Below are 121,896 nucleotides of genomic sequence, written 5' to 3' on the forward strand. Positions count from 1 at the left end.
AATGAGAGGATTTGGTGCTGTGAGGGAAGGGGCGCTGTTCACATAAGTAGCTACATTATAAAGAGACTTCAGAAAAGAGTGCAAGATTGGCGAGCGAGGAGATTTCATAAAGAGCTAGCTCAGTCTGTGACTCCAGAGAAGATGGGCGAGTTCTGAGAAAATCAAGTGCAACGTCATAGGAAAGCAGGTTGGTGAATATCTTTCTCATTTACCTTTCAAAACTCAGGTAATTTTAGTAATTTCAGGTTTTATTAGGAATAGCGGGTTACTAATGGTAGTGAAGCTTATTAGATTGGCTGATGTGTATTTCTAAATTACCTTAACTAGGGAATTTCAATTGCGGTAAATAGAACATTTGTTGAAATAATGGGCCGTAACTTCCATGAAATGGCCAGCGGAGTCGGATTGTCACCCCGCTCCTAGGGCTGGATTTTACCGTCAGCGAGCAGGGGGCGGGGCCCGCTCGCCGACGCATAAAATGCCGCGGGATGCTGTCGGGCAGAACTCCCGACATCACCGCACCCCAGTTGAGGCTATTGATAGAGCAATTAAAGTAATTAGTGGACCTGCCCGTCCAACCTTAAGGTTGGTGGGCAGGCCAGGAGTCCCGGCGGGAAGTAGAAAAAATATTAAACCTCATGCGGGATGAGGTTTCATGTAGGGTTTTAAAAATTTTAATAAAGTTTTTTTGGAAATTATGAACATGTCCCAACTCATGTGACATTGTCACATGAGGGGACATGTAAGGGAATTTTTTTTTCTATTTTTAATATTTTTGAAAGTAGAGGCGATCTCCCCGAGGGCAGCACTTAGCCTCAGGGAGATGAATGCGCTCTTTCCTGTGCATGAGTGAAAGAGCGCACTCTCGATTTTAGGCATCCCCCCCCCCCCCCCCCGCCCGCACAGGGAGTGCATAGCGCTTCCCTGCGGACATCACGCTGGGTCGGCCTTAATTGGCCTGCCCACGTAAAATGGCGCCTCACCTCCGATCGGGGGCGCTGATCGGAAATGCACCCATACGCGCCTGCCCATCAGCTTCCCCCCCAATAGGGGGGAAAATTCAGCCCCTAGTTTTTTACCTTGAAACCCAGCTGTCCCTTTCTCACCTGACCTTCCGACTCAGGCCAGGCAGAACAGTGCGGTGCAACAGGTCCCCGAAGCCTTCTGTTGAGTGCAGCTGAGTCGGAGATGAGGAAGACATGACCCCTTTTAATGGCACTAGCTGCTGTAAAGCAGGTAAGTTTAAAGGCCCAGCCACGTTGATAATCCAGGGAGAAGGCAAACTTGTAAGGTAAATGGGTAGGATGGGGTCGGGGGGTAGGGTGGGTGTGGTCTGGTGGTCAGTGGGGAGGAGTTGGGTAGTCAATGAGGGGGTGAGGTGATCAGTGGGAGTGGTCAGTGGGGGGGGGCCTCTCGGTAGTTGAGGGCGGGAAAAGAAGTTGGAGGGCCCCATGGGAGGTTGGTGGGGTTCAGAGGGCAGTTCTTATGGGGGTCGGTGGTCCTGAGGGGGGTTAGTTGTTGAGTAGGGAGGGCAGTCAGGGAGACCCATGGGGGTTAGGAAGTGGGTGTTATTAGGGAATAGTCAGGAGTTTGGGGGACGTAAAGGGAGTTCCGTGGGGGATCGGGGTCAGTCAGTACTATAGTTGCTCAATAGTTAGAAGTGGTTTTAATTCTTCTAACTTTTTCTGGGTAACTATTACTGTAATACAGTCAGAACCATCTGAAGTCTGTGATTTATATTATACTTTCGGATGGTCCCCATTGCAGGGACAATTGCCCAATGGAAGTTTGAACTTCCTGGGCCATTTCCATGCAATCCTTACGTGGAGACTTTCAGTGGACGGGGAGGGGAACCCCAGCACATCTTTGGGGTACCCCTCCCAGTTACGACACCCTGGAGCTCAGAAATTATGAGTCATTAAGAATATAAGCATAGACAGGACTAGAATGATTAATTAAAATTTAATCAGTAAAAATAATTAATTATTTAAACACCATGATCATGGCAGGGCAGGTGATGTGTGGTGGCTGCAGAATGTGGAAGCTTGTGGACAGCTGTGTGGACAAGGCAAACATGTCTGCAGTAAATGCCTGCAGCTGGAGGAGCTTCAGCTGGAGGCTGAGCTGCAGACACTGCTATGTATAAGGGAGCAGGAAAGTTACATGGACACTTTTTTGCAGCAGGTGGTCACACCGTTAAGGATAGGGTCAGCTGTTTTTGTCCATGTTCAGGGATAAGACAGCATGACTGTGAGTGAGGCAGGTAGGAGATTGAGAAGGTAGAAGAGAAGGAGTCTCAGCCTTTGCAATTCTCCAACAGGTTTGAGGTTCTTGCAGATTGTACGGATGAAAGCAGGAGCTGCAGAATGGATGAGCGACCTGGCTATGCACCTTGGTGCAGAAAGCTATTCAAGCAGGGGCAGTTAATAGAATTGTAGTTGTGGCAGGGGACAGTATGGTCAGGGTGTAGACACAGTCCTCTGCAGCCGAGAACAAGACACCAGAAGGCTGTGTTGCCTGCCTGGTGCCAGGGTTTGGGCCAGATGCTCTGGAATGGTGAAGAACTTAGAGTGGGATGGGGAGGATCCAGTTGTTGTGGTCCACATAGGCACCAATAACGTAAGTAGGAATAAAACAGAGATTCTGCTTAAAGAATGTGAACAGCCAGGGACTAAAGTAAAAGACTGAACATTAAAGGTAATAATGTCTTGGTCCCCCTGCAGCCACACCTCTGTATTGGCAATTAGGTCATATCTGTCTGCTTCTATTTGTGCAGTCAATTCACCTGGCTTGTTGCGAATGCTGTGTGCATTCAGATAGAGTGCCTTTAATTCTGTGTTTTTATTATTTTTCCAACCTCTAGCCTTATCTGCTATTGCACTCTTAAGTTTGTATGCTCTGTCTCTTCCTGCCACACTTTGATTACCATTTCCCCTTTTGCTACCTTGCTCCCTTGCCTTTCCCTTTCTCTTTAATTTATCATACCTTCCCTCACATGATCCGTCACCCCCACTATTTAGTTTAAAGCCCTCTCTACTGCCCTAGTTATATGACTCACCAGAACATTGGTCCCAGCACGATTCAGGTAAGGACTGTCCCAACAGTACAGCTGCCAATTTCCCTAGTGCTGCAGCTAGTGCCTCAGGAATCAAAACCCATTACTCCCACAGTGGTCTTTTAGCCATGCATTCAAATAATTTTAAGAGTTAATTTTAAGGGTTAATCTCTTTCTAACATCTAGCCTAGTTTGCATTTAGCATTTAACTACAATTTACTGTTAAAGTTAAGTTTCTCTCAGCCTTGGTCAGGGAGAAACAAGCTCCCTAAAGGAGAGGCAGCTGCAGTTAGTTAATTAGGTAGCTAGCTTGAACTGGTTTCTCTAGTCAGCAATGCTGACTCATCTCTGTAGAATTTCAGCTATACAAATGCAGGTGGCCTTGCTAAGCACACAAAGTAAGCAAGCACAAAGAGAGATGGGAACTAAATGTTTAAGGGTATTTGACATTTAGGAAGGATAGGCAAGAAGAAAAAGAAGGTGGGGTAGTACTGCTAATAAAGGACGATATCAGTACATTGGTGAGAGAGGATCTTAGATCAGAAGATCAAGATGTAGAATCAGTTTGGTTAGAGATAAGAAAGAGCAAGAGGTAGCAAACATTACTACAGTTTGCTTACAGGCCACCATTTAGGAGTGGTAACGTAGGGCACAGTATAAATCATGAAATTAGAGGTGCATATAACAAGGGTAATATCGTAATCATGGGGGACCTCAATCTACATATAGACTGGGGAAACCTAATTAGCATTAATGCTGTGGAGGACGAGCTCTTGGTATGAATATGAGATAGTTTTCTCCAATAGGATGTTGAGGAACCAACTAGAGAATGGGCTATATTAGATCTGGTATTGTGCAATGATAAAGGACTAATTAATAATTTCATTGTAAAGGATCTTTTAGGGAAGAGTGACCATAATATGATGGAATTTTACATAAACTTTGAAAGCGGTGTAGTTAAATATGAAACTAGGTTCTTAAATCTAAACAAAGGAAACTACAATGGTCTGAGGGGCAAGTTGGCTGTGTTGGATTGGGAAACTACATGAAAAGGTCTGACAGTAGATAGGCAATGGCTATACAACAGCTATACATTCCTTTGAGGCACAAAACTCCAGCAGGAAAAGTGACCCAACCATGGCTAACAAGATCAAAGAAAGAGGCATATAAAGTTGCTCAAAAAAAAGAAGTAAGCTTGAGGATTGGATGCATTCTAAAATTCCTCAAAGAAGAACCAAGAAATGGATCAAGAAAGAGAAAATAGGATATGAATGTAGACCAGTGAGAAAATATAAAAACAGATTGTAATAGTTTCTATAGTTATGTAAAAAGGATAAGATTAGCAAAGACAAAATGTGAGTCTACTATAGGCAGAGACTGGAGAATTTATAATGGGGAATAAAGAGATGACAGAGAAACCAAACAAATACTTTGTGTCTTCACTAGAGAACCAAAATGGAGGAAGAAATTAATGTTAGTAAAAAGTTAGTACTGGAGAAATTAATGAGACTGAAACTTGATAAATCCCCTGGACCTGATGACCTACATCCCAGAGTGTTGAAAGAGGTGGCTACAGTGATAGTGGATGTTTTGGTGATCATCTTCGAAAATTCTATAAATTCTGGAACAGTTCCTGGATATTGAAAGGTAGCAGAAACTCTACTATTTAAGAAAGGAGGGGGAGAGAAAATGGAGAACTAAAGACCTGTTAGCCTGACATCAGTGGTAGGGAAAGTTCTAAAATCTGTTATAAAGTATGTGATAACTGGACATTTAGGAAATAATGGTAGGATTGGGCAGATTCAACATGGATTTATGAGAGATAAATCACATTTTACAAACCTTTTAGAGTTTTTTGAGGACAAAACTAGCAGAATAGATAAGGAGGAACCAGTGGGTGTAGTGTATTTGGATTTTCAGAAGGCTTCCGTTAAGGTCCCACACAAGAGGTTAGTAAGCAAAATTAGAGCGCATGGGATTTGGGATTAAATAGTGGTGTAGATTGAGGGATGGTTAATAGACAGAAAAGAGAGACAGGAATAAATGAGTCATTCTCAGGTTGGCAGGCTGTGACCAGCTGGGTAGCACAGGGATCAGTGCTAGGGGCCCCAGCTATCACAACCTATATAAATGATTTGGATGAACACCAAATGTGGTATTTCCATGTTTGTGATGACACAAAACTTGGTGGGAATGTAAATTGTGAAGAGGATATAAAGAGGCTACAGGAGGATTTAGACAGGCTAAGTGAGTGGAAAAGAACATGGCCAATATAATACAATGTGGAAAAATGTGAAGCTACCCACTTTGATGGATAACCAAATGGTGAGTGATTGGAAAGTGTTGATGTCCAAAGGGATCTGGGTATCCTTGTTCGTAACTAAAAGCTAACATGCAGGTGCAACAAGCAATTAAAAAAGTAGCAACATCCTGGGGGTTACCATTGACCAGAAACTGAACTGGACGAGCCATATAAATACTGTAACTATAAGGACAGGTCAGAGGCTAGGAATCCTGCAGCAAGTAACTCACCTCCTGACTCCCCAAAGCCTGTCCACAATCTACAAAGCCCAAGTCAGGAGTGTGATGGAATACTCTCCCTTTGCCTGGACGAGTGCAGCTCCAACAACACCCGGGAAGATTGACACCAACCAGGACAAAGCAACCCGCTTGATTGGCACCCCATCCACAAACATTCACTCCCTCCGCCACCAACGCACAATGGCAGCAGTGTGTACCATCTACAAGATGCACTGTAGAAACTCACCAAGGCTCCATAAACTGCATCTTCCAAACCCATGACCACTACCAGCTGGAAGAACAAGGGCAGCAGACACATGGGAATACCACCACCTGGAGGTTCCCTCCAAACCACTCACCATCCTGACTTCGAAATGTAACAGCACTGTGGATGTACCTACACCACATTGACTGCAGCATTTCAAGAAGGCAGCTCGCCACCACCTTTTCAAGGGCAATTAGGAGATGGGCAATAAATGCTGGCCCAGCCACATCCCTTGAATAAATTTTTAAAAATGGTATGCTGGCTTTTATTGCAAGGGGACAGGAGTATACAACAGTTGTATGGAGCCTTGGTGAGAACACTGGAGTATCGTGTGCAGTTTTGGTCTCCTTACACTTACCATAGAGGGAGCGCAACAGAGGTTCACCAGGCTGATTCCAGAGATGGCGGGGTTGTCCTATGAGGAGAGATGAAGGAGAGTGGGCCTGTATTATTTAGAGTTTAGAAGAATTGGAGGTGATCTCATTGAAGCATACAGAACTCTTACAAGGCTCAACAGGGGTAGATGAAGGAAGGATGTTTCTCCTGGTTGGGGGAGGGGTGGGGTCTAGAACCAGAGGACACAGTCGCAGAATAAGGAATAGGCCATTTAAGACTGAGATGAGGAGGATTTTTTCACTCAGGCGGTGGTGAATCTTTGGAATTCTCTATTCCAGAGGATTATGGAGGCTGTCATTCAGAATGTCCAAGGTAGAGATCGTTAGATTTCTCAATATTAAAGGTATCAAGGGATATGGGATGGTGCGGGAAAATGACACTGAGGCAGATCAGCCATGGTCTAGTTGAATGGCGAAGCAGGCTCGAGGTGCCAAATGGCCTACTCCTGCTCCTATTTCCTTTTTTTTATCCTTTGATGTTGCTGCTGTGATTGCTGTCTTAATATTTGAGTATTGTTCTTTCACATTCATGGCTACAATGTTCAAGTATTGAGATTCACAATGGAAGTTACAAAAGAATTTAACCTCCAGTTTCTGTCAGAAACTATTGACATTTCTGGAAAGTGAATTTTGCCTATTTTGGGATGTCTACTTCAGTTGTGCCTCGAACAGATCTTTCTCATCTATAATATGATTTTCAAAGTAATATTCTCTGCAGGATGTTACTTTTCAATGTATTTAGTTTCATTCAAATAAATAACTGAAATTAATTAGTGGGGACTTGAAAGACTGAATTAGTGCAGAGCTCATAATATACCAATCCTAACCTTATTTTCAAATCCCTCCATGGCCACACTCCTCTCCATCTCTGTAATCTGCTCCAGCCCCACAACTGTCTGAGATATCTGCACTTTTCTAATTTTGGTCTCTTCAGCATCCCTAATTTTAACCGTTCTGCCATTTGTGCTATTTGTCCCACTTGTCTTCAGTTGCCTAGACCTTAAGCCCTGAATTTTCTTCTCTACATATTTCCGCCTCTCTACGTTGCTTTTCTCCTTTAAGACACTCCTTAATACCTCCCTCTTTGACCAAGTTTTTGATCATCTGACCTTATATGGCTTGGTGTGATTTTTTGTTTTCTAATGCCCCTATCAAGAGTTTTGGGGTGTTTTATTACATTAGCCACACTATGTAAATATAAGTTATTGTTGTTAGCGTTATAGAGTTAAAACATGTTCAATAGTATGTCAATATACAAAGTGAGCAGTTGCAGAAATACTGGATGCTGCTCTGAGTTTGTGTGCCACCTCTGGCACCTGGCTTTAATTCATCCAATGTTAATGGGGTGACAGTCTTCTTTTTCTCTGACAGCTGTAGGAACCAAATGAGCTTTGACGTTCCCAAGCCAGCTCCTAACCAATGTATGAATCAATAACTATTATCAAACTGGCGCTAAATGGGGATCGCCATGATCAATCTTTCTTGGTAGAGTTGTTGACCCGGTCTTTTCAGTAAGAAGGACTTGCAATTGTACAATACGGTCCTTAGCTATCTGCAGTGGCTCAGTCATTGTTTGTCTTTCCAAGGAGGAGTTAATTACATTTATCTGCATCAAGTAGATCCGTCATGATGACTCGCAGCAGATCATTCATGAAGATGGATAAGAAGAGACTCACAGATATAATCAGCACCTTCTCATATCTCTCTTAAAAGCATCAAGGTACCTGACTGAATTACTTTGATGTGCAATGACTGCTGTTATGTTGACGAAAGTGACAGCCATTTTGTACACAGCATCGCAACAGCAGTGAGGTCAAATGAAAAGAAGAAATGATGTATATGCACAACAAATTCATCGGAGTCTGAAGCAAGAAAAGATTGGCTAATGTTTCAGGGACATTACGTCGGGACTGGATTCGAATCCTGATAAAGGGATTCAGAGAGGTCAGGTGACGTCAAAGGAAGTAGAGAGATTTACGCCTTCAAAAATCTATTTTGCTCTCTGCGCTGATTTTTGATTACATCAATTGAAGATTGATTATTGATGACTTAATTGGAGAACTGGTTTTGTGAAACTAGCCACTGCTGATATAAATAAACTGTATTCATTTGTATACAACATAAAACAAGGGGCAGAACCATTCCAGATTTGCACCAAGTGAGGGAGCGAGCAGATAAAACGACATTTTACCCGCTGGCTGTGATGATGGGGTTTTCACGCTGTATCTTCCCAACCCACCATATTATTTATGCACTCTCATTTGCCCGCCCACCATCTCCTCACCAATTCATCATGCCAGGCACCGTATTTAAAGTCCAGTCGCATGTGCATATCTCAGTGCTTCCAGCCCACGACTGCTGCAGGGAAGATGTTCACAAAGGCAAAAAGACTGCAGCCCCCAGGTTTAGTCCTCCAGGATATCCTCTACCCCCGCTCTGGCCATAGGATGGAAAGTGGCTTGACCAACCAGGCTTGGGAAGCGTTGGCACCCATGGTCAGTACCAACGCCATTCAGAAGAGGACAGCCACCCAGTGCCTCAAGAGGATGAATCTCCTCTGTTCCACCAGGGTAAGTCACGCTTCTCATCGCTCTCAACTCACACACTCACAAACCCATCACATCCACGGGGATCTCATTCACTGTCAGTTCAAGCGACATCACCATTCACTCTCACACACTCACCGTCATTGTCCTTATCCCGACCATGGGACCATTCGCCACCCATACATGCCAGGCATACTTATCACCTGGCCTGGCAGGCATCCTGCTTACTGTTTCTCCATCTCTATTCATGCAGAACAAGCTGGCACACAACAACTGGGAGAGGTCGCAGAACAGTAGAGGAATGCCTGAGATCAAGGCCCTCAATGACTTTGAAAACAGAACCATCCAGCTGGCCGGCAACAATCTGTACCAGTCCTGTGCTGATGGTGAGGTTGGCACTGCTCTACCAAGTGAGGGTCCAGCAATGCAACATCCATCAGATAACCATGCCATGAGTGATGTGTCCTGTTTCACAGGCCACTGCCATGCACTAATTATCTCCCCTTGCTTCTGCAGGCACATCTGGGAAACAGCCAACAGAGTCCATGACCCAGGGCCTCCAATCAAACGCCGAAGAAACCTCTGAAGAGGAATCTGAAGGCACCCTCCATAAAGTCCCATCACAGCGCGCACCCACACCCTCCACCAATGCAGAGGCACATACCTCACTAGGGCCTAGGTTTAGAATAATCTTGGAATCACAATCTGGAGAGTACTTCACATTGCCTGATCTACAACAGGCGGTGGCGGGGACTTCTCTGGTATCCAGCACTGGGAGGACTGCTGGAGGCCAGAAATTTGCTGAGTCCGAGTCAGATGTTGAGCCTCTGGACTCGGTCATGTCACAGTTGCTGGAGCTGCAAAGACAAGCTCAGGAACACTAGACCACACTCCTCACATTGCAAGGCATGATGGAGGAGTCAATCTGCCTTCAGGCTGAGGTCATAGCGCCGGCATGCCAACACACCGAGGTCAACTCTGGTAGGATGGCGGCCGGCATGGAGACCTTGTCCAGGATGTCGCTCCTGCACTGCTGTGTGGGCTCAACTCCATTGCTGATGCCATAGTTGGTCTCCAACAGCGTGTGCATGAGAGGGGTGCCGGGCAGCTCGATCTCACTCCAGTTACCCCTTCTTCTCAAGGAGTCAGCCTGGGGCCCTCGGACACCCATGGGGAGGAGGATCAGCAGGTGCATGACCTGGGGTCATCCACCCAGGTGACTCCGGAAGTGTCCGCCCCAACCAAATCCCCTCTTCCTGTGACCTCAGCAGCTCCAGCTCCACAGGCCGAGGAGGGTGCCACTGCCACAGTGGGGCCCCGGAAGCAGGCCAGGGCCCTCCAGGCCTCAGCCCTCCAGAGGACATCCACCAAGGTCATCATAGACAGGGCGCCGCAGTCAGCTCCACTGTGGATGTCCGAGGAGCACCAATATGTAGCGACAGGGTTAGGAAAGTTAAGGAGAATTAGTTGCACAGCCTGGGCACTTTTACATACTGTTCACTATTGTCAATAAACTCCCAAGAATGTCTCCCTGCCTATGGCTCCTTGTTCTGATGAGCACTCAAATGTGAAACTTTCCTGTACAACCTAAAGGTAGGTGTATCAGCCCAGGGCCTCTCCCCTGTGCTTTGTGCAGTCTTCAGACCAAATTGTTGATCCGGCTTCACACTCCTTGAAAACATTACTGATGTCTGCACCTCGACAGTGCTGGTCATTGCTGCCAGAATGCATTGGGCAGGTGCCACAGAGTTCCGTCATTCTCTCTGTGTGCTCTCAGCACCTTTAAGGTGGGGCTAACCCCCATCTCTTCAGCATTTGTGACCAGTGACCCTGTGCTCCTGAAGGGCTCAGGTGCTGAAGGCGGAGAAAGGATCAGGTGCTTCTAAAGTTTCATGGCTGCGTCCCTATGTTATGACTCTGATCATGGAGCGCAAGCAAGCTGCCCTCAGCCAGACAGGAGCTAGACATTATCAGAGGCTATGTGAAGATCGATGGAGTGTCCACGCTGTATGTTATCATCATCCCCCTGCAAACGAGCTACTATTAGGGCCTACACTGGGTCTCCATGATAGGAGCATTCTCACAGAGGGTATTGGTGCTGCCATAAGCCAGACTGGAGTCAAACATTCACAGATGCAATGTGAGGATCTATGGGATCAGCTCACTGCATGTTGTCATCATCCTCCATAAATCTAGAAGCTATGAGGGCCTACCGAGCACGCCTGCCTTGTCTGGCCAGTGTGAGGGCCTCATCCCCGTCATCATCACTTTTAAGGGCTTCCTCACCCTCACCGGCGTCCGCCTCTTTGGAAGAGACCTCCTGCTCCTCCATTTCAATCTCAGCCAGCTCATCTCCCCGTTGCAGCGCCAGGTTGTAAAGGGTGCAGCAGACGATGACAATGTGTGACACCCTCCACCAGCTCCATTAGACCAGCCCAGGCACTGGAACCTCATCTTCCTCATCCCGATGGTCTGCTCCGCCAAGTTGCAGGTTGCAGCATGAGCCTCATTATACTGTCGCTCTGCTGCAGTCTGAGGCCGCCGCATGGGTGATGTCCTCTGCAGGTAGCCCTTGTCCCCAAGCAGCCATCCCTGCAGCTTTTGTGGGCCCTGGAAGATGTCAGGGACCTGTGACTGACTGAGAGTGTCATGCACACTCCCTGGAAACCGTGCACACGCCTGCAGGCTGCGCTTCTGGTGGTCGCACACAAGCTGCACATTCAGTGAGTTTATGTAGATCACTGTGTTATAAGACAACCTTTCGATAAAGATGAGTTATTTAAAAATCCCAGGGGGAAACTTTAAACAACTGTCATAACCTATATTTTTAAGTGGTATGTTTGAGGTGCAACTTTAAACTCGGGAATCAGACCACCAGTTCTCCATCTTTCACCTGTATATAAACCATTGGTTTCTCCTGTGCCTGAACCCACAGTACTTTTACTTCCAGAGCTTTTCTGCACCCCAACAATTCCAACAGATTTTTTCTGCAATCTCCAAAACACTGACTTTGTGTGCCCCACTTTATCACAATGAAAACACCTCAATTTTTGAATGGCACATCTACCTTCAGCACCTTCCTTTTTATTCCAAGAAAAAACTTCCTGGGAACTTCCAGCTACTCATTCTCTTCCATGACTACCTGCCTTCCTCTCACCTTCCCACTTTTTATCCTTTTCCAATTTGAGAGAGTGACAAAAAAAAGGGTTAACTCACAATCGTCAGCTATCCCTGCTGCTTATCTTACAGAATCAACCCTCTGTTCCTCCACATGAATTGTCACTACTGAAGGGGTTGAATCTTTAAATTCTTCCAAAAGAATTACTTCCTTAAGAAAGGAACTAATTGTTGTTTCTATTTTTAATGCCCATATCCACTGGTCAAAATTACTTTGTTTTACTCTTTCAAACTCAATATAAGTTTGCTCAGGCTGTTTTCTCATATTCCTAAATTTCTGCCTGTATGCTTCAGGAACCAACTCATATGCACTCAAAATAGCTTTTTTCACCACATCATAATTCACTGATGTTTCTTCTGATAGCGAAGCATATACCTCAAGTGCCCTACCTAACAACTTAGACTGTAATAATAACGGCCAGTTTTCCTGTGTCCATTTCATCTGCTTAGCTAGCTTCTCAAATGAAATAAAGAATGCTTCAATGTATTTTCCCCCAAACTTTGGGACAGCTTGTACAAATTTAAACATATCTCCACTGGGTTCTACTCTAGAGATAAATCCTTCCTCACCTACTGGATCTCTTTTTTAACTGCCAACATTTTCAGTTGGAATTCTCTCTCTCTCTTTTTGTCTCTTTCCTCCTTCTCTATCTCCACAATTTCTAATTCACTTTTAAATGCCAATTCTCTGTTCTTTGCTTCAAATTCAAGCTTTTTCAGTTCCTTTGCTTGTTCAAATTCAAACGTCTTCATTTGTAACTTATGTCTCACAACCTCCAGCCATGACTCACTAGTATCAGGTTTCACTTCCAACTGTAGATGCTATGCTTTTAATTATATCTGATTTCCTAGCCCCCTCAGGTAACCCCAATTTTAACTTACCTGCCAAAGCTGTTAACTTACTTTTGGTTATTTTTTTCCAACCCAATCGGAGTTATCTCTTCTTCTCCCAGACAAGTCTTAGTATTTGCCAAAGCCATCTTGCAGTCTCACCACTTGTAAAATACCTCACCAACTCTGCAATTCAAAGTGCTTCTCGCACTCATAACCTTAAGATTCAGCAATTCCAAACCAATCAAGGAATTAGAAATACTTTTATCCCAGCAAGATCCCCCCCAATTGTTATGAGACAGCCTTTCAGTAAAGTGGAGTTATTTAAAAATCCCAGAGGGAAATTTTAAACAACTGTCACAACCTATATTTTTAAGTGATATGTTTGTGATGCAACTCTAAATTTAGGAACCAGGCACCAGTTCTTGAGAGGTTTATATCAAAATAAATGAGACACTTATTAATTTACACAAGTTAAATATATACAAATGGCTACAAAATTACTCCTATCATAACATTTAATAAATTCCCAAACTAATCTCCATTAAGGCAACAGCAACCCATAGACTTAACCAGGCACCAGGCAAAGCATTTTCACCTTATGAATTCAAAATAAGGTTCCTTTCACTTTGGTTCCTGTGGAGTCAGTTGGAGGCTTACAGCTGTTTTGATCTTACATTGCCTCTACCCTGCACACACAAAACTGCTGAAGTTATACCTAGCACAGATCATTGAATGTGAACTCTCATTGTATCTCTTCTAACAATAAAACCCCTTTCATGGCATCAATTTTATTAGTAATATAAACATATTGCTCAGTCTCTGCTAGCTAGGTGCCAGATTGCACTCACCTTCTTGAATGCTCTATTCAAAAAATGCAAATGCACCCTGCCTCTCTTACATCTCAAAATTAGTACACATTAAAGTACCCAGACTAGCTGGCTTTAATCCAATTAAGACACACCTACAGATTAACCCTATATTCTTAAGAGAAAAATATTTTCCAATAATATTATATACATTAATACTTTAATGACAACTGCATGTTGCAACAGGGATCTGAGTGCCACATGACTGCAATCGACTGCACCCTGCACATGTGGGAAACTCAAGATCTGGGCGAATCCAATCCCTCTTGCATCCTGGCTGTCCTGGTCCCGGGTAAAATGCACAAAGTTGTCTGCCCTCGCAAAGATGGCATCCATGACCTCATGGATGCATTTGTGGGTGGAGGCTTGAGAGGCCCCACAGAGGTCACCTGTGAAGCCCTGAAAGGGGCCACTGGCATTGAAAATGAGCTCCGTGGTCATTTTCACAGCCACTGGCAGTGGATGCCCTCTATGTCCCTGTGGTGCTAAATCCTGCAGTTGCTGGCAGATGTGACTGACCAGTTCCCTAGACATGCACAGTCTTCAGCAACTCTGGTTCTCGGTCATCTGCAGGAATGAAAGGGTGTCACTAGGTGCTGACCAGTTGTGGCTCACTGTGGCTCTTTGGTAGCATGTGCAGGAGCCCCAGCTGCCCCTTCTTCCTGAGGTTGCTGACCCTGCTTCTGCGCAGCCAGGAACATCAGTCGCTCTCACCTCCGTTGCCTTCACTCACTGTGGGCCATCAGGCATACAGCTAGTACACCAGGCTCCATGATCCTGATGTACTCCTCCTGCAGGATGAAAGAGAGAGAGAGACATATGGTTAGCATGGGTGTACTAAGAACCTGGTTTGGCTAAGTGTGGAGGCCCTTTAATGCTTCCCGGAGAGTGCTGGGCACCACTTGGATGGCCAAAGATTAGTGAGCTGCATGGCTGCCCGAAACCCAACCACCTCCGCCCCACTCCACCCGACCGATTGGTGACAGTTTTGCCCATTGGTCTGCATGCTGTGCTCTCAGCTGAGGCACAGGCATTCTCCTAACCTGCACTGCAAGGCTGCACTGTTAGCTTGAACCATGAGGGAGACTGATCCAAACCGGGATGCTGACATTGTAAGGGGCTATGAGCGCCTCAAGCAGTGACTGCTCCATGGCCAGCTTTAGCAAGGAGATTGTACAACTTGTGCAGTCGTCCAACTGTTCTGCAGTCTGCAGGTAGGGGGAGTGCGAAAAGCTTTGGAGCGCTTGGTGGCACTTTGATTCTTCTGCTTTGCTTGAGTGGGCAGATAAACTAGAGGCCTGACTCCAATCATAACAATGTGACGACGCTTGAACTATCTCAGCTGCAGAGGAATTGTCACTTTATATAGGGTTCCCTAGTACGTGGCTACTTCCCTCGCCCACCCTACCCCCCACCCGAATGCCTGTGCGCTTTATTCAATGGCAGGGCAGTCCTTACCCTCCCTCCCCAAGTCGCCTCAATGGTAGGGCTGCCCTTGACCCACCCCCCACAACACTCCTCAAACTTGAATTCCAACAGGCAACCCTGGTGAAAGCTATACATTGTTGCTGTATACTCACCTCTGATTTCCCCTCAAGTGCCAAGTGCAAGTGCACATCTTTTATATGCTACTGTGTAACACGTCGACGTGCTTTCCCGCTGACATGGACGGACAATCTAGTGGGGTGGACACGATTCCGGCGGGCTGGCCTGATAATGATATGCAGATGTATTATAATGAGGTTCCCGACGTCCGATGGCGGGAAATGCAGCCCGCCATCAGTGGCCTGAACGGTGAACTGGTTTCACAACACCATGAAACCGAGTGCGCCATATTGTCTGCTCGTGCTACCGAACACGCCCGATGCCGGTGGGCACGGAAAATCCCGGCCAAGATTGTAAAGTAGTTATTTTTAAAGATGCTGTTATTTTACAGACATATTGTTGAGAGCAGAAACACCTTCAGCTGTTTTCCTCACTAATATTGATGCCCCTCATATTTAAAGTTTTCAAAAGACTAAGCAGAAATAGCAAAATCAAATTAAAGTTGATTTTTGAAAAAATAAGGTACTGATATTGAGACATCCTCATGAAACAAAATGGCGGTGTGCTGTGGTGCAATGAGCTCAATGATGTCTTTTCACTTTGGAGGGCTGGGTATGAATATGAATGCTGGATCAGCAGCCAGTATTGGCCAGTGAACATAGGTTGATGGGTGAACGGGGCTTGGTGCAAGTTAGTGGAAGATGAGAAGCCAGTCAGTAAAGTATCGCAATAGTCAAGTCTAGAGGTAACAAAAGCATGGATAAGGGTTCCAGAAGTAGATGAACTGAGGCAGGGCGGAGTTGGACAGAAGTGGAAGTACATGCTTGTGGTGACAGCAAAGACAGATGGTCGGAAGCTGATCTCAGAAACAGATGTGACCCCAAGGTTGCAAAAAGTCTATTGCAGCCTCAGATAGTTGCTGGGGAGAGGATGGAGTTGGTGTCTAGGGAATGCAGCTTCTGGTGGGAACCAAAGAGAATGGATTACATGCAGCACAGAAATAGGCCATTGAGCCCGACAAGTCCATGCTGGCCTTTCTGGTGGACTCAAGTGCCCTCCCACCTTTCCTCAGCTAAATCTTTCTATACAACCCTCTGTTCCATTCTCCCTCATAAACTTATCTAACCTCCCCTTAAATGCATTAATACTATTTGCTTCAACCACTCCTTGTGGTCGTGAGTTCCACATTCTCGTCACTCTCTGTGTAAAGAAGTTTCTTCTGAATTCCCAATTTGATTTCTTGGCAACCATTTTTTTTTTCACGGACCCTAGCTTTGCTCTTCCCCACAAGTGGAAACACTCTCTGCGCATCCACTCTATCAAAATCCATCATAATTTTAAAGACCTCTATTAGGTAGCCCCTCTTTTCACGAATGTCAGTCTTTCTAATGTTTAGTCATGATAAGGTTCTACTCATCTGGTACTGATTTTGGAAAAGCAGTTTGACAAACTGGAGACATTAAAGTGATCGAGAGAAATTGTGGTCAGGTAGAGATGGGTGTCATCAGCGTACATGTGGAACCTGACGTGCTTTCGGATGGTATCGCCGAGGGGTAGCATGTAAGACAAGAAATAGGAGGGAGCCAAGGATACATGCATAGGGTCTCTAGAAGTAACGGTGTGGGAGTCGGAGGAGAAGCCACTGCAGTTGATTTTCTGGCTATGAATAGATAGATAAGAATGGAACCGGGTGAGTGCAGTCCCACCCAGCTGGACAAGGGAGGACAGGCATTGAAGGAGAATGGTGTGGTCAACCGAATGAAAGGCTGCAGACAGGTTGAGAGGGTGAAGAAGGATAGATTACTATGGTCACAGATACATAGGACTTAATAAATGTGATAAGGGCAGTTTCAGTAATGAGACAGGAGCAGAAACCTGACTGGAGGGATTCAAATGTGGAATTCCTGGAATGATAGATTTGGGGAACCAAAAAGTTTCATGTCATTTGCAGGATAATCTTTGAAGTAATTTTGTTCTCAGAAATCTACAAAAGCCGGCTCAGAGCTTGGAAATGGAAGTGATACATTTAACAAACCTGTTAGAACCTCATGAAAATATTGGTGACATGGGGCAAAATTTTACACGCGGGCAGATGCCTGACACATTCAAGCGTAAAATAGCGCGCGATGACGTGGGTAAGCATCCCGACATCATCACGCACTCGTGCAATATTTCGGTCAGTGGGCACGTGCAGGTGCCGGAGCTGCACCCATCGTTAATTAAGAGGTCAGTTAAGGCCATTAAAAAGCCATCAACGCCAATTTTTCATTGCCCGTGTGATCTTGCGCTCGTCGCACAGGCAAAACGGGTAGGCGGCCAGCCGACAATTTCAAAAACCATACCCATGGGCGAGATAAAAGGGGTCAGCAGCATTGCCAGTGTCAGTCGTGGTACATAGTTTGCTGCTGGTGACTTACTGGTACTTGGCAAGTTCAACTCTGTTTGGGACTTCATTGTTACAATTTCCAGACTTCATTTCAGGACTCCTTTGTGATCCAAGGCCCCCGGAGGTTTCAGACCATGTGGACCCTTCCAGGTATCAGACAGCCTTCTGTTACCCTGGTAATGAGGATTGTGGTCTCCACTGGTGGCACCTTCTCTGAGGGGGAAGAGAGGGGCAGAAGGGAGAGGAGGCCAGATGTCCCAATGCCGCTTCCAGGGGAGGGGCCTGTGGGAGGACAGGCACAGGCTCAAGCAGCGCAGGGCCAGCAGAAAGTACAAGGTGGAAGGGACTGCAGAAGACGCCACTATCCTGCTGCCACGGTTTACTGTTGGCAACGCAGCTACCTCAATATGTCCGATGTGCACCTCTCAAGGGAGACCGTAACCTCCATTTGTCAGATGATTGGGCCTGAGATCAGCTCTGACTGTGTGGGCAGACACGCCATGCCAATGGCACTGAAGGTCACAGCGTCCTCAGCTTCTATGCCTCTGGCTCTTTCTAGGGCTCAGTGAGGGATCTTTGTGGAGTGTCCCAATCAGCTGTCCACAGTTGTGCCAAGCTGGTGATAGAAACTCTGTTCAGGCGGGCATTGACTTTCATTCATTTCCATACAGACGAGGCCAGCCAGGTAGAGTGAGCCCGAGGGTGCATTTGACTGCACGCGTGTGGCCATCAAGGTGCCAGTGGGTCAGCTGGGTGCCTTCATCAACAGGTAGGGCTTCCACTCCATGAATGTGGGGGAGGCAATGGCATAGGGGACTAGAAATCCAGAGACGCAAGATCTGGGGACCCGGGTTCAAATCACAGCAGAATTTGAATTCAATAAAAATCTGGAATGAAAGTCTAATGATGAAACTATTTTCGATTGTTATAAAAACCCATCTGGCTAATTAATGTCCTTAACTGCTCTGGCCTGGCCTACATGTGACTCCAGAACCATAACAATGTGGTTGACTCTTAAATGCCCTGTGAGCAAGGGCAATGAAGGATGGGCAATAAATGCTGACCATGAACGAATAAAAAAAAAGGTAACGTGTGACCACGGGAAGCTAATTCTGCAAGTCTTTGCAAGGTACCCGAGTAGCTCCAGCTCCCATGATGCTTATATTCTGAGATACTCGCAGATGCCGGGGCTCTTCAGTGCTCCAGCCCGACTGGATTGATGGCTGCTGGGTGACACTGAAAAGGTGGCTCGTAATGCCTCTCCGCCACCCAAGAACAAAGGCAGAGCAGCGTTACAATACGAGTCATGCCTCCACAAAGCTGGTGATAGGGAAGACCATAGGCCTTCTCAAGATAGGCTTCCGATGCCTGGACCGTTCAGGGGGTGCACTACAATAAGCATACTCAGGCCATCAGAACCAAAGCAAATGTTATTAATGTTATCGTCACATTGAAATCATTGTGACATTACCATTACTGATGGTGTTGTCCACACTAGCAGACATATAAACCAAATATAAATGAACAGAAAATCACTCGTAAACTGCCCCTCTTGTGCCCATGGTGCCTTAAACTTACGTTTGTGAGTGCTACGCCTTGGTGCCACCGCATACCCTCATGGATCTCCGCCAGATCCTCCTGCACATCCCGCTGGACACATCCAGCATCTGCCGCCTAATGGACGACTCCAGAGGCTCATCATCTGCCTTCGACTCAGCATCGCTCTGGTGTCCTGCTGTCCTCTGACTGCCGGCGCCCTGGACACTCTCTGCCTCCACCTGCTCCTCAAGCAAGTGTGAAGTTCCCTCACCAATGTGCACCGACAATGTAGCCACCGATCTAATGCTCACCGAGGTGCTGGTATCTGCGCTGGTGCCTGCTTCAGAGAGCAGGTGTGACGCAGGTGCACGTGAAGCCCAGTGGTCCTCCGACATCAGGGGTGGCCCTTTGGCGTCCAGAGACCGAGTGCGTGCTGGCGAACCTGAAAGGAAGAACAAGGACATGTCATTAGTTTAAGTCATCACACTGTTGCTGCGCATGCCAGGCACCTGGTGAGACAATGGAGATCTGCATCACGATGCCATCGTCTTTCAATCATCAATGGGATCTTCAGATTTGAGGCTCCCATCAATGAAGAGACTACACAAGAATAGTTGCACAATCTGAACATCTGACCTCTGTGCCCTGCGCTCTTACCATCGTCTGGCACCCCCACCTCTCCACGCCCAGTTGCACGTGAAGCTGCTTTGCCAGCTCCAGGGCGTCCTGCTCATTCCTGCTGAGCAGCAGAGGGTTGGGCGGGCCTCCGCCTGTACGTGCATCTCTGCTTGGTTATGGCTTGTCTTCTCCTGAAAGGACAGAGGAGCATCAATTAGTCCACTGTCTACCTGCACCGCCATTGCAGCCTGGCCAACCCCAGCTGAGGAGCACCTGGCAGGGCACATCCGAGTCGTGGCTCTCGAGCTGCAAGGAGTCCAAGCAGCCAGGACTCCCCCCCGGCCTTGGCCAGCTCTGGTGCCATTGACACTTGGCACTCAGACTCTAGCACCCCTGAGGTCCAAAGGGAATGGCCACGCCTTAACACTTCTGCACACTGACCCATGCCAACATGGTACTCATCCTTCCTGAGTGCAGCAGGTCATTGAGCCACTCCTGGCACTGCACCCATGTGCGCCGCACCACGTCATGGCTGTTCACCAATGTTGTAACATCCTCCCATGCCCTTTTTGTGAGATGCGGTGGCCTCTTCCTCCCATCTCTGGGGACAACAGTGTCCCTTCTGGCAGCCACCTCCTCCAGCTGGACTGCGGGGCACTCATCCAAAAAGCAGAGGGCCAAGTGCTCACCCAACCTGCCCTCCCGCCTGGCGTCTCCAGCCGTACCCGACTCTATCAAGACAACGCAGAACTGATGTCCTTCCATGGCAGCCTTTCTGGGGCTGCCTGGGCCATTTTTAAACCAGCCGCCAGGTTGCCATTGGACCTGACGGCCAACAGGCCCCCATTCCCGCTCGGCCCTTCCCAACCAGTGAAGAGCTGCGTTTCACATTGGGCGGGCCTTAAGTGGCCCGCCAGCATGAAATTGCAGTCGGGGGCCAATCGCGGGTGGCAGGCAATTTCCTGGCCATTCCTGGTCCCGCCAACTGCGCTTGCCCGCCGACCTCAAAATGCTGTCCATGGTAAACTGAGTGAAGCACTTAAACGGGGACATTTCAATCAGGAAAGAATTTACGAATGAGATACTCAAAGAATCAGTCTTGGGGCACTTTATTTCATTTACATTAATGATTTGGACGAGGCTCCTAAAGTGTATTTACAAATTAGAAGATGATGCCAAATTATGAACATTAAGGGGTAATTTCCTGGCTTTTGTGATACCAGCAAGGAATCAGTTCACATAAAGTCCATCTTGAAGATTCAGTACTGCTCTGCAAAAAAAGGTTGGAAAATCTTGCCCGGCACATTTCCCAATTGCCGAAGTGCTTAACCATTAATCACTGTCCTGATAGTATGAAGTCAAAGAATTACCTCTCGTCAATAATGAGGAAAAAGACAACTGGGAAAAAAAGGATTTAGATATTTTAGACATAGTGCACCACTTGGCAGATGCAGTTCAATGTGGATAAGTATGTAAGATTCGACAAGTAATCGACAGAGCTGCTCCAGGTCAATTTTGGTGAAGGAATCAAATATTAGGAGACACGATAAATGCAGTCAACAAGATTATCATTCTACAAAGAGCAATAGTTTTATGAAATAAAGTACGGGGTAAAACCATCAAAGTAAACAGCATATAGAATTTCTAGAGACAATATTAGATAATGCCCTGAGAAGGCAGGTTAAGTGTGGTTAAGACCTATCTTAAAGTCTTTGAAGCGTTTGAACCAAATTACTTATTGCTGTTTTTAAATTTTTATATTTTCATATTATAAAATTGTTTTTATATTAATTTAGCTGTTTCATTGCAAAAAAAATTATCCCCGATTTTGCAGTGGGAAGGGTGGTGAAATTGTCAGTGTTCACCCTCATTACTTGACTGAAATTAAGGGCAGCTTTGGAAGTCTGAAGAAATCCAGATGTTTCTTTCGGTGATTCTACTCTCCTCCAGCTGGTGCGCAGTTGAGGTCTCCCAAGAAGTCTCATGGCATCAAGTCAAACATGGGCAAGAAAACCTCCTGCTCTTTACTACCTAATCTGCCACTATGCCCTGTGCACCACACCACCCCGACCTCAGCTGATGAATCAGCGCTCCTCCATGTTGAACACTAGTTGGAGGAAGCACTGAAGGTGGCAAGGGGGAAGAATGTATTCTGGCTGGGGGAGTAACAATGTCGGTAGCCCCATCACAGACTGAGCTGGCTGAGTCCAAAAGGATATAGCTGCTAGACTGGGTCTGTGGCAGGTGGTGAGGGAACCAACAAGAGGGAAAATATACTGGACCTCATCCTGACCAGCCTGCTTGCCACAGATGTACCTGTCCATGACAGTATCGGTAGGAATGACCACGACACAGTTTCTGTGGAGGAAAGGTCCAGTCTTCATTTTGAGGATACCCTCCACCATGTTGTGTGGCACAGCCATTGTGCTAGACGGGATAGATTTTGAACAGATCTAGCAACTCAAAACTGAGCATCTACTTTTTTATGATTCATTCATGGGATGTGGGCGTCGCTGGCCAGGCCAGCATTTATTGCCCATCCCCTATTGCCCTTGAGAAGGAGGTAGTGAGCTGCCTTCTTGAACTGCTGCTGTTCATGTGGTAGGTATGAGGTGCTGTGGGCCATGAGCAGCAACAGAATCGTATTCAGCCACAATATGTAACCTCATGGCCCAGCATTCCCCACTCTATCATTACAATCAAGCCAGGGTATCAACCTTGGTTCAATGAAGGGTGCATGAGGATATGCCAGAAGCAGCACAATGCACACCTAAAAATGAGGTGTCCACCTCATGAAGCTACATCACAGGACTATTTGCATGCCAAACAGCTGAAGCAGCATGCGATAGACAGAGCTAAGTGACCATGCAACTAATGGGTCAGATCTAAGCTCTGTAGTCCTGCCACATCTAGTAATGAATGGTGGTGGACAGTTAAACAACAACAGGAGGACAAGACTTCACAAATATCTCCATCCTCAATGGCAGGGGAGCCCGACACATCAGTGCAAAAGACAAGGCTGAAGCATTTGCAAGTCTTCAGCCAGAACTGATGGGTGGATGATCTATCTTGGCCTCCTCCGGAGGTCCCCAGCACCACAGCTGCCAGTCTTCAGCAAATTTGATTCACTCCACGTGATATCAAGAAATGGCTGAAGGCACTGGATACTGAAAAGGGTATGGGCCCTGACAACAGTCTGGCAAATAGTAGACTTAATTATGCCCCAGAACTAGCCACAATGCTAGGCAAGCTGTTCCAGTACAGCCCCAACACTGGCAACTACCCAGCAATGTGGAAAATTGGCCAGATATGTCCTGTCCTAAAAAAGCAGAATCTAACCTGACTAATTACTGCCCTGTCAGTCTACTCTCGATCTTCAGCAAAGTGATAGGAGGTGTCATCAACAGTGCTATCAAGCAGCACATACTCAGCAATAATTGCTCATTTACACTCAGCTTGGGTTCTGCCAGGGCCACTCAGCTCCTGATCTCATTACAGCTTTGATCCACATATGGACAAAAGAGCTGAGATCAAGAGGTGAGGTGCGAGTGACTGTCCTTGACATCACAGAGCCCTAGTCAATGAGAATCAGGGGGAAAATTCTTCACTAGTTGGAGTCATACCTAGCACAAAGGAAGATGATTAAGGCTGTTGGAGGCCAATCATCTCAGCCCTGGTACATTGCTGCAAGAGTTCCTCAGGATGGTGACCTCGGCCCAAACACATTCAGCTGCTTCATCAATGACCTTCCCTCCATCATAAAGTCAGAAGTGGGCTGTTCGCTGATAATGGCACTGTCATTTGCAAATCCACAGATACTGAAGCAGTCTGTATCTATATGCAAGTCATGGACAACATTCAGGCTTGGGCTGAAAAGTGGCAAGTAACATTCTCATCACACAAGTGCTAGGCAATGACCATCTCCAACAATCGAGAATCTAACCATCTCCCCTTGACATTCAGTGGCATTGCCATCACTGAATCCCCCACTGTCAACATCCTGGGGTTACCATTGGCCAGAAACTGAACTGGACCAGCCATAAAAATACTGTGACTACAAGAGCAGGTCAGAGGCTGGGAATTCTGTGGCGAATAGCTCACCTCCTGACTCCCCAAAGCCTGTCCACCATCTACAAGGCACAAGTCAGGAATGAAATATTCTCCACTTGCCTGGATGAGTGCAGCTGCAACAACTCTCTAGAAGCTCAACACCATCCAGGACAAAGCAACCCGCTTGATTGGCATCCCATCCACCACCAGAAATATTCACTTCCTCAAACAGTGGCAGCAGTGTATACCATCTACAAGATGCACTGCAGCAACTCACCAAGGCTCCTTCAATAGCACCTTCCAAACCCGCGACCATTACCGCCTAGTAGAACTAGGGTAGCAGATACATGGAAACACCATCAGCTGAAAGTTCCCCTCCAAGTCACTCACTATCCTGAATTGGAAATATATCGCCGTTCCTTCACTGTCACTGGGTCAGAATCCTGGAACTCCCTTCCTAACAACACTGTGGGTGTACCTACACCACATGGACTGCAGCGGTTCAAGAAGGCAGCTCACCACCACCTTCTCAAGGGCAATTAGGGAATAAATGCTGGCTTAGTCAACAACGCCCACACCCCGTGAATGAATGAATGAAAAAAAACACCCTCTCCTGGACAACAATTCCTAAACCATTCAGCAATTTGACAAAATCTTATACTTTTACACTTTTAGTCTCATTGTCATATCTCTTGAAAAGGCATACTTTGAGGTGTAACTGGTTTTTTAACAGTGTATTAAGTTCATGATTACAATTTAAATACCCTCAGTGGCTCAAAAACCTAATTTTATATTTGCGAAATGTCAAATTTCTCCATTATGATAAAAAAATTCATTTATTATTAAAACAATATTTTTTCTTAAGTTTGTTTATATCATTATTTTAGTTTTAATCTTAATGCAATCACAATCCTTTATTTCACTATCTGAACATTTAAATTAAAAGCGAAGAATAAAAGGGCTTTTAATGACCTGGTTTGTGTCTATGAGAAAACTTCAATGTGACTAGTCGCTTATCCTGCTTGCTGACATCACTGCTTCTGCATCCCTGCAGTTTCCCTTGACATGGTGCAATATTTAAAAGTGCCATTGGGAAAGGGGAAGTATGTTCTAAAGAGATTGCTAGATCTTATTGGGCAGCTTTTTTCAAGGTCAGTGGCAAGTGCCATTGCTTCACTAGTGACTTCAAAATTCAGACCATTACATTTTTTTTTATTATTCATTCATGGGGTGTGGGCTTCATTGGCTGGGCCAGCATTTATTCCCTAGTTGCCCTTGAGAAAGTAATGGTGAGCTGCCTTATTGAACCGCTGTAGTCCATGTGGTGTAGGTACACCCACAGTGTGCTGTTCGAAAGGGAGTTCCAGGATTTTGACCCAGCAACAGTGAAAGAATGACAAAATATTTCCAAGTCAGGATGTGAGTGACTTGGAGGGGAACTTCTAGGTGGCGGTGTTCCCATCTATCTGCTGCCCTTGTCCTTCTAGATGGTAGTGGTCTTGGGTTTGTAAGGTGCTGTCTAAGGAGCCTTGGTGAATTCTGGCAGTGCATCTTGTAGGTACACATTGCTGCTACTGTGCATTGGTGGTGGAGGGAGTGAATGTTTGTGGATGTGATGCCAATCAAGTGGGCTGCTTTGTCCTGGATGGTGTCAAGCTACTTGAGTGTTGTGGGAGCTGCACTCATCCAGGCAAGTGTGGAGTATTCCATCACGCTCCTGACTTGCACCTTGTAGAGGGTGGAGAGGTTTTGGGGAGTCAGGAGGTGGGTTACTCGTCGCACTATTCCTAGTCTCTGACCTGCTCTTGTAGCCACAGTATTCATATGTCCAGTCCAGTTCAGTTCCTGGTCAATGGTAACTCCCAGGTTGTTGATAGTGGGGGATTCAGTGATGGTAATGCCATTGAACATCAAGGGTCAATGGTTGGATTCTCTCTTGTTGAAGATGGTCATTGCCTGACACTTGATACTTGTGTGGTGCATATGTTACTTGCCACTTGTCAGCCCAAACCTGGATATTGCCCAGGTCTTGCTGCATTTGGACATGGGTTGCTTCAGTATCTGAGGAGCCGTGAAAGGTGCTGAACATTGTGCAATCATCAGTGAACATCCCCACTTCTGACCTTATGATGGAAGGAAGGTCATTGATGAAGCAGCTGTAGATGGTTGGGCCAAGGACGCTACTCTGAGCAAGTCCTGCAGTGATGTCCTGGAGCTGAGATGACTGACAGCCAATAACCACAGCCATCTTCCTTTGTGCTAGGTAGGACTCCAACCAGCAGGGAGTTTTCCCCTGATTCCCATTGGCTCCAGTTTTTCTAGGACTTCTTGATGCCACACTCTGTCAAATGCAACCTTAATTTCAAGGGCAGTCACTCTCACCTCACCTCGGGAGTTCAACGCTTTTGTCCTTGTTTGAACCTAGGCTGTAATGAGGTCAGGAACTGAGTGTCCCTGGCGGAACCCAAACTGGGCATCAGTGAGCAGGTTATTGCTAAGCAAGTGCCACTTGATAGCACTGTTGATGACCCCTTCCATTACTTTACTGATGATGGAGGGTAAACTGATGGGGCGGTAATTGGCCGGGTTGGATTTGTACCGTTTTTTGTGTACAGGGAATACCTGGGCAATTTTCCACATAGCCGGTTAGATGCCAGTGTTTTAGCTGTACGGGAACAGCTTGGCTAGGGGCGTGGCATGTTCTGGAGCACAAGTCTTCAGTACTATTACCGGAATGTTGTCAGGGCCCATAGCCTTTGCAGTATCAGTGCCTTCAGCTGTTTCTTGATATCACATGGTGTAAATCGAATTGGCTGAAGACTGGCATCTGTGATGCTGGGAACCTCCGGACGAGGCCGAGATGGATCATCCACTCGGCACTTCTGACTGAAGATTGTGTCAATGCTTCAGCGTTACCTTTTGCACTGATGTGCTGGGTTCCTCCATCAATGAGGATGGGGATATTTGTGGTGCCTCCTCCTCCAGTGAGTTGTTTAATTTCCCACTGCCATTCACAACTGAATGTGGTAGGATTGCAGAGCTTAAATCTGATTCATTGGTTGTGGGATCGCTTAGCCCTGTCTATCACTTGCTGCTTATGCTGTTTTGCATGCAAGTAATCCTGTGTTATTGCTTCACCAGGTTGACACCTCATTTTTAGGTATGCCCTCCTGCACTCTTCATTGAACCAGGGTTGATCCTCTGGATTGATGGTAATGGTAGATTGGGGGATAAACCAGGTTATGAGGTTACAGATTGTGTTCAAGTACAATTTTGCTGCTGCTGATGGCCCACAGCGCCTCATGGATGCCGAGGCTTGAGTTGCTAGATCTGTTCAAAATCTATCCCATTTAGCATGATGGTAGTGCCACACAACACGCTGGAGGATACCTTCAAAGTGAAGCCGGGAGTTCGTCTCCACAACGACTGTGTGGTGGTCACTCCTAAAGACACTATCATGGATAAATGCATCTGTGGCTGGTAGGTTGGTGAGGATGAGGCCAGGTATGTTTTTCCCTCTTGTTGGTTCCCTCACCACCTGCTGCAGACCCAGATTAGCAGCTATGTTATTTAGGACTCGGCCAGCTCGGTCAGTAGTGGTGCTACCAAGCAACTCTTGGTGATGGACATTAAAGTCTCCCACCCAGAGTGTACTCTGCACCCTCTCCAAGTTGTGTCCAACATGGAGGAGTACTAATTCATCAGTAAGGGGGCGGGTGAAGGGGTGGGACGGTGCAGGGTAATTAGCAGGAGGTTTCCTTGTCCATGTTTGACCTGATGCAACGAGACATCAAGGGGCCCGGGATTGATGTTGAGGACTCCCAGGATGTTATGACCGATGCAGTTGGTAAAGCGAAGTTATTTAAAAATCCCAGAGGGAAACTTTAAACAACTGCCATAACCTATAATTTTAAGTGTCATTTTTGAGACGCGACTCTAAATTCAGGAATCAGACCACCAGTTTCCAAGGTTTTACATTAAACTAAATGAAACATTTTATTAAGTTACACAGGTTAAAATATATGTACACATGGTTACAAATTACTACTATCTTAACTTTTACTAAATTCCCAAACTAACCTCCGTTAAGGCAACAGCAACCCATAGACTTAACCAGACACCAGGTAAAGCATTTTCACCTTACAAATTCAAAATGATGTTCCTTTCACTGTGGAGCTAGTTGGAGGCTTACAGCTGCCTTTTGATCTTACATTGCCTCTGTTTGTACACCCAAAAACTACTGAGGTTATACCTACCACCACTGATTGAATTCAAATTCTCATTGTCTCACCAGCCTCTTTGAGCTTTATCTTTTAACAATGAAACCCCTTTCATAGTACCAATTTTATTAGTAATATAAACATATTGCTTGGTAGCTGCTAGAAAGGTGTCAAGTTTTCACCCCACTCTCTGAATGCTCTATTTAAAAAATGTATATGCACACTATCTGTCTTACATATCAAAACTAGTACATATCAAAGCACCCAGACTAGCTGGCTTTAATCCAATCAAGACATACCCGCAGACTAAACCTCTATTTTAAAAGAAAAATATTTTCCAAAATATTATATACATTAATAGCTTCATAACATAGGGCAGCTCCCTCCCAGCTGTATACCACTGTGCCGCCACCTCTGCTGGGCCTGTCCTGCCAGTTGAACAGGATATACCTAGGGTTGGTGATGGTGGAGTCTTGGACCTTGTCTGTAAGATATGATTCCATGAGCATGACTATGTTAGACTGTTGCTTGACTAGCCTGTGAGGTAGCTCTCCCAATTTGGGGGATTATTGGGACTATTTGGCACAATTTTGACACTCTTTGTGCCATATGTTAGTAAGGAGGACTTTGCAGGTTTGACAGGGCAGTCATTTGTCATTGTTGGTGCCTCGATCGGTGCCAGGTGGTTTGTCCATTTCCATTCCTTTTAGACTTTCTAGTGGTTTGACACAACTGAGTGGCTTGCTAGGCCATTGCAGGGGGCAGTTAAGAGTCAACCATGTTGCTGTGGGTCTGAAGTCACATGTAGCCCAGATCAGGTAGGGATGGCAGATTTCCTTCCCTAAAGGGCATTAGTGAACCAAATGGGCTTTTACAACAGTCAACAATCAACAATGGTTTCATGGTCATCATTAGACTTTTGATTCCAGAATTTCATTGAATTCAAATTTCACTATCTGCTATGGTGGGATTCAAACCCAGGTCCTCAGAGCATTACCCTGGGTCTCCGGATTACTAGTCCAGTGACAATACCACTACTCCACTGCCTCTCTGAAATTGGTATCAAAAAAATTGAAAGGTTCATGTGACAAGGAGTATTAGTACCTGCTTTTATCTAGATTTACACACCAGAATTCCAACTATGACCCATAACAAGCAAAATAGAATATGACAAATAGCAAGCCTATAATCAATGAATCATGATGTACAGACACATGAAATTATCAATGCATGTAAATTTTTATATAGCTCAATTAATATTTTTGGATTAAGTCTTTGGATGAGAAACAAAATAATGGATATGAAACTTGGAAGCACCAGAGATTTCTTCCTAGGCATTGTAGAAAAGATTTAGTAATCCCAGGAATGTAGACCTACTCTGATGACTGCTAAATTGGATTACACTGTTCATGTTTTCCAATGCTTCATTATTGCTAGACAGTATGGAAACCTATATCCCATGGAGAATATCACTGGATGCTGTGAAGTCTCACAACAAAATGTTTTCATTTTATCCTTTTTATCCTTGTGCACTGACACACTTTGGCCTATGTGAGGTCAAGCAGTCACCATCATCACTGTAGCTGCAGCCAGAAGGAAATGCTCTAATTGGAACTATAAGGGGTGGGGCTATTTTAAGAATTGCTTCAGATTTTTGAAATGTGCTGATGTTAACTGATAGGCAGTTAAAAATACTTGGATGCAATTTGTGCTTTCCTCTCCACATACTAGGCAGGATTTATATTTGGCATTGCACATGTCTGACATCAGATGTCATTTGGCCTTTCACAAGGACTAAACCTAATCAGATTCACGAAGGTTTTCAATGCAATTATTTGAACGTTCATGAGGAATACCTTCTTTTAAATCAAGTTTATTTTTCAAAAGCATCAGTTATAAAAATTGTTTTTTTATAAAATATGATTCCTATTGTAAAAATACATTTCCAATATATAGCCTAGTGAAACCACCAGATTGTCAGCTGCTGGTTTCACTCACATACTATAAACATCATTGCAAAATATTGGACTGTGTTCATGCAGGAGGGGAAGCTTGGTTTGACAGGCAAAACAAGGAATCAGTTAAACATTTGCAATAAAGGACATCTGAGGGTCGTGCACGGCTCCTGATGCATTTCCAAGATTTTTCTCAGATACGGTATGGTTTTGGAGTCATCTAGACGGAGTATTAATTTGTATAGTTAATATGAAATATTAAATTAGGTTAACAATAAAATGTGAAGACTAGTTTTCAAATTGAGCTTGAGTTAGCTTTACGACAGTATAAACGAAAAGTGGTTTCTCGGTGTGCCACCAGCTTACAAGATCTGATGCACATTCTTATTGGAAGAAATGGCGGTAACTTTCTGGCAGGAACTGAATTAATCCGTCAGTTTTACTGTTTTAACAGGAAGCACATTTAAACCTAAGGCACCAACTGCACAGAAAAAAGAAAATGCAAAGTTATGAAGAAGCAACTGCTTTCCTGGGAGAATGGGGACCCTACCAGAGGACAATTTTCTTTTGCTTAAGTATCATCATTATTCCAAATGGCTATACGATTATGGCTATGGTGTTTCTGGCAGCTATTCCTGAGCACCATTGCCGTCTGCCTAACTCTTCAAACGTGACTACTGGAGAAATTTCCTTTGCTAATCAGAGTTTACTGCTGCCCCTGGAGCAAGTGAATGGTGAACAAGTGCCCAGTAAATGCACCAGGTACAGAATTCAAATGGAAGATGGTTTAAATGACACAACGCGTGGATTAGAGCCCTGCGTGGATGGCTGGGTGTACAGCCCAGACATACACATCTCTACTATTGCTACTGAGGTAAGAAGCTTTTATTTTATGCATCAATACTGCACGCTTTTGTACTTATGTATTTTTGTGGGTTGACTTCCACAATGGGTTAACAAAGTCATAGATGTTTACAAATATTCTCATAATCTTCCAAATTGTGTTTCTATACATATTTTGAACTTCTTTATTTAAAAAAAGATATGAAAGGTGCTGCTTGGCTTTAATTTTTTCAGTGCTTGTTATCTCTTTGCCAATAGCTATGTTAATAAGGCAAGATGCCTTGCTGCCCAGGGACTTAAAAATGTGGAAGTTGTAAGAATTGATTGCAATGCACACTATATGGTCCTGTACTTGGGTTGCCAACTCTGGCTGGTCATATTCCTGGAACTTGTGTCAGATGACCTCCTGTCATCACCCTAAAATGCTGCCCATTGGCCAGCTCTAATCTACATCTAATGTTGGACACTATGGCCGGGATTTTCCTGCCGCATCGTGGTGGATGCAGTGAGCCATTCAAATCTCCATTGACTTTGGGACTGGGAGATCCCGCTGGCGGGAGGGGCCAGAAAACCCCATCCCATGTTTTGAGTTTTGCAAGGACAGGTGGGTTGGGGTGCGGTCAGTACTTTGGCTGTTGCCTGGTGTTCTTCACTAATAGAATGCTGCTGTGAAACCAGAAAGAAGTTCTGCCTATCACACAAATGAGTAAAGTGCTTTATGAGTTTCAGTGCCTCTGTGATGCCAGGTATATAGGCTGTACGTCTCAACGACTGGCGGATCCTATCAAACAGCCCATCCCTTGGCTGTTTGCAACATTAGATGTGATTTTGTTACTGGGCAGCAGTGCTAAGAATCACACTGACAACCAATTTAAGATTATCAGTCGGGCTTGCAGTGTGGCTCGCTTACACGTGTTAGAAGCTACATATGTTCACACACAGGGCATTGTCCTTTGCAGACAGAAGGAGCATGTCCACACATTTTTAACAAAACAAAAGCTTGAAGGACAGCCATTCCTAGGTTCATTCCCCATAGCAATGCCTTGACCAATCAAAGTCGACCTGCCTGGTTTGAATTTAAACAAAAGCTTGTCTGTTAGCTGTTCCCTGGTGTAGTCTCCATGGCAATTCCTCTACCAATCAGAATCCACTTGCCAACCAGTCAGCACTCTCTTTCTCGTGCAGTATGAATTGTTGTTCCCTTTGCAATTAGTATTCTTGTGTATCTATCCTGATGAGTGCAAGATGAAAATCTTCAATAGCATGTCTCTTTTTTCAGCAATACTTAAGTTCTGTCCTACCAAATGACTACTTCCTACCTACCTTTGTGTCATCAGCAAATTTAGCAACCAAACATTTGGTCCCTTCATCCAAGTCATTGCTATAAATTGTAAATAGTTGAAACCCCAGCACTGATCCCTTTGGCACTCCACTTATCACATCTTGCTAACCCAAAAATGACTCATTTATCCCTACCCTCTGCTTCCTGTTAGCTAACCAATTTCCTAATCGTCCTGATATGTTGGCCCCTACACCATGAGCTCTGATTTTGTGTCGTAACCTTTGATGTGGCACATTGTCAAATGCCTTCTAGAAATCTAACTACAGCACATCCATGGGCTCATGTTGTCACGTTAATCCATGTTGCTCATTTCAAAGAGCGCCAATAAATTAGTCAAAAATGATTTTCCTTCACAAAACCATGTTGACTGTGCCTGATTGCACTGAGATTTTCTTAGTGCCCCACTATAACCCTCTTAATAATAGATTCCAGCATTTTCCCTTTGACAGATGTTAATCTAACTGGTCTGTAGTCTCCAGCTTTCTGTCTCTTTCATTCCTTGAATAGAGGAGTCCCATTTGCTATTTTCCAAAGGCTATTAGGGCCTTTCCTGAATCTAGGGAATTTTTCAAAAGTAAAACCAATGCATCTACGATCTCAGCAGCCACTTCTTTTAAGGCTCTAGGATGAATTCCATCAGGACCTGGGGAGTTGTCAGCTTTTTGTTCTAATAATTTTCTCAGTACCCTTTCCCTGGTGATTGTAATTGTTTTAAGTTCCTTCCTCCCTTTCATCTCCCTATTCAAAATTACTTCTGGGATGTTATTTGTATTCTCTCCAGTGAAGGCAGGCACAAAATATCTATTCAATTCATCCGCCATTTCCTTATTTTCCATTATCTATTCCCCATTCTTGCAATCTAGAGGATTGATGCTCACTTTACTTACTCTTTTCCTTTTTAAATACTTGCAGAAACTTTTACTATCTGTTTTTATATTTCTAGTTAGCTTTCTCTCGTACTCTAATTTCTCCCTCAATGTTAATCTTTTAGTCACTCTTTGCCATTCTTTGTATTCTGTCCAATCTTCTGACCTGCTACTCATCGTTATGGAATTATACACTTTTTCTTTTAATTTAATACTATCTTTAACTTTAGTTAACCAGGGATGCTGTGTCCTTGCCTTAGAGTCTTTCTTTTTCATCGGATTATATATTTTCTGAGTATTCTCAAATACCGCCTTAAATGCCTGCCACTGCATCTCTACTGACTCGTCCTTTAATCTAATTTCCTAGTCCACTTTAGCCAGTTCTGTCTTCATGCCCTCATAATTGCCCTTATTTAAATTTAAAACAATAGTCTTAGATTCAGTCCTCTCTCCCTCAAACTGAATATGGAATTCAATCATATTATGATCACTGCTAATGAGGGGTGCTTTCACTATGAGATCATTAATTAACCCTGTCTCATTGCACATTACCAGATCTAGTATATCCTGATCTCTGGTTGGTGTTAAAACTTGCTGCTGTAAAAAACTGTCCCAAAAACAATCTGTGAACTCATCATCCAGGCTACTTTTGGTAATCTGATTTGTCCAATCTATAAGTAGATTAAAATCACCAATGATAATTGTTGTACCTTTCTCACAAGCCCCCTGTATACCCTGCCTTACATTATGACTATTGTTAGAGGACCTATAAACCACTCCCACAAGTGACTTCTTGCCTTTACTATTTCTCATCTCTACCCAAACTGATTCCACACCTTGAACTTCAGAACTAAGGTCATCTATCCCTATTGTACCAATGTCATCCTTAATTAATAGAGCTACCTTTCCACAGTTTCCTAGTTTGCTGTCCTTCTTAAATGTCATTTACCCTTGAACATTCAGGTCCCAGTCTGTGTCATCCTGCAGCCATGTCTCTGTAATGGCTATCAGGTCGTACTTATTTATTTTTATTTATGCTGTCAGTTCATCTCTTTTATTATGAATGCTACATGTTTTCAGATACAGAGCCTTTAGTTCTGTCTTTTTACTCTTTTTGTAACTTCCAGCCTTATTTGCTGGTGCATTCTTAGGTTTGTACACTCTGTTCCCTCCTGCCATGCTCTGATCATTGCCCTTATTGCTACCTTGCTCTTTTGGTTTGTGTTTTCTATTTAATCTACCACATCTCCCCAAACTTGATCTCCTGCCCCCACTATTTAGTTTAAAGCCCTCTCTACTGCCCTAGTTATATGAATCGCAAGAACACTCATCCCAGCACAGTTCAGGTGAAGGCCACCCCAACAGTACAGCTCCTATTTTCCCCAGTACTGGTGCCAGTGCCCCATGAATCAAAACCCATTTCTCCCACACCAATTGTTAAGCCATGCATTTAACTCTCTAATCTGATTTACCTACCCCAATTTGCTCGTTGCTCAGGTAGGCATCCAGAGATTATTACCTTTGAAGTTATGCTTTTTAATTTAGCCCCTAGCTCCTCATATTCCCTCAGCAGAACCTCTTTCCTAGTTTAACCTATGTTGTTGGCATGTTGTTGAGAGGGAGAGAGTCGGAGGGAGAGAAAGAGTAGGCGAGTGGGAGAGAGTTGGAGCGAGACAGTCGGAGAGAGAGCCAGAAAGAGTTGGAGAGAGAGTGAGAGTCAGAGAGAGAAAGAGGCAGTCAGACAGAGGGAGAGAGTCATGAAAGAAGTGGCTAGTGAAATAGTTGATGCATTGCTATTAATTTGTCAAAATTCCCTAGATTCGGGGAAAGTTCCATTGGATTGGAAAATAGCAAATGTAACTCCTTTATTTAAAAAAGGAGGGAGACAGAAAGCAAGAAACTACAGGCCAGTTAGCTTAACATCAGTCATAGGGAAAATGTTAAAAACAATTATGAAAGTTTTTAGAGCAGAGAACTTAGAAAAGTTTAAGGCAATCAGGCAGAGTCCATATGGTTTTGTAAAAGGGAAATCAAGTTTAACCAATTTATTGGAGTTCTTTGAAGAAGTCTCATGTGCTGTGGATAAAGGGGAACCCAGGTCCCCAGAGCATTACCCTGGAGTCTCTGGTAAATGAGTCCAGTGACAATACCACTATGCCACCACCTCCAATGGATGCACTGTACTTAGATTTCCAGAAGGCATTTGATAAGGTGCCACATCAAAGGCTATTGCAGAAAGTAAAAGCTCATGTGTAGAGGGTAATATATTGGTATAGATGGAAGATTGGCTAGCTAACAGGAAGCAGAGAGTAGCCACAAATTGATATTTTTCTGGTTGACAGGATGTGACAACTGGTGTGCCACATGGATCAGTGCTGGGGCCTCAACTTTTTACAATTTATATAAATGACTTGGATGAAGGGACAAATGGTATGGTTGCTAAATTTGATGATGACACAAAGATCGGTAGGAAAGTAAGTTGTGAAGAGGACATAAGGGGAATTGAATACAAAAGTAGGGAGGTTATGCTCCCTGGTTTTGACCCCTCTACGAGTGCCTTCCTATTCTACCCTATCTATGCCCCTCATAACCTTATACACCTCTATCAGGTCCCCTCTGCTCCAAGGAAAACAACCCCAGCCTATCCAATCTTTCATCATAGCTTAGACCCTCCAGCCCAGACAGCATCCTGGTAAATCTCCTCTACATCCTCTCCAGTGCAATCACATCCTTCCTATAATGTGGTGACCAGAAATGCAAGCAGTACTCCAGTTGTGGCCTAACCAGCGTTTTATACAGATCCAGCACAACCTGCCAGCTCTTGTATTTTACGCCTCGGCCAATAAAGGCAAGTATCCCGTATGCCTTCTTAACCACCTTATCTACCTGCCCTGCTACCTTCAGGGATCTGTGTATATGCACACCAAGGTCCCTCTGATCTTCAGTACTTTCCAGAGTCCTACCATTTATAGTGTAATCCCTTGCCTTGTTAGCCCTCCCCAAGTGCATTACCTCACACTTTTCCAGGCTGAATTCTATTTGCCACTGCTCTGCCCACCTGACCAGTCCATTGATATCCTCCTGCAGTTTACGGCTATCCCCCTCACTAGTTAACAATTTTCGTGGCACCCGTGAACTTCTTGATCATATCCCCTACATTTAAGTCCAAATCATTTATGTACAAAGAGCAAGGGCCCCAGAGCTGAGCCCTGCGGAACCCCACTAGAAGCTGACTTCCAGTCACAGGAAAATCCCTCTACTATCACCCCTTGCTTCTTGCCTCTCAGCCAATTTTGGATCCAACGTGCCACTTTGCCTTGGATCCCATGGGCTCTTACTTTCTTGACCAGTCTGCCATGAGGGAACTTACCAAAAGCCTTGCTAATGTCCATGTAGACCACATCAAATACATTACCCTCATCAACACTCCTGGTTACCTCCTCAAAAAATTCAATCAAATTTGTCAAACACAACCTTCCCTTAACAAATCCATGCTAACTATCCCTGATTAATCCATGTCGCTCCAGGTGCAGATATATTCTGTCCCTCAGAATTCTTTCTAGTAACTTCCGCACCACCGAGGTTAGACTGGCCTGTAATTTCCTGCTTTATCCCTTCCTCCCTTTTTTAATAATGGAACAATGTTAGCAGTCCTCCAGTCCTCTGGCACCTCACCTGTGGCCAGAGAGGATTTGAAATTTCCTGCCAGGGCCCCTGATATCTCTTCCCTTGTCTCACTCAACAGCCTGGGATACATCTCACCCTGACCTGTGGATTTATTCACTCTTAAGGCTGCTAAACCCACTAGTGCCTCCTCTCTCTCTATGTTAATTTCCTCTAATATTTCACAGTCCTCCACCCTGATGTCTATGGCTGCATCGTCCTTTTCCATTGTGAAGACCCATGTCTTCTGGGTCCACACACAGATTATCTCTATGGTCCCTAATTGGCCTTACTCTTTCCCTAGTTATTCCCTTGCCCTTTATATATTTAAAAAAACCCTTTGGGTTTTCCTTTATTCTACCCACCAATGCTTTCTCATGTACTCTTAGCTTTCCTAATTTTCTTTCAAAGCTCCCCCCTATGGGCTCTAGGGACTTTGCCGTATTGAGCCCTTGGTATCTGCCATAAACTTAATTTTTTTCTTAATCCTAACCTCTATGTCCCTTGACATCCAGGGTTCTCTGGACTTGGTCCCCCCTTTGTCTTTACAGAATATATTTGCCCTGTACTCTCGCTATTTCCTCCTTGAATGCCTCCCACTGCTCTGACACTGTTCTACCTGCAAGTAGCTGCTCCCAATCCACTTGGGCCAAATCGTATCTCATCTTAGTAAAATTAGCCTTTCTCCAGTTTAGAACTTTTATTCCCAGCCCAACCTTATCCTTTTCCATAACTATCCTAAATCTAACTGAGTTATGGTCACTATCTCCAAAATGCTCCCCTGCTGATACGCCTTCCACGTGCCCAGGCTCATTTCTGAATATTAGGTCCAGAACTGCCTTCTTCTTTGTTGGGCTTTCTAGTACTGGCTAAAAAAGTTCTCCTGGATGCAACTTAGGAATTTTGCTCCCTCCCTGCCTTGCACACTAAAGCTAACCCAGTTAATATTTAGGTAGTTAAAATCCTCTACTATTATTAACTAGATTGATTCCAGAGATGTGGGGCTTGTCTTATGAGGAGAGATTGAGCAGTTTAGGCCTATACTCGCTAGAGTTTAGAAGGATGAGAGGAGGTCTAATTGAGGTATATAAGATACTAAAGGGGTTAGACAAAGTAGATGTGGAGCTGAGGTTTCCCCTTCTGGGGCATTCTAGAACAAGAGGCCATAGTTTTAGGCTAAGGGGTGGTAGATTTAAATCAGAGATGAGGAGGAATTACTGTTCTCAAACGGTTGTGAATCTGTGGAATTCATTACCTCAGAGTGCAATGGATGCCGGGACACTGAATAAATTTAAGGAGGAGATAGACAGGTTTTTAGTTGGTAATGGGTTGAAAGGTTATGGGGAGAGGGCAGGAAATTGGAGTTGAGGCTGAAATGAGAGCAGCCATGATCGTAATGAATGGCAGGGCAGGCTCGAGGGGCTGAATTACCCACTCCTGCTCCTAGTTCTTACGTTCTTATATTCTTATGCACTGCCTTATTATTCTTACACTTCTCTGAAATTTGATTACATATTTGATCCTCTATCTCTCCCTGACTGTTTGTTTGGGGGCCTATAGTACACATCCCAACAGTGCATTTGCCCCTTTTGTGTTTTTTACTTCTACCCACATGGCCTTATTTGTTGATCCTTCCAGGATATCATTCCTCCTCAATGCTATAATCGATTCCTTGATCAATATTGTGACCCCTCTCTATGCCCCTCTCTATCTCGCCTGAATACCCTATAACCAGGAATGCCAATCCTGCCCTTTTAACCAAGTCTTGGTCATAGCTATGATATCATACTCCCACCTGCCTATCTGTGCCTTCAACTCATCTGTCTCATTCCTCAAGCTCCTTACATTAAAATATATTCTATTTAGCCTTGCTAAGCTCACTTTTTTCTTATCAAGCCTATGTTTCCTCTGCCTTCCAGTCTCACTTTCTAGGGTTTTAACTTCTAATTCCATCTCAGTTTCTCTCCCCTGTGAACTTCTTTTCAGAATCCCATCCCTCCTGCCAATTTAATTTAAATCCTCCCCAACAGCATTAGCAAACCTCCCCGCGAGGATGTTGGTCCCATTCCTGTTCAGCTGTAACCCATCCAACTTGTGCAGGTCCAACCTTCCCCAGAAACAGTTCTAATGCTCCAAGAATCTAAAGCCCTCTCTCCTGCACCATCTCTCCAGCCATGCATTCATTTGCTCTATCCTTCTGTTCGCATACTCACTGCTGTGTGGCACCGGGAGTAATCCAGAGATTACTACCTTTGAAGTCCTGCTTTTCAACTTCCTATCTAACTCCCTAAAGTCTGCTTGCAGGACCTCATTTCTCTTTCTTCCTATGCCATTGGTCCCAACATGGACCACGACTTCTAGCTATTCAACCTCCCCCTTAAGAATCTCCTGCAGCCGTTCTATGACATCCTTGACCCTGGCACCCGAGAGACAACATACCATCCTGGAGTCACATCTACAGCCGCAGAAGCGCCTGTCTACTCCCCTCTCTAATGAGTCCCCTACCACTATTGCCCTTCCACATTTCTTTCTTCCCCACCCAACCACCCACAGTGCCATGGCCTTGGCTCTGGTTGGCCTCCACAGAGGAACTGTCGCTCTCACCATTTTCCAAGGCCGATAAATGGTTTGTGAGCGAAATGCACTCAGGGGATTCCCTCACTACCTGCCTGGCCCGCTTCTTCTCTCTGGTGGTCACCCATTCCCTCCCTGGCTGCACTTCCTTAAGCTGCAGGGTGACCACATCCTGAAACATGCTGTCCACGAACCTCTCAGCTTTGTGAATGCACCATAGTGCCCCCAGCTGCCGCTCAAGCTCCAAACCCCGGAGCTCGAGTTGCTCCAGTCAGAGGCACCTCCTGCACACATGGTCATCCAGACCACCAGGAGCATCTAGGATTTCTCACATAGCGCAGGATGTGCAAATCATGGGACTGAGCTCCCCAGACATATTTTAATTAAATGGAATATGGACCCTTGCTTTTAATTTACCCTTACTCTACTTGAGTGTAGACTAGATGCTAGATCCTCTAGATAGACTACATCGTCTAGATGCTGCTGACTGCCTGTCCCAGGGTCCTCCTCTCGCATTCTCCTCTAGGTGCTGCCTACTGCTTGTCCCAATGTCGGAGAGAGAGAGAGCATCGGAGAGAGGAAAAGAGGCGGAGAGAGAGAGGGAGCATCGGAGAGAGGGAGAAAATCGGTAGGAGACAGAGTCAGAGAGAGAGAGAGAGACAATGACTGCGAGAGAGTCAGAGTGAGAGTCGGTGACAGAGATAGAGTTGGAGAGAGAGAGTTGGAGAAAGAGAGAGCCGGCGAGAGAGAGAGAGTCAGAGCGAGTTAGAGTCGTCGAGAGGGAGAGAGAGAGTTGGAGAGAAAAGAGAGTCGGAGAGAGAGAATTGGCGGGAGAGAGAGCTGGTGAGAGAGAGAGTCGGAGAGAGAGGATCGGCAAGAGAGAATGGGAGAGAGTCAGAGAGAGAGAGAGAAGAGAGAGAGTGAGTCGGTGAGTGGGAGTCAGAGAGAGAGGGAAAGTTGGTGAGTGGGAGGTAGTCAGCAAGAGAGAGAGAGTGAGTTGGAGAGAGGGAGAGAGAGGGAGAGAGTCGGAGAGAGGGAGAGAGTCGGAGAGTGAGGGAAAGTTGGTGAGTGGGACTGAGTCAGCGAGAGAGAGAGAGCTGGAGAGAGGAAGAAAGTCACCGAGTGGGAGAGAGTCTGCCTCAGGGAGAGATGTTGTCTGGGAGGTAAGTAAAAAGAGTTAGCTTATTTCTTGTATATTTTTAAATTTAATATATTTTAGAAATGATTTCATTTATGAATATGGGAATTTTATGCTCTAGTTAAGCTACAACTAGAGTATTGCACTCAGTGCTGGTCAACAAATTTTGGGAAGGATGTGATGGTTCTTGAGAGAGTCCAGAGGAGATTTACTGGAATGGTTCCAGGGATGGGGTATTTTAGCTACAAGATTAGTTTGAGAAACACTAAGGGGCAAAAAATCTTAGTGGGTGTTGTATATAGACCCCCAAACTGTAGTGGTGATGTTGGGAATGGCATTAACAGGAAATTAGAGATGCATGTAATAAAGGAACATCTGTCATTATGGGTGACTTTAATATGCATATAGATTGGGCAAATCAAATTAGTAACAATACCGTAGAGGAGGAATTCCTGGAGTGTATACAGGATGTTTTTCTGGATCAGTACATTGACGAACCATCCTCGACTGGGTATTGTGTAATGAGAAAGGAATAATTGGCAATCTAGTTGTGCGAGGCCCCTTGGGGATGAGCGACCATAATATGATAGAATTCTTCATCAAGATGGAAAGTGACGTAGCTGATTCTGATACTTGGGTCCTGAATCTTAATGAAGGAAACTACAATGGTATGAGGCGCGAATTGGCTATGATGGATTGGGAAACGTTACTTAAAGGGATGATGGTGGATAGTAAATGGCAAACATTCACAGAGTGCATGGGTGAACTGCAACAATTGTTTATTCCTGTCTGGAGCAAAAGTAAAACAGGAAAGGTGGCCAAACCATGGCTTACAAGAGAAATTAGAGATAGTATTAGATGCAAGGAAGAGGCATACAAATTGGCCAGAAAAAACAACAGCCCTGAAGATTGGGAGCATTTTAGAAGTCAGCAAATGAGGATCAAGGGATTGATTTAGAAGGGGAAAATAGAGTACGAGAGTAAGCTTGCAGGGAACATAAAAACTGACTGTAAAAGTTTCTATAGGTATGTGAAGAGAAAAAGATTGGTGAAGACAAATGTAGGCCCCTTACAGTCAGAAACAGGGGAATTTATAATGGGGAACAAAAAAATGGCTGACCCACTAAATACATACTTTGGTTCTGTCTTCACAAAGGAGGACACTAATAACATACCAGAAATATTGGGGAACACAGGATTTAGAGAGAGGGAGGAACTGAAAGAAATCAGTATTAGTAGGGAAATGGTGTTGGAGAAATTGATGGGATTGAAGGCCAATAAATCCCCGGGGCCTGATAATCTACATCCCAGAGTACTTAAGAAAGCAGCCCTAGAAATAGTGGGTGCATTGGTGGTCATCTTCCGAGATTCTATAGACTCTGGAACAGTTCCTACAGATTGGAGGGTAGCTAATGTAACCCCACTATTTAAAAAGGGAGGCAGAGAGAAAACAGGGAATTATAGACCAGTCAGCCTGATGTCAGTAGTGAGGAAAATTCTCGAGTCCATTATAAAAGATTTAATAGCTGAGCATGTGGAAAACAGTGGCAGAATCGGTCAGAGTCAGCATGGATTTACGAAAGGGAAATCATGCTTGACAAATCTACTGGAATTTTTCGAGAATATAACTGGTAGAGTTGATGAGGGGGAGCCAGTGAATGTGGTTTATTTGGACTTTCAGAAGGCTTTCGTCAAAGTCCCACATAAGAGATTGGCGTGTAAAATTAAAGCTCATGGGATTGGGGGTAGTGTATTGAGATGGATAGAAAACTGGTTGGCAGACAGGAAACCAAGAGTAGGAATAAACGAGTCTTTTTCCGAATGGCAGGCAGTGACTAGTGGGGTACCGCAGGGATCGGTGCTGGGACCCCAGTTATTCACAATATATATTAATGATTTAGATGAGGGAATTAAATGTAATATCTCCAAATTTGCAGATGACACAAAGCTGGGTGGGAGGGTGAGCTGTGAGGAGGATGCAGAGATGCTTCAGTGTAATTTGGACAAGCTGAGTGAGTGGGCAAATGCATGGCAGATGCAGTATAATGTGCATAAATGTGAAGTTATCCATTTTGGTGGCAAAAACAGGAAGACAGATTATTATCTGAATGGCTATAAATTGAGAGAGGGGAATGTGCAACGAGACCTGGGTGTCCTTGTACACCAGTCGCTGAAGATAAGCATGCAGGTGCAGCAGGCGGTAAAGAAGGCAAATGGTATGTTGGCCTTCATAGCCAGAGGATTCCCGTACAGGAACAGGGATGTCTTGCTGCGATTATACAGAGCCTTGGTGAGACCACACCTGGAATATTGTGTGCAGTTTTGGTCTCCTTATCTGAGGAAGGATGTATTTGCGATACAGGGAGTGCAGCGAAGGTTTACCCGACTGATTCCTGGGATGGCGGGATTGACATATGAGGAGAGATTGAGTTGATTAGGATTATATTCACTGGAGTTCAGAAGAATGAGGGGGGATCTCATAGAAACCTATAAAATTCTAACAGGACTAGACAGGGTAGATGCAGGAAGGATGTTCCCGATGATGGGGGAGTCCAGAACCAGGGGTCACAGTCTGAGGATACGGGGTAGACCATCTCGGGCTGAGATGAGGAGAAATTTCTTCACCCAGAGAGTGGTGAGCCTGTGGAATTCGCTACCACAGAAAGTAGTTGAGACCAAAATATTGTATGTTTTCAAGAAGGATTTGGATATAGCCCTTGGGGCGAAAGGGATCAAAGGATATGGGGAGAAAGCGGGAGCAGGCTATTGATTTGGATGATCAACCATGATCATAATGAATGGCGGAGCAGGCTCAAAGGGCCGAATGGCCTACTCCTGCTCCTAGTTTCTATGTTTCTATGTTTGGAGACACTGGAGTTCTCTTTGGAGTGAAGGAGATTGAAGGGTGTTTTGTTAGAAGTGTACAAGATTATGGCAGGTTTGGATACGGTAGAGAAAGAAAAGCTGCTCCCATTAGCTGATGTCACAAAGGCGTGGGGACACAGATTTAAGATTTTGAGCAAGAAATGTGGGGGATGTGAAGAAGAACTTCTTAATGCAGCAATTGGCATTGACCTGGAGCTCTACCCCCACAAGCAGGGCAGCCAATTGCGCACATTAAGAGTCTTGTTAAGGGCAGTTCAACCCTGTAATTCTATGACTCTTTAACTCTATGATCTCATGTTAACACATGGGTTGATTGGTCTTATAGTTGTTTTTAAAGTACTTTCTCTGTCAACCTTTATTTTTAGAACGTGTTCCTGGAATGAAAGTGGTTACTTTGCAATGTCAGCTACTTGTACTGCGGGTTCATTGAGAAATAGGTCACAATTGATTGCCATGTTTAGACTGAATGGAGTGGGGGCATGGGTTCCAATGTGTGTTACCTTCCCTTGTATGTACCTCGTGTTATAATACTGAAAACAACATATAGCAATACCCATGTCTTAAATGGTAATGAGACTGCAGAGAAAGGTATCACCTTGTTACTAGTCCACCACTAACAGCAGCTGCAATCTTTCTGGTTACAGAACAATTTGTTCCTTCAAAAGGCAACCTGATCTACATCTACATCGATGTAAACAAACAGCAAAGAGAACTGGAAAGCCTAGGAGAAAGCTCAGCCTACTTATCATTATGGGCGGTTTCATTACTCCAAGGAGCTCAACTCTGAGATTGCCATTTTCTAGATGAGGCGCAGTGGCAGAATTTGGATCAGATCCCTGGCCCTAGATCTACCTGTGAAGAATACCAGTGGAAGTGCAGTTGATCATATTACTTAGGCAACCATCATTTCGAAATAAGGGATCTTATAAAAATAAAGGGTTTAAGTCGAAGATGGGGGAAATTTCTTCTCTCAGAGGGTCAATTTTTTTAACATTCTTTCAGAGGATGTGGTCGTTGCTGGCTCGGTTACCTTTTGTTGCCCAGCCCTAATTGACCTTGAGAAGGTGGTGATGAGTTGCCTACTTGAAGCGCTGCAGTCCATGTGGTGTAGGTGCTGTTAGGGAGGGAGTTCCAGGATTTTGACTCAATGACACTGAAGAAATAGCAATATAGTTCCAAGTCAGAATGGTGTATAGCTTGGAGGGGAACGTGTAGTTGGTGGTGTACCAATCCATCTGCTGTGCTTGTTCTTCTGAGTTGAAAAGACCGCAGGGTTTGGAAGGAGCTGTCGAAGGAGCTTTAGTGAGTTGCGGCAGTGCATCTCCGTCAGTGCTGGAGAGAGTGAATGTTGCAGCTGGTGGATGGGGTGCCAACCAAGTGGGCTGCTTTGTCCTGGATGGTATCGAGCTTCTTGAGTGTTGTTGGAGCTGCACTCATTCAGGCAAGTGGGGCGTATTCCATCACACTCCTGACTTGTGCCTTGCAGATGGTAGACAGGCTTTGGGGAATCAGGAGTTGAGTTACTCTGCACAGAATTCCCAGCCTCTGATCTCTTGTAGCCACAATATTTATAAGTGTTATGGTCAGGTGAGAAGTGGGAGAATGGCTCCCCTCTCTGTCCACCCGTTGGTTAACCACAACAGGTGTATTTTAAAGGATTTGCTTGCCAATCCAGTGAGTGTTAAACTGTTTAAGATCTGTGTCTGTAAAAGACAAGCACAGGCAGGTTTTCTTGCATGCTTTAAAAGAGAATAGTATTTATTTTACTCAACATCTGATCTAATAACTGTAATAAAACACCCCAACTCTCACACACACAGGTGCATTTTGGAAGAATGTACATACACACACACACACACACAAACACGGAGGTGGTGCAAAGGGCCGATGGCAAAATTTGAATTCAATACATGTCTGGACTCAAAAGTCTGATGATGACCGTGAAACCATTGTCAATTGTTGTAAAAACCCATCTGATCTGTGAGTGTGCACATCCTGTGAATGAATTTCTTAAAAATGCTCTGTAGGGAAGGAAATCTGCCATCCTTACCTGGACTGGCCTACATGTGACTCCAGACCTACAGTAATGTGGTTGGCTCTTAACTGCTCTCTGAAATGGCCTAGCAAGCCACTCAGTTGTATAAACTGCTATGAAGTTGATAAGGAATGAAACCAGACATACCACCCAGCATTGACCTAGGCACCAGGAGCAGCAACAGCAAACTCAGCCCTATCAACCCTGCAAAGTCCTCCTTACTAACATCTGGCACGTGTGCCAAAATTGGAGAACTGTCTCACAGACTAGCCAAGCAACAGCATGACATAGTCCTGCCCACATAATCATACCTTACAGACAATGTCCCAGACTCCACCATCACCATCCCTGGGTATGTCCTGTTCCACCAGCAGGACAGACCCGTGGACAGGACAGACCAGGACAGAGGTGGCGGCACAGTGGTATACAGTCAGGAGGGAATTGCTTTGGGAGTCCTCAACATCGACTCCGGACCCCATGACATTTCATGGTATCAGGTCAAACATGGGCAAGGAAACCTCTTACTGATTACCACATACTGCAGCCCCCCCATCCTGCCCCCTCAGCTGATGAGCCAGTACTTCTCCATGTTCAACATCACTTGGAGGAAGCACTGATGGTGGCAAGGGCACAGAGTGTACTTTGGGTGGGGGACTTCAATGTCCACCACCAAGAGTGGCTTGGTAGGATCACTACAGATTGAGCTGGCCAAGTCCTGAAGGACATAGAGTCATAGAGGTCTACAACACTAAAAAAAGGCCCTTTGGCCCATCGAGTCTGCGCCAGTCAAACAAGTACCTAACTATTCTTATCCCATTTTCCAGCACTAGGCCCATAGCCTTGTATGCCATGGCATCGCAAGTGCACATCCAAATACTTCTTAAATGTTATGAGGGTTTGTGTCTCTACCATCCTTTCAAACAATGAGTTCCAGATTCCCACCACCCTCTGGGTGAAAAAATTCTTCCTCACATCCCCTCTAAACCTCCCGCCCCTTACCTTAAATCTATGCCCCCTGGTTATTGATGCCTCCACCAAGGGGAAAAGTTCCTTCCTGTCTACCCTATCTATGCCCCTCATAATTTTATACACCTCAATCATGTCCCCCCTCAATCTCCTCTGCTCCAGGGAAAATAACCCCAGTCTATCCAATCCCTCCCCATAACTAAAACTCTCCAGCCCAGGCAACATCCTGGTAAATCTCCTCTGCACTCTCTCTAGTGCAATCACATCCTTCCTATAATGCGGATTCTAGAACTACACGCAATACCCTAGCTGTGGCCTAACCAGCGTTTTATACAGTTCCAGCATAACCTCCCTGCTCTTGTATTCTATGCCTCGGCTAATAGAGGCAAGTACCCCATATGCCTTCTTAACCACCTTATCTACCTGTCCTGCTACATTAAGGGACTGGTGGACATGCACACCAATGTCCCTCTGATCCTCGGTACTTCCCAGGGTCTTACCATTCATCATGAATTCCTGTGCCTTGTTTGTTCTGCCCCAGTGCATCACCTCACACTTATCTGGATTAAATTCCATTTGCCACTAATCAGCCCATCTGACCAGCCTGTCTATATCCTCCTGCAATCTAAGGCTATCCTCCTCACTATTTACCACCCCACCATATTTCGTCTCATCGGCGAACTTACTGATCAACCCTCCTACATTCAAGTCTAAATCATTTATATATACCACAAACAGAAAGAGACCCAACACCACTCCCTGTGGAACCCCACTGAACACAGGCATCTGGTCACAAAAACACCCCTCGACCATCATCCTCTGCTTCCTGCTACTCAACCAATTCTGGATCCAATTTGTCAAATTGCCTTGGATCCCATGGGTTCCTACCTTCATTATCAGTCTCCCATGTGGGACCTTATCAAAAGCCTTGCTGAAGTCCAAGTAGAATACATCAAATGCATTGCCCTCATCTACATACCTAGTCACCTCTTCGAAAAATTCAGTCAAATTGGTCAGACATGACCTCCCCTTAACAAAACCATGCTGATTGTCCCTGATTAATCCCTGCCTCTCCAACTGTAGATTAATTCTGTCCCTCAGAATTACTTCCAATAGTTTCCCCACCACTGAGGTTGGACTGACTGGCCTGGTTCCTTGGTTTATCCCTTCCTCCCTTCTTGAATAACGGTACCACATTGGCTGTCTTCCAATCTTCTGGCACCTCTCCTGTGGCCAGAGAGGTATTGAAAATTATTGCCAGCACCCCTGCTATCTCCTCCCTTGCCTCACTCAACAGCCTGGGATACATTTCATCCAGGCCTGGAGATGTATCTACTTTTAAGCCTGCCAGACCACTTAGAACCTCCTCCCTTTCTATGCTAATTTCTTGAATTATAATCACAGTTTTTCTGCCTGATTTCCATACCCACATTGTCCCTCTCACTTGTGAACACCGACACAAAGTTTTCATTTAGAACCCTACCTACGTCTTACGGCTCCACACACAAATTACCACTATGGTCCTTAATGGGCCCTACTCTTTCCCCAGTTATCCTCTTACCCTTAATGTACTTGCAAAATAACTTTGGATTTTCCTTTACATAGCTGCTAGAGTGGGATGCATTGAGGGAACCAACAAGAGGGAAAAACATACTCACCAATCTCCCTGCCGCAGATGCATCTGTTCATGACAGTATCAGTAGGAGTGACCACCACACAGTCCTTGTGAAGACAAAGACCTGTCATCATGTTGAGGATACCCTCTGCCATGTTGTGTGGCACTACCACCGTGCTAAATGGGATAGATTTTGAACAGATCTAGCAACTCAAGACTGGGCATCCATGAGGTGCTGTGGGTCATCAGCAGCAGCAGAATTGTACTCAAACCACAATCTGTAACCCAGTATATCCTTCACTCTACCATTGCCACCAAACCAGGGGATCAACCCCGTGCAATTAAGAGTGCAGGAGGGCATGCCAGGCATACCTAAAAATGAGGTGTCAACCAGGTTAAGCTACAACACAGGACTACTTGTGTGCCAAACAGCATAGAAGCAAGTGATAGAAAGAGCTAAGCGATTCCACAACCAATGGACCAGATCTAAGCTCTGCAGTCCTGCGACATCCAGTTATGAATGGCGATGGACAATTAAACAACTCAATGGAGGAGGAGAATCCATAAATATCCCCATCCTCAATGATGGAGGAGCCCACCCACATCAGTGCAAAAGATAAGGCTGAAGCATTCGCAACAATCTTCAGCCAGAAGTGCCGAGTGGATGATCCTCCGGAGGTCCTCATCATCACAGCCAATTTGATTCACTCCATATGATATCAAGAAATGGCTAAAGGCACTGGATACTACAAAGGCAATGGGCCCTGACAATATTCTGGCAATAGTGCTGAAAACTTGCATTCCAGAACTTGCCACACTCCTAACCAAGCTTTTCCAGTACAGCTACAACACTGGCATCTACCCGTCAGTGAGGAAAATTGCTCAGGTATATCCTGTACACAAAAGTCAGGACAAATCCAACCCGGCCACCTACTGCCCCATCACTCTGCTCTCGATCATCAGTAAACTGATGGAAGAAGTAATCAACAGTGCCATCAAATGGCACTTGCTTAGCAATAACCTGCTCACTTATGCTCAATTTGCCAATTAGCACCTGACCCTCATTACAGCCTTGGCTCAGACATGGACAAAAGAGCTGAACTCCAGAGGTGAGGTGAGAGTGACTGCCCTTGATATCAAGGCAGCATTTGACCGAATGTGGCATCAAGGAGCCCTAGCAAAACTGGAGTCAAAGGGAACGAGAGGTAAACTCTCCATTGGTTGGAGTCATACCTAGCACAAAGGAAGATGGTTGTGGTTGTTGGAGGTCAGTCATCTCAGTTCCAGGACATCACTGCAGTAATTCCTCAGGGTAGTGTCCTAGGCCCAACCTTCTTCAGCTGCTTCAGCATAATTTGCGACTCTTCAGATACTGAAGCAGTCCATGACCAAATGCAGCAAGAACTGGACAATATTCAGGCTTGGACAGACAAGCTTGACAAGTGAAAAGTAACATTCGCAGCACACAAGTGCCAGGCAATGACCATCTCCAACCAGAGAGAATCTAACCATTGCCCCTTGGCACTCAATGGCATTCCTATTGCTGAATCCCCTACTATCAACTTCATGGGGGTTACCATTAAGCAGAAACTGAACTGGACTAACCATATAAAAACCCCGGCTTTAAGAGCAGGTCAGAGGCTAGGAATCATGCAGCAAGTAACTCGCCTCCTGACTCCCAAAAGCCTGTCCACCATCAACAAGGCACAAGTCAATAGTGTGACGAAATATTCTCCACCTGCCTGGATGAGTGCAGGTCAACCAACACTCAAGAAGATTGACACCATTCAGGCCAAAGCAGCCCACTTGATTGGCACTCCATCCACAAACATTCACTCCCTCCACCGCTGACGCACAGTGGCAGCAGTGTGTATCATCTACAGGAACTCACCAAGGCTCCTTCGACAGCACCTTCCAAACCCACGACCACTACCATCTGGAAGGACAAGGGCAGCAGAAACATGGGAACACTACCACCTGGGAGTTCCCCTCCAAGCTACACACCATCCTGATTTGGAATTATATTGTTGTTCCTTCACTGTCACAGCGTCAAAATCCTGGAACTCCCTCCCTAAAGGCATTGTGGATGCTTTGTGCATGGTCCTACACCATATGGACTGCAGCAGTTTAAGAGGGAAGCTCACCATCACCTTCTCAAGGGCAACTAGGGATGGGCAATAAATGCTGACCTCGCAGCAACACCCACATCCAAACATGAATATTTTTAAAAAGCACACAGGGAAATAAGTTACTAAATTTGAGGGTAGGTTAAATTGTTTAAGAGTCCAAAAAAAGTAAACTGTATATGGATCCTGCAGCTTGGATGGTTTCTATAAGACCATAGGACCATAAAAAGTAGAAGCAGAAGTAGGCCATTCAGCCCACCGAGCCTGTTCCACCATTCAATGAGATCATGGCTGACCTGATAATCCTCAACTCCACTTTCCTGTCTTTTCCCCATAACCCTTGATTCTCTTGCTGATTAAAGATCTGTCTATCTCAGCCTTGAATATACTTAACAACCCAGCCTCTACAGCACTCTGCGGTAAAGAGTTCCACAGATTCACTACCCTTTGAGAGAAGAAAGTCCTGCTCATCTCTGTCTTAAATTGGCACCCCTTACTCTGAGATTTTGCCCTCTGGTCCGAGACTCTCCCACAAGAGGAAACAACTTCTCAGCATCTGCCCTGTCAAGCCCCCTAAGAATCTTATAAGTTTCAATCAGTTTACCTCTCATTCTTCTAAACTCCAATGAGTACAGGCTCAACCTACTCACTCTCTCCTCATAAGAAAATCCCCCCTCCATACCTGGGATCAACCTTCTCTGGGCTGCCTCCAATGCCAGTATAGCTTTCATTAGATAAGGGGACCTATTCACAGTATTCTAGGTGTGGTCTAACTAGTGCCTTGTATAGTTTTAGCAAGACTTCCCTATTTTTATACTCCATTCCCATTGAAATAAAGGCTAACATTCAATTCGCCTTCCCTATTACCTGCTGAACCTGTATGCTAGCCTTTTGTGATTCATGCATGAGGACCCGCCAACTTTCTGCAGTCTTTCTCCATTAAACTCTTCTATTCTTCCTGCCAAAGTGCAGAACCTCACATTTTCCCACATTGTGTTCCATCTGCCAAGTTTTTGCCCACTCACTTAACCTGCCTATGTCCTTCTGTATACTCTTTGTGTTATCCTCACCACTTGCTTTCCCATCTATTTTTATGCCATCCGCAAACTTGGCGATAGTACATTCACTTCCCCCATCTAAGTCATTAATATATATTGTAAATAATTGTATCTCCAGTACTGATCCCTGTGGCACTCCACTAGTTATAGGTTACCATCCTGAAAATGGCCCCCTTATCCCAACTCTCTGTTTTCTATTAGTTAGCCAATCTCTATCCATGCTAATATACTACCCCCAACACCATGGGCTCTTATCTTATTAAGTAGCCTTATGTGCAATACCTTATTGAACACCTTTTGGAAATCCAAATATTCCCCTTTATATATCCTGCTTCCTACCTCCTCAAAGAATTATAATAAATTTGTCAGGCATGATTTCCCCTTCTTGAAGCTATGCTGACTCTGCTTGATTAGATTATGTATTTCTAAATGCTCTGCTATTGCATCCTTTATAATAGACTCTAACATTTTCCCAATGACAGATGTTAAGCTAACTGGCCTATAGTTACCTGTTTTTTGCTCCCTCCCTTTTTGAATAACGGTGTTGCATTGGCAGTTTTCCAACCTTCTGGGACTTTTTTGAAATTTAAGGATTCTTGGAAGATTACTACCAATGCACCAACTATCTCTGTAGGTACTTCCTATAATATCCTAGGATGCAACCCGTCAGGTCCAGGGGACTAATCGGCCTTCAGCCCCATTAGTTTCCCTAGTACTTTTTCCGTAGTGATAGTTACTGCATTTTTATCCTTCGCTGCTTTCGTCCCTTGATTATTTAGTATTTTTGGAATGTTATTAGTGCCTTTTACCGTGAAGACTGATGAAAAGTATTCATTCAACTCCTCTGCCATTTCCTGGTTCCCCATTATTATTTCCCCTGCCTCGTTCTTTAAGGGGCCTATGTTCACTTTGGCTTCTATCTTCCTTTTTATATATTTAAAGAAGCTCTTACTGTCCATTTTTACATTACTTGCTAGTTTACCCTCAAAGTTTATTTTCTCCCTCTTTATTATTTTTTGGTCATCTTCTGTTGGTTTTTAAAACTTTCCCAATGCTCTGGTTTACCACTAATCTTTGCCACATTGTATGTTTTTTCTTTCAATTTGATACTATCCTTAACTTCCTTGGTTAACCATGGTTGGTTTATCCCTTTCTTAGAATCCCTCTTCCTCACTGGGATATATCTTTGTTGTGAGTCATGAACTATTTTCTTAAATGTCTGCCATTGTTTATCAGCCATCTTTTCTGCTAAACTCCTTTCCCTGTCCACTCCAGCCAACTCTGCCCTCATTCCTTTGTAACTACCCTTATATAAGTTTAGCACAGTTGTTTCTGACCCAAGTTTCTCACTCTCAAGCTGAATGCTAAATTCTACCATGTTATGGTCACTGTTTCCTAGGGGATCTTTCGCTTTGAGATGATTTATTAAACCTGCCTCATTACACATTACCAGATGTTCTTTCCAGATTCTACAATGGAATGATTTGACAATCTTGACAGATCCTTTTTTCAATCTTTTCCTCTGGAGTCAGCAGCTGCTCCGTTTATATTTAAAACATTGCCTGTGGCATATGGATGGCCCAAAAACAGGCAGGGCAGAAGCTTGCAGAATGTTTGGAGAGAGACAGTGATCACTCCTGGTCTTTCTGGTCTTACTCACTGGCGCCACTTTGACCTACCTGGAAATAAGCAATTTCTTAAGGCGCAAAGAGGGTTAGCTTGCTCATCACATAAGAAGTATTTGGATGTGCACTTGCAATGCCATGGCATACAAGGCTATGGGCCTAGTGCTGGAAAATGGGATTAGAATAGTTAGGTAACTGTTTGACTGGTGCAGACTCGATGGGCCGAAGGGCCTTTTTCTGTGCTGTAGATCTCTATGACTCAATGATCTTCTCTCACAAACTGGCCAGTTATTCAAACATGGTCACAGCAAGTTTATTCCACATCCCCTGTTTAAAAATTATTATATTATAGCTGGTAGAGTTCCTTTATCAGCTAGGGCCCCTTGCCCAAAGTGATTGAGACTAATAGCTTGGTCCACACACAGCTAAATACCCAGGTTATATCTGGATGTTTTAACTGTGGGCCCAACCCTGATTCCTGTGGCACTCCACTAGTTACAGGTTGCCATCTTGAAAATTCCCCTCATATCCCAACTCTCTATCTTCTATTAGTTAGCCAGTCCTCTATCCATGCTAATATTCGACCCCCAACACCATGGGCTCTTATCTTATTAAATAGCCTTATGTGTGGTACCTTCTTGAACGCCTTTTGGAAATCCAAATATATTACATCTTCTGGTTCCCCTTTATCTATCGTGTTTGTTACCTCCTCGAAGAATTCCAATAAATTTGTCAGGCATGATTTCCCCTTCATGAAGCCATGCTGACTCTACTTGATTATATTATGCATTTCCAAATGCTCTGCTATTACATCCTTTAAAATAGACTAACATTTTCCCAATGACAGATGTTAAGCTAACTGACCTTTTGGTACCTGTTTTTATGTCTCGCTCCCTTTTAGAATAACGGTGTTATGCTGGCAGTTTTCCAATCCTCTGGGACTTTTCCAGAATCTAAGGATTAATGAAAGAGGAAGCAGTTGAGTCACTGGATGGGCTAGAATTGATAAAGAGGGGGTATTAGAAAATCTGGCTGTAATTAAAGTTGATAAGACACCAGGACCAGATGGAATGCATCTGAAAATGCTGGAGAAGCAAGGGAGGAAATAGCTTAGGCACTGTCTATAAGCTTCCAATTCTCCTTAGATACAGGGTAGTGCCAGAGGATTGGAGAACTACAAATGTTACATGTTGTTCAAAACAGGGTATAAGGATAAAGCCAATCACTACAGATCACTCAGTTTAACCTCAGTGGTGGGAAAGCTTTTAGAAACAATAATCCTGGACAAAATTAAAAATCGCTTGGAGATTGTCCATTAGTTAAGGGAAGCCAGCATGGATTTGTTAAGGAAAAAAGTCATGTTCAACTAACTTGATTGAGGTAGGAGAGGGTTGATGAGAGTAATGCAATTGATATGGTGTATATGGTGAGATGGAACCCATGAGAACAAGTGGCAGATGAAATTCAATGCAGAGAAGTGTGGAGTGATTTATTTTGGTAGGAAGAATGAGGATAGGCAATATAAGATGAAGTTTACAATTCTAAATGGGGTGCAGGAGCAGAGGGACCAGGGGACAAATGTGCACAAATCATTGAAAATGGCCAGGCAGGTTGAGAAAGCAGTTAAGAAGGCATACCAGATCCTGGGACTTATAAATAGAGGCATTGAGTATAAAAGCAAGGAAGCCATGATGAACATTTATAATACACACTGGCTCAGCCTCAACTGGAGTATTGTGTCCAATTCTGAGCACCACACATTAGGAAGGATTTCATCAGGGTGCAGGAAAATGAGGGGAGATTTAATAGCAGAATGCAAAATCTTGAGGGGTCCAACCAAAGTAGATAAAGGTAGATGTTCCCATTGACAGAAGGGTTGAGAACCAACGGACAATGATATAAGGTGATTGGCAAAAAAACACAAAGGTGTACAAAGACACAAAAAAACCACAAAGGTGCCTTGAGGAAACATGTTTTTATGCGGCGAGTGGTTAGGAGCTGGAATGCACTGCCAGCAAGTGTTGTGTGGGCAGATTCACTTGTGGCTTTCAAAAGGGACTTGAATACACAGCTTAGAGAAAATATTTACACAGCCACGGGGAATCGGCTGGGGAATGCAACCAACCAGCTTGTTCTTGCAGACAGATGACATGGACATTAAAGGCCAAATGGCCTTCTTTTGTGCTGTAACCATTCTATGATTCTAAGGTGACATCCTATTACTACTTTAGGATTTACTTACCTTTAGATTTATGACCTTGACAAGACTGGATCAATCCATTACTTGGAAACAACTGTCTATTCTTAGGTTCCTTAGTTCTGAGAATGCTATCCAATCTATCTCAGAAATCTTTAGCAATAGCCCTGTAGATTTTACAGATTTCGAAATATCACTTTTTAGACTACTTTGTAATGCAGCATGCTGAAAATGCTATGTTTGCTGTGCAGAATTTTCTGAACTTTTATTTAGGTTTGAACTTTCACTTCTGAGTTGGGAACAGCGAGTCGGGAAAATTCCCAACCCTGCAAACCCGGACTCCAGAGAAAGTACCCCGGATGGTCTAATTTAAGTTTCACGGGGTGGGGTTCGGAGGGGGGTGGGTGGTGTTAATGCGGGCTTTGCTCACCTCCCCCAGAAAGAGTTTGGAGGCAGCCACAGGCGCTACTGGGTGCAGAGGCGGGATGTGTAAAAGTCCTGCCGTGGTGATCTGGGATACGTCCCAGCTGTAAAAGGAAACAATAAAACAAAAAACAGGCTTCCAGCCCACCAGCACACACCCCATGCCAACCCATGCCACCTGATGGCCCCCACCCAGCCCACATGGCCTCCCATACCCTCCATGTTAACCAATGCCCCTCTATCCACCCCCATGGCCCTTTATAGCCGCATGCCAACTTAGTGCCAACCCATGCCAACCAATTCCCCCAGTGAAATAAAATAAGTGTCCATTGCAGGATTTTTTAAATAAAAAAACACCCCATTCATAAAACACATTCATTACATTTACATTCCTTTAACTATCTAATCCCTTATATAAAAAAACAAACATTTCAAACAATGTTTGTGCTTAATTCCTTATAAAAAATAAGCATTTGTATTCATAGCCCCACATCAAAGAATTTATAATCTCTTGGAGCTGTCCATCAAACTGTGAACTGACAGGCACCCCACAGTGATAATAATAGTTTGTGCAATCTGTCATGCAGCACAAATCCTATAGTGATGACCCTCAGGCTTATGTCACCAGACGGTGAAATTGCAAGCACTGATCTGTTTTTTAAACTCCAGAATTTTCTTTAAAAACTTTAAAGGTCAGAAGATTAAAATGCTTTGATAGCTTCACACTTCCTTTTTCAGCTTGACAGTTCCCCTGACAGCTTGACAGTTCCTGTCAGCTTGACATATCTACTTTTTACACACATTCATGTCTAATTTTTACAATCTCAAGGGACACTTGACCTCTCCCAAAGGGCAGGAGAGGTATTCCTGGACCTATCTAAAAGAATAGCCTACCTCTCCAAAGAATTCCAGGAGCTTTAAACATTCTCCTGAAAGGCCTAAAGCCCACAAGTTATGTTTTGGATACCCAACTGCCAAAATTAGAAGATAGCTGCACTTCTGCTTCTACTTCGAGGGTGTGACTTCTGGAATCGGGTACCCAGCACGAATTTGGCTGAGCACAGACGCTCTCCAACTTTACGAAAATACAGGCCTTAGCCTAATCACATGCAGCATGCGCCTGAATTTAGAATATTCACTCCTGACTGATGAGGTTCAATGCTTCGAGCACAATGTTGTAAGGTAGCTGCTCAAATGGTACACATCAGATATCATGCTTAATTACAGATGTAAAACAACCTTAGCTGAAGGAGAAGACAGGGGTTGACCTGGAACTTAAAAACCAGTCAGCATTTCCCAATCTACACAGTGACCTGACCAAATTAACACTGAATCCTGATTTTTTTTCTTTGGGCAGAATTTAGCTCTTGTCGGGCGGGCTTGGCACGGGTGGGCACTGGCCGGTTGGGAAGCTGACCGCCGTCCGCAATCGAGGCTGGAAGGCAATTTCACGCTTGCGGGCCAATTAAGGCCCTCCTAGCATGAAACACGAGCGGCAGCGCTCAGTGCTGCCTGTGCGGGGAGGAGGTGGGCGAGCGCGGACTTGAGAATCTCCCTGAGGCATAGAGCTGCCTCAGGGAGACGAAGAGTTTTCAAAAAAAATGTTATAAAACATGTCCCCTCATGCGACTCTGTCACATGAGCAGGGACATGTTATCAATTCAATTTTAAAATTTTAATTTGATTTTTATTTGCTTTTGGAAACCTCAACCTACCCGTGGATGAGGTTTCCTAAAAAGTGCAAAGGCTGCTTGGCCTTTTTGCCTGCCCGCCGACTGTAAGGTTGGATGGGCAGCGAAAATATAAGCTAATTGAGGCTTTAGTGGCGTTCGCAGGCCTTTTAACTGTCAGCGGGCGCGCTGTCAATTCCCGCGCGTGGCTGCCGACCAAAATACTGAGTGACTGCGCTTTGACATCGGGACGTCAACGTGCGTCATTTTACACTTGAGTGGGTCGGGCACGCGCCCACCTGCTGAGGTAAAAATTTTGCCCTTTATTCTTTCATGGGACGTGGGTGTCATTGTCAAGGCCGACATTTGTGCCTATCCCTGCTTGCCCTTGAACTAAGTGTCTTGCTCGGCCATTTCAGAGGACAGATAAGAATCAACCATGTTGTTGAGGGCCTGCATGTCCCATATAGGCCAGACCAGGTCAGGATGGCAGATATCCTTCCCTAAAGGGCATTAGTTAACCCGATGGGTCGTTACAACAATTGGTGATCGTTTCAGGGTCAGCATGACAGAGATTATCTTTATATTCTAGATTGGTCAATTGAATATAAATTCCACTGGTCGCTGTGGTGGGATTTGAGCCCATGTCCCCAGAGCATTAAACAGTCCAAGCTCTACTTTTTGTAGCAGATTAAAATGTTATGCATTGCAAGATAGAACAGCCCTGTTCTTACACAGCAGTAAATTTGATGTACCACTAGCAATGACACTGGTGAAAATCTCCTGGTATTGTTTCAAAAAATCAAATGAAAATTAGGTTGTTGTGTAAGAGTTTTACGTAAGTACCTTAACAGTGCTAACCACATTCTATAATAAAAGTCTTATGTCTTTACATTTTATACCTCGCTACAGTGGGACCTAGTGTGTGACAATAATTGGAAAGGGCCATTTACTTCTTCAGTACTTTTCCTGGGAGTGCTGTGTGGCTCGATAATTTCAGGACACCTTTCAGACAGGTACAGGATTCAATGAACAAGCAAACTGTAAGATACATTTTGCATCATTTACCACTTAATTGCTAATACTTACTGGATATTTTATGTGTCAACGCATGGGGTTTCTTTAATTTTGAACGGCAAGAGAATAAACATTCTATCAGACCATGGCTTGGAGTATAAGAAACTAGGCAGGTTAGTTCCCATATGAAAGCAAATGAATGGTAGCAAGAACAAATAGGTTTACTGTAATTACGTAATTCACCTTATCACCACAGGATGTATCTAAAATGCTTCTCCTACATTAACAATCAAGATAAGATTGTCACTTGAAACACAATTCTTGGTCTTTTTTGTGTTGGCCTTAGACCAACTGCTGATTTGATGTAAGTCATCCCAAAATGTATCCTCAAAACCCTTTGAACATAAGCCAGAACAAAATTGATTAAAATGTATCTCTCTTAACTATATTACTCAGCTATTCAATTTATTCAGACACACATGGGCAACAGTTTCCCCCTGTTGGGGGGATGTGCGGGAACGGCCATGGGTGGGCGGGTTCCTGATCGGCGCCCCCACTTGGGGGCGCACCGCCATTTTATGTGGGCGGGCCAATTAAGGCCCCGCCCAGCGTGACATCCGCCAGAGAGCGTTTCTTGTGCAGGCGGGGGTGGGGGGGAGGGAGGATTCCCTGAGCTGGGAGTGAGCTCTTTCACACATGTACGTGAAAGAGCGCACAGATCTCCCTGAGGCAAAGTGCTGCCCCAGGGAGATCGGCTCAAATGTGAAAAGCTGTTTAAACAATAGAAAAAATTTTGCTGCCTTGTCCCCTCACATGACACTGTCACATGAGTTGGGACATGTCCATAGCTTTTATTTTAAAATATTCTGAAATTTTAAAATCCCTCCCATGGATGAGGTTTCATGTTTTTTCAGAAGCCCACCAGGACGGACAGGTCCATTAATGATTTCAATTACTTTTTTAATGGTCTTAATAGGCCGTTGACAGGTCAACAGACGTGCAGCCGATTTGGCTGCTCGCCTGCCGAGCTGAAAATGTAAATGATGCGGGATGATGTCGGGACACGTGCCCAACGCCACCCCGCGCCATTTTACACATTGGCGAGCGGGCCCCACCCCCGCTCACCAACCGGTAGATGCAGCCCATTGAGTGCTGGATCTCCAGTGGACTGCCTGGCTGTTGAAACATTTGGTGATTGTTCTTCCATTCCCCTACCATAGCTTTGCCAGAGGTTGGTGCAAACCTCAAAATGGAGATCTATACTGTCTTCTGTGGGTGTCTGTCAATCTTTTGCTGAAGCTGTGGTGGATAAAACCCTGCAGAAATTCTATCTTATTAACATAATCCAGGCACCGGGCCTCATAACAGCAGCTTGTAGCTTCATCAAGTGTAGGGCCGGGGTCCCAATGCGTTTCAGGCAGGAAGGGGTTCATTCCTTCAGTTGAGCTTTTAATGCCAAGGGCATTTAATGTCATAGTTTAAAGGTAAAAGAAGTCAATAGCACTATATATTATAGAGAAATGTATAATTTTTGTCATGTATCCAACTGTTTTTACGTCCACTACCCCATCCAAACCCTATGCCAATTGTGGATCACCCTGAAAGAAAATTAAAAGAAAATCAGACAGATTTTGCATATTACACAACATAACTTTACAGAGCGATATAATAAATTAAAATTCCCTTTGTTATAAAGTTCCAATTCCGATCCAGCGGTTTTGTTTTTGAATAATATTTGATCTGTTTGTACCCTTTCCTGTTGCAAACATGAGTATTGATTTAGAGATCTGTTACGATCAAATACCTAAAGTGCTCTCTGACGGGCTCTATTCTTAGCGACCCTCTAAAGCCATATCACAACAACCTAAACAGTCTAAAACACTTCGACTACATATCAGCGCATGACATTAGGTGCAGCATGTTTATTATTTAGAAGTATTGAAGAAAGGTTGAAGTGTAACTTTTTAGTCTTTAAAATTAATATACTTAATATATAATTGTTTAAAGGTATGGAAGAAAAGTTGTTCTCTTTGGAGGCATGGCCCTGCAGATAATCTCAAATTTAATTCAGCTGGTCTCTCAGAGTTGGGAAATGTTCTGCATTCTGTACTTTTTTGTTGGTGTTGGAGATGTTGCAAAATATATGGCCGCTTTTGTCCTCGGTAAGTAACTTATTTTTACTGTATTCTCCAGCCTATACTTCAAAGCTAAAAAGAACAGAAACTTCTGTAAACGCTCAGCCAACCAGACAGCATCTGTGAAGAGAGAAACAGAATTGATATTTCAGATTGATAACCTATCATCAGGACTTTGAGAAAATTCAAAATTTAACAGTTAATAGAAATTACAGAGGCAGGGAAAGCTGGAGAGGAGGAAAGTGAGAGGGAAGGTCTGTGGTAGGGAGAGGCTGGGAGGGATTAAATTATGGTCAGAATTTTACGTTCGTCGGTCGGGCGGGCCCAACCAACTCGGCGGTGGGTGGGCGGGCGGGCGGGCGATTGCCGCTGGCGAAACGGGCCACGCCACCATTTTCCGCGGGCGGGCCAATTAAGGCCCGCACCGCGGCTTTGCGACTCCCGTGGAGAACAGGGAAATAGTCGCGGGGGCGGGCGGCCTCAGACTGCCGGTTCCAATGGAGAACCTGCAGTCTGTGTAAAGAGCGGCCAGACAGCCTGCTAGAAGCAGTGCACCATGGCCACTCAGAGAGATAGAAATGTTCAGGAGGGCAGAGGAGGAGGAGGAGGTGGAGGAGGAAGAGGGAGAAGGGGGCAGGCTGCAGGAGAGGCCAGCGGGGGGCCACTGTGGCCCTCAGATTTTCGGATGCGTGACTTGCTGTCCTCCTGGAAGAGGTGGTGTTGCACGCTGGGTGGGCAAATGGGTACTGACAATGCTTAGTGGTTGAGGAGAAGAAGGTCTTTCCCCGCAGCATATGTTGGTTTCTGTGACATTTCAGTAGTTTGGGGGCAACCTGCAGGGGAGGCCGGTAGACACATAGTCAGAACTCCAACACATGTCATATTGATGGTAATGACATGGTCCAAGGGATGCCTCAAGTTCTTTTGGGCAAGTCCCATCTGCTGGCATCGGTGCTGCACCTATTTGATCTTCCTTGCCATGGGCGCCAGGACCCGTGTGATATTCAAAGTGATGGACGCCGAATGTGTCCAAGGAGACCGTTGGGGGAGGGGGGTTGGGACCAGCCGTACTATCTTCTGGGGACTCATCACTAGTAGTGTGGACAGGAGTCGCTGGAGGTCTCAGATGGGCCACTGTGGTTGGGGTGAGGTGTGCACGTGCAGAGTACATGAGCGATCAGCCCCAATAAATCCTCTTCTCTGTTTTACAGGCAAAAAGTCACCACAATGCCCTGGAGCACCTGAGGACTGGAGGTGGGCACGCCCTCCTCCAGCGCCTCACACCCTTCGAGGAGCTGGGCAGGGGGCAGGAGGCCAGGGTGGCCTGGGGCGGTGAGGCTGGGGTCTGGCAGGCAGGTATTTGAGGTCCACAGTCCCATCCACTCTGTCTGCCCACCATCCAAACCACTGATGGTTGCTGCAATCGTTAATGCTGCAACACTGCTCATTCACAGACTGAGACACTCTGACATGTGGGTCATACACAAAAGTCCCCTTGAGGATTCGCATCTCCACCACCTTCCAAAGTCACCTTATCCCATTTGTAACCACTATCACCATCGTCTAACATGCCATTGGATCGCTGCTGCATAGCCAAAGGCTTATTCCATTCTAGGGGGCTTGGGACCTCCTGCACCCTTTCAGCCAGTGCGCCCCACATTACTTTGTCCAAAAGGTCCTCAGCACTTCAGCTGTGAACCTCATGGCACTCAACTTAGATGAATTCCACCACGTTACTCATTCCTGCGCCAAGGGGTAATGTTGCCTCCTGGCCACCCGATCTATGCCCCTCCTTACGGAATGAAGGGCAATAATATGACCTCTCAACCTCCTGTGTTTGATGGAAAATGTCACAACTGTTTGAGATGTTTCCTCAGCCCCACAACAGGCAACAATGCATCCACATCATGTACCCCTGCACTCTCCCCACTCCTATGGTTCATAACAAGCCATGTGGCATTCAGGAGGCCATCTGACCAGCCTGTCTGCATTTCCACCTCACCAATGTTCCTCTCCTTCGGGTCTTTAAGGGCGAGCGACTTAAGAGGCTGGGGGGGGGAAAGGGATGAAAGGTTGAAGTGAATGCACGCTAACTGATGCACTGTCCTTGTTGTCAATTTCAGCATCACCACCAGAGCGACCCACACGTCCGCACCGCAACACCCCCTCCACACCTGAGGGGCAACGTGTGCAACTTGCGGCACATCATTTCAGCCAGCCAGGCACCAGCACAGACACACACACCTCGGTGGGGACTTTACCATCGGCTAGTGTCCCGGGTCACAGTGGAGAGGGCACATCACGATCACTGGAGGAGATGGTAGGGGCAGAGAGTGCTGATGGCTCCAGCAGCCGGAGTCCAGCACTGATGACATGCCTCTGGAGTTGTCCCCATTGCAGCAGCTGCAGGACAGGCGGCAGGAAGTGCGTTTGCATCTGGCAGGGTTGCATGAGGGAGTGGTTCAGTTGCTTTCTGCAATGGAAGAGTCTAGGCAGAGTGCATGAGAAGAATCCGCCCTCAGGGTAGAGCTTCAGGCTTCCTTCAATGAGAGATTGGCGACTCTCATAGAGAGGGGCTTTAACCGAATGGATCAAAATATGATTGGGTTACGCTCTGACCTGCAAGCCCTCACAGCGGTTCTGGTTTTTCCCATTGTGGGAGATGTTGTGGACACCAAGCGCCAGCACTCGTTGCCCATGCATCAGCAGTGAACAGGGAGGTAGATTTGGACCTCACATCGGCGCAGCAGCTGCCTGTCGTCGCTGCGAGCTCCTCTCAGGGCGCTCCGGATGAGGGCAGCAGCTCCTCCGCCCCTCTGGCAGTCAACGTTTCTTCCGTTGAGGCTGCAACAACTGGGGAGGTGCCAGTTCTGGAACTGGCCACTCCCTCCCAGGCGGGGCCATCACAGGCTCCACAGGCCAGAGGACGCCCGCCCATGTCATCGAGACCAATAGGACAGCAGAGTCAGCAGGCTGTGTCACAAGCCACTCCAAGCAATGGGGTGGCACCAAGACATAGCACCCGCAAACATAAGCATAGGGCAAGTTAGGCACTCAACAGGTTTGTCACTGGTGATTTTGTGTTGGTCTTAGAATAGGGACCCATTTTTCTGTCATTGTGAAATAATCATGTGCGCTTTAATTTTGGACACAATAAAGTCCACCTTTGTTACCATGGCTGAGCGTCTTTTCATTGTGGTGCTGTTTTTATTTTTCACATAATTATCATGAGTGCTTGAGTGGACATTGATGTTTCTGTACTAAGGCCTTAGTTGCAGCTGATAAGGTGGAAGATATAGGACCTAAGTGCCACGTGTGGAAGTTCCAGGCAATGCTGTTCCTGCTGATCCAAGTGTGTGGAGCTAGCTGAAGGATCTTTGGATTGAATTGTCCCGGGTGTCCCTGCCTCCTTGGTGTAAACGCGGGTTGTCGTTGTGCCCCTTATCATTGCCCTGTGCTTCCTCATCCTCTGAGCCACTGCTGGATTCATCATGTGCAGCCTCATCCAGGGCGTCAAGGTCTTCATCGTCAATTCCATCCCCCCTTTCCAGCGCAAGATTGTGCAGAGTGCAGCATGCTACCACTATCACAGAGACGCAATCTGGGGGGTACTGGAGTTCACCCCCTGAGCGGTCCAGGCAACGGAAGCGGATCTTGAGAAGACCGATGGATCTCTCCACCATAGCCCTTGTGGTGCCATGGCTCCTATTGTAGCGCTGCTCAGCTTCTGTTCTTGGATGGCGGAGAGGCGTCATGAGCCACCTTCTGAGGGGATAGCCCTTGTCACCCAGCAGCCAACCATCCAGCCAGGCTGGAGCACTGAAGAGCCCCGGCACCTGGGAGTGTCTGAGGATGTAGGCGTCATGGGAGCTGCCTGGGTACCTTGCACTAACTTGTAGAATCTGCAGCCTGTGATCACACACCATCTGTTCATGGAGTGGAAGCCCTTCTTGTTGATGAAGGCACCGGGGGCACCTGCTGGCACCTTGATGGCCACATGTGTACAGTCTATAGCACGCTGGACACGGGGGAAGCCAGCAATGGCTGCAAAGCCTCTGCCTCGCTGTGCCTGACTTGCCTGGTCGCAGCGGAAGTGGATGAAGGTGGATACCCGTCTGAACAGAGTGTCTGTAACCTGCTTGACACAAGTGTGGACAGCTGATTGGGAGACACCGCAAAGATCACCCACTGAGCCCTGGAAGGAGCCAGAGGCATAGAAGTGGAGAGCAACTATGACCTTCAGAGCCACTGGCATGGGGTGTCCATCCACACAGTTAGGGGAGATCTCAGGGCCAATCATCTGACAGATATAGTTCACTGTCTCCCTTGACAGACGGAGCCTCCTTCGGCACTGCACCTCAGTCATATTGAGGTAGCTGCTTCACCGCCTGTATACCCTGGCAGCAGGATAGTGGTGTCTTCTGCGGCCCCTTCCACCTTGGACAACCTCTTGGCCCTGCACCCCTTGTGCCTGTGCCTGGACATCCAAAGGTGGCTCCCCTGGAGGCTGATTGTCCAGTCCTGGCCTCCTCCTTATTCTATCCCTCCCTTTCTCCTCAGAGGAGCTGCCTCCACTGGAGAGGTCAGAACTCATAGCTTCAGGCTAAATGGAGGCCTCTGGAAAGCTGCAAGGCCGAAAAAGAATGCTGTCTGCCGACTGGTTTCAAATTACACAAAAACCTCTTGGACATCGATGAGAACTACTAACAATCACTTAGGTATGTTTTAATCAATTTCATCAATTATAACTTCATGTAAAACATGAACAACCCCTCTGAGTCCACATATCCCAACATTGCAAAAGTTTTCTTAAATAATCTCCTCCCCGCCTGCCCGTTGGGCCCATGCGCCGACCCGATGTTCGCACGGGCCCCTCAAAATCCTGGACAATTGGCAAGTTAAGAGCCCTTCAATTAATGGCGGGCAAACTGAGCGCGCCCGCCCACCGAGATATCGTGATGCCGCACGCTGACGTCGGGACGCTCGCGCGACATTTTACACCCTGACGTGCGGGCTCCGCCACCCGCACATCAGCTGGAAAATTCTGCCCCATGAAAGGGATGACAGGTGCAAGGCAAAAGGTAATGGGATGATAAAGAAACAAAAGGTGGATATGGTCTGAAATTGTTGAACTCAGTGTTGAGGCCAGAATTGAAAAATGAGCTGCCGTTCCTTGAGTTTAAGTTGAGGTTCATTGGAACAACGTCAGAGTCCGAGGACAGAGAGGTCCTTCAAAGATGAACTGAAAACATTTAGAATCCCTGCAAGAGGCGAACTTTTGATGGGCGATCAAGAAGTGGGGCTAGAACCTAGTCAGGTCACACCCCAAAAATCCCATCCTGCCCTCTCAGATAACAGTTTTAAATGCCTAAGTTGAAGAGGGAATTTAAGGTCATTCTTGGCTTCAATGTAACAGTTTGCTTAAGTATTGTGAACATTTGAATTTATCTCCTCTGAGCTTGCTCATCTCCAGAGTGAAGAATTTCAAAACGTAGGTGCTCGATATGAGTTTGGTTTCCTTTTTCTGCGCTTTCTCTGGTGCCTGGATATCTTTACTGTTATATGCAGCTGCTTGTGTTTGTGCATCTTTCAACTTCTCCACCTTCCTGACATAGAAGTGCTAAGCCTTGCCCCCTAATAGTATAACCAAAATTAGCTACTGAAAAGACAGAGAGATGGAGAAAGCAGTGGCTTGAAAAGTAGAGAGTGTGGTAGAAAGCACCTTGGGCGGTAAAGCATATCTGGAACAAAATTAGCATATTGCAGAACTCTTGCTCTTGCAGGGCTTCTTTAAGCATGGCATGCCACCAGTTTAAAGTGACAAAATGTCTAGAAAGCCATTTTAAATGTTGTAAACTTACATTTTTAATGCATTGAAGCATAACCATGTTGATTTCTAACACTAAGGTACAAGCAAAATACTGCGGATGCTGGGAATCTGAAATAAAAACAGAAAATGCTAGAAAAACTCAGCGAGTCTGACAGCATCCGTGAAACAGACCCAATGCCTCCAGTCTGTATGACTGAAGAAGGGTCATACTTTGTGAACACTTTGTTCACTGTCGTTCAACAACTGCAGCCCACATTGCCCCACAGTGATCTCGCCAGGCAGGTTTATTCCTGAAAACTGAGGCAACTATAGAGTTACACAGGTAGCCTGGTTTACATGGACTGAATAACTTACTTGGAAAAAATACATAGTAGACTCCAGTCCTCTACCAGCTAAACCAAATAATTACCTATGGAGCTTGAGCTCACAGCCTTGGCTGATAGAACAGAGAGAGGGTGTTTGTTTGTCATGGTGGCATCCATCTAGACTTTAAGCTGAGTTCCCATCAACCTATTCAGATGGGCATTTTAAGAAGTACAGGGAGTTCACTTCATGATTTTGCTGTTTTATTCCTCAAACAGTACCAAATCAGAAATTAACTAATTATTCCTTTCATTCTTGTTTGCGGGCCAGCAGAGAATAGTTTCCCCTTGTGCCTACTTAACTGTCATTACGCTCCCAAAAAAATAATTCATTGTGTGTAGGATTTGGGGATGTTTCAATGACTAATAAGCCGCTGTAGGAAATGCAAGGTGTTTTTTTTTTTCTCTTTTCTGGCTATTATTATCTGTATTGTTTCCTGTGATGACTAACCCAGCGCTGACTTCTGATTTTAATTTGTAGGTTCGCTCTTGCATAGAAAACGAAAGATTTTCTTTGATGAGTTCAATAATAAACCATAGCCACAACAAGCAGCAAGATCACAGAGAACAGCACATGTAGTAATTGTTGCAAAACATGGGACAATTAACACGGCATTTGGGCAAATTGATTTTATGCTAAACCAGAAGCAGACAGACAGGTTTCCAGGCATTAACAAACCTGCAAAATAAAACACAGAAGGTACAAGACATGAGAAAATTGAATAACATTTCAAAAACCCTAACGATGACTTTCTAATCTCCCTGTTAATGAACATGTGAGAATGCTTGTTTTCTTCCACAATTATCATAACACTTTATAATTTCTGATGTTATTCTTTGAACTTTTCTTCCCTTCCTTATTTTTTTCCTCTTCACAAACATCAACCAATGGGTGGCGGCCTCACCTGCAATACCAAAGTTAGGAGCTTGTGGAAAAAGCAAAATGCTTTGGATGTTGGTAAGCTGAAACAAAAACAGGAAATGCTGGAAATACTCCGCAGGCCTGGCAGCATCTGTGGAGAGAAAAACGGAGTCAACGTTTCAGTTTGATGACCTTCCATCGGAATTTTTTTTTGGGTTAAATGGCAAAAATGTTGATGGTGCAAGGCAAAATAGGGTGTTAATGGGACAAATAGAGAAGTAGTTAAAGGAGGGAGGTGGTGGTGTCGTAGTAATATCACTAGCTTCATAATCCAGCAATATAGATTAATGCCCTGAAGATATGAGTTCAAATCCCACCATGACAGCTGATGGGCCTTAAACTCAATTGCTTAATCAATTTAATTTATTAATCAAAAAAAAATCTGGAATTAAAGCTAGTCTTAGTAATAGTGACCATAAAAACTATCATTGATTGCTGTAAAAACCCATCTGGTTCACTAATGTAGATGAAGAAATCTGCCATCCTTTCCTGCTCTGGCCTACATGTGACTCCAGACCCACAGCAATGTGGTTGACTCTTAACTGCTCTCTGAAATGGCCAAGCAAACCATTAACTTCAAAGGCAATTTGGGATGTGCAACAAATACTGGCCTTGCCAGTGATGCCCACATCCCATGAAAGAAAAAAATCAGGATTTAATGGTAATTTGGTCAGGTCACTGTGCAGATTGGGAAAGGCAGATTGGTTTTTAAGTTCCGGGTCAATGCCTGTCTTTTTCTTCTGCTAAGGTTGTTTTACATCTGTAGTTAAGTATGATATCTGATGTGCACCATTTGAGCACCTGCCTTATAACATTGTGCTCCAAGTATTGAACCTCATCAATCAGGAGTGAATATTCTAAATTTAGGAGCATGCTGCATGTGATTACGCTAAGGCCTGTGTTTTTATAATGATGGAGAGGGCCTGCAGTTTAGCTAAAATGGCACTGGGGACCAGAAAAAGCAGGACAAATCCAACCAGGCCAATTACCACCCCATCAGTTTACTCTCGATTGCTAGCAAAGTGATGGAAAGTTTCATTGACAGCACTGTCTAGTGCCCCTTATTCAGCAATAACCTGCTCACTGACGCTCAGTTTGGGTTCCGCCAGGGATACTCAGCTCCTGACCTCATTATAGCCTTGATCCAAATATGAACTCAAGAAGTGAGTGAGAGTGATTGCCCTTGACATCAAGGCAGCATTTGACCAAGTGTGGCATCAAGGAGCCCTATTAAAATGGGCGTCAGTGGGAATCAGGGGGAAAACTCTCCACTGGTTGGAGTCATAATCAGCACAAAGGAAAATGGCTGTGGTGTTTGGAGGTCAATCATTTCAGTCTCAGGACATCGCTGCAGGAGTTCCTCAGGGTAGTGTCCTCGGCCCAACCACCTTCTGCTGCTTCATCATAAGGTCAGAAGTGGGGATAGTCAAGGAGGATTCAGCACTATTTGCAGCTCCTCAGACACTGAAACAGTTTGTGCCCAGCTGCAGCAAGACCTGGATAATATTCAGGCTTGGGCTGATAAATTGTAAGTAACATTCATGCCACTCAAGTGTCAGGCAATGGCCATCTCCAACAAGAGAGCATCTAACTATCTCCATTTGACATTCAATGGCATTACCATCACTGAATCCCCCACTATCAACACCCTGGAGGTTACCATTGACCAGAAATTGAACTGGACCAGCTATATAAATACTGTGGTTACAAAGGCAGGTCAGGGACTGGGAATCCTGCAGCGAGTAACTCACCACTTGACTCCCCAAAGCCTGTCCACCATCTACAAGGCACAAGTCAGGTGTGTGATGGAATACTGTCCACTTGCTTGGATGAGTGCAGCTCCCACAACACTCAATAAGCTTGACGCCAACCAGGACAAAGCAGTCCTAAGATAAAAGCAAAATACTGCAGATGCTGGAAATCTGAAACAAAAACAAAAAATGCTGGAGCAACTCAGCAGGTCTAACAGCATCTGTGGAGAGAGAAACAGAGTTAACATTTCGAGTCCGTATGACTCTTCTTCAGAGCAACCTGCTTGTTTGGCACCCCATCCAACAACTTAAATATTCAATCCCTCCACCATTGATGCACAATGGCAGCAGTGCATACCGTCTACAAGATGCACTGCAACTCACCAAGACTCCTTCGACAGCACCTTCCAAACTCATGACCTCTACCACTTAGCAGATGCATGGGAGCAACATCACCTGCCCACTCCCCTCTAAGACACACACCATCCTGACTTGGAACTATATCCTGTTCCTTCACTGTCACTGGGCTAACATCCTGGAACTAACAGCATTGTGGGTGAACCTACACCATATGGATTGCAGCAGCTGAAGAAAGCGGTTCACCACCACCTTCTTAAGGGCAATTAGGGATGGGCAATACATGCTGACCAACTTGGCCAGTGATACCCACATCCCATGAAAGAATAAAAAAAATCAATAAAGTGCCACATCAAAGGTTACTATGCAAAATAAGAGCTCATGGTGTAGGGGGTAACATGTTAGCATGGATAGAGGATTGGTTAACTAACAGAAAGCAGACAGTTGGGATAAATGGGTCATTTTTGGGTTGGCAATGACTTGGATGAAGAGACCAAATTATGGTGGCTAACTTTGCTGATGACACAAAGATAGGTAGGAAAGTAAGTTGTGAAGAGGACATAAGGAGTCTACAAAGGGATTTAAAAATGTTAAGTCACAGAGAGGCTCAGGGAGATTAGTTTAAGTTGAAAAAATTTAGCAAAGGAAAAAAAAAATTTTAAGACATGTCCCCTCATGTGAAACTGTCACATGAGCTGGGAAATGTCCATTAACTTTATTAAAAACTTTTAAAACACTTTGAAAATGTTCATGAAACCTCATCCTGCCCGAGGTTGCCTGGGCTCTTCTCCTGCCCGCCAACCTGAAAATCTAAATGACGCGTGGTGACGTCGGGATGCACGCCCAACATCACTGTGTGTTATTTTATGCCTCGCCTCGCCCCGCCCCCACTTCCTGGGCATGGGCAGATAGTAAATCATGACCCCTGTTCCCAAAAACGGGCTTTACTGAGTTTTTAACCCAAGGAGTTGTGTCCATGTGGTTCTGGGAAAAAAGGAGATTAGTGGACTGATCATAACACAATGAAGATACAGGGAATAGAAAGAACATTTAGGACAGCAGAGAGCATTTGGAGGATCAAAGCACCAAAAGAAATTTCAATTGGGCGCTGCAAATAGTATTGATAAAATAGACAGAAAGTACTTCAGAGCTAGAAGTGAGGGAAGGATAATCTTTCAGACACAAAGCTTTCTCTCAGTCCAGGAGTATGGAAGAGTTTTAAGATGACCAAAAACAGGAAAATGGTACAGTTATCTTTGTTGGAATCAACAGGCATTTTTTTTTCTCCCTCCTATCTGTTTATTTGGTTCATAACATAAGTAAAGATATGCAGAGCTGCTTTGGAGTTTGAAAATCTCTGAAATGCACATAAAGACTTTGGAGAGAATTCTCAACAATTCAAGAATATATTGAGGTGTTTTTAAGTCACTCCACCATTGCAGTCAGTGCCTTCAGCCAAGGCCCTAAGCTCTGGAACCTCCTCCCTATATGAAACTTCTCTGCCTCTCTATCTCTCTTTACCTCTTCATGATGCTCCTAAAAACCTACCTCTTTGACTAAGTCTGCCTAAATATCTTCTTATGTGGCTCAGTACAAAATTTTGTGATAGCTCTTAAGTGAAACACCTTGGAATGTCATACCATGTTAAAGGTGCTATATAAATAGGAGTTGTTATTGCAAAGAAAAATATTTCCAAAAAATTTACTTCAAATTTTTTAAAGTGGCAACTTGGCGATTGATTAAAAAGCTGAAAATAGACTTATGTTAAAAAAATAATAATTTTTTTAACACTGTCAATCGACCTCCTCAGAGTAACCTGCTCTTAAATTATTGAAATTTGCTTTTAAAAATGTATAAATCCATTTTCTTGTTTATATTGGGGTACAATAGTCAATTTCTTTGTGAATTAAAACAAAAATCACATTTGAAAAAATACCTTTTACTGTCTTTTCGCCCAAAAGAACCAGCTTAATTTTGGGGGCCCTCACGCAGGCCTGTGAACGAGACCTCCAATGGTGAATAATTCACCCAGGTGGTGTGATCATTTTGTGGACGGGGCCTGCTACCAGGGCGATGTTTTTAAAACTAGCGCAAATGATCACGGAAACTGAAGTTGCATCAAATACAAGTTAAGCTTAAAATTCCACAATCTTTTGTGCTGGCTGCGATGATTTTGGCCAAATTGTGCCGAAAGAGACAATGCAATCGAGCAGAAACTCCAGGCCATCGTGTTTAATTTGTTACTCGTGATTTAATCGACCTCATTACATGCTTTTCTCACTGAGCAGGAACAGAACTCCTTGGAAAATCTGAGAGGATTGCTTACACAACACTTGGTATGTGCATATTTTATGCCCTCGGATACATGCTTCTGCCGCTTTGTGCGTATTATATCCGAGATTGGAGGATGCTACTACTGACTTTGACTCTCCCAGAAATTCTATACGTACCTCTTTGGTGGTGAGTGAATTCATCAGTCATTTATTTAAAGTAATTTTCGCAAAGAAAGACACGGGACACTTTGAAAATTCATTAAGCCTGTTTTCGGGCTTAAATGGGCAACAGACACCAAGCACGTGCCAAAACCAGGAGTTCTGAGGTTGGCCCAAAATGGGACCTTGAGCGCCATTAACATTACTAGGGTGAGCTGCTGGCACCTGTTGCACCTCCACGGGCAGCTCACACATTTTAAAAGATTAACGTCGGCCCATTTATTCTCCGTGGCAGTGGCCTGAAGGCAAGTCCTCGGGGAGAGGTGGGACGTCAGCAGGGTGGTGGCCAGGGATGGAAAAGTAATGAGGGGTACTGTGGGGTTGTGAGGCAACAGCTGGGGGCGCGATTTTTGGAACTTAATTCAAAGCTTCCAGGCCGCTGAAGATTTCTGAGTGAAGTAGGTCCAGCTCTTGCTCAGTTCATGACTATCGAGGCACTAGGGCCCTCATTTAAATACGTAAGCTATCTAAAGAGCGCTTTAGGTGACCACCTGGGATGCCCGAAAGGTAGTTCAGTGTGGCATTGAGCCAAGCATCTTCTGGGTGTGAAACGTGGCGTCTGAAATTGGCCTTAATTGTTCATATTTTCCCCTCATAAAATGAATGCAACAGGTCCAATTTCAGCCACTGGAGGCAGATTCGGGTAACAATTTAGGTAAAGTCAAGCAGAGAAGGGATAGAGAGTTTAATGGTACTCGTGTACCAGTGAATAAGGTCCATGTGAAGAATCGCTAACTGGTTTTACAGTATCGTGAAACCCATTTCTGCCAATCTCGCCATGTTGTCCGCTCATGCCGCCATGCACGCCCAACACCAGCAGACACGAAAATCCTGCCAAGAGGTTCATGAGTCATTGGAATTGTCTACGCAAAAGGATAGACAGGTTTTTGGTCTCTCAGGGATTCAAAGGGTATGGGGATGGATGGGAAAGTGGAGTAGAAGCAGGCTTGAGGGGCTGTATGGTCTACTCCTGCTCCTATTTCTTATGTACTTGTGCCACATTTTCTATTTAGTCAAAACAGAACAGAAAACTGTTCATTGCTCATTTTCTATGGGATTCATTTGGATAGAAAGATATGGTCCAAATTTTAAAGAATGACGATTTAAATCTATTTTGACTCATTAGGATTTTACTTTTTGCACATTAGACTTTTTAACCTATGCCAGCCTACTTCAACACTAATAGTAATCAGTGTATTTCACTAAATGCTCCTACATTGAGAAAATATTTATTTTGAAATATTATTAAGCGGTCATAATGGAACAAAAACACACAACACACACAACCGTGAAGGGTTTTAATAATGCTTCTGGGAGTAAACACCTTTGAAAAATTTACACGTTTAATTTTAGTAGGTTAAAATACATTTTAAAAATTCAAAGTAAAAGTGAAAGAAACCCATATTTGATATTTTTGTGTAATGAGGAGGATTATGGTCACATATTTTATACACTGCTTCTTCATCTCTCGAGCATTGACCTGAAATCTCATCTCTTTAAAAGCACTGAGTGAAATGTCATACTGAGTACTGTATTCTGAGTAATATATGAAATATTATTACAGAAGAATACAAGAGAATTGGCCTACATCGCTCCATCTTCAGTACCTTCTTCATCTCCTGAGCTCCTTGGCCTATTGCCTCCAAACTCAAATGAAACTCTTACATCTCATCTACAAATCTCCTTCCAGCTCAGTTTCTTCTTACATACCAAACATTTATTTCCCACACAGTGGCTTCCTTAACTCTCTACAGAGTCCAAATCCAGCCAAAATTTGAATCTTGCTTCCAAATCTCGGAAGGCTCTTTTAACATCTCATGATTTTGAGGACGTCCATCAAATCTCCTTTCAACCTTCCCTCTTCTCTGAGGAGAACAAACTCAGCTTCTCCAATCTATCCGCAGAACTGAAGTACCTCATGCCCAGAATCATTTTTGTTATTTTTTTCTGGTTAAACAATTGTCAGCAGTGATTTTTTTTTTTCAAATCACCCAAATTACATGAGTAATAAAGCTTTTTTTTTAATGCTTTCAAGGGATGCAGGTGTCTCTGGCAAAGCGACCAATTATTCTGGATCCCCATTTGCCGTTGAGAAAGTGGCCCCCTTGACAGATGAGTTGTTTGCTAGGCCATTTCATAGGGGAGTTAAGACTCAACCACATTGCTGTGGTTCTGGAGTCATATGCAGGCCAGAGTGAGTAAGGGGCCAGAATTCCTGCTCTAAAGGACATTAGTAAACGTGATGGGTTTTTATGGAAATCCATTAATTCCATGGTCATCATTACTGATTTTAATTCTTAATTCCAGATTTATTGAATTAACTGAATTTAAATTCCCCAAGTGTTATGGTAGGATTTGAACTCATGTCTCCAGAGTATTAATCCAGGCCTCTGGATTACTAGTTCCATAATATAGCCACTATTGTTCCTGGTTATGCCTTGTCACGTAGCTGCTTGGCCCTTGAAACCTACTTTTACCTTTTCTGTGGCATCCAGCAATATCTCTCGATGCCTGAGACCATGGCTTGTTACAGTTGAGTTGGGAATGACAAGCATGGAGCCTTGTATTATTACCTTATTACAATGCTCCTGCCCAAAAATAGATTCCACTGTCCTTCAGAAATTATGATAGACAATTTGATGGAATGGAAGTCCAGTGTGAAGGCACCATGCCTTCCCTTCCCACAGCCAGCATCCCATTATTCAACTTCTTAGCCTTATTTCTTGTAATGGTCACATTTGAGTCTGAGTGAGACCGTCAGTTATAGAGCTGGAGCAAAGTACTGCAGATGCTGAAATAAAAACAGAAAATGCTGAAAATAATCAATAGGCCAGGCTGCATCTGTGGAGGAAGAAAAAAGAGTTAAGGGTCATCGGCCTGAAACATTAACTTTGTTTCTCTCTCCACAGATGCTGACAGACTTGCTGAGTATTTCCAGCACTTTTTGTTTTTGTTTTAGTTATATTGTTGAGTTCTGAATGGATTGGCATTGGGTAGGAACCCAGCGGGAAGCCTACCCGAGGAACTTTATGCTCACCCACCACCTACAAACCCGCCGGTGGGAGAGCGTATCATTCTGCCCAGGGTAAAACGTCCAAATGCCATTTTATTGGTCAAGTTACAGCCAGGTAAGAGGGTGCAGTTCAGTTGGCAGAGGTACATAAAAACATAAGATTTAGGGGCAGGAGTATACTATACTGCCCATCGAGCCTGCTCCGTCATTCAATACAATCATGGTTGATCTTCAACTTCAACTCCACTTTCCCATTTGCTCCCCATATTCATTGATTCCCTGAGGGACCAAAAATCTGTCTATCCCAGCCTTAAATATAAGGATGGCGCATCCAGGACCCTCTGGGGTAGAGAATTCCAAAGACTCGCAAACTTTTGTGTGAAGAAATTTCTCCTCATCTCAGTCCTAAATGACTGGCCCGCTTATCCTGAAGCTTTTGCCCCTGTGTTCTAGATTCTCTAGCCCTGGGGAACAACCTTTCAGTATCTACCCTGTCAAGCCCCTTTAGAATATTGTTTGTTTCAATGAGATCACCTCTCATTTTTCTAAGCTTCAAAGAACATAGACCCAATTTGTTCAGCCTATCATCGTAGGTGAAATGACAGTTTTCTAACTCACCAAGTTATTTGATTTAAATTGTAGGTACATACCTGAATCTCCTAGATGGTTGCTCATTTATGGTCATGTGGAACAAGCTGAAGCAATATTGAAAGATGCTGCTAGGAAAAATGGCAAGAGACATCATGGTGCAATATTTGATACTACATACAGTAATACGGTAACAAAGTACTTTTTTTAACTTTATTTCCTTTGTCACAGACTTGTGTTGAGTTTAAAATCCATGAGTCTCTGCAATGTGCTTTGTAACTAACACAAAACATTCTTGAGTAACTAAATTAAGAAAACTAGGGTCATAGATACATGTTACCAAAACTGGAAAGAGCAGAGGTTGAAACAAATCCAATGGTGCTGATTAGGGTCCGCTGCTTGTCTTGGCACTGTTAATACATGAAAAATATTCACACCTTTTGGATTCATTTCTTTTCTGTTCTTTTTCCTCCAGGACCCTGTGGATAGAAATAAGTCTGCACACAATTATTTGGATCTGATTATCACTCCCAATATAAGGAACATCACAGTAATTTTATTCTTTTTGTGGTGAGTGGAGATTTCATTAACCAAGAAGTTTCATCAAAGCTCATAATAGAAACTTGAGTAGTTTGAAAAAAAGTAAAAAGTATTATCCTGTAATAATTCTCCTTTTAAAGATGAATGCTTTCCTCTAATGCATCCCAGCAATTTCATTGAAAGGCATAATAGAATGGAAACACTGTTGCTAGCGATTAATGGCAAGCAGGGAAATCCTACTTGGACCTGAAGACTGTAAACCCTAGAAAAGAATGGTGCAGACAATTTGGAGGGAGGCAACTGAATGAGAGAACCCGGAAAGAGCATCTTATCTTTATGTTCCTTGCAAAGGAAAAGGCCACCCATTAGCAGCAGGAACAAAATGCCACAAGTGGAAGAACGACAACTCTAAAGCACTAGGGGTAGGCATGGGGGAGAATCCAATACAATTCTTGGGCAAACACATTGAAGTGCACTGGGAGATTGAGGAGTTGGATGATAGCTGTCAGCTCAGGTTGGTGATGGATAATGGGCAGATTAACAGAATATGGATTCATTGCAAGTACTCAAGGAGAAACTGGATGAGACCCTGAAAACATATAGAAGGTAAGCGGGTCATTGGATTTGTGTCTCTTAGTTACTATAATGTCTTGGAATTTGTTTGATCACCTTTGTGGTAAAATTTTCCTAAATTTTTCCTAAACAGTTCTCGAGTTTTTGCTCCTTTCAAGAGTTTTGAAGGAGAGAAGCGTGTGGTGGTGTCCTTGTTGGGAAGTCGGTCTTTGCATTTCCATTTTCAAGTGTTCCTATGCACGTAAATGTCACGTTTTTATAGTGATATAAAAGTACCAATGACTCCTAAGGGATTGTGTAAACATTTTGTGTGTTCATTTGGTTAACCTAGGCATATGAGAACATAGATACATGGATAGAAAGCTTGAAGACATCAGTAGCAGAGCTGTGTGTGCTCTGTTCTGCTCACAGGCCCAAGTGAAACTGAGACTGGATCACATGACAAACTTCCCCTCTATCGATGTGATGCTGCTTTCCCTTAGAGGCAATAAATGCTGGCCTAGCCAGTGATGCCCACATCCCATGAATGAAGAAAAAAAATCCTCCTTTCTTTTTAAAGATACTTTCCCCCTTTCAAAGAAGTAAAACCATTTACAACACATGTTCGTTAGTTACCATTACATAAGTATATAGAACAGAGGAATCTATGACTCTCTAAAGCATAGAGGTAATCTGCAGGTATGCCCAGACCTTGTAATGGTAGCCTTGTCTGGAGGTTTCTTTAATTGTTCACAGTGTTCTGTGGAATTGTTATTCCTGGATGCTGTTCTGGGGTGCATTTGGGATCTAGTCCTCAATGCAATAGGACTTTACAGTGGTTGAGGAGGGATAGAATAGATCTGATTTGTCCTCGGTTACATCTTACCATTGTGCCTTTGTGTGTAATGACTTCATAGGACCTTTGTTCCGAACAAATTGTTGTCACCTCTGCTGGTTGCCATGTACCTTCTGTGGGATCCTGGATATGAACTTGTTGTCCCAACTGTAAACTTGGCAATTTTCTCCCCACATTTATTGTGCACATTGGTCAACTTCTCTTGCAATTTTAAAAGTTGCTATCTAGTTTTTGAGAGAGTAGAATGGGTAAGAGTAGATAGATTGGTATGCACTAGTCTGCTGAACCTGAGCTCTGCCAGTGATAGAATAGTTGTATTTAAAGATACCACTGCCAGATGTAACATTGCAATGTGTAGATCTTGCATGGTCTGTCTACATTTGAGAATTAGGGATTTCACTGTATGTATCATTCATTCAGCTAGGCCATTAAATATAGGGTAATGAGGAGAAGAGATGGTGTGATCGATATTCCACTTCTCACACATATTGTGATTTGGCTTACCAATAAATTGAGGATTGCTATCCATAATGACCTCTCTGGGCACACCAAATAAACTGAAAATAGACTTAGAATGTGCGTGACATTTGTGCTTGATTTATTGTGCAACTGTCGAATAATGGGGTATATGGTAAAGTGGTCAAAGATGATATTGAAGTCAGTACCATGGACATGAAAGAGGTCGAATGCGATTTTGGATCAAGGCTGGGTAGGAATTTCATGCAGAATCAGTAGTTCTTTGTACTGCATTGGCATATGCTCTTGACATGTCTTGTACTTCTTGACAATGACTTTAATGTCATTGCTCATACCTGGCCAACAGACTGTCTCGCTTGCAAGTCTTCTCATCCAATCTATGCCCATGTGTGAGTGATGAAGTGGTTGAAGAACATAGGTTGCAAGGATTCCAAAAATGACTCCCCAGGAGTTGCTTAGCTCATCCTGATAAGGCCAAAATGGTCTCACGTGGTTGTGGATATACTGAATTGAATCAGGCTATCCTTCAATGATGATTTTCCACAGTTTCTGTAGTTTAGAATCTTTCACCGTTCCTTCTTGTACCTGCTGGCATTTGTGTTGCCCAAAACGTGCCAGATTAATTGATGGGCTTGCATCCCCTTGCAAGGGTAACATTGCAGCTCCCATGAAACTGCCAATTTTGCGGAAAGATTCTTTCTGGATATTTCAATGTTAGGTCCTGAACTGAGGCATTAGAAGTAGTTTCTGAGGTTGATATGCTGTATGAGATCTGATTGATTCCATGGATTGTCACTAGTGTAAGGTCAAAGCATGGTAGTACACCTACAATCACTGGGCCTTTAGTCTGCACTATGTAGAACATCTGTGACACCCAGGAGGGTTGATTGTACTTGCACACCAGGACAATGGATCCTGCGTATGGAATAAATGAGCCATTTTATGCTGAAAATTACGCAGCAGGAGGTTTCGCCATTGCCTTCCATGTCTGTGGATACGTCTTTAAGAATTCACAGAGGTAATATGTTGGCACTCGCCATTGTGTCAACCTTGGCCAATAAGGAATAGGGTGATGGTGTAGTGGTATTGTCGCTGGACTAGTAATCCAGAAACCCAGGATAACACCCTGGAGATCTGGGTTTGAAAGCCACCATAGCAGATGGTGGAATATTGAATTCAATAAAAAATCTGGAATTAAAAGCCAAATGGTGACCATTGTTATAAAAACCCATCTGGTTCACTAATGTCCTTTAGGGAAGGAAATCCAGACCCTGAGTTGTTCGTCGATTTGGGCTTGTTTAGCAGATCTCTCTGGAACGCTTCCATGGGAGTGGATATTATCACCAACTCAACAATTCTGTCTGCCAGCTCTGCGTTTGAAAAATCACAGTATCTACCCTTTTCTCTGCAACTGCTGACAAAGTGGTCTATGGATTCTGTTGTAAAATGACATGATCTCTAGTCAATGAATATGGATGTTTAACTTGATTTGGAACCGGTCTTCCGATATAGTCCATATCCTTTGGGGACACTATAGCTCATCTGCTGTTAATCCTTTCATGTTCGGCCTGTGTAGACCTTCATTCTCAATTGCTAGGGGAATTGTTATGGCTTGCTTGTCTGGTTCAGACACTCCTGAATCAAGAAACCATAGCTCTGTAAGTTGATTGAAAATTTTGAATTTGGATAGTAGGTCAGCTGTATCCCAAATCAAACTGGGGAATTTTGTGGTCATTTTGGCAACATCCCTTTGACCTTCCTCCTTATTTTATTCAATTTATCGTTCAGCAACTCCAGAAACTACCCACTATAATCACAACTTTCTCTGGCCTGATTTTTATGAATAGTTTGTAGTCATTCTAGGATTCGTCAGGATTTTCCTCTGACTTAATTTACTATTGTAATATGCCTTTAAGGGATAGCAGCATGGCATCATTAGAAGGAAAGTGTGTCATGTGATACACTTCCAGTCCACACCCTGGTTACATGCCTTTCCAGGCTGAGCTAACCTGGTGCTAGTCCTCTTGATGCACTGTCCTACTCACTAAACTGACAGGCTATGCGCTGCACAAGGGATCTGTCTGCTTAGCAGCTTTTTATCTGAGCACTATCCTGGCCTGTATCTTCAAAGCTTTTCTGTGCACTCACCATGCTGCAATTTCAACACTCTCTGATGCTGCAAATTTGTTGCAGTCTGACCAAAATATCAAGGGTTATCTCATGCCATGTAGCACAATCTAAGGCTGTTCACCATGTCATGCCTGTACTTAATCTTGCTGCCAGGCTGTTTGACCATTGCTGAACACCAGGTTTCATTTTCATAATGATATGAAAGGCACCAATCACTCATAAGGCATTGTGTAAACACGTTATGGGTTCATTTATTTAGACTAGGCACATGAGAACATAAATACATGGATAGAAAGCTTGAAGACATCAGCAGCAGTGCTGTGTTCTACTCACAGGCCTAAGTGAAACTGAGACTGGATCACATGACAAACTTCCCTTCTGGTGGTGCCATGCTGCTATCCCTTAAAGGTATATTACAACAGTAAACTAACTAAGTCAGAGGAAAATCCTGCTGAATTCTAGAATGACTTCAAACTATTCTTCTACATTTTATTTAATCATTCATACCTTTACCAGTATTATCAATTTACTGAACTGGTAGATTTCCAATTTTAAGTCACCTAGCAGCTCTTTTGAATTTCACATAAAAGTTCAAAGTTCCTGGAAGCATATGTTCTTCAATCCTAATCCTTCTAATATCATTTGGTCAAATGTAATGTAATTATTAATGTGTAGAAAACTAGTTGAGATTACTTTACGTTAATTGCATTTAAATGAGGGAATTTTAGCTCATAAATCCTAATTTATGGTGTGAATTCAGAAGTCTATAGACTGTTGGATGTATGACCTGGTGTGGTTACTTGTTTGTAGTAAAGCTCTTTCATCTTCACCACCCTTCCCTTCCATACATGTAGCTAAGAAACTGTTCCAGTGGCTTTGTTTTGTGGTAAAGAAGATTAGTAAACTCCTGCTGTGAAATGATCCTTGCTGCAGGCCTTGTGAAGGTGCCTAATTCTCAGTCTAAATGACTAACTAATAAGGAATTATATAAGCTTTGCTGAAGTAGAGTTAAGTGAACAAATTATACAATGCCCAATATTTCCAGCCCTTGCCCTCAGGGAAAGCCCAGTTCCCTAGGCACAAAACTTCAGGAAAGGATTGACACTTCTTTAGTTCTATGCCAGAGGCAGGTCCAATCCACAGCATCAGAATCTACACCATGAGTAGGGAAAGGAGACAGATCTCAAAACCACCCAGCTAGAATAGGGACTGAACCCCATGCTGTCACCAGCCACCCAGTCCAAGATGCTGCAGCAACATACACTTTTACATGCATGCTGTAGCCATGGGTAGTGATGGTAGAAGCTCCATTTACTTTCCATCACATAGCTGACCAGTAATCTCTCCCACTCTTACCACCTGCCATTGGCTTATGTTGGAAGGATTTGTATATTGATAATAAAGCTGTTTGGCCACTTTATCAAATTCCAGAGTGGGATTTGAACCCAGAGCTTCTGGTTCAAAGGCAAGGATGCTACCAACCATGCCACGAGACCTCCTCACTTTGGTATAACTCTGACACTTCTGAGCCTCTCCTGAGAGGTCGGAGCATGTGCAGACTCATCACATCCCACAGATGGCACAGACACTATAATATTATTTAAATGCCTCAGAAGGGGTGCTCCCCACCACCAAGCCGTTGTTAACCAAAGTGCCTTGGGGGTGTGATTTTAAATTTGGCTTCTTCTACTTTTCTGCACAATGGATCAAAGCGATAAATTTTGGGAGGAACAAAATGGAGAGGCAGTATAATCCAAATGGCGCTATTTTGATGAGGGTACAAGAGCAGAGGGACCTGGGATTTCAAAATCGCTGAATAAGTTGATAAAGCTGTTGAGAAAGCATGTGGGATACCTGGCTTTGTTAACATGAGCATTGAATACAAAACCAAGCAAGTCATGCTCAACCTTCACAAGTCTCTGCTTTGTACAAATCTCTTGGTCTCAGCTGGAGTATTGTAATGCAACACATTTTAGGAAGGGCATCAAGGCCATGAAGAGGGAGCAGAGGAAGTTTATAAAGCAGATACCAGGTTTGAGGAGCTTTGGAGAGTTTGGCAAAGTTGTGGTTGTTCTCCTGAGAGCCGAAAAGGTGAAGGGCTGACCTCATAGAGATATTCAAAATTATGGCCAGAATATTGCACTCGTCGGGCGGGTGCGCACCCAACCCGAATGAGCGTAAAATGACGCACAATGACGTTGGGCGAGTATCCTGATGTCATTGCGCACTCGAGTGATATTTCTGTCCGCGGGCGCGCTGGAGAGCCGCAGTGCGCCCGCCAACAATTAACAGGCCTATTAAGGCCATTAAAGTAATAATTAAATGAAATTTTTCACCGCCCATCCAATCTTACGGTTGGCAAGTAGGCAAAAAGGCCAAGCAGACTTTGGATTTTTTTAGGAAACCTCATCCATGGGCGGTATGAGGTTTCCAACAGCAAATAAAAATGTTTACATTTCATTCATAACATGTCCCTGCTCATGTGACAGAGGGGACACATTTTTAACATTGCTTAAGATATTACTTTTTGGGTTTATAAATCTTCGGCTCCCTGAGGCAGCTCTGTGCTTCAGAGGACTTTCATTGCGTGCACCCGTGCGCATGCACACGCTTCCGCCCTCGCCTTTCTCCCGCCCCCGCCCCGCAGCTCTAAGCGCTGCAGCACACATTTCATGTTGGCTGGCCGTTAATTGGCCAGCCGGCGTGAAAGCAGATGGTGGACAAGTTTTGGGGGGGTCAGGAGGTGAATTACTCATTGCAGGATTTCTAGCCTCTGACCTGCTCTTATAGCCACAGTATTTATATGGCTAGTCCAGTTCAGTTTCTGGTCAATGGTAACCCCCTGGATATTGATAATGGAGGATTCAGTGATGGTCATGCCATTGAATGTCAAGGGGAGATGGTTAGATTTTCTCTTGTTCGCTTTTTTTTCAAGTGACCTGTGCGTCACTGGCTAGGTCAACATGTTTATTGCCCATCCCTAGTTGCCCTTGAGAAGGTCATGGTAACCCGCCTTCTTGAACCTCTGCAGTCCCTGTGGTGTAGGTAGATCCATTATGCTGTTCCTGGAGAAAAATCACAGGGACATTAAAAAGTATAGTTTTTTAAATTTTCCTTTGAACATTTCTCTTTACCAGATATAAAACTATTGAAAATGGTGGAAAATTTGCCTCTGCTCAGGTTAGATCATCCCTCAACTGCAAGTGGTCAGACAAGGCATCATCCAACACTCCCACGACAATTCTGTCTCTGATCAGCTCCTCTTTTGAGTTTCCATACCCACAGTTCTTTGCAAGTGTATACAGGTTGTTTGTAGCCTTGAGGTTTTGTACATTTATTAAATTTAGCCTGCTCAATAATTGTATCCTCTCTCAGATTGAAGCATGAATCAAGTGCTTTGAATACTTCATTGTACGTGGGTTTTTCCTCATCGATACCCTGCCTGATGAGGATATCATCTGCACAGTCACCCATTGCATATAACAGCATATTGACCTGTACTGCAAGCACACTGCTCGCCTTCATGGTGATACCCGACGCGGTGTGATATCTGACAAATCTCCAATACCAATTCAGGCATGCTTCTGCTTGGCTGAGGCCTGCAACCTTTTTGAAGCAGAATCACAGAATTTTAATGGCACAGAAGGAGGTCATTTGGCCCATGGTGTATGCACCGGCACTCCAAATGAGCGTTATGACCCAGTGCCATTGCCCTGCCTTTTTCCCTGCACATTGTTTCTATTCAAATAATCATCTAATGCCCTCTCGAATGCCTCGATTGAACCTGCCTCCACCACAATTCCAGGCAATGCATTCCAGGCCCAAACCACTCGTTGTGTGAAAAAGTTTTTCCTCACATCGCATTTGCTTCCTTTGCAAATCACTTTAAATCTGTGTCCTCTCATTCTTGATCCTTTTATGAGCTGGAACAGCTTCTCCCTATCCACTCTGCCCAGCCCCCTCATGATTTTGAACATCTCTAGCAAATCTCCTCTTAGCCTTCTTCTCTACAAGGAGAACAGTCCCACCTTCTGCCTATCTTCATAAGTTTCTTATCCCTAGAACCATTCTTGTAAAATTCTTCTGCACTCTCTCCAACGTGTTCACATCCTTCCTATAGTGTGGTGCCCAGAACTGTACACAATACTCCTGCTGAGGTCCAATGAGTGTCTTATATAAATTCAGCATAACTTCCTTGCTCTCGTACTCTATGCTCCTATTAATAAAGCCCAGGATACTTTCTGCTTTATTAACTGCTCTCTCCACCTGTCTTGCCACCTTCAATGATCTATGCAGATATACACCCAGGTCTTTTTGCTCCTGCACTCCCTTCAAAATTTCACCCCTTATTTTATATTGCCTGCCTATGTCCTTCCTACCAAAATGCATCACCTCACACTTCTCCACATTGAACTTCATCTGCCATCTATCTGCCCACTCCACCAACTTGTCTATGTCCTTTTGAAGTTCTACGCCGTCCTCCTCGCAGTTTACAATACTCCCAAGCTTCGTATCATCTGCAAACTTTGAAAAATCCCCTGCACACCAAGATCTAGATCATTAATATACATCAGGAAAAGCAAGAGTCCCAACACCGACCCCTGGGAAACTCCACTACAAACCTTCCTCCAGCCCAAAAAGTATCCATTGACCATTACTCTCTGCTTCCTATTTTTCAGCCAATTTTATATCCATGTTGTTACTGTCCCTTTTATCCCATAACCATTAACTTTTCTCACAAGTCTGTTGTGTGGCACTGTCAAATGCCTTTTGAAAGTCCATGTGCACCACATCAACAGCATTACCCTCATCGACCTTTTCTGTTACTTCTTCAAAAAACTCCAGCAAGTTAGTTAAACATGATTTCCCCTTCAGAAATCCATGCTGGCTCTTCCTTATCAATCCATATTTTTCCATGTGACTACTAATTCCATTGTGAATAATTGTTTCTAGAATCTTGCCCACCACTGAAGTTAAACTGACTGGTCTGTAATTGCTAGGCTTATCCTTACAAACTTTTTTGAACAAGGGCGTAATGTTTGCATTCTGCAGTCCTCTGACACTTCCCCTGAATCAAGAGGAGACTGAAAGATTATGGCCAGTGCCCCTGCAATTTCTACTCTCACTTCCTTCTAAATCTTGGATGCATCTCATCTGGTCCCGGTGCCTTGTCAACTTTTAGGCCAGAATTTTCCCGTTGGCGTGAGGGGCTGGACCCCGCACGCCCACTCGTAAAATGACACGCGATGACGTTGGGGGCCAGTTAAGGCCCTTGAGGCAGCAATTGATCTCGATTTTTCGAAGCCCGTGTGATCTTCAGGATGTCGCACAGGCGCAACGGGCAGGCGGGTAGGAGACATTTGTATAAACCTCATCCTGCCCAAGTAGGGTCATGCATGTGATGTTTGAGGGATTTAAGTGTGAAAGTAACTTTTACTCGCCTGAATGAGCAGGAAGACTTCAAAACTCATACCAGCTGCTAGGACAGGAGTAAAAGCCTTGGTCAGTACTCTACAGTAGAAATCATTTCTGGGGCCTGCAGCTTTCAGGAAGCCTTCCCTTAGCCTGGGAATGGGAGCTGTGCTCTCCACTGGAGGCACCTCCTCTGAGGAAGGGAGGGCCAAAGAGGGGAGGAGGCCAGGGGTCCACATTCAGCCTCCAGAGGAGTCACCTTTGGGAGGAGAGGCGCAGGCACAAGGGGCACAGGTCCAAGGCGGAAGGGGCCACAGAAGACGCCACTATTCTGTACAAGGATTTAAAGGCGGCGAAGCAGCTACCTCAATATGTCTGAGGTCCAGTGCTGAAGGAGGCTCCATCTCTCAAAGGAGACAGTCACCTCCATCTGTCAGATGATTGGCCCTGAGATCTCTGCTAACTGTGTGGGTGGGCACCCCATGCCAGTGGCTCTAAAGGTCACAGCTGCCCTCAGCTTCAATGCCTCTGGCTCCTCCCAGGGCTCGGTGGGTGATCTTTGTGGTGTCTCCCAATCAGCTGTCCACACTTGTGTCAAGCAGGTGACAGACGCTCTATTCAGGCATGCATTGACTTTCATTCACTACCGCTGGGACGATGCCAGCCACACACAGCGAGCCAGAGGCTTCGTGGCCATTGCTGGCTTCCCCTGCATCCAGGGTGCTATAGACTGTACACATGTGGCCATCAAGGCACCAGCAGGTGAGCCCGTTGCCTTCGTCAACAGGAAGGGCTTCCATTCCATGAAGGTGCAGATAGTGTGTGATCACAGGATGGTGATTCTGCAAGTCTGTGCAAGGTACCCAGGCAGCTCCCATGACGCCTACATCCTCAGACATTCCCAGGTGCTGAGCCTCTTCAGTGCTCCAGCCCGGCTGGATGGATGGCTGCTGGGTGACAAGGGCTATCCCCTCAGAAGGTGGCTCATGACGCCTCTCCGCCATCCAAGAACAGAAGCTGAGCAGCGCTACAATAGGAGCCACAGCACCACAAGGGCTGTGGTGGAGAGAACCATCGGTCTTCTCAAGATGCGCTTCCGATGACTGGACCGCTCAGGGGGCGCACTGCAATACCCCCAAGATCGTGTGTCACTGATAGTGGTTGCATGCTGTGTTCTCCACAATCTGGCGCTGGAAAGGGGCGACGCAGTGGACGAGGAAGACGTGGACACAGTTGCTCCAGACGCACATGATGAGTCCAGCAGTGACTCCGAGGATGAGCATGCACAGGAGAATGCTGAGGGGGTAGATGCTGACCTAGGATACTCCAGGGAGACAGGGACACCGGGAAACTTTAATCCAAAGAACCTTCAGCTAGAACACCACAGATGAGCCTTCAACTCACGCCAGGGCAGCAAGCTCCACACTCGATACCTGAGTGCTAAATCAGCCTGGATAGTAACATTAACTAAGGCCCTTGTCAATAAAGCTCAATATCAAACAACTCACTCATAACATCATGACTTCCCATACACATGCAGAAGTAAGGAATCACCCTGAGGCATGGCAACATGTCAAAATTTATTGAGCAAACAGAAGTAAATTCATAAAGCAAAACAAAAACAGTGTCAGACATCACATCGAGTCTTCAACTAAGTACTATGGGCCAACATAAAAACACCAGTGAGAAACCTGTGGTGTGCCTAAGCTGCCTTAAATTTATGCTTACGGGTGCTACGTCTTGGTGCTGTCCCCTCGCTGGCACTGACATTTGAGACAGCCTGCTGACTGTGCTGTCCTGTTGGCCTCAATGACCTTGGCGGACGTCCTCTGGCCCGTGGAGCCTGTGCTAGCCCCGCCTAGGAGGGAGTGGCCAGCTCCACAGCTGGCTTCTCCCCAGTCGACGCAGACTCATTGGATGCCACGGTCACTGGCAGAGGGGCGGAGGAGCTGCTGCCCTCATCTGGAGCGCCCTGAGAGGAGCCCGCAGAGATGAAAGGCAGCTGCTGCGCCGACGTGAGGTTGCTTTGGACCTCCCTGCTCTTCATAGATGGATGGGCACTGAGCTGGGATACTTAGTGCCCAGACCATCTCCCACACTGGCATTGATCAGCTGTGGCCAATGCCGCTGTGAGGGCTTGCAGGTCCAAGCGCAACCCCAGGAGGACCAGCTTGTTCTCCTGGAGGTGCCTCTCCACGACAGTCGCCACTCTCTCCATGGAGGAAGCATGGCATTCAGCCATGAGGCTCATTGCATCAGTGATGCTCCGTGTGGACTCCTTCAGCTCGGGAACCATGCCACAAATTGCTTCACGTATCTCCACCAGATCGTCCTGCATACCCTGCTGCACTTCCAGCGTTCGCTGCCTCACAGACAACTCCAGAGGCACATCATCAGCCACTGACTGAGCAAGTATCTGGTCCCCAGCAGTCCTCCGACTGCCGGCGCCCTAGGCACTCTCTGTCTCTGCCCGCACCTCAAGCGAGTGTGAAGTGCCCTCACCACCCCAGGACACTAGCCGAAGATCTAATTCCCACTGAGGTGCTAGTATCTGCACTGGTGCCTGCCTGGCTGAGATGGTGTGACGCTGGAGAGTGCATTTGCTGAGGTGCTTCAGGGGTGAGAGGTGGGCCCTCTGCCTCCTCCTCCCGGCCCGGCTCCAGTGATGCTGAAAGGAAGAAAAAGGACATTTGATTAGTTACAGTGCAGACAATGTCAATGTGCATGCTGCTCCCCTGGATCATTATGCGCTCATCCTTCCATAATCAATGGTAAACCCATGTTGCTAAGTTCAGTCACGGAGCATTCTGTAGTGCCATGGCTTCTGGGACACACATGGTGACCTGAGTGCTCACCAAGCATACCTCCCCATGGGACCCCATCCTCACCGCCACCAGTAGACCTGGGGGCATGGCGCCTCTCAAGGTCCATGGCCTGCTGCTCGAAAGCCATAAAAATGGCCAACTGGACCTGCCCTCTGCCAGTCTGCGTACTGGTGCATTGTGCGCAGTCTTTTCCTGAAAAGGAGAGGGGAGCATTGATTAGTCCAGCCTGCACCTGAATTCCCATCACATCCCTGCCAACCCAGCCAGAGTGGGACATTGCAGGACTCCAGTTCTTCGTCACCCCACAGCTGCCGCACACTCACCCAAACAAGCCAGGGCAGACCATCCCCCCAAATTGGCCAAATGCTGCCTCCTTCATATGTGGCACCACAAGATGCCACTTTGCTAAGCAAGGAGGTGCAAGCACGTGGAGCGCAAAACACCAGCAGATGGATTGGTGTCCTGACAACTGAAAGCTCCTCTCCCAGCATGTTAGCACCCTGACTTTGACATGCTTCGCAGTTCCAGCGCTCTGCCTAGTTGCAGACCCTTGACTTTCAACCCCATTCTATACTCTGGGTGTCAGTGTCACACATGTAGAACACATCCTAGCTTAACCCTCTCAGAGTGAACTGGGCATGGGCAATCTCTGCTGTCACACCCAGCGAAGGATCCATGCCATGAGGGATTCAATGACGTTATTGTACTCCGAGTTGGTGGGGGTGTGGGAGGGGGGTGGGTTTGGGGGAAATGGTGACGGCTGCATTAAATGACTTGAAGCAACATGGTACTCACCCTTCCTGAGTGCAGGAGATCATTGGGCCTTTTGCAGCATTGGAGCCATGTGCGCCGCACCACATCATAGGAGCTAACGCTCTCGGCCACCTCCTCCCACACATGTTTGGTCAGGTGGGGGGCCTCTGCCTCCCGTCCTGCGGAAGAAGGACCTCCACTGGACCGCACTGACACCTCCTCCAGGCGGGCAGCTAGGCACTCGTCTGAAAAACAAGGGGCACTCTGCCCCGCTGCCCTACCCTCTGGCCTGACCTGCCCCGATGGCTTACTCTCTGGCCTTGCTCGCCTCGATGACCTACCCTCCGGACTTGCGTCACCAACATTGCCCCTCTGCAGAGCCCTTCGCCCAGCCATCGCGAGCAGCCTTTCCACGGCTGCCAGGCCTTCCTTTAAACAGGCCGCCGGGTCGCCATTGGACCAGGCGGGCAGAGCGCGCCCACTGCCATCCGCCCACTCCAACTATGCACAGGAGTCATGAAGTATGCTCGGCGGGCCTTAATTGTCTTGCCCACGTAAAATGGTGGCGCGGACCCGATTGCGGGCGGCGATCGGGTCCGCACCTGCCCACATCCACTCCCACTACCAACCGGCCCGCCCAACATGGGGAAAATTCTCCCCTAAGTACCGACAGTCTATGCAACACTTCCTCCTTATCAATTCTGAACCCTTCTAGGGACAGAGTTTCCTCGTCTGTCACTATGACCTGGGTAGCATCTACCTCACTGGTAAAGACTAATGCAAAGTATTAATTTAATGCCTCAGCCATGGCCCCTTCGTCCATGTGTAAGTTCCCTTTTAGGTCCCTAATCAGCCCTACTCCTCCTCTTACCACCCTTTTACTATTAATATGCCTATGGAAGACTTTGGGATTCCCCTTTATGTTGGCTGCCAGTCTTTTCTCATAATCCCTCTTTGCTTCTCTAATATGCTTCTTCACCTCCCCTCTGAACGTTTTGTATTCCTCTTGGTTCTCAACTGTATTTTCCACTTGACACTTGTAATAAGCATATTTTTTCTTCCTTTTTTTTTCTATCTCCTCTTTCATCCAGGGAGCTCTGGATCTGTTTGCCCTACTTTTCCCTTTCAATGGAACATACCTTGACTATGCCTGAACCAGTTCTGTTTTGAAGGTAGCCCATCGCTCAGCTACAGTTTTTCCCGCCAATCGTTCATTCCAGTCTATCTGGCCCAGCTCCGTTCTTGCCCCATCGAAGTCGGCTCTCGTCCAGTTTGCCTATCGTCCTTTCCTATCATCATCCTAACATGTACAATACAATGATCACTGCCTCCTAACTGCTCCGCCACTAACTACTTGTCCCACCTCCCCAAGAACCAGGTCCAACGGTGCATCTTTTCTGGTTGGATTGGACACATACTGCTGTAGGACATTTTCCTGAAAACAGTCTAGGAACTTTTGCCCCTCTCTGCCCTTTACACTACCCCTGTGCCAGTCTACATTCGGGTAATTAAAGTCGCCCATTATAACTACTTTGTAATGCTTGAATCTCTCTGCAATTTCCCTGCAGATTTGTTCTTCTACATCCTTCTCACTATTTGGTGGTCTATAGACTACATTGAGCAATGTAATCACATCCTTTTTGTTCCTTAGCTCTAGCCAAATTCATTCTGTCATTGAGCCCTCTGGGATATCCTCTTTCTCCAGCACTGTAATGCTCTCCTTAACCAATACTGCCACCCCTCCTCCTTTCCTATCTTTTCTGACCACCTTATATATGGGAATATTTAACACCTGGGAATATTCTGCCCTTCCTTTAGCCGGGTCTCTGTTATTGCCACAACATCATATTTCCACATGGCAATCTGCGCCTGTAACTCATCAATCTTATTTACTATACCCTGTCCATTCATAAACATGCATAGTAACCCTGATTTTGATTTTGTTACTTTCTCCCTTACCCCAACCTCACCTATTAATTTACTATTCTTTATACTAGTGCTGTCTGTCCCTCCCAGTATTTTGAACATCCTGGTATTCCTCTCTAATATTTTCTCTTGTTTCTCACACCCCTCCCGAGTTAGCTTGAAGACCTCCCAACAGCACTAGCAAAACACCCCGCAAGGAGCTCAGTCCCAGCTCTGTCCAGGTGCAACCTGTCCGGCTTGTACAGATGTTATCTCCCCCAGAGCCAGTGCCAGTGTCCCAGAAATCTAAAGCCTTCCCTCCTGCACCATCTTTCCAGCTATGCATTCATATGCCTTATCCTCCTATTTCTATACTCAATGGCATGTGGCACTGGGAGTATTACGGAAATTACTACATTTGAGGTCCTGCTTGCTAAATTTCTACCTAGCTCCCTAAATTCCAATCTCAGGGCCACATCCCCCTTTCCTACCTAAGCCACTGGTACCGATGTGGACCACGACATCTGGTGGTTCACCCTCCCCCAGAAGAATGTCCTGCAGCTGCTCTGTGACATCCTTGACACTGGCACCAGGGAGGCAACATACCATCCTGCAGTCATGTCTACGGCCACAGAAACGCCTGTCTGTTCCCCTAACCAATGAATCCCCTATCACTATTGCTTGCTCTTTCTTCTTCCTCCCCTCCTGTACAGCTGAGCCGCTCGTGGTGCCACAAACGTAGCTCCAACTGCACTCCTCTGAGGAACCAGCTTCCAAAACGGAAAACCAATTTCTGAGCAGGTCCTCAGGGAACTCCTGCACTACCTGCCTACTTCTCTTGGACTGCCTGGCAGTCACCCATTCCCTCTCTTTCTCCAGGCCCTTAAGCTGAGGTGTTATCCACGTGGCTCTCAGCCTTGCGGATGCGCCACAGTGACTGCAGCAATGGTTGAGACTTCTCCATAACTGTTCTTTCACACACTGCCATCATATGATATTCTTGGTATTGTTTGACTAATACGGAAGATATACTGATTCTGCAGAGGTATGTAAAACATGAGCTTCATTGCAACACATCTTACTGCTGGCTACATCTTCCACGAGGTTGTACAACAGAGAGCAAGATCATGTGATGTTGCATCTCTTCCTATCATGTTGTATACATAATGTATTAAACCGTTAGAGTTAACCTATTGTACTACATGCTTCAGGCCTGAAAACAGTTTTCCATGACTGATCTTCCATCAGTATATGCGTGATCTGAATTAATAAACATTTGAAGGATTATGAATAATGATTTTTTTTTTTCCTTGTAGGATGATTGCCACCATTGGTTACTATGGATTATCTCTCTATACTCCCAACATGCTTGGAAATCCCTACATCAACTGTTTTGTCTCTGCGGCTAGTGAACTTATAGTATATGTGATAGTCTGGTGGTTGATGTGCATTTCACCTCGACGGATCGCCACAGCTTCCTTATTAATACTTAGCGGTGGTGTTCTGCTTGTGATCCAGTTTGTTCCTTCAAGTAAGAATTAAAATATATTTATTTTAAACAAAGGTGGCCAATTTTCTTCTGGGGGCCCTTGAGGTCCTTGCAACCTTCTCACTAGCTCCACAATGAAGCCAATGTCCTTAGGTCACCATTATCAATCTACAGAAAACTCTCTAGCTCCTCGTTGCATTTCTACAAACGTCTCACCATGTCCTCACTGTATCTCTGTCAACAACTTCCGAGGTCAGGGGTCGGCGGCCTTAATAAAAGGAGGAGCCAGTTTTTAAAATTTAGTCAAAAACGCAATATCTTAAGAACTGCAATGCTGTTATGAACAGCAAGACAGAGACACATTTATGGATTTCTATGCAACTTCTGTGAACACAGGGGGAAATGTTTGGGCACAGAATACTTCTTACTGAATTATGCAATGAAAAGATATCACAACATCATCCAGCATTTTTTGCAACAGAGTAACAAATTCCTTCCTTGTCCCTTTCATACTTGATGCCCCACCATTAGCGACTGAGATTATATTGTCGGTCTGTATTCCTTCCATCTTTAGGCAGTCGATAATAATTGTAAAGAAAATACCTCCTCCCTTTGTTTGCCAATTAAGTGGCACTAAGTTAACAAGCTCTTCTTGGGTTTGATCGATCAAGGTCAGGAGCCGCACATGAAATGCTAAAATGACTCGCATGTGACTCAGGAGCCAGAGGCTGCAACAAACCCGGTAAGCCCTCACTGTATCCCAGCAACCAACTCCTTAGGTCAACATTATATCTCTATAGCCGACTCCTTAGGTTCTCACTGCATTTCTCTAACTGACTCCCTAGTTCCTCACTTTATTTCTGTATCCGACTCAGATCCTCACCAGATCTTTCCATCCGACTCCCTAGGTCCCCACTGTATCTCTGTGACCAACTTCCTGGTTCATCACTATATTTCTCTGTCCAACTCCCTAGGGCCTTCTCATTTGTATCTTTGTAACTGCCTCCCTAGGTCCTCACAGTATTTCTGTAACTGACTCAGGCCTTCACTGTATCTCAGTGTCCGACTCCCTAGCTCCTCACTGTATCTCTGTAACCAACTCCCTAGGTCCTCACTGTATTTCTGTGTCAGACTTCCTAGGTCCTACCTGTATCTCTGTCTCCGACTCCCTAGGTCCTCCTCATTCTATCTCTGTAACTGCCTCCCTAGGTCCTCAGTGTATCTCTGTCTCCGACTCCTCAGGCCCTCATGTATCTCTGTATCCAACTCCTAAGTCCTCTTCATTGAATCTCTGTAACCGTCTCCAGAGGTCCTCACTGTATCTCAGTAACCACCTCCCCAGGCCCTCACTGTATCTATGAATCCAACTACCAAGTCCTCACTGTATCACCGGGTCCAATTCCCTAGGTCCCCGCTATATCCTTTGTCCGGCTCCTTAGCTCCTCACACTATCTCTATATCTGTCTCCCTAGGCCCTCACTGTATCTCTGTAACCAACTCCTTAGGTCCACATTGTATTTCTGTAACCGACTCCAATATCCTCATGGTATCGCTGTAACTAATTTCCTAAGTTCTCCTTGTACATTTACACTTGACTCCCTAGGCCCTCACTGTATGCTCTGCAGCTAATTCACTGGTGCTCATTGCGTTCCCGCGACTAGCTCCCTGGGTACCCACTGTATCTGTCCAGCCAATTCAGTATGCTTCTGCATCGGCCATTTCCCTACAGTTTCCCCATAACCCATTCAGCCACCCTGTGGCTCCCAATAATTTATACATGGTATAAACAATATAAATGATTTTTGGAATAATTTCTACAAATGCATCTATATTGAAGCGAGATCTAGGGACGGGATTTTCGACACCCGCCCGCTGCCGGGATCTTCCCGTCCCGCCACAAGTTCAGTGGACTCCTGGCTGATGCGGTGCCTCACCCCCAGCGGGTCCCGCCCGCGATGAGGGCCGGAAAACCCCGGCCCTAATTTGGGTTAGGTATTTATATAAAATAAATGGATACAGACTCCACCAAAATATGCCAGCAGTCTGCAGCATGGCAGCTAAAAATTACATGTTGAATCTGACACAAAATTAATCTAATCTAGGTGGAGATCAGCAGGAATTTAGTGCAGAACTCAGTTCCACAGGCTTAAAGGAAGGAATTTCTACTCTCTATTGGAGCAGTTTATTTTTGCTGCGCATTTTTGTTTTAAGTAAAAGAATTTGCAAAGCAGTTGATGCAATCAAACAACTTTGAATTATCTTTCAGTACATGCTAACTATTGATTCATTTGGTTTCTGCAGCTCTTCAAATTGTGATCACGGTATTGGTGATGATTGGTAAATCTGGAGCAACAGCAGTCTACACAATCATCTATATTTTCTCATCTGAATTGTACCCAACTATGGTGAGGAATATGGGGCTTGGGGCATGTTCCATGGCATCCAGATTCGGCAGCATAATCTCCCCATTTTTTGCATATCTGGGTAAGTGAAAAATTCAAGCTTCCCATGAACACGGCAAACAATTTAGTAATTATTTTTATTAAGAAACTTTAAGTCTAAGGTCAAATTAAAGGTTAGGCTTAAGAGAATTAATTAGTTAAAGGGAAACTAGTGAGTGCATGACGGAGCATGGAATAGGAGGATGTATTGATAGAGTGAGATGATGTAAGGTAAGAGGAAGTTCATGTGGAGCACAAGCACCAACTGAGATCTGCTGTGTCAAACAGCCAGTAACTGTGCTGTAAAAATCTAGGTAGACTGTGTGGCCTAGAAAGGAACGAAAACCTCATAAGATAAGCAAGTTTGGGACAAGAAAATGGTATTCATCAGCCCAACAAATAAGCCCTTTGCTTCCACAGACCATTACAATCTAGCCTGGGCTCCAAATCCTAACCTATTATTAATCAAGAAGCGCTTTTGCACGACATCTGTTTTACCTGTTCAATACCTCAAGGTAATAAACCAATAGGTTTGATCAACCAGGAAGTGATAGTTGAAGGGATTGTAGGTTGTACATACGTAGTTCTGATTCCCTGACCTCGCACAGGGAGTGTGGGATCAAAAACTGGCTCTAAAGTTTCTTCCAATCACTAGCCTCATTTGAGGCTTGTCAGGACATGTTTATGCTGGAACTTTACTGCCACTTTGATGTTTGTTTACTGCACAGGTTGCAGTATATCTCCGAAGTCAGGGCCTGATTGGAGTCTGGCAGAAACACTGTGGCGCTCCTGCAAGGAGGCAACTTCGCTGCTTGGGGGTTTGACATTGCACAAAGTGTAGCTCCAGTGTGCTTTCAAAGTTGGTTTCCAAAGCCTTGCTGGACATGTTCGAGTGGGCCAGGGCTTCTTTAAATGTACTGAGAGTGCGGCAGGCATTCCCACCTGTGCTCTTGAGACATTTAAGATCTGGGAGTGGAGCCCTATGCATATGTTGAAGCAGGTGTTCACAGAGGCTGAGGCTGCAGCTGGATCTGACCATTCAAACTGCAGCCAGAGATTATAAACAAGTTGTTGGTGGCTGAAAATGGATGCAGTAGCTATATTTGTACCTGCTGTTGTTTGTGCACACTTATTTTCATGAGTTTTGTTTAATTCGCTTGTGGGATGCGAGTGTCACTAGTTAGGCCAGCATTCATTGCCCATCCTTAATTGCCTTTGTTCAGAGGGCATTTAAGAGTCAACCACATTGCTGTGGGTCTGGAGTCACACGTAGGACCCAGGCCAAAACATCAGATTTCCTTCCCTAAATGACATTAGTGAACAACAATCAACATCAGACTTTTAATTCCAGATTTTTATTGAATTCAAATTTCACCATTTGCCATGGTGGGATTCGGAACCTGGGTCCCCAGGACATTACCCTAGGTCTCTGGAATACCAGTCCAGTGACAATGGCACACCGCCTCCCCTAGTTACAATGTGGACAATAGAATTTTGGATGTACTCAAGGTTATGGAGGGTTGAACATGGCCAGCAGTGAGCAATTTTCAAATAGAATTCAAATGTTGTAACACTTTGTCATTCATTATTTTCAATTATCTATGTACAATAGCCAGTAGTAAAAATGCTATCTCAATTTCTCCTTCCTGTCCAGAAATAAAGTGCGGCGGGAAAGCACCAATTCCCTAAAGAAACATTCAAAAGTACTGTGCCATTAGGCCCAGTAGCTTTTCTGTCATCAAGCTTAGAAATGGGTTGTTTAACTTTCCTGTCCATGCTCATGATGTGTTTGGTTGGATTTCGGCACTTCAGTGGGATTTTCTAAATCAGGAATTTGGATGGCTTTCAAAAGTGTGTTTAAAAAGTTTGCTTTATGTGTAGAGATGTGGTGCATGACTATGTGAAAAGAAGAAATCATGCAGTCAGGTCCAGTAGTGGAATGAGGTTTAACTGGGGAATTATGTCCCTCTTATTGGGATGTTTCGAGGAGGTGGTTGCCACAGTAGGCCGAGAAGGTTATAGGAGGAGAATGTGCCAGGTAACTGGGAAGCTTGGAGACAAAGTGTGCTACTTAACTCGGGGAAGAATGCCATTGTGAAATGAGAAGGTGTTAAAGGGGAGAGAACCTCAGTGAACTTGGAAGGAATTGGACGGGGCACCTCTGAATTATTGGGTGTAGAGGGGAAGAGTGCATCTGAAGTAGGAGGAGAATTAGGAGGGAAGGTATGTCTATGACTAATGAACAGTTATCCCGTGAAGGGAGAAGACAATGGCCGGAATTCTCCGATGCCCCTGCAGCTGGGATCAATGGCAGGTACGGGGGGTGGGGGGGGGTGCAGAATTCAGCGAGAGGCCAGCGTCACTTATCAGCGAGATCTTCTGATGTCGCGCGCCATGACCGATCAGGAATCCCAGGGAGGCCGGCATGAAGCAGCTAACGGGGTGCAAATGAAGACCTGACCGGAATAGCCCCCAATGCCCGATTCTCCATTTCGCCAGCGGCAAAATACATCGGTCAAGAACATGTTTGGACAAGAATGACATACAGAAGTCAGGACTTACCTTGTGGGTCTTGTTCAGATCGCGGGCATCCAAGGAGAAGAAGATGCTGGAGGTCCACAACTACCAGACCCTGGAGGAGCACGTGCATTGTATGCTGGATGGATCCTCGTGCACATGGCTCCGCTGCAAAGCAGCTCACAGAAGGTTGGAGGTCTCCGTGCAGCAGCTTTGACTTCAGTGAGACGTCAGATCTTCATGGACCTCACCAACGCTTCGGCCCTGTTTTGGAACTTTATGGAATTCACCATGGGCTGGTAAGGATGTGGCGAAGCAGGGAGGGGAAGGGGAAGGGGAAGGGGAAGAGGAGAGTAGGAGAGGAAGGTCTTAGGGAGGGGTGGTGAAGATGGGAGGGGGATGTGAAGGTGTCAGGAGGTGTAGATGGGGGGGTGAGGGTGTTAGTGGGGGTGAAGATGCGAGGGGGAGGGAGTTCGGAGGGTGGAAGGTGTAATGGGGGAGAATGGTGCAAGTGGGGAGTCCATGTAAGTGGGGAGGAAGGTGTTAGGGAGGAAGTTTGGAGGGGGGAAGGAGTCCGGGGGTGGGGCGGAGGAGAGAGTACAGGGAGAGGAAGGAATGAGGGTGGAGGAAAGAGTAAGGAGGGAGGAAGGTGCAAGGGGGGAGGAAGGTGCAAGGGGGGTGTGGAATGCCCAGCTGAATGGGCAAGGGAGGAGTTTGTGGAGTCGATCATTGCGTCCTGGGGAGCGAACTGAGGGTGGGCATGGTAGGATGGAATGGTTAGCCAGAAGGGTGGGAGGGTGAGGGTACGTTGGGAATGGTAGAAGGGGCGACAATGGTGGTTGGTGGGGACACGGAGGCAAACATGGACCCTGGGGTTGGAAAGGAGGCATCCGGGAGTTCAACATGGATGGGGGTGGGATTCTCTGGAAGGTAGGGAACGTGCACATTCGCCTGGACATCCTGGAATGAGAAGGGTGCAGGCTGCAAGGTTACAGTGGGGAAATTGAAGGTCATGCCGGGGGGGGGGTCTATTGTTATGGGGGACAGGACCATGGGTGACTGGGGGAGGGGGAGCTCATCAGAAATGTGACTAGTACCATCCTTGCGATATCGAAAGTGAGTGGAGCCTCGTGTTAGACGGGCATAGGTGCTGCATGGCAGTGCAGACAGTGGGTGGGCGAGATCAGGTGGCTGAGATGTTGGTGGGCGAGCGTTTTAGCGAAAGCGACCACAACATGGTACAGTTTAAGTTTGTTATTGGCAAAGAAATCGACAAGTTGCAAAAAAATGTTTTGGATTGGGGGAGAGTGGATTTTTGAAAAATAAGGCAGGATCTGACCAATGTAGACTGGGAACAGTTACTTGTGGGGAAATCTACAGAGGAGCAGTTGGAGCTGTTCAAAAAGGAATTAGGGAGGGTACTGGCTCAACATGTTCCCTCTAGGGTGATAGGAAGGAGTAACAAGCCCAGAGAACCATGGATGACCATAGGTATTCAGGTTACAATGAGAAGGAAAAGAGAGGCTTTTAGCAGGTACAAGGGAAGCAAATCAGCAGAGGCATTAGTGGAGTACAGAAAGTGCAGGGTGGAGCTTAAGAAAGCAATTAGGAGAGCAAAGAGGGGATATGACAAAGCTCTGGCTGGTAAAAGTAGGAAAATCCCAAGATATTCTATAAGTATATAAATGGGAAGAGGATAACCAGGGAAAGAGTAGGACCCATAAGGGACCAAGGGGGCAATCTATGGGTGGAGCCAGAGGACATCACTGGAGTGTTGAATGAATACTTCACGTCCGTCTTCACCCAAGAGAATGAGGATGAAGGTATCGATCTCGGGGAGAGAGACTGCGAGGTTCTTAAGCAAATTGATATAGGAAGTGATAAGGTATTGGAGGTGTTGGCAGGCTTAAAAGTGGACAAATCTCCAGGTCTGGATGATTTGTGTCCCAGACTGCTGAGGGAGGCAAGGGAGGAGATCGCAGGCGCAAATTTTTAATTCCTCTCTGGCCACAGGGGAGGTGCCAGAGGACTGGAGAACAGCTAATGTGGTTCCGCTATTTAAGAAGGGTTGTAGAGATAAGCCAGGGAACTACAGGCCATTGAGTCTCACATCAGTGGTGGGGAAACTATTGGAGAAAGTTCTGAAGGAGAGTATCTATCTTCAGCTGGAGAGGCAAGGTTTGATCAGGGATAGTCAGCATGGCTTTGTCAGAGGCAGGTCATGCCTAACAAATTTCATTGAATTTTTTGAGGAGGTTACCAGGTGTGTGGATGAGGGTAGTGCAGTGGATGTTGTTTATATGGATTTCAGCAAAGCCTTTGACAAGGTCCCACATGGGAGATTTATAAAGAAGGCAAATGCACATGGGATACAGGGTAATTTGATAAGGTGGATTCAAAATTGGCTTAGTTGTAGGAGGCAGAGGGTGATGACAGAAGGATGCTTTAGTGACTGGAAGCCAGTGTCCAGTGGTGTACCACAGGTATCTGTGCTCGGTCCCCTATTATTCGTCATTTACATAAACGACATAGATGACTATGTGGGGGGTAGGATTAGGAAGTTTGCGAATGACACAAATATTGGCCGGGTGGTTAACAGTGAGGTTGTGTGTCTTGGGCTACAGGAAAATATAGACGGATGGTCAAATGGACAGATAAGTGGCAGATGGAATTTAACCCTGAAAAGTGTGAGGTGATACACTTTGGAAGGATTAATTTGACAAGGAAGTATTCAATGAACGGCATGACACTAGGAAGTTCTGAGGAACAAAGGGACCTTGGCGTGTGTGTCCATAGATCTCTGAAGGCGGAGGGGCATGTTAGTGGGGTGGTGAAAAAGGCATATGGGACACTTGCCTTTATCAATCGAGGCATAGATTACAAAAGTAGGGAGGTCATGTTGGAGTTGTATAGAACCTTGGTGAGGCCACAGCTGGAGTACTGTGTGCAGTTCTGGTCACCACATTATAGGAAGGATGTGATTGCACTGGAGGGGGTGCAGAGGAGATTTACCAGGATGTTGCCTGGGATGAAACATTTAAGTTATGAAGAGAAGTTGGATAGACTTGGGTTGTTTTCGTTGGAGCAGAGAAGACTGAGGGAGCGACCTGATCGAGGTGTACAAGATTATGAGGGGTATGGACAGGGTGGATAGGGAGCAGCTGTTCCCCTTAGTTAAGGGTCAGTCGCTAGAGGGCATAAGTTCAAAATGAGGGGCAGGAGGTTTAGGGGGGGATGTGAGGAAAAACCTTTTTACCCAGAGGGTGGTGACGGTCTGGAATGCGCTGCCTGGGAGGGTGGTGGAGGTGGGTTGCCTCGCATCCTTTAAAAAGTACCTGGATGAGCACTTGGCACGTCATAACATTCAAGGCTATGGGCCAAGTGCTGGTAAATGGGATTAGGTAGGTAGGTCAGGTGTTTCTTACGTGTCGGTGCAGACTCGATGGGCCGGAGGGCCTCTTCTGCACTGTGTTTTTCTGTAATTCTGTGATTCTGTGATCCGGGCACGTCACGCTGACGTGTTTCACAACTGTACATAAGCGACGTGCACCTGGCGAGCTGCTCTTCGCTTGGGAGTTTGATGTTTGTTTGCCTATCTTGCTTCAGGCAGCACTCGCAGTCATCAGCGCCAGGCTTTGGCGACAGCACCACATCACTTTCAGGGGGCCTCACGGGCAGGTCTCTACCTACCAGTCCAGCTGTGAGGTTGCATTGGCTTTTCAATTACTGCAGGGCTAGGGCTTGCCTGGGGAACGGGGAGAAGTGGCCTCAGGCAAGGGAAGAGGCTGCAGGATGAGAGCTGTACTGAGGAAGGAGGGTATCCCAGGCTGTGTGTGGGGGCAAATGTTGATCTGTGCAAGTGGCCTCAAGATGGTGAGGGCTGAGGAGGCAGTCTCCAGAGGAGATTAGGCTAGATGGAGATGTGGGGGTGCGTGTGAGAGATTGAGTGGTGATGTCCTTTGAGTTGCCAGTGAATGTGTGATGGCCCTGTGAGTGTGAGTTTAGAGTGAGGAGATGGTTGCCTTACCCTGACGGCACGGATGAGATCATTCATCCTATTCCTGCACTGGATGGCCGGCCTCTTGTGTGCAGTATTGGCACAGACCACCTCTGCCACCTCCTCCCAAGCTCGAGTGGTGAGACTGATGGGCCTCCTGTGGCCAGGGCCGGGTAGAGGACATCGGTGGCTGGCTGCTATGGCATCCAGAAGGCATCCCAGGAATGCGTCACTTAATTGGGGGGCTGCACTCTTCTTGGTTTTTGGGGCCAAGACTGCTCACTAGAGCAGTCCTGGGCTGCAGGCATTGAGGCTGCAGTTTAAATATGGTGCCCTGTGTGAGGAAGCACCGAGGTAACAGGGTGGCAGGGAAATTGGCAGTCACCTGCCAACGTGACAGCGTGTTTCCTGGGGCTGCATAATTAACCAGGCAGGAATGGGATGATACGGTGTGAAAACCCGCCATTGTGGCCGACAGGTAAAAGGCATTTTTTTTCACCCACTACCGCACTTTCTGCAAATCTGAGACGATTCCACCCTATAGTTCTGAATTTGTGCCTGTGCCCATGTTTGGATTATATTTGAAAACTGTGAAATTTATAGCTGATATTGGACTTCTATCTCAAGTGACATGATAATTGGATATTTTAGTAATGTGGCGTATATTGGGATAGACCTAAGTTATCCAATCTCTTCCCTTAACCTTTAGTTACCTGACTCACCCCACCTAACAAAGGACTTCTACTTTTGGTGAGTGCTACAGCACATTTGCCATGAAACAGGCTTCATTCCTATTATTCATTTGGCAAGGTTTAATTCACTGAAGTTGATGAATAGATAACCCTGCTAGAATTACTGATGTTTAAATATTTATTCCTCACACTTAACCAATAAAAACATGACTGAAGCATAGAGGGACATAGTATTTTTTTAGAAGGCATAAACTAAAGAATATTAATTTCATAGAGTTCCCTTAAATCAGTTTAGATAAACTGGTTTTCCTACATATTATGTGCCCTGGGCATCTAAATCCATCCATAATAAACTAATTTGCTTTACACATTCTTATAATGGAGTTGCCTAAAATGCAACGGTATCTGAACACAAACAAAGGAGCAGATGTATATCGGGATATCAAAATTAGTTTACTGCAGGAAGCAATCAGAGAGAACTGTTCAAGAAAGCTAGGGTGACTGTACACTTGCAAGCAAGGCAGTGCAAAAACAATTTAGTAATGAAGGAACAAAAGAACTTGTATTTATTTGGGCCTTCCATGGCTTCAATACATCCCAAAGTGCTGCACGGTCATTGAAATATTTTACAAGTGTGGTCACTGCTATAACATAAGTATCACAGCAACCAATTTGTGCACAACAAACTTCCACAAAGAGCAATGAAATGAATGACCAGATAATCTGTTTTTCAGTGAAATAAAATTAGAAAATGCTGGAAATACTCAGCAGCTCTGGCAGCATCTGTGGAGAGAGAAACAGAGGTAACACTTCAGGTCAATGACCTTTCAGTTAACACCTGCCGGAATCTTGTGCTCTTGCTGGTGGCGAGCTTGGAGGTGGGAAGGATATGTAGTTGGATGGGATGGTGGTGTACCAGAACCCTGCCACCTTCCTGCCCCCGCCAGAATTAAGTTCCAGATGGGAAGGCTCATGGTCGACCTTCCTGCCCCTCCGCCAATTGCGGCCCTTAATTGGCCAATTAATGACCACTTAAGGGCCTCATCCCACCACCACTGTATTAACCCAGCTGCAGGTGAGCCTGTCGCCGTGAATGACAGATAAAACTATTCGGCCAGTTCATCACCTCTGGTGAGGGAGAGAGGGTGTCCCTGGATCAAAGGCACTCAATATCTGATCGAGCGACTGCACATCGGGAAGGGGTGACCTGCTCAGAGCAACCCCTCTACCCTTGCTACCAAACCCCCTGTACCCTCTTCCTACGGCACTTACCCTGTGAAAAACCCTTCCCCGTTACTTACCTGTGACCTGGGTCGCTCCGCAATCCTGGTGCTCCAGTGCCTGTCTCCCTGGCAGCAGCCACATCCTCTCCAGTGGCACTGCTGAGCACAAGAGCTGCCAGCCTCTGACTGGCTGGCAGCTCTCAGTAGGCAAGACTGCCGCTCCTAGGGTCTTGATTCCAGGGAAAGGCCCCCTGCTGGCCTTGCCACTGCCTGACTGGCGTATGGTTCAGTGAGCCTTCCTGAAAAGAGACAATGTTGGCCGTCCAGGTGGCAGGAGAGACCTCCAACGCCTCAACAAGATTCTGCCCACTGTTTCTCTCTCCCCTGTTAAATATTCCCATGCATTTTCTCTTTTAGAATTTCAGATTTACAGCATCTGCAATATTTTGCTTTCATATTACTGTTCTTTTATGGTGTTAGTTCAGGGATAAATATTGACCAAGACATAGGGAGAAGCTCCACAAAACAGTGCCAAAGGATCTTTTATATCCACCTGAAAGGCCAGACATGACCTTATCTTAATGTCTCAACTGAAAGATGCACCTCCGACGGTGCAGTGTTGCCTTACAATGATTCTGATGTGCCGGTCTGGATTATATGCTGCAGCTTCTGGAGTCGGACTTAAACCAGAGGCAGGAGAGCTGGTACTGAGCCAAGGCTTACACCTTTCTAGTAAAGTCTATGATAAATAATCACATTGTACAATGCATAGAATCAGCCTGTTTCATGTGAAAATAGGAAGACAGAAGACCTAATTATTCTTCACCTTATTTTAAACTTTTGTTTAAAGTGAAATTATAGTTTATTGAAGACTTGCCGAACTATGTCACTGGGCAGAATTTTCTGTGCCCGCTGGTGTTGGGCATGTTTGGCAGCGTGAGCAGACAATATGGTGAGAAGGCCAAAACTCAGTTTCACGACATCGTGTGACCAGCTTGCAGTCGTCCAATCAGCCTGTCAATGACGCGCCGCCTTTCCCGCCATTGGACATCGGGAACTTCATTGTATTACATCTGCATATCATTATAAGGCCAGCCCGCGGGAATCATCCCTCCCCCGCTGGATTATCTGCCCACTCACCCCGATGAGTTTCACAACAACATATATAAGGCGTGCACGTGGCAGGCTGCACTTTGAAGGAAGCTTGGAGCTGAGTGCACAGTAATGTTGTGCAGCGCTCAAAAAGGTCACCTGTTGGACTTCAAGGTTCAGGCGACTCCGGTGGGGAGGGCGCAAGGGCTGCCCTGTGGTTGGAGATCGTGCACAAGCACATGTGGGGTGGAGGGGAGGGAATGGGTCACCATTAGGGAAACGTTTTATAAAGTGACCATTCCTCTGCAGCTGAGACAGTTCAGACGCAGCCACATTGATATGATTGGAGTCGAGCCTCTAGCTTATCTGCCCACTCAAGTAACACAGAGGCATCAAATTGCCACCAAGTCCTCCAGAGCTTTTCACCCCTTGGGCACAGGCTGCAAACTAATGAGTTTAGTGGACTGCAGAACACTTAGACGACTGGGCACGTTGTACAATCTCCTTGCTAAAGCTGGACATGGAGCAGTCACTGGTGGAGTTCCTCACAGTCCCTTGTAATGTCATCATACCGGTTTGGACCAGTTTCCCTCATGGTTCAAGCTCACAGTGCAGCCTTGCAGTGCGGGTTAGGAGAATGCCTGCGCCTGAGCTGAGAGCACAGCATGTGGTCCAATGGGCAAAGCTGCCGCCAATTGGTCAGGTGGAGTGGGTGGAGGAAGGTGGGGGTTGGGGCAGCCATGCAGCGCACTAAACTCTGGCCATCCAAATGGTGGCTAACACTCTCCGGGAAGCATTAAGGGGCCTTCAGACTTAACCAAGAGAGGTTTTTAGAACACCCAAGCTAACCCACGCATCTCTCTCTTTCATCCTGCAGAAGGAGCACATCAGGATCATGAAGCCCATGATGAACTAGCTGTATGCCTTGTGGCATACAGACAGTGAAGATGATGGAAAAGAGAGTGACTGAGGTGCCTGGCTGCACAGAGGGAGGAGCAGCACCGTCAGGGAGAAGGGGCAGCTGGGGTTCCCGCACACACTGCCGAAGAGCCACAGTGAGCCGTCACTGGTTGGCGCCTAGGTAGACCCAGGGTCTATTGATGCCGCCTTTCATTCCTGCAGATGACTGAGAACCAGTGTCGCCGAGGAATGCGCATGTCTAGGGAACTGGTCGGTCACAACTGCCACCTGCTGCAGGATTTGGCACCACGGGGACGTAGAGAGTACCCACTGCCAGTGGCCATGAAAGTGACAACGGCGCTCAATTTCTACACCAGTGGCTCCTTTCAGGCCTCCACAGGTGACCTCTGTGGGATATCACAAGCCTCCACTCACAAATGCATCCATGAGGTCACAGACGCCATCTTTGCGAGGGCACACAACTTTGTGCATTTTGCCTGGGACCAGAAAAGCCAGGATGCAAGAGTGATTGGATTTGCCCAAATCTTGGGTCTCCCACAGGTGCAGAGTGCCATCGACTGCACTCTTTTGGCACTCAGATCTCTGTCACAACAAGGGGTCAACTACATCAACCGCAAGGACCTCCATTTGCTGAATGTGCAGCTGGTATGTGACCACCACAAATGCATCCTGCAGGTCTGCGCACAGTTTCCAGGGAGTGTCCATGACTCCTACATTCTCAGCCGGCCTCAGGTTCCTGACGTCTTCTAGGGTCCACAGAGGCTGCTGGATGGCTGCACGGAACAAGGGTTACCCACAGAGGACGTGGCTGATGACACCCGTGCAGAGGCCTCAGACTGCAGCAGAGTGACGCTATAATGAGGTTCATGCTACAGCTCGCAGCTTGGTGGAGCAGACCATCGGGATACTGAAGATGAGGTTCCGATGCCTGGTCTGGTGGAGCCCTGCAAAACAGTCCGCAGAGGATATCATGCATCGTTGTCATCTGCTGTGCCCTTTACAACCTGGAGCTGCAACAGGGAGAGGAGCTGGCTGAGGAGGAGATGGAGGAGCTGGAGGTCTCCTCTGATGAGGAGGACACTGATGGGAATGAGTTTGAAGAGTTCCTCGAAGGTGACGATGACAGCAATGAGGCTCTTGCACGGGCCAGATGAGGCAGGTGCACTCAGGAGGCCCTCAAAGCTGCTAGATTTGTTGAGGATGATGACAACATGCAGTGAGGAGACACCATGGATCCTCACATTGTATCTGTGAATGTTTGACTCCAGTCTGGCTGATGGCAGCATACATACCCTCTGTGATAATGCTCCTGTCATGGAGGTGCAGTGGAGGCCCTAATAGTCACTCGATTACAGGAGGATGATGATGACATGGAGTGAAGACACTCTATAGACCTTCACTTAGCCTCTGAGAATGTCTGACCCCTGTCTGGCCGAAGGCTGCTCGCTTGAAAGTGAGCCATGAAACTTTAAAAGTACCTGATCCTCTGTCAGCCTTCAGCACCTGAGCCCTTCAGGAGCACAGCGTTACTGGTCATAGATGCTGAGGAGATGGGGGCCAGCCCCACATTTAAGGTGCTGCGAGCACTCAGAGAGAATGACGGGAACTCTGTCCTGTGGCATCTGTCCATGACATCCTGACCAGCAATGACAAACAGCATCGAGGCCAGACCATCACTTTGGTCTGAAGGCTGCATGAAGCACAGGGAAGAGGCTCTGGACTGAGACACCTGCCTTTATCTTGTGCAGAAAGGTTTCACATCTGAGTGACACACACACTGGTCATCAGAACAAGGAGCCACAAGCAGGGATTTTATTTACAATAGTGAATGTACAAGTGACTAACACCCATGCCCAGGCTGTGCAACTACATCTTCTTAACCTTCCTAGACCTGCTACTATGCCTTGGCGTTCCCCGGACATCCACAGCAGAGGTGGAGGCAGCCTGCTGTCTGCTACACACTGTCTGTGATGATCTTGGTGAGCGTCCTCTGGAGGGCCAAGACCTGGAGGGCCCCGGCTTGCTTTCGGGGTCTTGCTGTGTGGCAGTGACACCCTCCTTGATCTGTAGAGTTGGAGCTCCTAGGGTCACAGGAAGAGGGAGTTTGGATGGGCCAGACACCCCCGGAGTCACCTGGATGAATGGCCCCAGAGGGTACACCTGTTGATCCTCCTCCCTATAGGTTCCCAAAGGCCCTTGGCTGACAACTTGAGGAACCATAGAAACCACAGAACCATAGAAAAGTTACAGCACAGAAGGAGGCTAATTGGGAGATGGGGAAGCTGGAGTCAGATCGAACTGCCCCACACCCCTCACTTACACACTGTTGGAGGCCAACTATGACATCAGCGATGAAGTTCAGCCCACGCAGCAGTGCGGGAGCAATGTCCTGGACCAAAGTCTACATGGTGGCAGCCATCCTACCATGTTGACCTCAGTGCATTGGCATGCCGGCGCCATGTTTAATTAGTGCTATCACCTCAGTCTGAAGGTGGACAGACTCCTTCATCGTGCCTTACAACCTGAAGAGTGCAGCGGACATCCCTCCCTGACTTTCCCTAGCTTGCCTTTGCAGCTCCAGCAATTGAGGTATGACCAAGTCCAGAGGCTCGTCATCTGACTCGAACCCAGCAAATTTCTGGCCTCCAGCAGTCCTCCAAGTGCCAGGTACCTGGTATGTCCCTGCCGCCACTTGCTGTGAATCAGTCAGTGCGATGTGCTCACCAGATTGTGATCCTGAGGCTACTCTAAAGCTCGGTCCCACTGAGGTATGTGTCTCTGCGCTGGTGGAGGGTGTGGGTGAGCACTGTAACAGAACTTCAAGGAGGGTTTTAGCGGATTCCTCTTCTGAGCTTCCTTCAGGGCTTGATTGGAGGCCCTGGGCCATGGACTCCAATGGCTGTTTCCCAGATGTGCCTGCGGAAACAAGGGGAGATAATTAGTGCATGGCAGTGGCCTGTGAAACAGGACACATCACTCACGGCATGGTGTCTGATGAATGTTGCACTGCTGGACCATCACTTGGTAGAGCAGCACCAACCTCACCATCAGTACAGGAACGGTCCAGATTGTCTCTGGCCAGCTGGATGGCTCTGTTTTCAAAGTCCATGAGGACCTTGATTTCAGGCATTTGTCCACCAGTCTCTGGCCTCTCCCTCTAGTTGTGTGCCAGCTTGTCCTGCATGAATAGAGATGGAGAAAGCATAAGCAGGCCCCCTGCCAGGCCAGATGATAAGTATGCCTGGCATGTGTGGGATGGGGTCAATGAAGGTGTGTGTGAGAGAGTGAATGAGTCCCTTGGACTGGCAGTGAGTATATTCCCTGTGGATGTGTGATGGGTTTTTGAGTGTGTGAGTTGAGAGTAATGAGAAGAGTGACTTACCCTGGCGGGACGGAGGAGACCATTCATCACCTTGTGGCATTGGGTGGCTGACCTCTTTTGGAGGGCGTTGGCACTGACCACCGCTGTCACAGCCTCCCAAGCCGGATTGGTGATGTTGCTGCCCATCTTGCGGCCAGAGCAGGGGTAGAGGACATCACGGCGAGCCACCACTGTGTCCAAAGGCACTCGAGGAAAGTGTCGTTAAACCTGGGGGCTGCAGTTTTTTTGCCTTTCGGGGCCAAGTCTTCAGTGAAGCAGTCGTGGGCTGGAAGCATTGAGAGGTGTGAGCATGGCTGCACTTTAAATACGACGCCCAGCGTGAGGAAGCGGCGAGGTGATGGCGGGGCAGGTGAATGAGAGCCCACCCGCCATCAAAATGGGAATGCATAATTAATGTGGCGGGATTGGGACAATATGGTGTGAAAAGTCGCCATTGCAGCCGGCAGGTAAAATATTGTTTTACCCACCCACTACCACACTTAGTGCAAATCTGGGATGATTCCACCCATTATCTTTCATCTCAGTTTCCTCTTCCTACTACAATACATGCCTATTTCACCCAGAAAGGTGGATGGGAAGCCTGCATTGCACTAATTTTTAAAAATTTGCTCATGTAATGCAGCATTGCCTATCCCAATTGAGGGGTCTTTTAAGAGTTAACCACATTGTTCTGGGCCTGGAGTCACATGTAGGCCAGACCAGTTAAGGGCAGCAGATTTCCTTCCTTAGTGGACATTAGTGAACCATTTTATGGCAATCATTTCATGGTCATTAATAGACATTTAATTCCAGATTTTTATTGGATTCAAATGCCACCATCTGCTGTGGTGGGATTCAAACCTGGGTCCCCAGAGCATTACCCCTGGGTTTCTAGATTACCAGTCCAGTGAAAATACCACTACGCCATCACCTCCCCTTAGTCATTGGGAGGAAAGCAAAAACAAAACATAGAAGAGACATGGCTTTTGCAAACTTAGCAATCCAATAGAAACTACAAGGGCAAATCGGGCCTTTGCTTGCATATCTCTCAATGATGAAAGAAAGGAAAAACAGACTGACAAAATTATATCCCCATATTTACAGGATACGGGGAGGAAGTGGTGGAAATCTGGAAATACTGGGGATGATGAGGTCCTTCCAAATTTAACAGCAGGTCCTCCTATTATCAGGTTTTACTCCACATCTCACCCAGCAAACGGCAGATTAACAGGCTGGCTGGCTACCAAGCAGGAAAACCAGCACTAGAAGACTAGGGGAAGACCATCGGTGAAGGGGGTGGGGGGCTCAGACTGGCAATCAGCAGTGAGTGGAAAGGCCATGGGACAGAAGTAGGGTGGGAGGGGTGTTGGACAAGCAATTGAGAAGGAGAGAGGGACTGGGAAAGATCATGAGTAGAAGTGGGGATAGTTGGACAGGCAACTGGGAGGGAAAGGGGAACTGGGGACCAAGAGAATGTTCAGGGCAATCGACAATGGAAGATAATCTCCTGGGAGTCTTGGCAACTATGTTGTCTCATGGGCCATGCTTTCTGCTGTGTTCATTGAATAAAATGAATTTAGTTTGAAGTTGCAAACATCCCCATGATCTCAAAGTGATGAGAAATATGGCAGAGATATTTCTGAAATGCCTGATATTTCAGTTAATCAGTCCTAAACACCATCTGCGGTAGCTTGTGTGCTTCTGGTGGCTAATCCTTTGTAAATCAAATTTAACTTAATAGAAGCATCATTATAAAAATTAACCATAAAAGCCCCTTCCGGATCAATAGATAAAAATCTTAAAATATGAAATCACTCTTCACATCCTGATGAGAGGAGGTTCCCATCTGTTTCTTTTTGATTTTGTTGCCGACTACTAAAGCATCTGATTCAATATTCCATGAAACTAATTTATAAATATCAACTAAAATAGTTACGCACTCACCAGGATCCCCCTTCAACAACTTTTCTCTGGAACAGCAAGGGTATGTATACCACAAAGAGAATCCTATTCTCTGTCTTCACAGGGACAGCTCCAGTACAAGACAGTGGGGCGGAATCATCCCAGATTTGCGCTAAGGGCAGTAGTGGGCCGGTAAAAGAAAGTTTTACCCACCGGCCGCAATGGCAGCTTTTCACGCTGTATCATCCCAATCCTGCCTCATTAATCATGCATTCCCGGGAAACACGCCATTTGGATGGCGGGCGGGCTCTCATTTGCCCATCATGCCATCACCTCGCCTCTTCCTCACGCTGGGTGCCATATTTAAAGTGCAGCTGCATTCACATCTCTCAGTGCTTCCAACCCAGGACTGCTGCACAGGAGACATGGCCCCAAAAGGCAAGAAGATGGCAACCCCCCCGCCACCGGATTCAGTGACGCTCCCCTGGATCACCTCTTGAATGCTGTGGAGGCCCGCTGTGATATCCTCTACCCTGCTCTGGCCGAAGGAGGCCCAGCAATCTCACCACTCCAGCATGGTAGGCGATGGCAGTGGTGATCACTGCCAATGCTGTAAAGAAGAGGTTGGCCATCCAATGCAGATAGAGATGAATGATCTCATCTGTGCTGCCAGGGTATGGTAACCATCTCATCACTCTAAACTCACACACTCAAGCTCATCGCATACTCACTGGCATCTCACTCACTGCCAGGTCAAGGGACATCACCACTCACTCTGTCACACACATCCTTACATGTTCATCTGGCCTCATCTCCTCTGGAGACTGCGTCCTCAGCCCTCAACATCTTGAGGCCACTTGGACAAATCAACATGTGCCCTCACACAGAATCAGCCTCTTCCCCCCTTCCACAGTGCTGCTCTCACCCTGCAGCCTCTCCCCTTGCCTGAGGCCACTTCTCCTCCTTCCCCAAGCCCTCACCCTGCAGCCTCTCCCCTTGCCTAAGGCCACTTCTCCTCCTTCCCCAAGCCCTAGCCCTGCAGCCATTGAAAAGCCAACCCTGCCTCACGGCTGGTCTGGTATGTAGAGACCTGCCCATGAGCCCCCGTAAAAGTGATGTGGTGCTGCCTCCGAAGCCTGGCGCTGATGACCATGAGTGCTGCCCGAAGCCAGGTAGGCAAACAAACCTTGAAGTCCCGAGCAACGTGCAGCTCGTCAGGTGCACATCATTTATGTGCAGTTGTGAAACACGTCGGTGTGATTGTGCCCAGATGATCCAGCGTGGGGGGTATGATTCTGGCCGGCTGGGCTTATAATAATACGCAGATATATTACAACGAAGTCCCCGATGCGCGGCAGCAGGAAGCACAGCCCGCCATTGACGGGTGGAGCGGACGATTGTAAACTGGTTTCATGATGTCGTGAGACCGATTTTTGGCCTTCCACCATATTGTCCGCTCACGGCCACCTTGACGCCCAACGCCAGCTGGCATGGAAAATTCTGCCCAGTAGTTCCTGGATCTGTTCCCCAAGACCATTATTCTTCTCCATTTGCATACAGCCTCATTTAGGAATTCTGCCCCAGACCCATCGAGGTCTTGCCCCCCCCCCATGGTTAGCTAGGTGATGCAGTGCTGAGTCCAATTTCTCTCATTGAACTTGTGAATTAAGAAACCCTGCCTGTGCAATGCACACCACCAGTTTTTATGTCCTTGCTACAGCCTGTTGGGTCAGGCCCCACCTCAGAATAGTAACCTTTCCCATTTCCAAGTATTCCCTGCCAGTTTTGTTGGACAGCACAGGATGTGCCAGTCATTGGCACTTTAGATTTTCATTACAATTCATAACAGACTTAAGCAAATGGGGGGAAAAAATTGTCTGGGTTGCATTCATCAGCATGTTCCTGCTCTTATACCATTATCTCAGAATGGATCGCTACTAGATCATGACTTTTTTAAACTTATTCATTCACAGGATGTGGGTGTCACTGGCTGGGCCAGCATTTATTGCCCATCCCTAATTGCTCTTGAGCAGATGGAGGTGAGCAACCTTCTTGAACTGCTGCAGCCCTTGGTGATTGCATAATGAACTTATTATATTATGGTTGAGAAAACAGAAGCTGAATACCGAACAGAATGCTGAAGCTTCCGATGAAAGGTCATGGACCTGAAATGTTAACTCTGTTTCTCGCTCCACAGATGCTGCCTGACCTGCTGAGTATTTCCAGCATTTTCTGTTTTTATTCCAGATTTCCAGCATCTGCAGTATTTTGCTTTTGTATTGAATCCTCACGTTCTAATATTGTCTCTCTTTTTTTCCCAGTTGCGTTTGGTAAAATGTTGGCCTTCATGTTAATGGGCAGTTTAATGGTAATAGCTGGACTATTAAGCTTCTTACTGCCTGAAACCCATGGACAGCCTCTCCCAGAGACAATTCAGCAAATGCAACCAATGAGCTGGTGAGTCCATGCTGTGAAGAATAGGGGTGAGAAATTTGGATCATTTGCACCTGATTTTTAGGTGCTACAAGTACCCTCAGAATTCCAAAACTGGGTCTGCGGCGCATGCACACATTTTTAAGGCCAATGACGGTGAATGTTATATTGGTAAGACAGATAGATCGTGGACAATGAACGTCTGACAGAAGTATACAAAGCTCAGTGCTGATTTGACACGGTGATGGCATTTTAGGGCTTAATGCACCAGGAGGCTGGATCCTGATTTACTCTGCGTTAACCAGCTGTACATACCACCTTGGTTTAATCTTTCATTTATGAACCCTCTGTCAAGACTGGAAAGAATTACAGATGGACAACATTTAAAAAGGAGCAGAATAGTATAGACACTGGAATCTGCACTAAAAGAAGTCATAGTAGAGCATTGAGAGTCAAAAAATATTAAAATGTTTAAACAAGGGTTGTGTAGTACATGTCACACATTTGAATTTTCAAAAGACCAGCGAAACCTGGGGCACGGGGTGGTGTCGGGGGAATCGTGGTGGTTGGCCTCTTTTCTGGGCACTCTTTGGCTCATGGGGTCCATCAAGGACCCCCCTCCCAACCTCTACTGATCATAGGGGCCTGCAAGGTCCCGTCTAGCCCCAGCCAGACTTACCCCTCTTGAGGGTGCATGGCCATCGGTGCGCCCTCATCGTCCAGGTGCAGCCTCAGCTTTGGCCACTGGCAGCAGTGACACTGCCGAGGTTGGTGATCTTCTGGCCCTCTGATTGGGCTGGAAGCTCTTGGAGCTGGGTTGCTGTTTTTATTATAATGGCAGCCCCAATGGCAGCCACTTAATTGGGTCTTCTTGGTATCTCTTGCCCTTGTTCCCTAGGCCTTATTTTTTTTAAAATTTTTTTATGTTTATTCTTTCGGGACGTGGGCATCACTGGCAAGGCCAGCATTTGTTGCCCATCCCTAATTGCCCTTGAACTGAGTGACTTGCTTGGCAGTTTCAGAGGACAGGTAAAAGTCAACCACATTACGGTGGTTCTGGAGTTACATGTAGGCCAGACCAGGTAAGGATGGCAGATTTCCTTCCCTAAAGGGCATTAGTGAAACAGATTGTATATTATGACAATAATGGTTTCATGGTAACCATTACTGAGGCTAGCTTTACATTCCAGGTTTTTTTTAATTGAATTTAAATTCCACCAGCTGTAGTTGTGGGATTTGAACCCATTTCTCCATAGCATTAGCTTGGAGTTTCTGGTCCAGTGACATTACCACTATGTCACCATCTATCCCTATTTTAGCTAATAGGAACGGCTTTTCTTTGATTGCCTTATCTAAACCTGTCGCAATATTGTACACCTTTATCAAATCTCCCCTCAAACTCCTTTGCTCCATGGAGAACAACTTCAGCCTCTTCAATCTAGCTTAGTAGCTAAATCATCTCGTCGTTGGAACCATTCTGGTAAATCTCCTTCGCACCCACTCAAGGATCCTCACATCCTTCCTAAATTGTGATGACCAGAAATGGATGCAACACAATAGTTTTGGCTTTAAAGGGATTTATAAAGCTTCAGAATGACTTCTCTGCTTATGTACTCAATACCTCTATTTATGAAGCAAAAGATCCCATATGCTTGCTAACTAGTCGGTGCCCTGTTGCAATTGATTAGTACTATCCTCACTGTTTGCCACAACCAGTACTGGGGTAGAAGGGAGCTATTTCAGTGGGATGGCCTTCACTTGAACCATGCTGGGACCAGTGTCCCAGCGAATCAAATAACTAGGGCTGTAGAGAGGGCTTTAAACTAAATAGAAGCAGGGAGTGTTCTGGAGAGGGGATACATAGGCTTAAAAAGCAAAAGGATATGGCAGCTTTGCAGGGCAGCTTTTTAGGTATTGATACCCAGAGTGTGACAGGAAGGGACAGAGTGTACAAGCATTAAAAAAAGCAGCAAATAGGGTCAAAGGGGGAAAAAATGGTAAAAAGGCAAAATTAATGGCTCATTACTTAAACGTACACAGTATTCGGTTCCTACTAAATGAAATAATGGGGTAGCTTTGTTAGTATGGGATGGAATAAGTACGATAGCAAGAAATGATCTTGGACCGGAAGATGTAGAATCCATATGGGTGGAGGTAAGAAATAAGGAGGGGAAGAAGACACTGGTGGGAATAGTCTACAGGCCCCCTAACAGTAGCTATACTGTAGGACAGAGAATAAAACAGGATATAATGGGGGCATGTAAAAAAGGCAGCACATTAATCATGGGCGACTTCAAACTTCATGTAGATTGGGAAAATCAGATTGACAGAGGGGAGCCACGAGCAAGTATTCATAGAGTGTATTCAGGACAGTTTCCTAGAACAATATGTTGTGGATCTAACCAGGGATCAGGCTATTTTGGATCTGGTAATGTATAATGAGGCAGGTTTAATTAATGATCTCAAAGTAAAAGATCCCCGAGGAAACAGTGACCATAATATGGTGGAACTTAGCATTCAGTTTGAGTGAGAAATTTAGTTCTGAAACATCTGTGTTATAAGGGTAATTACAAAGGAATGAGGGCAGAGTTGGCTGGAGTGGACTGGGAAAGAAGTTTAGCAGAAAAGACGGTTGTTGAACAATGGTAGACGTTTAAGAAAATAATTCATGACTCACAACAAAGATATATCCCAGTGAGGAAGAAGGATACTAGGAAGAGGGTAAACCAACCATGGTTAACCAAGGAAATTAAGGATAGTATCAAATTGAAAGAAAAATCATACAATGTGGCAAAGATTAGTGGTAAGCCAGAGGATTGAGAAAGTTTTAAAAACCAACAAAAGATGACCAAAAAAAATAGAGGGAGAAAATAAACTTTGGGGGTAAACTAGCAAGTAATATAAAAATGGACAGTAAGAGCTTCTTTAAATGTATAAAAAGGAAGAGTGAGGCCAAAGTAAACATAGGCCCCTTAGAAAATGAGGCTGGGGAAATAATAATGGGGAACCAGGAAATGGCAGTGGAGTTGAATACATACTTTGCATCAGTCTTCATGGTAGAAGACACTAATAGCATTCCAAAAATACTAAATAATTGAGGGGTAAAAGTCGGGAAGGAAATAAATACAATAACTATCACTAGGGAAAAGGTATTAGAGAAACTGATGAGGATAAAGGCCAATAGGTCCCCTGGACCTGACGGGATGCATCCTAGGATATTAAAAGGAAATAGCTACAGAGATAGTGGATGTACTGGTAGTTATCTTCCAAAAATCCTTAGATTCTGGAAAAGTCCCAGAGGATTGGAAAACTGCCCTTATTCAAAAAGGGAGAGAGACAAAAAACAGGAAACTATAGGCCAGTTAACTTAACAGCCATCATTGGGAAAATGTTAGAGTCTATTATAAAGGATGTAATAGCAGAGCATTTAGAAATGCATAATATAATCAAACAGAGTCAGCATGGCTTCATGAAGGGCAAATCATGTCTGACAAATTTATTAGAATTCCTTGAGGAGGTAGCAAGCAGGATAGATAAAGGGGAACTAGTAATATATTTGGATTTCTAAAAGTGTTCGATAAGGTACCACACATAAGGCTACTTAAAAAGATAAGAGGCCATGGTGTTGGGGGTGGTATATTAGCATGGATAGAGGATTGGCTAACTAATAGAAGACAGAGAGTTGGAATAAGGGGGACATTTTCAGGATGGTAACCTGTAACAAGTGGAGTGCCGCAGAGATCAGTGTTGGGACCACAATTATTTTCAATATATATTATTTACTTGGATGAGGGAAGTGAATGTGCTATTGCCAAGTTTGTGGGTGACACAAAAATAGGTGGGCAGGCCAGTGGTGAGGATGACACAAAGAGTCTACAGAGGGATATAGACAGGTTAAGTGTCTGGGCAAAACTTGGCAGATGGAATATAATGTTCGAAAGTGTGAGGTTATGCACTTTGGCAGGAAGAATAGAGGAGCTGAATATTATTTAAAATAGTGAAAGGCTGCAGCACAGAGGGATTTGGGGGTCCTCGTGCATGAATCACAAAAAGCTAACTTACAAGTTCCACAGGTAATAGGGAAGGCAAATAGAACGCTGGCCTCAAAGGGAATGGGGTATAAAAATAGGGAAGCCTTACTAAAAATATACAAGGCACTAGTTAGACCACACCTAGAATACTGTGAACAGTTTTGGTCCCCTTATCTAAGGAAAGATATACTGGCATTGCAGGCAGTCCAGAGAAGGTTCACTAGGTTGATCCCGGATTTGGAGGGATTTTCTTATGAGGAGAGGTTGAATAGGTTGGGCCTGTACTCATTGGAGTTTAGAAGAATGACAGGTGACCGTATTGAAACATATAAGATTCTTAGGAAGCTTGACAGGGTAGATGCTGAGAGGCTGTTTCCCCTTGTGGGAGAGTCTAGGACCAGAGGGCATAATCTCAGAATAAAGGGTCGCCCATTTAAAACAGGTGAGGAGGAACTTCTTCTCTCAGAGGGTTGTTAATCTGTGGAATTCTTTACCACAAAGGGCTGTAGAGGCTGGGTTGTTAAGTGTATTCAAGATTGAGATAGACAGGTTTTTAATCAGTAAGGGAATCAAGGGCTATGGGGAAAAGGCAGGAAAGTGGAATTGAGGATTCTCACATCAGCAATGATCTTATTGAATGACTTAGTGGGCTGATAGGCCTACTTCTGCTCCTATGTCTTACGGTTTTATGGTCTTAACCCCAAGTTTGGTATCACAGGCAAATTTGGAAATATTACTCTGTATTCCAATGTCCAAGTCATTTTTATGTATAAAAAAAAGTGGCCCTAGCACTGACCCATGGAGAGAACACCATTGTTTACTGTCCCCCAGACTGAAAAACAACTATTTACCATGACTAAAACAAAAACAGAACTACCTGGAAAAACTCAGCAGGTCCGGCAGCATCGGTGGAGAAGAACCACGACTCACTGTTTTGTGTAGTAAAGCATTTTTTTTATCTGAGCTGACAACGCCCTTTCTATTCCATGAACCTCAATTTTGGTAACTTCTTTGTAGCCTTTTATGTAGTACTTTGTCAAGAATGAGGAACTTAAAGTAATTAATGTCAGCAGAGAAAAAGTATTATAAAGACTTAAGGGACTAAAAGCTGACAAATCCCCAGGATCTGATGGCCTATATTCCATAGTTCTAAAAGAGGTAGCTGCAGAAATGATGGACACATTCATTATGATTTTTCAAAAATTCCCTAGGTTCTAGAATGGCCCCAGCATATTGGAAGTTAGCAAATGTAATACTGATATTCAAGAAAGGAGGGAAAGAGAAAACAGGTAAATACAAGCGAGTTAGCCTGACATCTTAACAAAGCATTTGAAAAATCATAGTCTGATCAGACAGAATCAACAATTTACAAAAGGGAAATCAGAATTGACAAATTTTTTAGAGTTTTTGAGAATGTAACTGGTAGGTAGGTGAAGGGGAAGTAGTAGATGTAGTATACTTGGATTTTCAAAAGGTATTCAATAAGGTCCCATACAAAGGGTTAATATGCAATTAAGGGCTCATGGAGCTGGTGATAATATATTAGCACAGATGGAGGATTGGTTAACGGACAGGAAACATAAAGTAGATATCAACAGGTCATTTTCAAGTAGGCATGTTATTAGAAATGGAGAGCTGAAAGTATCATTGCTGGTGCTTCAGCTATTTACAATCTATATTAATGACTTAGACAAAGAATAATATCTAAGTTTCCTGATGATAGAAAGCTAGGTGGGAATGTAAACTATGAGAAGGACACAAAGGAGCTGCAAAGAGATACTTCCAGGTTAAGTTAGTGAACAACAGGGTGTCAGTTGGAGTGTAATGTAGGGAAGTGTGAGGTTATTCACTTGGTAGTATTAGAAAAGCAAAATATTTTTGAAAAGGCATGAAAATGTTGGTGTTCAGAGACACTTGAGTGTACTCATAAAAGGAACACAGAAAGTTAGCATGTAGGTATAGTAAGCAGTTAGAAAGTGTTACGGACAGGAGAGGGATGAATTTAAACAGCCCTGATTTCTTCCCTCACTACCCATCTGTAAACAGAAAGGTGTTTTTGATTTCTGATTTCCCCCTTTAAAAGTTTTTCTCATGTTTTCCCCAAACTTTCAATTTGGACTGATCCAATCCTCTATGACTAACCCCACAGCAAATTCGAGATAAGGTAAAACAAGAGGGTTGGTTTATTTTACACACACACAAAATGCTGGAAGGGGTTTCGCAATGTCCGCCCCTGTTTGCACTCATACAATATGAGAGAGATAAGGGAAGGAAAGGGGTACATGGTAAGACCACAATAAAAATAAGAGTTATGGTTTCATGTAATTCCAGAGACCAGACTTAAAATCCAATGGCATATCCCTTCAAAGGTTAACAGGCTGAAACTGTTGCGGGGTGATCCATCTTTCCAGGTGCGAGGACTTCCACGATGGGAGAAGGCACGTAGAGGTGAATTAGTCTGGAAGGCATAGATACAGAAATTCCAGTGCTGCAGTAGTTCACAGTGTAGATGAGGGCCAGGCAATTTTAAACTTGGACAGAGCTCTTTCTCCTGCTATCTGTTAGATGATAAAATGGTAGAATGCCTGGGTTCAGTTCCACACGGCAATATTACAGGTTCTAGCAGCTTGTGGGAGGTCATGTGACAAACCTCCCACTTCTTCTCCTGGGTGTTGGACAAAGGATGAATTTTCCCAGGCCTGGAATCTTGAGGTGTTTAATAGAGGAGTTCAGGGTCCCTTTTGTCCTTTACAGACACACTGTCTCCATTGGTCAGAGCTCTGCCTTAGAAATGTAAAAGGTGGGTGGGTGCATTTCTTTGGAATTTGATTGTTGGCCATCACAGAGGGCATTAGTACCTCTTTAAAACTAATGGGGTCCCTGTGGGTTTCTGAAGGTTAGAAATTCCTATAGTATGAGTCACTGCTAGTCAGGGTAAAGCCTTGTCCATTTTTAAATAAATAATAAAATAAATAAATAAAATAAATATAAATAAAAATAATAAATTTTATAAAGTAGCCAACTTGATGTAGATATATATATGTATGTATATATTTATGTATATATATATGTATATATTTATTTATTTTCCTTCCTGTCTTCTGGCCAAGACAAAAGGCCAATGTCATGTTAGTCTTTATTGCAATTGGCTTATACTACAAGAATATGGAAGTCTTGCTACAATTGTATAGGGCTTTGGTGAGACCAGATCTGGCATGCTGTGTGCAGTTTTGGTCTCCATATTTAAAGAAAGATATATTTGCATTGGAGGCAGTAAGTGAGGGTTCACTAGATTGGTTCTTGGATAGAGGGGGTTGTCCTATGATGAGAGGCTGAGTAAATTGGGCCTACACTGTCTGGAGTTTAGAAGGAAACACACAAGTTTCTGAAGAGGCTTGACAGGGTAGACACTGAAAGGTTGTTTCCCCTGGCTGGAGAATCCAGGACATGAGGGCACAGTTTCAGGATAAGAGATTGATCATTTAGAACTGCAAAGAAGAGAATTTCTTCACTCAAAGGGTTGTGAATCTTTGGAATTCTCTATCCCAGAGGATTGTGGAAACTCCATTGTTGGGTATATCCAAGGCTGAGATAGACAGATTTTTGGTCTCTCTAGGAACCAAGGGAAATGGGAAGTAGGTGGGGAAGTAGCGTTAAGACAGAAGATCAGCCATGATCGTATTGAATGTCGAAACAGGTTCAAGGGGCCCTATAGTGTACAGTGCTCCTGCTCTTATTTCTTATGTTTTTATGTTATTTTCTCACAATAGGTCCCTGACTGAGCATTAACAGCTTTTACCTTGATTAGCACAACATTCATGAACAAAATTAAACCAAACACTGAGGAAGTATACATAAATTTAATCACAATAATGTAACAACTACCCAAATGGCGTAAGTTTTGGAGCACGGCTATTTAAAGGGCTAAATGGTTGTTTCTAAAACAGAAATAGGAACTTAGCATTTTTAATTTTATTGTCAATGAAATTAAACCAATGCCAAAATTGTAGAAATAAAGTTATCCAGATGACATAAAACTCTTCTCAAAACATACTTCACCTGGAAGAGTAGAAATAGAGAGGGGTAATTTTTATTAGCTATTAATGAGTTACAGAACACCCTGAATTTAATAAAAGGGAAATCCACTGTTAAGATCTTCATCGTAGGAACTTAGCTGCCTCTTCCAAAAATATATACAGTATTAGCAAAGTGAAAAGCAAACAGAAATGGGTCTCCGATATCATTATCTAATGGGTATATAAAACGTTGAAATGGCAAAATATATCTACAGTGTAACATGAAGGAAAAAATAATACACTTTAATGGTGAAATATATTTAGACTATTTCCTTTTTGAAGCTGCTGTACCTCAGTCAAACAGCACTGCTACAAGTGTTACTTCTTCTGGACAACTGTGCATCAGGGCAATCAGCCTCAGGATGGTATCACTTCCTCACCTCCCTCCACTGCTGGAGTACAGTTACTTCCCCAAATACAGGTAATTTTCTCATTTTCCTTTTTATTTCTTCCCCTCTACTCCAATGCATAGAGATATGACAGTAGATAAGCGATTGTAAACATTTATTAAAAATGCATATTTTTTAAATTATTCATTTCATGGGATGTGGGTAACGTAGGTTAGGCCAGCATTTATTGCCCATCCCTAGTTGCCCTTGAGAAGGTGGTGCGCAGCTGCCTTTTTGAACCGCTGCAGTCCCTGTGGTGTAGGTAAACCCACAGTGCCGTTAGGGAGGGAGTTCCAGGATTTTGACTCAGCTACAGTGAAGGAACGGCGGTATATTTCCAAGTCACGGTGGTGAGCGACTTGGAGGAGAGCTACCAGGTGGTGGTGTTCCTGTGCATCTGCTGTTCTAGCCCTGTGA

At 45.2% G+C, this 121,896-nt stretch overlaps 1 protein-coding gene across 1 annotated transcript; it reads left to right on the forward strand.

Annotated features, from left to right (window-relative positions):
* The first annotated feature begins 30,470 nt into the window (after positions 1-30,470).
* Positions 30,471-120,803, forward strand: LOC144689899 (organic cation/carnitine transporter 2-like). Its single transcript, XM_078557401.1, has 10 exons — positions 30,471-30,845; positions 57,911-58,014; positions 60,023-60,177; positions 71,661-71,832; positions 75,520-75,655; positions 75,941-76,035; positions 92,232-92,446; positions 94,706-94,888; positions 112,872-113,007; positions 120,785-120,803. Exons 1-10 carry the CDS (start codon positions 30,471-30,473, stop codon positions 120,801-120,803), a joined length of 1,590 nt encoding a protein of 529 aa, XP_078413527.1.
* The last annotated feature ends 1,093 nt before the right edge of the window (positions 120,804-121,896 follow it).

Source organism: Cetorhinus maximus, chromosome 2 (genome assembly GCF_964194155.1).
Source record: "Cetorhinus maximus chromosome 2, sCetMax3.hap1.1, whole genome shotgun sequence".
Classification (NCBI taxonomy): domain Eukaryota; kingdom Metazoa; phylum Chordata; class Chondrichthyes; order Lamniformes; family Cetorhinidae; genus Cetorhinus; species Cetorhinus maximus.

Bases quoted from the DNA above. Each gene is read 5' to 3' on its own strand.
- LOC144689899 (XM_078557401.1), top strand. From the start codon at position 30,471: ATGCAAAGTTATGAAGAAGCAACTGCTTTCCTGGGAGAATGGGGACCC. The intron at 30,846-57,910 runs GTAAGAAGCTTT...ACCTCGCTACAG, and splicing joins TCTCTACTATTGCTACTGAG to TGGGACCTAGTGTGTGACAA. The intron at 60,178-71,660 runs GTAAGTAACTTA...CTCACTGAGCAG, and splicing joins TATGGCCGCTTTTGTCCTCG to GAACAGAACTCCTTGGAAAA.